Source organism: Equus quagga, chromosome 2 (genome assembly GCF_021613505.1).
Source record: "Equus quagga isolate Etosha38 chromosome 2, UCLA_HA_Equagga_1.0, whole genome shotgun sequence".
Classification (NCBI taxonomy): Eukaryota; Metazoa; Chordata; class Mammalia; order Perissodactyla; family Equidae; genus Equus; species Equus quagga.
The window spans coordinates 94,068,355-94,211,736 of NC_060268.1; the positions used below are offsets into that span (position 1 = coordinate 94,068,355).

At 45.6% G+C, this 143,382-nt stretch overlaps 3 protein-coding genes and 2 long non-coding RNA genes across 7 annotated transcripts in view; 2 read left to right on the forward strand and 3 right to left on the reverse strand.

The window, feature by feature from the left end:
- Positions 1 to 15,968: 15,968 nt before the first annotated feature.
- On the reverse strand, positions 15,969 to 19,930 carry LOC124236333 (uncharacterized). Its single transcript, XR_006887693.1, has 4 exons — positions 19,792 to 19,930; positions 16,863 to 17,037; positions 16,634 to 16,704; positions 15,969 to 16,265 (listed from the first exon to the last, which is right to left on the reverse strand). It is a non-coding gene; the product is annotated as an uncharacterized LOC124236333 (long non-coding RNA).
- Positions 19,931 to 32,128: 12,198 nt separating this feature from the next.
- On the reverse strand, positions 32,129 to 39,874 carry C2H15orf40 (chromosome 2 C15orf40 homolog). The gene is made up of 4 exons (XM_046655265.1): positions 39,739 to 39,874; positions 38,777 to 38,903; positions 36,393 to 36,520; positions 32,129 to 32,659 (listed from the first exon to the last, which is right to left on the reverse strand). Exons 1-4 carry the CDS (start codon positions 39,871 to 39,873, stop codon positions 32,633 to 32,635), a joined length of 417 nt encoding a protein of 138 aa, XP_046511221.1. The 5' UTR covers position 39,874; the 3' UTR covers positions 32,129 to 32,632.
- Positions 39,875 to 40,117: 243 nt separating this feature from the next.
- On the forward strand, positions 40,118 to 48,834 carry LOC124235619 (uncharacterized). Its single transcript, XR_006887530.1, has 3 exons — positions 40,118 to 40,469; positions 42,126 to 42,205; positions 47,510 to 48,834. It is a non-coding gene; the product is annotated as an uncharacterized LOC124235619 (long non-coding RNA).
- On the reverse strand, positions 44,084 to 82,263 carry BTBD1 (BTB domain containing 1). The gene is made up of 8 exons (XM_046653864.1): positions 81,775 to 82,263; positions 71,812 to 71,968; positions 66,437 to 66,542; positions 60,008 to 60,205; positions 56,194 to 56,386; positions 50,395 to 50,482; positions 46,390 to 46,536; positions 44,084 to 45,916 (listed from the first exon to the last, which is right to left on the reverse strand). Exons 1-8 carry the CDS (start codon positions 82,167 to 82,169, stop codon positions 45,758 to 45,760), a joined length of 1,443 nt encoding a protein of 480 aa, XP_046509820.1. The 5' UTR covers positions 82,170 to 82,263; the 3' UTR covers positions 44,084 to 45,757.
- A 33,110-nt stretch (positions 82,264 to 115,373) lies between these two features.
- TM6SF1 (transmembrane 6 superfamily member 1) overlaps positions 115,374 to 143,382 on the forward strand; it is a 29,762-nt gene continuing 1,753 nt past the window's right edge. The window contains exons 1-10 of one of the 3 annotated variants that reach the window (XM_046653326.1): positions 115,377 to 115,643; positions 120,450 to 120,553; positions 125,319 to 125,416; positions 128,884 to 128,987; positions 130,702 to 130,784; positions 131,434 to 131,555; positions 133,601 to 133,705; positions 135,541 to 135,633; positions 136,031 to 136,150; positions 136,280 to 137,912. In XM_046653326.1, coding sequence (XP_046509282.1) covers positions 115,552 to 115,643; positions 120,450 to 120,553; positions 125,319 to 125,416; positions 128,884 to 128,987; positions 130,702 to 130,784; positions 131,434 to 131,555; positions 133,601 to 133,705; positions 135,541 to 135,633; positions 136,031 to 136,150; positions 136,280 to 136,390 — 1,032 coding nt within the window. In that variant the 5' untranslated portion in view covers positions 115,377 to 115,551 and the 3' untranslated portion in view covers positions 136,391 to 137,912. Of the gene's footprint in view, positions 115,644 to 120,449; positions 120,554 to 125,318; positions 125,417 to 128,883; positions 128,988 to 130,701; positions 130,785 to 131,433; positions 131,556 to 133,600; positions 133,706 to 135,540; positions 135,634 to 136,030; positions 136,151 to 136,279; positions 137,913 to 143,382 lie in introns of those variants that run through there. The other 2 variants (XM_046653325.1, XM_046653327.1) reach the window with 2 other exon arrangements.

Below are 143,382 nucleotides of genomic sequence, written 5' to 3' on the forward strand. Positions count from 1 at the left end.
GTGATACCTTTCCTGAAAGCCACCTGTTTCACATCAGCTGCCCCGTGGGTTTTTGGCTCTCTCTGTTCCACAAAGCCCTTGCCTATGCTGGGCTCTCCAGTAAGAGCTGGCTTCTGCTCCAAGGCCCACCTCCAGCTCTTTTCCAGCTCCTGTGCAGGGCAGAGATGCATGATCTGGCAGTCGGCCCAGAAATGAGTACACCTTTTCTGGCTATATCTGGCCATCTCCAATACTTGCCCCTTTCTGTAAGTTCAGAGTCATAATACCAGAATAGTTAGCAGAAAATCCCTTTGAATCAAGATAATACCTCAAAGCAAGAGGCCAGTGGATCCCTCACAGTCACCAACCGCTCACAAGAGACTTCTCCTTTCACCCTTTTCTTTGCCATTCCTCATCCCCTCGTTCCCCCAGCAAACACTTCCCTCACCCAGGTTGGTAGTTGAGGGCTGCGTCTTCAACGGACCCTTCCCTTTAGAAATTTGCTTTTTATTAGACACGATCTATTGTTCTCTTTGCACACACCATCTCTTTTATTTGCATAATTCTCCAATCTACCAATTCTTTACCTCCTTGTAAACCACTACAAAGCTGTCTGAGCGTCTGGTCTGCTTTACTCAACTACCCTTTTAAATTCATGTGCTTTTTTATATTTGCTGGTTTATCACTTTGTAAATGTCTTCCTCAGTTGGTTTTCGGGTACATTGTCTCCCAAACATGTTATTTTTTTCTAATTGTAGTAAAATATACATAACATAAAATTTACCATTTTAATCATTTTTAAGTATATGGTTCAGTGGAATTAAGTGCAGTCATGTGCCACATAAGATTTCGGTCAGCAGCAAACCACATATATGACAGTGGTCCCATAAGATTAGTACCATCTGGCTTAGGTGTATGGAGGGCTGTAGCAACAACATTTGTGTAAGTGCACCTTATGATGTCCGCACAACGAAACTGCCTAACGACACATTTCTCAGAACACATGCCCGTTGTTAGGAAATGCATGACTGGACACTCACATTGTTATGCAACCATCACCACTATCCCTCTCCAGACCTTTTTGTTATCCCTAATCTGGACGAGTTTTTCAATGCCTAGAAAGTATGGACATGTTCAACTTACTTTTTTCCCTAGCTCTGCGCATAGTATGTGCTCCATAAATAATCTTGGCTAATTAGAGCAGAGAAGAGGTTTATTAGAAAAGGCACCAAATGGGCACCCACAGCCCACCAGGCCGCCTCTTCTAAGATTACTTCTCATTAGAACAAGAAGGGGAAGGCTGACCCAAGAAAAGGGAGAAAACAAATATACACGTACTCTAGCTGGGGCCCCACATCAGGCTACGAGCTGGCCTTGACTACAGTCTAGGAGTCTGAGGCCCCTGAAGAAGGCCCCTGTCATTTCTTCTGAGAGGACATGAGACCCTCATGGAGTCCCAAGTCGGGCCAAGAAAAAAACAGACAGGAAACAAAAGGACTTGGAGGAATGGACTGCCCATTGCCACAAAGACACCTTGAACAACCACAGCAGTGTTTCCCAAACTTGCCTCATCGTATTGATCACTCAGGGCGTTTATTAAACAGACCAGTTCAGTACTTCTGGGGTGGAGTACGGGAATCCACATGTTTAATAAGTGCCTGGAGTGATTCTTACGAAAGGCAAATTTGGGAAAGAATAAACTAGCCCGTTCCATCAGCAAGGTGGGGCAAACCTAGCCTCCTGGGGCTGTGCAGACAGAGGCTCCCGGCCAGACTGACTTCATGCTCCCAGTGTTAGCGCCACAAACACACGTTCTTTTACACGCCACACAAGAGAGAGAGACCAAAATAAAAACTGGAACGCCAGGCTTATGACAAGGAATGGGTTTATTGAAAGGCAGCCAGATGAAGAGATGGGGGTTCGTGAGAACTCAGATCCACTTCCCGGAAGGGAAAAAGGCAGGGGTTTTTATTTGAGGTTTTAGGTAGGGAGGGGGAGCCTGTGGCCTTGCTGGTGGCGCTTTCCCACCCGCCTGTGTTTGGGCTTGTGAGGGTGCTTACAGCAGGGGGATGGTGAGATGAGGGAACCTGCAGGTGGGTGTCCTTGGCTGTCAGCCTCCCTGGTGGACGGTGGATTCTGGCACCAGGAAGGCAAGGAGTTGGGACCTGGGAAGCTTCAGCTTCCTGATATTCTCTCCACATCAGTTTCTCAGTGATAAACTGCAAAGGAGCAGTAATTAGCCAACACTTCAGTGTGAGCCCAGCGTGAGGCCACCTGGGCTCTAACGATTTGTAACTTCTATTTGCCCTGTGGAGCTCAGGGATAGGAAGGTTTTAAAACCCAATATTTACATAGGAATCTAACTTGAAGAAGCGGGGAAAAGGGACGGTGCTTTTGGTTTTAGTCCCATATATGCTGGGTTCAATGTTGGGGAACCAATATCAGGGCCAGCGTCACCGGGAGCTAGTCAGACCCTTGGGCTGCTTTCTGGAACCCTCCCAGGCCTAGTGGGCCCCGAGACTCCTGTGGGCCTGCTGCCTCTGCACATTTGGCCCCTCTTCCTTCAACATCCTTCACGCAGGGCCCGTGCACACACAGCCTCTGACTTCTGCCTCTACTGCTGAAGGCCTTGGATGATCCCAAGTCCTGGCAGCCCTGTCCCCTGGCTCGGTCCCCTGGCTGAGGGATGACAGTGAGGTGCAGTCCTAATTTAGAACAAAAGAGCTAGGTATTCGTTGGCCAGGTATTAATTAGGGAATGACTATAGATGGCTGGTGACATCATCTTCTACCTTTAGATCCAGCTGGGTCATTGTATGGAAACAAGTCAGGAAGTTTGTATCTATCGAATCTGAGGACACTGTTTACAGAGGGAGACACTGGATACCAGCTCTGAAATTTCACCTTGGGGCCCTTCTGGCACAAGCCTGCCATGTGGAGCTGGGAGGCTCATTCACATTCAGGTTGCTCCAGGCCTCCCACCGCCCCCCTGCGCCTACAGACAGCGCAACCACCCCAGAGTACAATGGCTCAGGGGGTGATGGCAAGACAGGCTAGACATTCAGCAGTCTTTTAATAAAGCCAGTTAGGCTTTTTAAATTAAAATGCAATTTTTTTAAAAGATTGGCCCTGAGCTAACATCTGTTGCCAATCTTTTTTTTTTTTTCTCCTTCTTCTTCTTCTCCCCAAAGCAGCAGTACATAGTTGTATATTCCAGTTGTAGGTCCTTCTGGTTGTGTTACGTGGGACGCTGCCTCAGCGTGGCCCGATGAGTGGTGCCATGTCCACACTCAGCATCAGAACTGGCAAAACCTGGGCTGCTGAAGTGGCGTGCATGAACTTACCCACTTGGCCTTGGGGCTGGCCCCACTAAAGGCAATTTCTGAAATAGCTCCTTGTTTATCTTTACTCCAGAAAGTTTACATAAAGCAGTGTTTCCATGGAATGTCAACAGGTGTTATATAGCAGGGAAAGTTTCCATACTCCACAGGTTTGGGAAATAGTGGGCTAAACGAAGTGAAATAGGTTTCTTTACTGGTCTGTTTTTTTTTTTAAGAAACTTTAATATGTCCATTAGACTTAAGAAACTTTAAGAAATGAGTACAATGTACTGTATTTTCTAAATTAAAAGAATTTGTTAACAACAAAGCCTTAAGTAGTTTTTCAGAGCACACATTTTGGAAATGCTGAAATAAAGGATACTGTTACCCAGAGCCTGCTCGAACTATAAGAAACAAGCAGTTGCTCTTGTGATTGCTCACAGGGCAATGTCGCCTCCCTCTGAGGTAGGTTCCCTTCGCAGGGTCATGAGGTAGAGCAGAGCGGTTCAGTGAGCGGCTGTCTGGAGTCTCGCCTGGGCTCCCCCACTTGTTAGCCTCGGGCATGTTATCTCACTTCCCTGTGCCTCAGGTTCCCCATCTGTAAAATGGGCAACACTGGTACCGCCTCTCGAAGGCTGTGGTGAGGGTTAGATAAAGCACACATTGAGCTATTATTATTAAGCACCAGAGGCATCTCTGGAAGGAGGGTGGGTCCTCCAGCCCACCTCTGGGCTTGGTTTTCCATTAGACAACCAGCGGTCACTTAGAGGGTGTAGCACACTTGGCACTGGGCGTGGAGCAGAACCGAGGGGCGCATGAAAGGAGTAAGAATAGACTGAAGAGAGCCGTTGTGCCAAAGCTCAGAGCGTCTGGGAGGCAATACGGAGGCACAGGCAGGGCAGTGGGCACAGGATGAAGAGAAGGGGGCATTAAAAGGTGGAGAAAGAGGGAAAGAAAAGAATCAGGTCAACCTTGTAGCAGGTTATAGAGAAATACGTACTTATGTGGGTCAGTAAATGCATTATAAACACAAAAAAGGGAAAACAGGTAGAGGAGGAAGCAAAAAGCGTCAAAACCTCACAATTTCTCTTAAGACAGCATTACCTGTAACCTGTGATGCCCTTGAGAACCCCATCACTGCCTGAATCTCTGTGATATTTGTCTGGACAATATGGAAAAGTGAATTCTACTAAGAAGCCTCCAGAGGGTGAAGGATGTATGAAACAAAGACGCAGAAAAGAGAAGATACTAAAAGCCGAGAGAGTGTGGAGAGGTTCTTGCTGGTGAGTTCCGGGGCTAACCTGGGGCCTCTCAAATTAGGATTGCAATCAACTCACGGGCACTTCATGACTGACATCTACTGCCACACACCAGTGTGGGCCACAGCAGGCAAAGGACTTCCTCAGAGACTCTTCAGGGAACATCTGAGTAGAAATGGAACTTTAATAGTATCTTGTCCAACTTTAGTCATCTTCGGATAAGGAACTTTAACTTCCTTAAGATCTCATTATGTCTACGGATGAACTCAACAGGTCAATTCTGGGAAACGTAGCTTGATCTCTTAAAACCACAAAGCAACAAGTCAACTCTAAGAAGGAGATTCATGAGGCAATCTGGGAAACTGGAAGACTGTTCTTGATGACATTAAGAAACAAGTTTTTTTAGGGATGATAATGTGTTGTAAACAAGTTTTCAAAAAAAAGAGTCCTTAGCTTTTAGAGATGCACAGTGAAATATCCACAGTTTGCTTGAAAATAATGCAGCAGGAGTAGGGGACCCATAGATCAGGGTATCAACAGAGTTAGGCTGGGTGTGAGCTGCTCATTGTTGAAGCCGGCTGGTAGGTAACTGGAGTTCATGATACTGTTCTGTTTGTGTGTAAGTTTGGGATTTTCCATTAAAAACTCCATGAAGCATACACATCTCATTGCACAGACAAGCCATCTAATGTAAATCTCTAAGTATAATAAGCATTTTATTCATTCATTCAAAAAAATACATATATATTAAATTACGGTAAAACTCACATAACATAAAATTTGCTATTTTAACTATTTTAAAGTGTACAATTCATGGGGCTGGCCCCGTGGCCGAGTGGTTAAGTTCGCGTGCTCCACTGCAGGCGGCCCAGTGTTTCGTTGGTTCGAATCCTGGGCGCGGACATGGCACTGCTCATCAGACCATGCTGAGGCGGCGTCCCACATGCCACAACTAGAAGGACCCACAAGGAAGAATATACAACTATGTACCGGGGGGGGGCTTTGGGGAGAAAAAACGAAAAAATAAATAAATAAAAGAAAAATCTTTAAAGTGTACAATTCAGTGACGTTTTGTACATTCACAATAAAAATATTCTGGAATTGGATAGTGGTGATGGTACACATCTGTGGCCAATCTTTGTTTTTTTTTCCTCCCCCAAGCCCCAGCACATAGCTGTATATTCTAGTTGTAAGTCATTCCAGTTCTTCTATGTGGGATGCCGCCACAACATGGCCTGATGAGTAGGGTGTAGGTCCATGCCCAAGATCCAAAACAATGAACCCCGGGCTGCCGAAGCACAGTGCTCGAACTAAACCACTTGGCCATGGGGTCGGCCCCCTAAATTTTATTTATCTTTTTATCACTAAAGTATCCAACAGGGTTTAAAATTCAAAAGGCACAAAAGGGTTTGGAGCGACGTTTCCCTCCCATCTCTCTTCCCCCAGCACACAGGCCTTTCAGAGGCATCTGGTTTCTTACGACATATCCTTCTAGATGGGAAAAATTCCTTTCCTCCTGCTTCACTCCAACAGCAGCGTTCTATACACACTGTTCCGCACTTGGCCTTTCTGCACTTATCTTGGGGTTCCCTCTATAACAGAACAGAAGGAGCTCCCTCCCTCTCTTTACAGCTGCATAGTATTCCATTATTTCAGACTGCCTCCCACACTATGGTAAGTGCTTTGTGGTTACAGAATGAATAAAATATGGTCTTTCTCCCAGGCAGCTCAGCGTCTAAAAAGTACTTTCTTTTGAGAAGGGGAGAAAAAAAGACAAACTAAACGCTTCAGCTTCAAGGTGGATCAGAATCTCAGCTGTCTTCACAGTTGAGCCCTTGGAAGAGAAAAGAGAGATCTCCAACGAAGGTTCTGAGAAATCCTGGGAGACAAGCTGGGCATCACCAGCAAAGGTGACAGCAACTGCTGCGTCTCTTCCACATTCCTCTCTAAGACGGAAATGATCACATCACTTGTTTCCTCTCTTCCTTCTTTTCAGATTAGAAAAGGAATTCTCATTGGGAAATTTAGAAAGTACATGGAGGAGCAGAAATTATCTATTTTACTAGTAGCTGTGTGTAAGAATTTATAATAGCTGCTAAAAACTGCATTGCATTGATACACAATAACTTCCTAAATTACCTGCCCCTTCACTTCTGCATTTTAGAGCTCCAGGAAGCAAAGCCACGACGGATGTTTATTTTAAGGAGACAGAGAGAAATCTAAGTACATACATCAAATGAGACGGGGTAAGACAGTTGGAACCAGATACGTATATTTGAAAATTAGCTCTACAAAACTGAAACTGTACTAATGAATAATGTTAGGGAGGATGCTGGGTGAGAAAGAGAAGAATAGCAGCTGACAGTTAAGACTCAGAGATTCCAACAACTACAGGATAGTAAAAATAAAAATTAAAAACTCTGCAAATTAAAGAGAGGAGGACTCACTTCAGTAGAGTGGAACCTCTGTGCCCTTGGTAACCACAGAAGCTGCCTTCTGTACGGGAGCGTCTGCTGAACTGAGCTGAACGGGCTGTGAGATGAAGAGGGAGCTGGGACCTCTGCCAGGGAGCAGAAGAGGATTCACGTGCAGAATACTGAGGCCTGCACACGGTCAGGGCCGTACACCGTGACTGGGGGCAAAGGATCCAGCGTACAGTTGTAGCTGAAGCCACAGGAATGGATACGGTTCACATGAGGAGCAGGGAGAATGGAGAGAGGTGACAGCTAGAGTCCTGAAGAGCAGTGTCATGGCAGCCAAGAATGCTGAGCAAGACCTCCTCAACCTCAGACCAGAAATTCGTCTTGCCTGAGGCAGGGGGAGGACAGAGCTGTCAGGAGGGTTGGGGATTTTCAGGTGTCTCCAGATCAGCAGAGGACTTGAGAGGGCCCAAGAGAAGGGGAGGCCTGTTTGGGTGCCTGAGAAGAGGTCCCTAGGACCAAGGATCTTATCATCAGGGCTCTGACAAATGGACAGGACTCTTCCTTCCCTAACAATAATAATTTTCTCTGAAAACAGGCCTAATAATGCACCTTCCATTAGCATCAAGGCTAAATTGGACTCCGCTGACTCATAAGTCTTTTTATGCCTTCAGTTCTGATCCTTGCTTCCCTTACAGCTCGGGAAATGACAGCACTATTCTCTCTCCTGAAGAATCTATTTCAGGGATGGGCGGTGGACGGTCCAGAGTTGTGAGTGCTATTATTACCTGTGGCCCGGCAGAATCCTTTAGAGCATTCACTTCAAATGTAAAGGAAAAGAGAAAACCCAAAAGGAAGCAGAGAGAGATCTTCTAGATAAACCCTCTGAGATGAATTTTCTTTATAATCAAGTCGTCTGCATGGAAAAAAAAAAGTCAAACGAATGGCCACTTCATAAATCTTGCCATGTAGTGTTTGCACAGCTCCTTGTGGCTCAGAAACAGAATTGACTAAGCTAATATGTGGGGTAAAATTATCCAATTCCTGTTTGACCAAAAATGGCTAATGATAAACAAGTTTCATCCCTGGCAGAATGCAATTCAGTTCGGCAAATGTTTATTAAGCACGAACTGTGTTCTAGGGAGGCAGAGGTGGAAAGCTGAAGTCCACGGCCCCGGGTGTAACCCCAGAAAAGGGCGCCCTGGATGACCCATGGGCAGGAAACAGTTCGTTCAAGTGGAAGGTGTATTTCTCATTGGAAATTAATAAACTGGCATCTGGTTTACCGAGAGACCAGTATGTGCCCTTGGTTATATAAGCTTGGTTAGCATAAGCCAATCCTTGATAACGACAACTCTGATTTCTGGATGTTTTCAGCTGAAGCCTGGGTGCTGGATCATGCCACAGGTGCAGGTAATTAAAATCATTTTGGGAGCATAGGGGAAGCTCACATGCTCCTTCCTGCTGTCTCAACTTTCCACGGGGCGCTAGGGCATGGCTCCTGTTTCTAACACCGTGACTCCTGTCCTCCTTCTCTGAAAAATTCTGAACCAGGTGAGGGAAGAAGTGGTGGTCAGAGGCAGGAGAAGGCGGGGTGGGGGTGTGGGGAGAAAGAGGCAGAGAGAGAGATAGACACACACACAGAGGGAGATGGACAGAGGCTGCTGGGGATGCAGAACCAGCAAGGGTATCATTTCTTAACTTTGAATGCTTTTCAAATAAATTTCAGTAATTGTGGCACTGAGGGCCCCTAGCCTGGATGGCTAGCCAGCCTTATTCTGACATTTTGCTTTATTATTATTATTATTATTATTATTATTATTTTGCTGAGGAAGATTCACTCCCAGCTAACATTTGTGCCAATCTTCCGCTATTTTGTATGTGGGTCGCCACCACAGCATGGCCGCTGACGAGTGGTGTGGGTCTGTGCCTGGGAACCAAACCTGGGCCACTGAAGGGGAATGTGCTGAACTTAACCACCACGCCATGGGGCTAGCCCAACATTTCTCTTTAGATGAACTCTTACTGTGGACATTTTATTTAAAAATTCAAATAGATTTTAAAGGATTCCTAGAAATAAGATACTATGGCTCTTGCTATCAATCTCTGACTCTGCTAAAGTCAGTCCAGGTCTGGACCAGTGCCTCCAAACCCTCTCTCCACTGTGAGAGATGGGGTGGGACACGGGGTGGGGTGTGGGGGGAAACTAGCTCTTTCTGTCACAGCCATTACTAACATCATGATTGTCATCTTCCCAAGGATATCAGGAGGCCAACTACTCAAAGTTAGATGTTTGGACCCTAAGATTTTAATTACTAAATCCTGCCCTTAACATTCTCTCTGTTCTGTGGCCAGTTATCCTGGGGTTTCACTGAAGTGCCTGCCATATATTCAAGCAGATCCAGAGCTGCTTTTCTTTCTTTCTTTTCTTTTCCTTTTTTCCCTTTTCTACGTGCTTTGGACCGGGTGGCATCTCACTTTGTGTGGGCTCTCAGGAGACATCAGAGTCTGGGGACACCTCCATGTGACACAGAAGAGGCAGACACCAGGGAGCCACCCCCCCAGTGCCCCCTTCAGATCCCTTGCACTGCTTGTCTCCTGCCTCAGGGATAAACCGAACTGAAAGTAACTGTGACCCAAGTCCCAGCTGTCACTGGCACCCCGAGACTCCCAGGTCTGGCTCGAGCAGCATCTAAACGGAAGCAAATGGATCTTGGTTCAATGAATGCCACAGAACACCTGCCTTTGAATCTCCCACGACAGAGGGCTATCTTGACTAGCCTGCCGTACAACTCGTCTCTCTCAAATGACAGCTCAGATATGCTGTTCTTCACGTTCCTTGGTACCCCTTCGATGGGAAGGAGAGAGTTGAGTTCAAATCTCCCTTCCTGCTTGCTTGTGTGACCTTGGGCATGTTACCTATCATCTCTAAGCCTTGTTTGTAAAAGAAGAACATCCACCTAGGTGGGTTATTGTGAGGACAAAATGAGATAATATAGATGTGAGGCTTTGCCCAGTGCCTGGCATGTAGTAAATGCTCAATAAACAGTAGTGGTAGTAGTGTTCACATTCTGACAGCTGTTGTCACAGGACGATTGCAAAACATTTGCATCAGAACCTCTCCCTATTCAAATCAGCCAAGCCAGCGTCCTACTGTAGTCTGGAAAACGGTGAGGAAGGAGAAGGGGGACTAACACTTGTTAATCCTTATCATCTGGTGATAGAAAATAATCATCATTCTAAACTCACTTGAGAAATGAGGAAACTGAGCCTCTAACTTGCCTACAGTCCCTCAGGTTGGTCGGCATCTAAAGCCAACGCCCTTCCCACCTAAAAACGCCCAAGATCTCCGTCAGCAAAAGCCCTCTGCCCACCTGCGGGAGGGGCAGGCTCCCACCCACCACAGGGAAGACAGCCAACTCCGTCTAACTAGAACAGCTGAAATCGAAGAGGGACACGCACCTCCCCAAGTGAGCTGGGATCACAGCTCGTGTTCCAGATACGACAGGGATGACCTTACACAGGGGGTCCCGGAGGGCTCTTGGGAGAGGGGAGCAGCAAACGCCCTGTGAGCTGGCCTGAAGGGAAATGGAGCAGCCTTGGAGGCTCTCTCTAGAGAGTACTCAGCAGAATTACCAGTCTCCGTCCTCCACACCCAAAAATCCAGATTCCTCACACGGTCTTAATTCTGGCAATCCATGCAATTTGTTTCCCCTGGTTGACTGCAGGCTGCTCTGATATTTTCCTCTCTGAAGTCTCTCTATACTTAGGCAGCCAGTTGGAATGACCTTTTCCTGGGCTCCATCAGGTCACCGTGCACTAGTTTATATAATGCATATGCTACATCACAACTCTCTTCCACCTGACTCTTCAAATAGGCCTTAAGACGTGCACTCCGCATTTTCTGAATTCTCTCCACTGCCCCCACAGTAAGCCTAGAAACATACTGGATCTTGATAAATGCTTGTGGAGTGAAAAAATAAGTAAGGTCACAAATCTTAGGAGAGTCTTTAGATAAGGGTTTTGTCTAGAGTTCTATCTACACAGAAACAAAATATTAAATAAACGACAAAATTTTGTGTTTAGTTTACAAAAATGAGCGAATGAAAGTGAAATGCTAAAGGAAAAAAATTAATTTTCACTGCAGAGAGATAATGTGCTTCCAGCTCATTTCCAGCCAGTGGGGGCTGAGTCATGGGGAGGTTGTCAACCACCTTTCTGAGAAGCTCTCGAGGCACATGTGTCATTGGAGGGAACAGATGGGACCTACCATCAGATGAAGGGGGCGCCTGTGACTACTGGCATGCACTGTTTTGCCAATGTTCCCCCTCCTTTTGGAGGATTCACCTTCATTCTCACCCACTTCCTTAAATGTTTACCTTTATATTTGCCAACTGTTTGATTTGGTGTTTCAACTGTTCTGACCATCTGCTGGGAGAAAACTTCTGGATTATGTCACAGTTTTGGGAACAACTCATACAGTTTTGGAGTTGGAGGATAACTTAGAAATCAGCAAGTCTGACTCCTTCGTTCCTCTGTGCACAACGCTTCTTCAAGGCTGTGTGTCAGCCCCAGTGCTAGGTGCTGGGGACGCAGAGACAGCACACATGGTGCCCCGACTCCTGGCACTTCCACCCTAGCAGGGAGGATGGCCATGATAACAGACGGATTCAATAAAGTGATGCGGTGCCACGATGAAGCGGTGTCCAGGGAACGCATGTGCTGTGCACAGGAGGTGGGCTGAGTCTTTATATATGGTTGAGCGTTTACTGAGTCGGGAGGAAGTAAGTGGGCAAAGATTAGTCAAATATAAAACTGGAGGGGCTGGCCCCGTGGCCAAGTGGTTAAGTTCGCGTGCTCCGCTGCAGGTGGCCCAAGGTTTCGTAGGTTCGAATCCTGGGCGCGGACATGGCACTGCTCATCAGGCCACGCTGAGGCAGCGTCCCACATGCCACAACTAGAAGGACCCACAACTAAGAATATACAACTCTGTACCGGGGAGCTTTGGGGAGAAAAAAGGAAAAAAATTTAAAAATCTTAAAAAACAAATAAAAAATAAATAAATAAAACTGGAGAGGAAGGTAGGGGCCAGACCAATAATTTACGGAGCACCAACTATGTGTCAGGTTGCCAGACTCTAGGCTAATTGCTAAAGAGATGAAAGGCACAGCCTTACTCTCAAGAATTTTATAATTTAGGTGGATATAAACAAATCACAGTACATTGTGATAAATATGTTGACTACATAGGTTAAAGATATAAAGGAAGAAATAATCAGTTCTGCTTGGAGATGGGGACAAAGTGGGGTTGTATTACAGAAGGCCACCCAAAGATGACGTAATAGGCTAAGGTTTTCCAGGTGGACCAGAGTGGGGAGGTCACTGCACACAAAAGGAACAGCACCTGTACAGCACGGCATGGAGTCTTCCAGGAACTTGAGACAGTTGGATACGTCTGTGCATTCAGTTCACTTAAAGAGAGGAGATGTAGCTGAACAGATAGCAGAGAACAAAATCTTAACAGGCTGTAATGCCATGCTAAGGAGCTTAGAGTGTATTCCAGAAGCAATTAGGGACCACTGAGAGGTGGATAGATGAAAGGATAGATATAATTAGCTTTGTGCTTCAGAAAGAATCTTCTCTGAGCTGGCTGGTAGATACATAAGGATTGGTTATATTATTATCAATTCTTATCTGTATATTTCATAATAATAAAAGATGAAAACTACTAGCAGGGGAGAGAAGGGTCTGGAGGGGAGCAAAGCTGGACACAGGGACCAGTTAGAGGCTGTCACCATGGTCTGTACGAGAAGGGATGAGAGTCAGAACTCAAAGAGGGGCAGAAGGAAAGACAAGAAGTGGACAAACAGAGAGATGGTCAGGAGCTGAAGTCCACAGGACTCGGGGAGGGACTGGATGTGTGGGATGAGCGAGAGGGAGGAGTCCAGGATGACGGCCAGGTTTCTGGTGTGGGTAACTGGGAGGAAGCTTTCTCTGAAAACGGAGAGAGAGGTAGATGAGCAGGTTCAGGAAGAAAGATGAACTCATATTTAGACATGTGATGGAGACGCCTCTTGGACATCCAGATAGAAACTTCTAGTAGGCAGGAGTATTTATGAGTCTAGAGCTCAGCTATGATGGATGGCTGGAGGTCTCCACTGTTGAGTCATCAGCACAGAGCCAGAAGCTGAAGCCATAAAGGAGACCGAGGCTGCACAGGCAACACAAGGAGAGGACAAACGGGGCCACAGGGACACCAACACTTAGGGACAAGCAGGGGAATGAGTCAGCCAAGGAGAGAGACAGAGAGAAGAAACAGCAACCCAGGGCAGAGGACGATCGTGGGAAACTTGGAAACAAAGTGAGAAGAAGGCTTAAGGGAGGAAGGAGATGAAAGTGTCAGTGTTGCACGGATATTAAAGAAACTGAAGATTTTAGACAGATGTCGTTGAACTTGGCCCTAGGTCAACCCTATCCTAGCGAACCTTGCCAGAGCGATTTCAGGGGCGTGCCTGGGGCAGAAGCCCGACTGCAGTGAGTAGAGACGGGAGAGCAGTGTCCTACTGCGGGTAGGAAAGGACACCGCGATATTCAGAGGAGGACACAGCACTGAGGGCAGGTATCGGCTCTGTTTTGAGACCAGAGAAACTTGAGCAAGTTGACATGGCTTGGGGGGGGAGGGGGCAGAGCTAGTGACAGGGCGAGCGGAAAACGGAGAAGAGAGAAGGAACACCTGCAGGAGCAACGTGCAGAAGGGCATGGGGCGCACTGACCAAAGACACAGCAGGAGCAGGAGACAGAGAGACAAAAGGTGAAAGGGGCAGGAAGAGGTGCAACCATAGGCACGGGATTGGGGAGCCAAGGGCATGCATGCTGGAGCCTCAATTTTACCTGCCACCTAAGAAACAAAGTGAGAAAACTAAGGCCCAGAGAGGTGAAGACTTGCATGACACCCCACAGGGAGTAAGATTTTAACTCAAGTTTCTTGACTCTGTGCCTGGTGCTCTTTCTATTCCCTATGTTACACTCAATTATACTGAAGATACTTGCATTAGTTGAACACATTTTAAAATGGGGCTTCTTGTGCCTTTCTTTTGAAAGATTACAAGGCAAGGCTGGCTTCACACAAGGGCAGAACAGGCCCCCTGTCACCAAGGACAGTAAGCTTGCCAAGGCCGTGGACTGAGACTCAGAAGACGCGCCTTCTTAAAATGGGCAAGACAGCAGAAGCTCACCCTCAGAGAAGGATGCTTACTCACACCACTTGTGAGTGCTTAGAAAATGCTCATAACACTCAAACTGTGATTATCACTTCAATGAAAGAAATTCTGGAAACTACCTGGAGGAGAGAACATGGTAGCAAGGGGCAAGGGGTGGCTGAGAGGGAACTCTGGACAACCCCTTGGTCTCTGTGTACATTTCCAAGGTCTCTTCTAAGTGTAACACACATATCTGATGAAGAGGTAGGTAGGACCAAGATGCTGAAGTAAATGACCAGAGCTAGCCAACGGAGCATCCAGAGACACTGGCCATAGAAAATGAAGGGAGGATACCAAAGGTTAGAGGCATCATTGGCCTTGGATGGGCCCTGTCAAATGGAATAGAAACAGGCAGATATTGTACAACTTCATCCCAAACCACTTCCACTTAAACATAGTCTGTGCCATTATTCACAAAACAAACATTAAGAAAAAGGTGAGAAAACACCTTTGTATCACAGTCACAGATTTTAGAACTGGAAAAGATTTCAGTCCAACCCCTTAAGCCCAATTCACAGCTTTTTCTTCCCCAAGATTGCTCATCTTTCCTTCTTCTGTGATTTCCTCAATGATATTGATCAGCTTCTATGGTAGAGCAGTGAACAAACTTGCAACCAGCACTGGCTTGCTTCCTGAACTCTCCTGAGAAAGGTTCCTACACAAACGGCTCCTTCCGTGGCAGGATGACGCCAAGATGGAGAAGTGGATTGAGGTTTCGTAATATCTCATCAAAACAATTCCATGCAATTAAAGCTACAGGAGTACAGACGTGAATCTAAACCAATGCCTCATATAGCTTGAAATGTCTTCTCAGAGAATAAACACCGAATTAACATATAATAGCTCTAATTATCATTAGCATTTACATAGCGTCTTTCCTCACTTGAGCCTAAAGCACTTTATATGTGTAATAACTAATTCTTGCAACAACCTCACGAAGCAGGGAAGAAGCAAGGACTATTATTCCCATTTTGCAGAAGATAAAATCAGGGCAGGGGAATGTGATGAGAAGTGCCCAGATCAGAAAAAGTGAGTGGAAGGCTGTCATTTTTCAATTCTTGTTTGGGAACTTATTTATTGAGATCCATCCATGTGCTTGGCTCTGTGGAAGATGGTCAGTGTGTTTGTGGATGGGGTGGGGTGTGAGGGTGAGAAAGGGAGGGTGGTTTGAACAACACGATAGGAGGACCGGAACATTTGGGAGTCTGTAATTCCAACTCCAGCCACAGGCACAGAAGTTCAGTTTTGCCACTGGGCACAGTCTAGGAACTACAAACTCAGCGACGCCTGTCTTGTCCCAGATATGACACAGATATTCATCTACTCACTTATGAAGGAAACGGACATTAAAAATAAACCGAGTATTCAATTTATACATTCCTGACAGGAGGAGAAAGGGTGAGGGGCTCTGCCTTATAAGGAAATGAGCTGAGATGAAAACTATACACTCACACATTCCCTGACAATGCTATCCAAAGCAGCAGCCCGTTGCCCTCTGTCCCCTTGACTTAATTCTTTTTTTTTTTTTAACAGATTGGCACCTGAGCTAACAACTGTTGCCAATCTTCTTTTTTTTTCCTGCTTTTTCTCCCCAAATCCCTCCAGTACACAGTTGCGTATTTTAGTTGTGGGTCCTTCTAGTTGTGGCATGTGGGACGCCACCTCAGCATGGCTTGATGAGCGGTGCCATGTCCGCACCCAGGATTCGAACCTGTGAAAACCTGGGCCGCTGAAGCAGAGTGAACAAACTTAACTACTCGGCCCTGGGGCCAGCCCCTAATTATTCTTCATAGCCTTATTTGTATTCAGTGTTTTTATTGTCTATCTCCTCCACTAGAATGTAAGCTCCAGGAGGGCAGGCCTTTTATCCTTACTGATGTTTTCAGGGCCTACAACAGTGCCTGACATCTAATAGGTACGCAAAAAATGTCTGTTAAACCAAAGAAGAACGCCTGAAGGTTATAGTTCCAGTTTTGCCACTGGTCAATTCTGTGACCTTGGAGAAGTCATTTCGTCTCCTGGGGCGTTACCTTTAAAAAAAAAAAAAAAAAAAAAAAAAAGAGCATTCAACCAGAAAATCCTTTTCAATGCTTCCATGTTGTGATTTTATGTATTCGATGAACCATAATACAAGGCAAAACATGGTAAGTGGTACACTAGAGTGTAGTGGGTAACGGTCCCATTTCCTGTCTGCCCAGCATCTTCAGAATACCTTTCTTCTGTTTAGAGAATTTGCTATCTTATGAGTCCTGGCTCTTTAAGGAAGAAACCAGGAGCTCACTCACCCAGCCTTCCTAAATTTTGCTAGGGACCAGCCATAGCACTCGGGTTATGCCCATGACATGCACCTTCAAGAGTTTTTTTTTTTTAAAGGTGAGCAATGTGAGGAAACAGGTACCTTGTGGAGCTCAGTCTTGGGGAGGTTGCAGGGGCAGAGCTCCGCCTTCCAGGGCTCACAGCAACCACGTCCTGGAAGAGACGGGGCAGTGCTGCTGCAGCCGAGCGGTTTAATGTGGCTCGAGATTTGTGGAGCAGGGAATGCAAAGGAGAGAACAGTGTTTCAATGAGGAAAAGCAAGGCTTTTTGACGTATCACAGATTTAATCCAAATCCTGCCCTGCCACTTACCGGCTGCACCCTCGAATAAATTATATAATCTCCTGAGCCTCAGTTTCATCATCTTTAAAATGGTCATCATCCAAAGCCACTCAGGGCCTCTGACAGCAGGGCTCTTTCAATGTCAGGATTCCCCAGGGACTTCCGCTGGTATGTTTTGCCTCCAGATCACCAGGTAAAGGTGAGGCTTAAAATGATGGGTAAAATTAGGTTAATTTACAAAATTGCTAGAAGATAAAACACTGAGATTTAACACTAATAACAGAGCCACTCAAATCAACTAACAAAAGGCAATCTTTTCCATGAATATCAACAGGCCCAAGGACATTATTACATCTAGCAGAATATATTAATTGATGCTATAACAATGACTTTTAGTTGCCAAGCAAAGACTAAATTATGGCTCATATACTCTGGTTATGGCAGAGAAATCAGTACTACATTTTATGCACATTTCCATCAAAGGTGGTTCCAATAAAAACATTTTGGTGCTTAAAGACTAAGTGTCAGTTATCTGGAAAATTCCCTTTCATGGAACAGATTATTTCCTAGTGATGCCAGAAAGTGAGATAAAATAACTGATATCAGAATATGAGAAGACATTATGGGCATAAATAGTTTCACTTGAAAATTGGCTGGAACACTTAGAACTTTTCACAGAAAACTCTCAGAAGCCTAGGAGCTCCTAAGTGTCATTTATTAATTTAAAGAAAAGAAATATACTCTTTTCTGTGTAAGTCCTCCTTGCCTAGAACTAACGCCAAAATAAAATCATAAGGAACAAGCGAGCTGACCTTTAACGACCCTCCTTTTCCCAAATATCCTCCCTGACTCCTGATACCAGGTGAAGAAGCATTTTTCTGAGCTTTTCAAATGTTACATTGTTACCCATGTATTTATTCTAATCTCCTCTTCAAGTTTATATTTCCTGTTCCTGCCTCCTAAATATGGGTATTTCCTGAGGCGTAGGCCTTGGCCTTCTGCTCTTCTCTATAAATACTTTCTCCTTTGGAAAGATCATATACACTGATTATTTCAACGGTTGTTTCTTCATGGATGACTCACATATTTACATATTTAGGCACAGCCTCTCTTTCCTCAGCTTTAGTCCTGTATTCCTAACAACCCCTAAAAATCTTCTTTTGGATAGTTCACTACCATCTCAAATTCTACAAATCTTTTTGAGCTCAGAGCTCATTTTTGCTTTAAAACCAACTCACCCTATGGCTATCCCTTTTCAGTCCCAATTTCCCAGGCTTAAAGAATTGGAGTCTCCTCTGATTCCTCCTAATCCTTTTCTCCCATCATCCACGCAGTTACTAAGGATAGTACTATTCACTTATTGCAACCTTGGTCTTTCCACTCTCATCTTGACTACCCAACATCAAGACTATCCTATATCGCCATCCATACCGTCCTACATACTTTTGCTAGGTTAATGTTTCTAAAACATGGCTTGGGACATTCGTAGTTCCATCATTCATTCCACACTTACTGAGTGCTTACTTTATACAAAGCACACTGTCACCCACTCCAGAATGCAGAAATGAATCAGATAAAGGTCTGTTTGTAGTCTAGTAGGGGGAAGACTTTACATAAATAATTTTAGTTCAAAATTAGAAAGCAGTAATAACTGAATAAATACACGAAGAATGGTTCAGAAAGTATGATGGACATTCAGTAGAAAGAAAAATTATTTCTAGATGGAGACGTCACTTTGTTTGGCTTTAAAGAATGGGAAGAATATAGGGACCGGCCCAGTGGCGCAGCAGTTAAGTGTGCACCTTCCACTTCGGTGGCCGGGGTTCGCCAGTTCGGATCCTGGGTGTGGACATGGCACCGTTTGGAAAGCCACGCTGTGGCAGGCGTCCCACGTACAAAGTAGAGGAAGATGGGCATGGATGTTAGCTCAGGGCCAGTCTGCCTCAGCAAAATGAGGAGGATTGGTGGTGGATGTTAGCTCAGGGCTAATCTTCCTCAAAAAAAAAAAGGGGGGAAGAATTGAAAAGACGAGGAGGGAAGGGTATTCCAAGCAGAAAGAGACAGGAACAATCTTTAGAAAGGTAATGCATAGTTCATGCACAAAGTGCCTCACATGGTCTGGTTTGCCACGGACAAAGGGAGAACAAAAGGGGGATGGCAGAAAACTAAGTCAGAGTTTTGAATACAAGTTAATAAACTTGGCCTTTAATCTACAGACAACAGGAAGCCAGCGAAGATTTTCGATCACAGCTGTGCTTGAAAATGACTAAACCTACAGCACTTCTACGTAAGCTGGGCGAGTGGTGGAGTGATGCTAGAGGAAGGGCATCAAAGAGAAAGGTACTGCATTTCCACTGTTCAGGGAATGATAATGAGAAATTTGATTGGGGGCGGCAAGAGTAAGGAGAGAGGATGGACGCCAAAATGAATGCAGAGGTAATGGGGGCAGAACTTGTCAAGTGACGGGAGCAAGTAAAAGAAATAAATGGCATTAAATACAGACATCGATGTTTCCAGGCTGGAAACTGGTGGTAATATCAACAAAAAGAGGGCAGAGTGTGGAAAGCAATTTGGGAGGGAGGGGGCAGGTGATGTTTGGCATATTCAGCGTTTATACACCTGCAGAACATCCAAGAAGAAACAGCCAAGACTCCTGGAGGTAGCCGGGCCCAACGGCGTAAGCTGGAGCAGACGGCGGGTGTGTTCCGGCACAGACACACACACAGCGCACTACGGCGACCTCACCGCCGAGGTTCGTCCGCGCGGGAGTGCAAGGTGCAGCGCGACGGGTCATCCCTGCGCGGCGGAAGTCATCCACGCGCGCCGGCTCTTGCAGGCCGCGCTCTCCTCGCGCTGCACAGACCTGGGGGCACGCGGCCGGGAGCGGCCTTTCCCTCCCTGCTTTGCCTATTTCCAGAACTTCCGTCCCGACCCGTCCCCGGCTCCCGAAGGGGCTTACTATAGGGCGCCGTCCGTTCCCGCCCAGTCACCAGGCAGGCTGAAAGCGCAGGGAGGGCCTCGTCGCCCGCAGCCCGCCACGTGACCACACCTGGCGAGCTTCGCGCGTCGCACTAGCGGTCGAAGCACTGGGCCAAAACCACAAGGCGAGCCTTAGACCTCGCGAGAGTTGACAGGTCCACCTCCGCCTTTTCCGGCCGGAAGCGGAAGTCAGGTGGTCGTCGGCTTCTGGCGGAAGTGAGTCGGTTACCGGGAGCGCCGGAGCGGAGCGCGGGGTGTAGGGCCGCCTGGTGGGCCGCAGGTGGGTGTGTTTCTTGCCTGTTTGGCCGGCGGAGTCGGGCCCGCGCCGGAGCGACGCAGCCCTTGGCCTGCGAGTCGCCCGCTGTGGGCGGCGCGGAGGAGGGGCCGGGGGGCCGCGCGGCGTGGGGAGGGGCGCTTCCGGTCTGGGCTCCTGGGCGAGCCTGGCGCCGCTACCCCTCGCGGCCTGTCTCTTGCCTGCTGGGGCGGAGGGGCCGGGGACGGGAGTGGAGCTGTCGCCGCCTCTGGGCGGTGTGCGAGGACTGACGTGAACGGCAGGGCCTCCTCTCGGCGGAGCGGCGCCGGCCTAGTCCGCGCGAGAGCGGCTGCTGGGGCCGAGGCCCGGAGGACTGGCCTTGGAGCATCTTCTGGCCCTTCGCTGGCTCCTCGAGCTCGGGCTCCTCTCTGCAGTGGGCGTTGGAAGTCTGCAGGGCACTGTTACTCCAGCCCCTTCGTTGACGGAGGCCCTAATGGCCGCCCCCGAACCCGCACCCCTTTTCAGGGTTTCCTTCGAGGGAGCCAAGTTGTTTTTGTTTTTCTTTTTCCCCTCCCACAGATCGAAACAGCCTGAACGTTAAACGGTGCAGCTGCCTCAAATCCCTGAGGTAAGTAAAGCTTGGGTCCGTTAAAATTCTGTTTAAATTTTCTTCTCCTGAGTGATGATGAAGATGGTCTGGAGGGGGTCGTGGGGGAACGTGAAAATAGGGTGGCGCGTTCGCCTTGCCCTGGGACTTTTACTGCCCGTCTGGTTAGATGTGGGTCATCTTTCTAGTGGTTTCTGTGATTCCTACAGAAATCCAGGCACGAGTTTAATTAGCTGGATTTATTTTGAATCATACCTTGGATTTAAGAATGTGGCGTCAGTTTGCCGATCCCAGACGCGTTGAAAGTCTGGTATTTAGTGAGGCGCGCGCTCTAGAGAGCAGCAGCCTAAAAGGGAAGACGTCTATGTGCTGCTTCTTGCATCCAAACAGTAATCTTGGTTTAATTTTGTTGGGATGAGGGCACTATTATAAATGTTAAAATATTTGTATTTGTTTTGCGGGATTTGGAGAAAAGACAAACTAAGGGAGAAGCTGTCTTCCAACATCACCTCTCTTTGTCAGAAACTTATGACTATAAACTGAAGTAATACAGGAAGAAAAATAATTTCAGGATGTCCGATAAGAGGGAGAGATTTGATTTTAAAGTTTTAGCGCGATATCACATATGCCCCAAACCATAAAACGGCTTTCAGGAGTCTTGGGGCAAAGAGCAGGAAGATGGGGTTTGGGTTAGGAGAGGCAGGGGATGCGAATACTGACCAGAACTTGGTCAAGGAAGACTGGGAAGTGGGGGCTACCCACGGAATACTCCACGGCTGGCTTCTAGGTCTTGGGTGAAGATGAAAAGATGTCAGCTCCCTCCTGGGCGCCGCGGCCCCACTGTGGGTAGCCGTGTTGAGGCTGGTCGCCTGCCACCGGTATTTGCTGTGGTTTCTCAAGGATTAGGCCTTCTGCAGCCTAAGCCAAATCTTTTCCGAGAGGTGGAGGGCTCTGAGAATGTGGGTGAACAAGTACTATTTGAGTGAATCCATAGATGGCCTGGAAAACCCAGCTGATACAGATTTCAGTTTTTAGAGCCATTAGACAATATCTACAGTATTTATTTTTCCTTTGTCACAGTTTCTGGAATAAGAATACGTTGGATACCAGTGTAGTAGTTACCCTAGACTGTTGTAGCTGTGTATTTAAATACCTTTCTAGGGGCTGGCCCCATGGTTAAGTGGTTAAGTTCGCACACTCCTCTGCGGCAGCCCAGGGTTTCGCCAGTTCGGATCCTGGGTGCGGACATGGCACTGCTCATCAGGCCACACTGAGGCGGCGTCCCACATGCCACAACCAGAATGACCCACAACTAAAAATACACAACTATGTACCGGGGGGCTTTGGGGAGAAAAAGGAAAAAATAAAAGAATAAAAATAAAAACTTTTAAATACCTTTCTATTGTCATGTTCCGTATTTTCATTCTTTCTCTTTTTTGTTCGCTCCTTTTTTCTTTTCCTATAAACACCCTTAGGTATTTTCTCCTGGGAAAAATAAGAGATAATCTTCTAGTAACTCCTTAGGTACTGCCCTGTCTTTTTTCTCCTGTTCAGCCATGCTTCTTGAAAACTTAGTTTATAAGCAGTGTAGATTTCTACTTCTTTACTTTCCAGTTGCTTCTCAATTAATTGCTGTCCTGCTTCAAATCCCTGCCACTCTAAAAGAGTCACCTCTTAATGGCTAAATCCAATTAATTTTCTCTTCTTGGTTGTTTCTACCACTGTACCATTCAACACTGACAGCCATTCAGTCTTTATTCTCTTGCCTTCTATGATAATCTCTGCTTCTTATCTATCTGTGTGTTCTCTTCTTATCCCTTCATCTTCAACTTCTTTTTTTGTGTGTGAAGAAGATTCGCCCTGAGCTAACATCCATTGCCAATCCTCCTCTTCTTTTTCCTTAAGGAAGATTAGCCCTGAGCTAACATCTGTGCCAGTGTTCCTCTCTTTTTTGTACATGGGATGCCTCCACATCATGGTTGATGAGCGGAGTAGGACTGCACCCAGGATCCAAACCCGTGAACCCGGGACCCCAAAGTGGAGTGCCGGGAACTTCACAACTCAGCCACGGGGCCGGCCCCTTCAACTTCTTTATATTTTGATATTCTCCAGGATTCTGTTTCTTTTTTTCTGGCGCTTAGGTAACATCTTGCCAAGCTTCCTCTTTTTTTTTTTTTTCACCCTCCCAAAGCCCCAGTACATAGTTGTGTATCCTAGTTGTAGGTCATTCTAGTTCTTCTGTGTGGGACACCACAGCACAGCTTGACGAAAGGTGTGTGGTCTGTGCCCAGGATCCGAACCGGAGAACCCTGGGCTGCCGAAGCAGAGCGTGCAAACTTAACCTCTCGGCCATGGGGCCGGCCCCCCAGATTCTGTTTCTTGCTACTCTTCTTATTGCACAGTCTTTCTGAGGAATCTCATCCATTCTCACGGCATTCACCACCAACAGAATTGCTGCTGTCTCCCATATTCGTCTTCAGCCTAGTTTTCAGTCCCAAACACTAGTTAACTGACTCTCCATGTGAATGTACATACCATAGCTGACTTCAAACTGTGTGTGTGTCCTCGCCCACCCTTCTTCCTGTAGTTCTTATGGCACCATAGCCTGTCCAGTCATGTGGCCAGAAGCCTGGGAGTTTTCCTTTAGCCCCCTGCCCCCAGCGTCTAGTTAGTGGTTAGTTCCTCCTGGAATTCTTTTAAAATTGTTCTCAGAATCACTGCCTCAGATTAAGCCCTCAGCGTGTCACCTACGTTATTGCAGTAATCTGCTTTTAGTCTAATCTCACTTACCTATTTTCTCCTCTGTTGGAAGGTGATCCTTCTAAATAGTAAATTTGCTCTGGAGACCTCCCTGCTTAAACCACCTACGACAACCCATCTCCTACCAGAAAAAGTGCAAAGTTGTTTGCATTGGACACAAAGTTTGTCAGTTTGACCCCTGCCTGCTTTTCCAGCTTCATTTCCTGATGTTCACTGCTCCTCCCTTCGTATTTACGCCGTGCCCGTCTCTCCTGCTAGACTGAGCACTCTGTAGGCGCAGGGTCCATGATGTAGTGTTTATCTTTGTATCCGGCTCCTAGTTAGCACAAAGCCTATATGACAGAAATCAAGGTACTAAATTGAATGTCTAAAATCTGTCTTAAATTTAAAAGTACACACAGACTTTTATGAATGCCCTGCCTGTTCGCTTCTTGGTTTTTCACCGTCTGATAAGATAGTGCTCTTTTTTTAAAAAAAATTCTAATAGATATTAAAAACTGTAAGAATTTCAGAATGACTGACACTTCTGAAGCTGTTCCAAGTTTTGAAGAGATGTTTGCCAGTAGATTCACAGAAGATGACAAAGAGTACCAGGAGTACCTGAAACGCCCTCCTGAGTCCCCTCCAATTGTTGAGGAATGGAACAGCAGAGCTGGTGGGAGCCACAGGAATCGAGGCAACCGGTACGTATCTCTCCAGAGGGAGACATGCAGCTGGCTGGGCTGGGAGAGTGTGGCCCTCGTCACTAGCCCACAGACCGGCGAGGCAGGGCCAGTGCTCTCCTCAGTGGGTGTGCTTGGTGCCTGGAACAGTGCCTGCCGAGTAAGCAGCTCCTGAATATTTGCTTTAATATTTTGTCAGCACCATATATTTTTTCCTTGCTGTTCAGTTGTGTGTTTTAATGTTTTTTAAAAAATATTCTTTCTGTGGACTGTTTCATTTTCTTTGGAAACATACTTTCAAAGCCCAGAGTCTTCTACAAAACTTTGTGTTAAATTCCATAAAGAAGGTATTGTTTCTGGTTTCACTTTAGAAAGAAGTTTATACAATGGAGGTTACTTCTATTTAATAATTCAAAATAGAAAGAATAAATTACTGCTTTTGTACAACTGAACAGATCTCCGTTTGCTTCCAAACTGTCCTGTCGTTTTGGTTTTGGTGTTGCAGTCTGCCTCCTTCTCTGTAAGTGTATCTGGTATCATACTGGGAGAATGACTTAAATACTAGGAAAGTTTTGAATAACTGGTGCTGTAACATTCTGTAGAGAAAAACATTTATTACTCTCTTGTTTACTGAGTATTCAATTGAGAAATAAAATGCACTGAGGTAGATTTGTCATCTGTTTTTTTTTAAAGAGAAATATAAAAATCTTTTTGTTTTGTTGTTGTAGGTTGCAAGATAACAGACAGTTTAGAGGTAGGGATGGCAGACGGGGGTGGCCAAGTGACAATCGATCCAATCAGTGGCATGGACGATCCTGGGGTAACAATTACCCGCAGCACAGACAAGAACCGTATTACCCCCACCAGTATGGACACTGTGGTTATAACCAGCGGCCTCCGTACGGCTACTACTGATAGGAGTGTCAGCAGCTTGCAGTACAGCCACTTACTATGTTAACGTGATGCCGGTGTGCGCGTGTCTTCTGTTGGCCATAGTTTTACAGCTTCATTTCAGAGAGTGGATTATTAATTTTTTGGAACTTGAGACTTTTAAAAAAAAATTAGATCTTACTAGAGAGATGTGATAGTTGCCCAGAATAAATACTCCCCTAAAAAGGTTGTGGCTTATATTGCTTGACCTCTACCTCAGATTATTTGTTTCATGACTTGTTTGACCTCCAGGAGTTCTGTTTTACACAGAAATAAAAACTTTAAAATAGAAAACGCTTGCTTTTACTTTGTAAGATAAGGAAGTATCCATATACTTGAATGTGCTCATTCCTAAAATCTTAGAGAGGTTGGTATGGTCGACTCCTGAATGCACAACTGTGCTTACTTGTAATGTACATGACATCAGCAGGCGGAGGGTGGAACGATTATGGTGTATTTCTTTGGGCTGTTTTGTTATGTGACGCTGGTGCTGTGTACTTACTTACTGTATAGGTCTGAGTCAGCCCCACAATCCTTTGGTCTCTTTTTAGAGGGACATCAAGAGTGAAGCCGTAAAATGAGGAAGGAGTCGCTCTCAGCTTCAGTGTCTTGGTCTAGTGCTGGGTGGGATTAGGGCATGCAGTCATTTTGTACAAACTCTAAGGCTTTTTGCCAACTTAGAAACGTAGCAGGTCAAAATCCATATGTTATACAAAAGTTTAACTGTAATGTTTCCCCTTTCCTTTTCAATCGTGTAAATGATGCTGCATTTTGACTCTGCTTATTTTTATGGTATTTAATGTGGGTTGATTTCACAATGTTCTGTTCACTTCCAAATGTGCACCTTTGCTGCTTCCTATTCTGTAAATACAGTAATGCTGTAACTTCCTTTCAGAGTGATCATTATATTTCAGATCATTTTAATGGCCATTACAGTGGTTTTATTCAAATAAAATACTTGTAAGATTATTCAAATAAAATACTTGTAAGATTAAGCAATTTCTCTGTCAAGTTTTGGCAATTAGCCCATTCATTAATGTGGGGAGATGAGCTTTTTGATTTCTATTACTCTGTCCTTCATATCTGTTGAAAATGGTTCATTTAGTTTAAGAGTAATATTAAGAGTACAAGTTTCATCATAAGGCAAGGGAATTAAAAGGCAGCTTCCTAAATCTGCCTTCTCTCTTAGCATTCCCACCTAGGCCGTTGAGGTTGACTTCTCCATGTTCTGGATCCAGCTCTCCCCTCCACCCCCACTTCCTGAAGAGCCATCCTTTCAGGTAACTATTTTATTGTAAAGGATCTAATTAATAAACTAGGTAGCCACACTGAGAAGTAAATAGAATTTAAACAATAAGATAAGGGTTTTCCCTGTACCCCTCTAATTACGTCAATAGGCAGTAAGCCAGTGCTGTTACATAAAGGTAGGTCTTGATGCTACTAATACTTGGCCTAGAGAACTAAGAATGGCCTGACTGCACCCCAAGATCTTCTCTGAAAGCAGATGGATTATTAAAAATAGCTTTCAATTGATAAAACACAGGCACTGACCAGTTGGGAGTAGCTGACTGGAGCGTTAGAACAGGATCCTGGGGGCCCTCTGCTCTGTCAGCTCTTGGCACTAATTAGGGAGATCTGTGGGTCCACGGAATAGGGTTGGAGTGAAGGGTCCATCTCAGGAACCTCAGAAGAAAGATTATTTTCCCACAGTATTTAACTATTTTAACACTGATACTCAGGCTACATGTACCCTACTGTATCAGCCTTGCTTGAAAATATGGTAAGAGTTCTTTTATCATGACTTATTTCTGCGTTCTGCATGAGTAATCTGTGTAGTGGTGGTTTTTCTTTCCCTTTTTTTTAAACAGCAGTCACCATCAGACTGCCTCTGTATGTGTAAAACCAGGAGGAAGGGGCCGGCCCGGTAACACAGTGGTTAGGTTCGCACGTTCTGCTTCTCGGCGGTCCGGGTTTGCCAGTTCAGATCCCAGGTGTGGACATGGCACTGCTTGGCAAAAGCCATGCTGTGGCAGGCGTCCCACATATAAAGTAGAGGAAGATGGGCATGGATGTTAGCTCAGGGCCAGTCCTCCTCAGCAAAAAGAGGAGGATTGGCAGTAGTTAGGGCTAATCTTCCTCAAAAAAAAAGAAAAAAAAAAACCAGGAGGAAATAAAACACATGGTTTCTGCTTCATGTGGGAGAGACAGAAAGCAACATCAAAAAAACTTAAGGATAATTTAAGAGTGAGAAGAAAGAATTAAAATAGTGTCAAATGGAATTAATCTCAAATAGTCTGTTGTGATACTATATAGCATTAAGCATAAGGAGTCCTGGTGTCCAGTCCTGTCCTTGCAAGGTATGTGACCTTGGAAAATCACTTAGACTCTGAGCTTTTTTGCTCACCTGTAAAAATGGGGATAATACCCACCCTGCTGTTCTTACAGGATTGCCATAAAGATAAATGACCAACTTACCAGAGCTTGAGAGTAGAAACTAGAGCTTGTGACCATTAACCCCTCAGTGGCCCATAAGTGGTGCTGTATAAACATTTTTTGAATCAGTGGGAAGGAGTATTTGGTAAGTTGCAGAACATACTGTTGGTGTAAAGGATGCAGGGTGACTGAGATGAGGTAGGGCAGGAGACTCGGAATTAAAGATTTGTGATTCTTATGTGAATTAGTACATGAATTAGCAAAAGGAGAAATTAAATCCTTCAGAAAATAACAAACACTTCAGATACGGAAGAACGTTTCTGTGAAAGCTGAGCTAAAATAAGTAGCCTTTGCTGTTTGGAAATTGGCACTGCCGTTAAGATGTTGAATGTTGATTATGGAACACATCAGATGAATGTCCTTTTGAGACCAGCTTCCTGGGGACTTGAGATACAGAACTTGCTTTCTTTGTTCCCTGAGTGTGAGGAGGATTTGAGGTTATCCAAAGTGTGATAACCATGGATCACTGGTCTCAGAAGTTTCTGGGTTCTTGAAATCATACGGGAAAAAGACATCCGGTGAGATTTCTAGCAAGGCTTTGGTTTCCAGAGCTGCGTTCCTTATAAGACAGTGCTCAACAGACAGGATGCCATTTTCCCTTTCTACTTTATTTGCCTAAAGGAACATACAGAATTTTATGATAGAATTAAGAGTAATGAAATGTCAGTTTTAAGTGTAGAATACTAAACTGGAAGGAACTGATCTTTTGCCCTGAAGGTGACTGATATTACTCATTTTGAACTCTTTATTAGCACTACTCTTTGTTTCTAAATACAGCTTTTTAACACCTTAAAAATCTTCCTAGACTTTCTATTCCATTTGACTCAGTCCAAACAGGTTTGGCTTTGTGTGGAAATCTATTCCCTGGGCCTTTGACTTCTTTTAATGAGCACTATTGTTTATAGTGAAAGGGAATTCTTTTTCATTAGGAAATGTAAGAAATAAATACTTCCAGCTTGAGGTGGCTCGTAGTACTATTTAATAACATCAGTTAGCTGCAAGTGTTACTTGGGAAAGTGCTTACGTTGGTAACGGTAGACAAACTGAGGTATTATAAACCATTCACTGAAAAGCTTATTTGGGATTTTTCTTTGACTATCTTATATTTTAACCAAAGAAGCATATTTGCTATATATTACATATATATAAATGGGGACTTTGAAATGCTAAATAGACTTTGGTTAATTCTGTGTGAAAAACCTAATTATATAGGTCACTCAGAGAATTTTTCCTTTGTTTCCTTAGAAACGTATACTTTTACAATCCTCTAGTTTTTAATTTAGAAGGGATTAAGACCAACAGGAGTAAATAGGATTTATTGATGTTAGTTTTTAGATTAATACTTCAGGATTCAGATATACTCAGATGTGACATTCTCTAACATCTAAACAAAGATTTCTCCTGTCTCCTGCTGTATTACATTATTATGGAGCCAGATCAACAACTAGATTTAAGTAGGAGGTTATACCGACTCCAGGGTAGCCCTGAGAGCAAATATTTCCTCCTTTCTAGAAGTCTGGTTGACCTCTACTAGGGCCAGCTTTGGGGAAAAGAGGGATGGGAGCAGAGATCTCTTGACGTGTGGATATTCTGGGAGAGAAGGGCCCTGGCGAAGCCGGCGGCCTGGGTCTCAGTCAGTCTGGCTGCGCTGTATCAGGATACGCCAGAGTAGAAGAGGAGCGTCATCTGCTGCCGCACTGCTGAGCCTCTGGGTGTGGAGAAACATTCTCGTCTGAGGAGTGAGCGAGCAGTGCCGTGAGACTTGGAAAGTGGAGAGCGCTGTGGATGATACCCTCAGATTCCGAGATTCTCAGAATGGTATGGGAGGAGCAGGTAATGAAGAGGACGGCTAGTCTGTGACTAGCCTGCCCCCTGGCCGGATTACGTGAAAGCGCTTGCGTCAAGTACTGCACTTGGTGGGCACATGCTAGGTGCCCGGGCAGCGTGAGGCGTGGGCTTCCAGCAGCAGTGTGGGGTAGCGCCGGGCGGAGCTTTGACCAGCATCTCTGGGCTGATGGGCTAATTCAGTTGGTGTTTTCCTTCCTGTCCCTGAGGGGCACAGAGCGCCCATGTATTAATTACCAGTGAGATGTTCTCTGGGTTTCACGTCTTCTCCTGGGACAGCTTCAGGGGACAACGCGAGAATGATCTCATGGTTTTTTCCACTGCCAGTGCCTTTAGCTCCCTAAGGGATCTCCAGCCTCTTTGTCTGAATTAGGTAAATAAAGCTGCTCTAATTGCTAAAGGCCAGAGTTTGTTCATTTTTGTGTGTTTCTCTCATTTTAAAATTGCCTTCATTATATATGTTGTGTGTATACAAAATGATAAATATAAAAAGTCAAACAGTACAAATATGAAGAATCTGCATCCATCCTGTGATTAGGTCTGCTGTGTCTGCTGCTCTCTCACCATGCCCACACACACATAAACTAGATAGACATATATTTTTCCTCTTTTTACTGAAGTCAGGTTATATTATATAGATACACACATGTATATTATCCTTTTTCATGCAACAGAATATAACAGACATCACTCCAAGTCAGCAGCTATAGATTAAAAACTAATGATTTAATTTTCATAACAATATTCTGTAATGTGGATTTGCCATTGATATATGATTATTCTGCTATAGGTAGACAGTTTCTCTTTTTTGCCCTTGCTAACAATACTGCATTGCTTTTGTTCATATATTCTTTGGCGCTTTTATTTTTATGTGTTCTGTGAGGTATTCTCAAAAGTTGGGTTAAAAGACCTGTTTTTTTAATTTTAATAAATGCTGTCACATTTTCTAAAACACTGTAGCAATTCACATTCCCATCAGCAACATGAATGTGTGTATGTGTCTCCCCTCTCCTTCCCTAGGACTTCAACTTTTTTTTCCCCACTGAGGAAGACTGGCCCTGATCTAACATATGTTACTTATTTTCCTCTTTTTGTTTGAGGAAGATTGTCGCTGAGCTAACATCTATTGCAATCCTCTATTTTGTATGTGGGATGCTGCCACAGCATGGCCTGATGAGTGGTGCATAGGTCCACACCTGGGATCCGAACCTGCGAACTCTGGGCTGCCGAAGTGGAGTGTGTGAATTTAACCACTATGCCACGGGGCCAGCCCCTTCTACTTTTTGTCTAGATGGCCACAGGCTTTATTTTTGAAATGAGAGAACTTTCCTAGGTTGTGTCTCGTTGATCATTCTTTGCCAGTGTTTCATCTGGGACACTGCACTTTTTATTCCTTATATTCATCTTTTATTTCTTCAGTATTTTTTTGATTATATCTTTAAATCTTTGTTCCATTTTTTTTGTTCTCTTCCTCAGGATGCCAATTATATATGTGTTGATTTTGCTTTGTTTGACTTCTGTCATTTTCCTTTCTTTGCTCACCTTTCTCTGTCCTGCCATCTAAATTCCATGCCATGTGTTCAGCCTCTTCTCTGTTGCGTTGTTTCTAACATGGCCTTTATTTCTATGATGCTTTTATTTTTAAACTTGATCAGCCACATTTCAAGTGCTCAGTAGCCACCTGTGTTGGCAGCACAGTTCTAGAAGAGGACTAAAGGCTTGGAAGCAGTTCGGTTGTCTTGACTCACTCCCTCATTCTCCGACCCCCCGAGGTACCTCTGGGGAAACTAAGGCTGTGAAACAATGGAAGCCACTGCAATGGTAAAACCACATCCTGCATGAGATGAGTTTCATGTAGGAATGACCGTGGGCTCTGTAAGCTGTGCTGCAAGTTTGGGGATTCCCCCTGCCTAAACTCTAGGATCAAGGGGCCTGCATGGAGCCTGTGGCAGGCAGCTCGAGTAGCATGATGAAATGCTGATAACCTTCTCAATTGAATCATAAGGCTTGGCTGAAGGAGGCCTGTGTGGGCAGAAGTAGGTGGTCTTCCTGGAGCCTGGGAAAAGGGAGCTGCTGTGCTCTGAAGCATCAGTGTCGTGTTGTCCCAGGTGAGGGACTGATACAGCGGGCCCATCCCTGCAGCAGAAGTGGGAACTCCAGATGGGCAGAGCACCCTGGCCCTGACCCCTAGTGTCCCTGGCTCTGATCCCGAGCTCTCTAAGCGGCCTTCAGATGATGACTGGCTTCTTGGAGAGATTTCCCAAAGGGACAGAACATACTCCCTAGAGGATCCCACCACAGTCTGTTTGGCAGATGTGTTCTTCACTGTGGATAAAGTGGCATCTTGTTTAGAAATTAGTTCCTTGCCAACTGCCCAGCCTAATTCCGTTTCAAAAACACTGCCTGAGTGGGATTCCCGAAAGCTGCAGGACGAGGAGAGGCACTCAGGACGGCGTGGGCGGCAGTGAAGCACTGCCCTGCACTCCTGGGCCCCGGTGAGTGCTGGGCCATTAACCCCACCCCTGAGGGGAGAGGCCTGAGGAAGGCTCCAAGAAGACCTAACAAGAAGGATCAGAGTGCATGACGCTGGGAGTCTGGCGCTCCAGAAGGGATTGCCTGAGCACAGCCTACTTCAAAGGAAGGAAGAGTCAGTTCCTTCAAATTCTGTGACTTTCTGCTGTGGCATTGTGGTGCCACCTCTTGGATATAAATTGAAGTCTAGCTGCTTAAATTTTAGCCTCTAGTCGCGTGCACTAAGAAAACCTGAAGTGGGAGCCATCGTGGGTTCGAAACTTTATATTCTAAATGACCATCGAGGAACCACATGACCACATCCTGAACTCTGCTAAGAGCCAAAGTGCTGGTCGCCCAGTCCAGAAAGGACCTGCCTCCTGAAGGTGCTGAGTTTTTAGCTGTTTGGAACTTGAAACACTGCAAAGGTGCCAGCCTCATCCTCGGGTCCTCTCGCCCTCCCCCAGCTGGCAAAGGAGTGGGGAATGGCCCCAGGAGGCAGGAGTCCTAGTTCTCTGTCCCGGCCTCTGTGCAAGGGTGAGCAGGTTTTTGCTTCTCAGTTCTGTCAGTGTGTAGTGTAGGCAAAGCACCTAGCAGCGCCTGGCAATAGTAGGCACCCAAGTTATTAATAAATTACTCATAAATCATTTTTGCAGGAGTAATTTCTCATTTATTCAGGTGGGGGTGACAGACGGCAGATGCAGTGCTAGAGTATCACCATGACACCAGTCACCAGAGCTGGATGAGTATCCTTCAGACCTCATTCATGGGCTGCCTGAGGCTGGGCCTGCGGCACAGGACAAGAAAAGCGGTGTAATCAAGTCACTTTATAGACTGTCGAGCGGGTAGTCACCTAAAATTAACAGGGGTGGGCAGGCTAGAATCATGTTAGACAAATGCTATCGGGGTTGGCGATTCTGAGTCCTTGGTCCTAGGTCACTGGCCCTGCCTGAGTATTCCTGGGAGACAAAGGCCGGCTGAACAAGGCCGCATTAACTAAACTTCCGCAGCAGATGGAGGTGCCCAGGCCTTAGCGGTGGTGCTCACTAGTGGGGAAGGGCCCTGTGTGGGACGAGAAGGCATTAGACTGCTGAAGGCTTCCTCGTTTGCTGAGGAGGAATGGGAAATCCTGTCCTCGCACACAGCTCCTGAGCTAGTTCCTACCTCCAGCAAGTTTCTGATGACAGTGTCATGAGATGTATCTTTATTAAGAGATAAGTCTGTTTCTTGAAAAAAAAAAAATCAGGCAATAAAGTTCCTATGTTAAAATATGGCCATTTAAAGTGAAGTAAGTGGATTACTGTGATGGATATTTGTTGATTCCTATCCAGCATCTAGTCCTTTCTCCATAACTTTTCTCAATTTTTGTTCAGAGATCTACTTCTCTACCCACTCCTTTGCTTTCTGAGTAGGCTGGCCCCATCTCCAGCTCGAGGATGGGCCTTGATTAGTCTAGAACAGTTAGGGTAATCCTCCTCCAGTCGCTGGTGTAGGTAACTGGTGTCACAGCATGGCACCCCGACAATTGGGGTGGTTTGGAAACTTCGTGTGACCTCACTTGGTCTGAGATAAAGCCAATGAGAGCTTTTGGAAAAGAAACACCACAGCTCTTGAGGAGCCGTTTTCCCTCCTGGAGGGGGTGACCTGTGGACATGGAGCCTGGAACTGCTGCCTTAAATTTTACTTCCATAAAGGAAGCGGACCTGAGGAGGAAGCTGGCACTGCTAACGTGAGTCGGGTCCTTTCTGACATCCCTGGGCTGCTGAATCAAACCCGTCCTGAGTGAGCCCTGCTCCTGCGCTTGCCGGGCATATGAGCTCATAGCCCTTTACTTTTCAAGCTGGCTCGAGTTGGGTTTCCCTTCCTTGTCCAGAAAAGCATCCTGACCAACAGCGATCCCTGGGAAAACCACAAGTCAAACGCCTTGAGAGCACATCCTGGGACAGAGACGAAAGAGCAGGGAAAGTTCTTATCCATGACTGTGTCACACAAGCACAGCTCGAGGTGGTGTGGCCAGTGGCTCTGAAGAGAAGGCAGCTGAGCGTCACCGCGCTCTGCCGTCCAGTGTACAGTGACCTAACTTTTCCTGTCCTTGGTTCCTATGAACAGAGTAAGAGCTGAATGGATGAGTGTCCCCAGCTCTTTCACCATCAGGAATTGTCACTGTGGGTCCTTCTGGTGGATTTTGTACTTTTAAACATTTTGTCTATCAATACGTTTTCTTATATACTTAGACAAAGCACACAACTGCACATTAGCTCTTCTGACAACCAAGGCAACCAAGTTATTATTCACCTTACCAAATCACTATAATTTGCACTGAACATTTAAAACAAGATATTTATTAGCTTTTGAAGCTTAGATATGATTTCTGATAGGCTTTTACAAATACTGAAAATAGCTTCCAGGTCCTCTTTCTTCTAAGGATCTTTGGAGATGCATAAGAACTACTAGATTTGATGATTGCAATTACCATCCAAGGAGGAAGAACATTCGGTGACTTCTCAAAAACGGTAATTAACATTAAATTACAAGTCTTGATTATTATTTACTTTTTCACAAAATGCTCAATAGAGCTTTAAAATGACGCAGAAAAAATTTTTGCATTTAGGTAAGCATTTTAAAATATAAAGAATACAAAGCAGTGTGACTTGTCACTTATAAACTGGATTAGAAGGCAGTCCACAATCAGGATAAACTGCACTCAACTAGGAGTCGAGAGATCTGGGTTCTAGTTGCCATCTTGCACAGTGTGATCCTGAACGAGTCTCTCCACTTCTGGACGTCAGAAGCCCCATCAGGAAACGAACGGGGCTGAAAGAGGGCATCTTGGACATCCCTTCCGCTCTGTCATTCTGTGACGCGATGAAGTCTGAGTAACGCGTTCCAGGCTGTTCGGGGTCAGGGGTTTTAGGAGCTATAGTCAATGTTCAGTACTTTCAAAAATTCCTACTTTTTTGAGTCCTGTTCTTATTTCTCCATGTTCTGTGCATTTAAAGGTATTTTCCTATTTAACAGCTTTTTCATCAGCAGCAATTAAAAAGTTCCTCAGGGATGCACTTATCATTTCTTGCTTTTATTTTTTTTCGACTTCCTTTTTTAATTTTTCCAAGATCTCATTTGGAGTTGTGGAGGCCAAAAGCTTCACCACTTTTTCACGAGATTTACCACCCTGGACCAAAAGGAACAGACAGTGTCAGGACAACACACTAAACTTTCTCCCGCTGCTAGAGACAGCAGCCCTCGCCGGGAGGGTGAGGGGACCGGAGCTGTCCTGACAGCTTCTCTGCCACTTTCTCCTCGTCATCTGGTCTAGCCAAAGACTCTCTCTTAGATTCCACCTTACTACAAACTTTTACAACTCTCCAGGGTTTTTTCCTTCATACATCAATTTCTGTAATAATAAAAGCTGGGTATTAAAATGTCAAAATGACTAGGGAGTCCAGATATATAATATTCTGGTTTCAAGTAATTCTTTTGTTTAAATTAAAAGTGGAAGTTTTTTAAACTACCAAAACAAATATTGCAGTTTTATATAAGCTTTAAATAAAAATAGTTCCAAATATAGAAAAAATTGCTATTCTCTATACTGTTACACATTTCTGAAAACTCCAAACAAAAAGCAACTACAAATCCAAGTGCTGTAGTTCCACAACCACTTACGACAAGTTTAAAAAGGATCTGTTTGGAAACACATCCTTTAAGAAGGTACAATCTGAGCCGGGATTTATCTAGCTGGGGAGCAGCTGCACAGGCAGCGGAGTGGGAAGTGCATCCAGGCAAATGCCAAGCATGTGCGCTGGCAGAAAATTAGAAGTGACCTGCCCCAGGCGGGGTGCTGAGGGGAGGCCCCGATCGGATGGATGTTTAGGTGCAGCCCATAATCAATGACTGAGTGCCCGCTGGCCCCTGGAGGGCGCTGTACAGTGCAGCGCCAGAAAACGAGTAGAGCTTTAAGAACCATGCACGCGGCTGCATCTCACGCCTGCAGACTCGCTTCCATCAAGTCGAGGGCAATGCCCAGGGGCCTGTGTTTTAGAAACCATTCCCCAGTGACTCAGACCCGCCCCACTGCAGGCCTGTGGTATTAATGACTTCATGTGAGCTTTCTCTCTCCTACTGAGCTGCTCCTGGTGAGGACGGATAATGTGGGACCAGAGATAGTTGATGGACTTACTAATGGGCATGACAATCAACAGGAACCAGTTTAGATTTTTTAGTATGGTGAGGACTTGAAGGAAGAGATGAGCAAGATTAATCTGACAGAGCAGGTACAGGAATGAATTGAGAAGGGAGAAAATGCTGGAAATGGTGGCAACTAAGGAATATGAGAGTATGGACAGTCTGAATAAGGATTGAGACAGTATGAATGAAGGAGACTAGGAAGAATTCACAGATTTTAGTGATTAAATGAATCTGAGTTAAAAACAACTGGCTTTTCAATTATTTGGAAAAGAAAAAAATCAGTCTTTTAAAAATAATGACTGATGTGTAATAACCAAAGACGTAGAGAGTCCCACCTTATCCAAAACCACATCACTCTTCCTGAGGTCCAGGACCTTGGAGAGGTAGCGACAGAGCTCCGCGTTCGCCTCTCCTTCCGACGGAGGCGCAGCAATGGCCACACTCACAGCCTCAGCCGTCACATCTGCAAGGAAAACAGTGCGGACTTGATCCCTGCGTTCTTCAGGAAGTGAGGCTGTTCTGTACAAGCGTTTGCCTTTGCCTGGCACACAGTTTTCAGTTAATAACGCTGAATGAAGAAATGATTAAACTGATCACACTTAAGGGAACGTAAACATGATAACTGTGCCTCCACCATCACGGAAAAGAAATCCGAAGAAAAGTGCTATTTACCCACCCTGCTGACCAGGATGGGCCTACAGTGCTGGGCAGCGTCCTGGATTCAGGCAGCTGGCAGCCAAGGAGAGTGGAACAGGCAGAGCCCAGGAGGGGGTCAGGAGCTGGGCTTGATCCCGCAGTGGCCCCGAGGCAGCTCACGGGGTTCTCGGGGTCGTCCAGGTGTCCTCATCAGGAGAACGAGGACACTGGGCTAGACTCCTCGCTTACGTGAAATGCCTCTTTAATGTTTTTCAAGTGTAATATTTACTTAAACATTTACACAGCACTTACATACCCCAAGGGCACACAGACATGTTTTTAGTGCTCTACAAACATTAACTGGTTTAACCCTCATAACAACTTTAGGAAGAAACTACTAATACCATTATCATCTCCATTTTACGACGAGGACACTGGAATTGAGAAGTAATGTGCCCAAGGTTACATGGCTAGAAAGTGATGATGGGATTCAAAAATAAAGTTGCAACACTCTGAAATCCCGGGACAAGGAGTCGCTTTTGAAGAGTGGTGCGGGCCCCTCATCCGTGCAGCCTTTATGAAAAGCCGCCGCCTGCAGTCCGCACTGCACTCGTGGGAGAGCATTTACTCAGGGCAGTGTGCGAGTGAGCTTGCGCGGGCCACAGCTGCGGCTGCTCGGGCTCCCACACTTGGGCCTCACCCGAGGAAACGACGTGGCCGCAGGAGCCACGGGAATGAGGGGGGAAAGCAAATCTCCTATCCTGTCACTGATTCTAAAATACAGTTTTTCACATTCTATCATCTGTGAAATCCAGATGTGTCCTACAATAGATGGAAAAGTGTTTAGTTCATATGGGTTTTGTCCTACTTACTGGTACATAACATAGCCGTGTACCTTCTGGTTGATGGCATCTTAGATTTGATGAAACTTGGTGTTCAACAGTAGACAGTGCCCACAGGGACCACTTAGAAAATGCTGACCAAGGAGGGCAGAGCTGTGGCCAGCTAATATGGCCATTAGCACACACCAGGCCCAGCGCCCCAATTCTGAGGTCTTGTTTTCAAAATATTTTTTTTTAATTGGAATACAGAGCTTTAGAGGTGAAAAAGACCTTCAAGATAATTCAGATCAATGTTTTTCAAACTTTCTCCCCACCCAGAATCCCCCCCACCCTAATTTCCCCGGGAATCCCAGCACTTAGATGTGAACACAGCCACTTGGGAGCCCTGTCTGCGGCCTCCCTCGCCCCCTCAGAGATTCCGGAGGCTCCTGGGCTCCAGGGAATAGCCTGAAAGCCTAATGACTTAACCCAGTGATCTCATCTGACAGGTGAAGGGACTGGGCCCAGAAATGTTTCTGCTGTGATTTAAAACACGTGCATACAGGTTGCTGGTCGGGGCTCTCAGAGCTAAGGTGTTCTCTCCCTCCTCAGACTACCGGTCATTACACTCGACCGAGATGTCTCTGCTTTCTTTCTCTGGCCAATGTCTCCAGTTTGTAATAGGACAAACTAAAAATAATCTAGGCTACACATTTTCTCTATGTGTCATTTCTAAAATACCCTTTTTTTTTTGAGGAAGATTAGCCCTGAGCTAACATCTGCTGCCAATCTTCCTCCTTTTTTTTTTTTCTTTCGTTTTGCTGAGGAAGACTGGCCCTAAGCTAACATCTGTGCCCATCTTCCTCCACTTTATACGTGGGACGCCTACCACAGCATGGCTTGATGAGTGGTGCCATGTCCGCACCTGGGATCTGAACTGGTGAACCCCAGGCCACCAAAGCAGAACGTGCAAATTTAACCGCTGTGCCACTGGGCCAGCCCCAAAATACCATATTTTTTAAAAAGGAAAAGATTCAATAGTTTTTAGTCTAGCTTGGTATGCTTTAAATATTACAAATTCACTCTTCAACACTGGCTTTACACCTTTACACTAGAATCTAGAGTCCGACAGTGGAGAAGCCTCTAACTGCAGGTGTGAAAATGCCCTCGACCACACAGGGTAAACTTCCAGCGAACCAGGCAGAGGCGGGGTGGAGGGACACTGATTGATACGTGACTCCCACCTCAGTGTCCAGACATACCTGTTACAGCGTTTTGTCTGGAACCAGGCTTGGCATGGATGGCTATGGTGACACAACCTTTAGGATCAGCTGCCACAGGACCTAAGGGAGGAAGTGATGTCTCTGGTTTCTTGCTCTCGCTTTTACCCTAAAACGACAACGACCACCACGCTACAACTTCACAGGTTACAAAATATTTCCCCACACATTTGACCCTTCCACTACCGCCCTTTCACCCTTAACCAAGAGAAACGATGCTCATCAGTCGTGTCCAGGAATTTCTGACCACCTAGAATGATTTCTCAACACCTTTCATGGCTCAAATCAATTCTTCCATGAAGCCTTCCCATGGACCCCACAAAGCGTTCTTTCCTGCCTTGGAAGACCCGACTCTGGCTTCCGCACCTCGTGCTGGCTCCCACCGTGTGCTCTGCATTTCCCGTTCCTCGGGGCAGAGACCATTTGTTATTCATCTTTGTAGCTCATGCGGCACGAACTAATAAAGGTTTGTGAACACCTGTGGCTGGAAGTGTCTGCGCGTGCATCTGCGGGGAGGGCGGAGAGGAAGGGGGGACGGTGATGCTGAACGCCCTACTATGCGACAGAAGCTGTGCTAGGCACTTTTCATTCCACAGACAGGATCTAAGGCCTGGGGCGGGATGCAGGCAAAGGGAACGTAAAGATGAGTAGGGACGCACGTTCCTGCCCTCGAGGAGCGCGGGCTGCGGAGACAGGAGGGGACACACATCCCTGACACACTAAGGGCCTCCAGCGCAGAGCGGGGCAGGCAGCCCAGCGCCGGGACGCGGACCGAGCGCAGGAGCGGGGGGCGGTGCGCCCTCGGCGGGTCGCGAGGCGGAGAGGAGCCTCAGGAAGCTCGGCCGGGCGGCGCTGCACGAGCACGAGGCGCGGGCGGACCGTCGGGGGCGGCGGCAGCAGGAGCCCGGGACCCAGGGAGCACCCTGTGCCGCCCGCGGTCTCACCGCCACGGCACTGCCACTGGCCTTATTGGTCGCACCAGCTTTCTTCGGCATCTCGGCGCCCCGAGCGAGCCGGACGGAGGGGCCAGCACCAGGTCCGGCGGGTAGCCGCCCCAGCCCGCAGAGCGGCCGCAGCATCCCCGCCTCCCGGAAGAGCCCTCTGCGCCTGCGCACCGCGAGCGGGAACCGGCCCCGCCGGAAGAGTCCTCTGCGCCTGCGCACATCGAGCGGGAGCGGCCCTGCGGGTCGGCGGACGTGTCTGCTGCGGTCGGAGCGCGCCCCCTGCCGGCTGGCGGGGCAGGCCTCCGCGTTCCTTCAGGACCTGCGCGGGCCCCTCCCTCCTGGAAATTGGCCCCGGAGGCGGAAAGTGGCTCTGGTCGTGTCCTGACCCCTCCCCGCCAGCGGCGGGAGGGCCGTGTGCCTCCGGGCTCCTGTACCGTCCTGGGAAGACGGACTGGAGCGAGCGGCAGAGAGCGCGCAGGGCCAGGCATCTTCCGGCCCCTGCGGCCGCCGGGGGCGCGTACAGCCCCGCGGGTGGAAGGAGGGCACCCGCCGCCGGAGCCTGCGGGCGCATCCCGCGCGTTCACGGGGCACCCAGCGCGAGCTGGGCGCGGGGATCCCACGTGTGAAAAAGGAGGAAATACATTCAGACGTGCGATGTGGCCGGAGATGAGACTGGAGACGTCAGCAGAGGCTAATCGCCGAGTCCTTGAAGGGTCTGAGGCCAAAGATGGGTACAGTCCAGTTGGTTGTTTTAGAAAGATCACTGCCCGCAGAGTGGCCCATGGAAGAATAGAGGTCGGGAGATCTGCCACAGAAGTGGAAGACGGTGGCCTGGGCCAGAGCAGTGGCAGTGGAGATAGAGAACTGGGAGCTGATCATTTCAAGGATGTTCGGGAACTGGGGTGATCAGAGCTGGGGGAAGGACTGGATGTGGGGATGAGTAAAGTGTCAAGGAAGATACCCAGGTTTGGGAGTCTGAGATGAGTTGTTCTGTTTGGGACATAATGAGTTTGAGATGCCTGTGGGACGTCTAAGTAGAAATATTAAGGGCAACTGAAGCTTGAGAGATCTGGGCCAGTGATAGATTCTGGAGCCCTCTGAAAATAGATGCTAATTGAGGCCATGGAAGCTGATGAGAGAAAGGCTGAGAGAGAAAGAGCGCAGGGCACGGGGGCGCTCAGGACAGAACCCGAAGGGAAGGAAGAGAAGCCCCCGAAGGACACTGGCCAGATGTAGGCGTACACGCAGCCAAGAAAGGGTACTTCAAGAGGGGTTGGCCAACAGTGACAAATGCAAGAGGACAGGTCAAATAGCAATGAGTGGTGTTGGTGACCCAGCCAGGAGCAGTTTCAGTGGAGAGGAGGAACGGAGGGGACAGAGTAATGCAGCTTCACTGTGAAGGGGTAACCCGTATCTGGAGGGGCACGTGGCGTTAAGCCCCATTTTTCATCTTTAAACTGGATGAGAGTTAACCATATTTGAGTGCTGACAGGAAGAAGCCGGGAGAGGAAAGGTTAGAACCGAGGAAGGCGGTAGGGTTCTGGGCGCAGCTGGAGAGACTGACGTGTCAACAGGAATTCTGACGCCCCTCTTTCACAGAGAAGGGAAGCTCAGGTGCACATGTTGGTGTGTTTATAGGTTGGTGGGAGCGGGGTTTTCTTTCATTAGCTGAAGGAGAGGGGGTTGAAGATGCGAGGAGAGTGGAACAGATTTAAGTAGTCTGGAGAATGGCAAAAAGCTGATTAGTGAAACCCTCAGCTGGCAGCACAGATGGTCTAGTTGAACCTGGAGACTGTGAAATCATCATGGTCCAATCTGTACAGTTAGATCATTTTGGTTTTATTATTTTAATTTTTTTTTTTTGAGGAAGGTTAGCTCTGAGCTAACATCTGCTGCCAGTCCTCCTCTTTTTGCTGAGGAAGACTGGCCCTGAGCTAACATCTGTGACCATCTTCCTCTGCTGTATATGTGGGACACCTGCCACAGCATGGCTTGATGAGCAGTGTGTAGGTCTGCACCCGGGATCCGAATGGGCAAACCCTGGGCCGCCGAAGCGGAAGGTGTGAACTTAACCACTGTGCCACCGGGCCAGCCGCTGGTTAGATAATTTTAAATGCCTGGACTGAGTAGCCAGGAAGTTGAAGACAAGGCACATAACTGGATTCATCCAGGTGTGTTTGAGGGTTATTGAAGTGGTTAAAGTGATCAAGGATCAAAAGTGGAGAAGGAAAAAAAAAAAGATCAAAGGTGGACTCTAATTGGGTAGGGAAGGAAGAGGGCTCACAGCACAGTCAAGGGAATGGCAGTCTGGAGGTCCAAGAACAGATGTAACTGGAGTGCAGCTGAGAGCTGTGGGCAGAGCGGGATGTCTGAATCTGCTTCTTCAGGGGCAGGGCAGGTCCACGTGACAAGGTGCACGGCGTGGTCATGAGGAGCGGCTGACGTGAAATGGGGAAGGTGACTGGAGGTAAGGAGGGAAGGGAAAGCTGTTTGGAGGGGCTGTCCACCCCACAGGGACTCTGAGGCCACTCAGCTTTGGTAGAAGAAAGTGAACGGGGTGTTAAACCAAAGCCCTACTTTCCTTGTTTGAAATCACTTGAGAATTGAGGCACAAAAGCTGAATCAGCATCATATAGAATTGGGGTTAAGTCATGACAGCCTCAATTACAGCTCTGACAGTTACAAGGGAAATAAAGGGCGCACTTGCGATGGTGAGTTATTCATGGTATCTGGCAGTTGACTAGATGGGTGAAGGCAGGGAAGCGGTGCCAAGAACCGTGCCGCCTCTCCCACAGGGGACTCGGGAGTGGGGAGCAGGGAGGGAGGAGCCATCAGCCCCATTTGCCACCAGAAACCATGCACCTGACCCACATCTGTCCCAAATCTCTGCCTTTGGAGGGGAAAGAGACAGGGTGGGAAGATATGTTGCCCAATGGTGTGGGGAAGAACAGGGGCTATGATCCAGATGGCTGAAAACCCATTCTAAATATGTTTATACTGGTTCCCACTTACTTTTTTTGGGTGAGGGAGATTGGCCCTGAGCCAACATCTGTGGCTAATCCTCCTCTTTTTGCTTGAGGAAGATTGTAGCTGAGCTAACATCCGTGCCCATCTTCCTCTGTTTTCTATGTGGGACGCCACCACAGCATGGCTTGATGAGTGGGTGTGTAGGTCCATGCCCAGATATGAACCCTGGGCCACGGAGTGGAGCACGTGAACTTCACCACTATGCCACCGGGCTGGCCTCTGCTTTCTTTCTATCTTCTTTCAGTTTTTAGCAGAGTTCCATTTAAAAACTCCATCTTGTCTTAGCTTTGCCAATGGAGAAAATGGAAAATGGATTTCAAAGTGTACACGCTAGACAAGAGAGTAAATGAGCCGAGTAGCTCTGGGGCTGGGATCACCGTGGCGCATCCCCTCTGATGAAGGGTGCAGTTTGTCTAATGCAAGGAACGATTCCTAGGTTCTGAACCTGGGTGACGAGAACAGAGAGAAGAAAGTGGTTTAAAAGAGAGCCACTAGAAAGGGAAGTGGAACAGAAAGTTTCAGACACGTTGCATTTAACACAGTGAGTTCGGAGACCTGGCTCTCTAATGTCCTGCAAGCTTGTCTGTTCTCAGGTGAATTTTTTTTTTTGAACAGTACAGCCACTACTTATGTGGACCTACAAGAAAGAACACTTTGATAATGCAAACAATCTCAATTTGCTGAGGAGATACTAGAATAATCACACTTTTAAAAAACAGAAAATACTCTACTCTAGTGAATACAGATGAGCCAAGTATCTTTTTGGGTCGTATTGTGAAGTGTGAGAATGATGACATAAATGTTATTTTGAGAGCCGACAAAATAGTATTTTCCCAGCTCAGCTGGGGAGGCAGACCTGGGTTTAAATTCTGCCCCCACCACTTACTGACCTTTCTACACGGGAATTTCTTGGCCTGTGAAATGGGTTTTCCGACAGTACGGCCCTCATGCTGTTGTGAGACACAACTGAGGGCATGTGCACAGTACTCAGGGCAGACCCTGCCACACAGCTGTCACTCAGCAGCTACTGTCAACACGCAACAGCGGCGAGACAGTCGTCACGCTGGAACAGAGCAAGAGCAAGAGCAGTCTGCTTGCCCGCCCTCCTGGGACCAGGACGAGGGAAGCCTGAGCACGAGACCGAGAGCAGCAGAGCGGCATTGGGCGGAGCCGCCTCCAGGCAGCCGCAGCATTCTTACCTGTGTTGCGTTACTTCCGTAAATTAAAAATAAGGTTAAACCTCAATTAACTAGAATCCTCATTCCAAAATGCTGTCTTACCCTCAATTTTTAGAAGAAAAAGACAAGTGACAAAAAAATAAAAGGATAATAGACATTTATTTTTTAAAAATTCCAGGGGATGTCCCGTATCAGTGAACAGTCCTGTTGCGCCTGCTATGGCTGCCTTCAATTACAATCGTTCAGTGCAACGCACTCGAAGCCTCTGAAACGCCTCAAACATCGAAAGACCAACTTGTCTCTGGCATACCATACTGTTTAAGGCAGAAGTATTTTCTACCCCATAATGGTTACTACAGAATATCTGCTGGTTAATCTTTAGTTAACCAGAACCACACATTCCATAGATATTCCAGTTAACTGAGATTTATACGCCCAAGGTCATGTTACCAGAAATAGGAAAATTTCCCTTTTCTTCAGCAATATGAAGAGACCTCTGCCACCAACACACGTCGCTACCTTCTTGAAAATATAAAATGAAATACTACTTTAGATGAAGAATTTTTATATCCTAAATAGCATTATTTAGAAAAGAATCTTGACACTTCAAAGAATTGTGATTTTTAACCATCTTCCACAACTATTTGATATACCTTAAACTTAATTACATCTAAGTTTTTTATAAGATAATCACTTTCAAGGGAAAAAAAGAATGTTATTTATATAAAAATTTTGCTTTACAAAAAAGTGTATAAATGTCATTCTGCCAGATGCCCTTCCTACCCCCTCCTAATACAGCTGTAGCTGCGGACGACAGTGAGGTCATGAACATTACACAGACTTTACTTCTTGGATAGAACTGTGTAGGTGACAGAATGTATACTTTTCAGCACGAGTGATTTTGTTGGCTATCTTTAAAATTTCAAAGTAGTTGTTAGAAATGTTAATATTTCATTTCATTTTCTGCTGTGTGAGATTATCACCACCATGAACTGATGTCTGCCAGTCACCATCATCGTCACCATCCTCATCTCAGTCTCGGGAGTTCTCGGCAGCATCCCCCATGCGGACAGCCAGGGACAGTGGTGCAGTGGGATGAGAAGGATGCAGTCTGAGACCATACCTTTAGATTGGTTTATATCCCATTATTGTGAATTTGTACAAACGCCGTTTATAGTTTAAAACTGTACTATGTAACAGAGGACTATACTATTACAAAATAGCCTTTTCTGTAAATGCACTGAAAAGCTTCTTGGGCATTGATTAGGCCTATTTCTAGCAATATTCCAACAGATATTTCAAAACTCCAAATATAAAGTCAGTTTTCTTAATTTTCTGAAATGAGTTAATTCTGTAGGAAAACTGACGCATCTGGTATCTCAAGTAACCTTCAAAATAGCTAAGCCTATATACCCATCTCATCTAACCTTCAAAATAGTTAAAACAAAAACAAAAACTACTACTAACAACTACTTTATATATAACAAGAATCTTTCAATTATAAAACTGTTGAAAGACCATGAGTCAGCTGATCTATGAAATTATACAAGATAAAGCTGAAATAGCTGCAGGTTTTTTTAATAATTAAACCCAGTTCTCTTTTTCCCTAAGGTTATAAGAAAACGGAAATCTGCCTTTAAATCATGCAGAGATTTAAATCAATGTTTTTCTATCTCCTCTAAGAAACTAAAATGTTTCTTATCTTACAATTATAAATATTCATAACACTCAGACTCCTTTTTGTGGCCAGTTTTTTATGCCTTTGAGACTAGACTGTATGGTTCTATTTAGGCAAGATGTGTGATAATGCTACATTATGTATAAAATATTATTTCTGGTATTTGTCCATCTTCTATTGAAGTGCCATTATTATTGCCAGGGGAACTGAAAAAGAAAAAGACAGTCTTGCTAGCAGTGGGTGTTTCATGAACTACTTTCTTCAGTCCTTTTGTGCCGTAGTGGGAATCTGGACCCTAAACGAGAACAAAAGCTTCATTAGTAATTTTCATTTAATAAGCACTCAACTTGATGTGGTGTTTTAATTAGATTAACGATCTACTATATTTCCTTACAGCTCTTGTATAAAATTTTATGCCAAGTCATTTAATGAAAAATGAAGTTTTTGAATCAAAGCTAATTAATGATTAAAAATACTGAATGTAGAACTCAGCTATTAGGGAAGAGTGAAATGGTTTTAAGAAAATAATTATTTTCTCTTCCGTCAACCATTCAGTCTCCTACTCAAACAAAGGGCTGCTGAGGAGGAACCCTTTCTCCCGGAGCAGAGCTGTGCCGAGGCGCCTCTTTTCTCAAAGCACCGGGGCTCTGGCGCCCAGCTCCCCTCCTCCCCGTCTTCCTAAAAGGCTCTGTCAGCAACTCCCCATGACAGCCCCGAGGAACGCTGGGCCCCATGGGCTCCCCGCGTGGCGCCCCAGACGACTCTTACCTTGAGTGTCGCACACGCGGTGTAGCACACGCTGGGCAGGACCTCTATGGGCTCCTTGAACATGACCCTGAAGGTGTTAGCAGTCCCGTCACAGCTAAATCCAGTGTCATTCTGTCCCAGGGTTTGTTTTTTCTCATATTCAATGATCTGTAATTTTTAAAAGAGACATTACATTTAAGTTAAACCAACAGACACAAAATTTCATAGAAAAGAATATAAAGCCTTTAGGAATAGCAGAGTAGACGACTACATCTCTGTGTTGTAACTTTTTCTACTTCTCTCTAATCACCAAAGATGGCTTTCAACATGCTGTCAGAAAATGGATATTTGTCACTCATCGCAGAGAAGCTGGGGAGAATGTCAGGGGGCTGGGGCTGGGCTGCAGGAGAGAGGAGCTTCCAGGCTTTGGAACTGGTTTTTTTTTTTAAGGAAGATTAGCCCTGAGCTAACGTCTGCTGTCAATTTTTTTGATCCACTGTGTTTTTTGCTGAGGAAGACTGGCCCTGAGCTAACATCTGCATCCATCCTCCTCTACTTTATATGTGGGATGCCTACCACAGCACGGCTTGCCAAGCGGTGCCATGTCCACACCTGGGATCTGAACTGGCAAACCCTGGGCCGCTGAAGTGGAACATGCGAAGTTAACTGAGGTGCCACCGTGGTGGCCCTCACAACTGTTTTTTGAGAATGTCTGCATTTTATTTTATTTTTTTTTTAAGATTTTATTTCTTTCCTTTTTCTCCCCCAAAGCCCCCCAGTACATAGTTGTATATTCTTCGTTGTGGGTCCTTCTAGTTGTGGCATGTGGGACGCTGCCTCAGCGTGCTTTGATGAGCAGTGCCATGTCCGCGCCCAGGATTCGAACCAACGAAACACTGGGCCACCTGCAGCGGAGCGCGTGAACTTAACCACTCGGCCACGGGGCCAGCCCCGAGAATGTCTGCATTTTAGATACCTGAGGGAAATGAGCCTTTGCTCCTTGCTACCCCATGTCTTGTTGCTAGGAAATTCCTGTAGCATTTCCTATGTCTAAATGTTATTTACTGAAATTAAAATAACCTTAAATGCAATATTCACGTATGTGGATGTTGAAAATGTGAAAATTCTGTCTTCACTCTAGTCCCATAATCTGCGCCAGGCACGGCGGGACACCCTCAAGCAGCTTCCAGCCACGAGAGCAGACGTGCAGGCGGCTTGGCCCGGTGCCACAGCCGGAGCCGTGAGAAGACGGTGCGGGCAGGGGAAACTCGCTGCCAGGAGCGCGGCTGCACAGAGGAGAGCGGTGCAGGCTCCCGGGCACAGAGCAACCCACGCAGAGGCTGTGGCTCACAGCCTGCCTTTGTGCACAGAGTAGACAAAACAGTAGTCGTAAGACAGGCCAAACCAACGTCTGCAGCCACGGCTCAGGACTGCAGGCCTGCCTCTGCAGGGACAGCGAGCAGAGAAGACCATGAGGGGCCTCGGGTGCTGTGATGTCCTGTTCCTTGATCTGGCTGCTGGTTAGACAAGTGTGTTGTTTGCGAAAAGGAAGCCGTATGTACCACTTACAAACGTGCACTTTTCTCTATGTTTATCACAGTTCAATAAAAAATTTTAAAGACGACACAACAGTGCCCTGAAAGCAGCAGTGCGACACCAGGTGGCTGTAGCAGTGTGATCTAGAGCAATGCACTTCCCTGCTCTGAGCCTCAGGTGGTCTTTTAATTTGGGGCGACCTTGCTTTGCTTTCTTCCTAAGCTGTTATGAAAGTCAAATTATGAGACCAAGCAACAACGACAGCAACAGACTACGTTCCAAACCCGTTGCATCTCACTGTCCCCACAAAACCACAAGGCAGGCACCACCACTGTCACAGCAGACAAGGAAACTGAGGCTGAGAGAGGGGCATAATTTGCCCACAGTCATATCCTGGAGGTGGTGCAGCTGAGACTCAAACCCAGGCCATCTATCTGGTGGTGTAGCTGGAGGGTGCATGACACCAGCCACTGGGGCAAGAAAATAAAGAGAAGTCCTATTTCTGTTCAGTTTACTCTGAGTATTCACGTTTTACCACTTAGTACACCTGTGACCCTGATGATGCCCTCCCTCAGTCTGCGCTGAGCCTGGTGTCTGAGCTAAGGGATGAGGTGCAGTGGGGGGAGAGCAGGCTTCCACACCAGCCAAGGCTGACAGCGGCCTCGCTCCCTCTCAGGCCTGCAGGCTAGACAGCCTGCTTAAGTGGGTTTCTGGATCCCTTTGGATAGGATCTTGACAACACTTTTATAAAGTATATAAAGTGAAATGGGGAGTGATCATGAAAATCTTTTACACCCTTCAGAGGTTTATTGTGGTTTTTCTGCACTTAAAAAGATGGAAACAGAATTTCCTAACCTGCTTTACAATCTGTCAAATAAACAATTTCAGTGGGTTTTGAACCTATTTGTTAAAAATATTAAAAACGGGGGCCAGAGGGCCGGCCTGGTGGCAAAGTGTTAAGTGTGCACGTTCCACTTCGGCAGCCCGGGGTTCGCCGGTTTGGATCCTGGGTGTGGACACGGCACTGCTTGGAAAGCCATGCTGTGGTAGGCATCCCACATATAAAGTAGAGGAAGATGGGCACGGATGTTAGCTCAGGGCCAGTCTTCCTCAGCAAAAAGAGGATTGGCAGCAGATGTTAGCTCAGCACTAATCTTCCTAAAAAAACAAAAAGGGGGCCAGCCGCATGGCCAAGTGGTTAAGTCCGCGTGCTCTGCTTTGGCAGCCCAGGGTTTCTCCAGTTCGAATCCTGGGCGCAGACATGGCACTGCTCATCAAGCTATGCTGAGGCAGCATCCCACATACCACAACCAGAAGGACCCACAACTAAAAATACACAACTATGTACCGGGGGGCTTTGGGAGAAAAAGGAAAAATAATATCTTTAAAAAAAAATTAAAAATGTAATTTTCAGGGCTGGCCCCATGGCTGCGTGGTTAAAGTTCTGCGTGCTTTGCTTTGGCAGTCCAGGTTGGCAGGTGTGGATCCCGGGCATGGACCTATTCCATCGTCAGCCTTGCTGTGGAGGTATCCCACACACAAAAAATGGAGGAAGACTTGCACAGATATTAGCTCAGGGCGAATCCTTCTCACCAAAAAAAAAAAAAAAAAAAAAAAAAAAAAGGGTAATTTTCTAACTGTGTTGTAAGAATGACAAATTGACATGAGTGATGTAAATTTATCAGCTGAATTTCACTATAATCCTTAGTGCACAGCATTAGAAAATGAACATGACTTCATCTAGGAGATTCTTTCATTTGGAACAAGGTATCTTTGAGGTAGTGACATATCTTTCAGCAAATCAGAGCTTTGAACTGCTGTGCATTTCAAAAACTAATGATGCATTTTGATCACAGGGCTCACCTAGGTTTTTACTTTTAAAAATAATATATAAATAACATTTTACAAAGGGCAGTTCTTTCTGCTGATAAAAGTTTGAAAGATTGCTTTCTTTTCTCATTTCTATCTTTTGTGTTTTAATTTATGTGTAAGGACAGTATGGTATATGTATAGTTTGTAAATAAAAGTACAATGAAGATGTGTTTCAAAAATAATTTTCCTAACTGGGGTGTACCCTCAAAAGGGTGCAGAACACTGGTTTACTGGAAGGGAAAGAGGTGGTATTTAACCTTCTTCCAGATTAAGAAATGAGGCAGAGCCCATCTCGAGATGAGGCAGGGAGCATAGACAATCAGAAACCAGAGGGTGTTCACAGGAGTTAGAAGAAACAGACAGTTTCAAGCCCTAGAGTTCAAGTGCCATGAAAAGGCAGGGGCGTCTTAAGCCAGCCAAGGCACAAGCAGGAAGGACCAAGAGAGGGGTTCCTGGACCAATTCCCTGAAACTACATTTTTTTGATCACTTGTAAAACAGAACTCTCTAGGCTTAAAATGCTACTAAATTACAACATCTTTGTCAAGTTACAATATCTTATTGTAAAATTACATGTTTGTTATATTTCAAGATGATATATAGTGGGGAAAACGTGTACCTGTATATTCACTTGATAATCCGTGGGACCGTGAATAGATCCATATAAACCAAATCCAACTATAGAGATTCTTCGATTAACTGTGAACCTGAGAGAATGAAGCCAAATATAAAATAACATACATAATTCAGTAAGTTCATATTCTCAAGGCTTATCAATTTTTTTAAGTACTACCTGGAATATCTAATTTTACTAATAAAAACTATCACAAATCAGATATCCTTGGAAATGTCATCTGCTTGCAAAAAAAACCTTTCCAGAGTAAATTTTAACTTAAAGGGAACTTAAGTAGAATTTATTTTCTATACTGTACATTTTTGAGAGTCAAAGGAATTTATTTAACCTAAATACCCACTTTTCTTGTAATAATAATTTTAGTCCAAATATGTTTGCACATCTCCTTCATGAACACAGCGGTGGCACCCATTGGCCTGAAGCCCAGCATCCCAAAGTGTGACCTTTCCTCAGCACGGTGAACGCTTACTGAGGCCACCCGTGCGTTGGTGCTGGGGAAATAACGGTCAACTGGGCAGTCTCCACCCCATGGCACTTACAGCCTAACAGAGGACATTGACGATAAACAAGTAAAGAAAGGAATAAATCAATAATTACAAACTGTGCTAAGAGCTGTGAAGGAAGCAGGCTGCTGTAACAGCACTGGTGGTGGAGGCCTGGGGACAGGACCCCAGGGAGATCAGAATGGGATTTCACAGTGGAGCAACTGGCAAGTCCAGTTTGGTCATAATAGTTAAGAACTACACCCACCCTACTCCCTTTTATAAATGTATAAAAACTGACATCAAGTACAAATGGCACTGAAAGACTGTATAATCAGAGATAATTTGTAATATAAATTACTGATCCTCAACATTTTCGATAACAATTTCAATATTATTGTGATGATTATCATCACCACACCCCACCACTTTATGGGCACTTCCTGTGCTGGGCACTGAGCTTCAGTTCTTTACATGAATTATTTCCTTTAATCACCATAGCAGCTCTATAAACTAAGTAATACAGTATTATTTTTATTACCGTCAGTTTTTATAGTTGAGGAAACTGAGGTTGAGAGAAATTAACTTGCCTACATCAAAAAGTGTGGCGGAGCTGGGACGTGATTCCAGGTCTGCCGGGATCAAAAGCCCACGCTCTTGGCCACTATGTTAAACTCCCAGGGCAGGATGAAGACCTCCTCAAAATTTTTAAAATGCACTTTTTATAATGTAGTTTTTTCTTATTATAAAAAAGCAACATATTCTCTGGAAAAAAAACTTAGAAAATGTAGTTAAAACCATCAAGGGGGAAAATGTAAAGCATCTCTAAACCCATCATCCAGAGCTGGGCTGCTTCCCCTCGGCACACATCCCTCCAGTCTTCTGGTTCTCTTTTTTAACAATGGGAAAATAGACTGTTTTCTATGAATGTGTATTATTTAAAAGTCATCAGAATATATATATTTTTATACCTTTATTTCATGTAAAAAGGCAAAAGATTATCAGTGATTCACCAAATATAGCTAATCCCTAGCTGTTGGACAATCTAGGTTACCTGCAGTTCTTGTTACAGAACAATGCCCTGATGACCGATCCCATACTAAATCAGCTTGCAGAGCCTAATTATTTCCTGAGAATAAATGCCGAGAAGTAGAACTGCTGGTGGGAGTGAAAGGCACATTCTTGAGGCTTCACACAAACACTATTGGTTGCGTTCTGGGGAGACCACTACATTTTACACCTATGAGAAACAATGATCGTTTCTATCTCGCTCTCAACAACCACGAGGATTTTAATTTCTTTTTGCCGTTGAGAAACTGACAAATTCTATTTATATTTCTTTGATTATTAATGAGTTAAAACATTTGCTAATATGCATACTATTTTCTCTTTAATGAAATATTCAAGTTCTTTCCCCATTTCTCTCTGCTGCTGAGTGTCTTTTTCATGTGAATTTGAAAAACCATGTTATACAGTTATGCTTTGTCAGTAACGTCCATTACAAAAAGTTTCCTGTCATTTATCTCTTGTAGGGGCTTTGGACATAAAAATTTTGGATTATCTGTAGTCAAATTATGATCTATGCCGAGTTTAGACAGGCCTATCTCATCCTCATAATAAACAAACATGCACCCGTTCCAGCACTTTCATTGTTGTAATGTTAAAAATACAAATATTGGTAGATGGCTCTAACCATGTTTTCCCAGTGGTTAACCCCTACTAAGACTCTCTCACTTATGTCAGGTGGGTTTCTGACCTCTGTGCTATATTCCATACGACACTAACTTACTGTAGCTTTACAATACTTTCCATGTTTGATTCCTACTGTTCTTTGTAAAAAAGAAACATTTAATCTTCCAGATTAACTTTAGAATAATTTTGCCAAGCCACTCCTCCTTGCCAAAAATATTTGACTTCTGAAAGGAACTGCATAACATGCATAGGTTAATTTGGAGGGACACTGTCTGACTCTAGTTGAAGTTCTCCAGTTCTTCATAAAGGTACCATACTGTACATTTCTTACAGGATTCAATCCTGCTACTTTATGTTATTTTTTACTCTTGTAAGTGGGATCTGTTTTTACTCAATATTATAACTGAAAATGTAAACACAAATTTTTTTTTTTGGCAAAATAATATAACAAAATGTGCCATCTTAACCATTCTTAAGTGTATAATGCAGTGGCATTAGTACATTCCCATTACTGTGAACTAGCAGCAGCAGCCCCATCTGTAACTGAGCTCTGACGACCTGTGTGAACGTCACTGGCTTCTACATCTACATTTTAAAGAGGCCACTATTCTCTTCTCTTGGTGCTAATAGATTTTTAGCAGATCCTGAGGTTATTTAGGTGGATCCGTTGTTCTCAAACGAAGCTCCATCCCCAAGGAGGCTCGCTCTGTCCCATGAAGGTTTAGGGGCAGAGAGCCAGGGACACCAGATCTCCTGCAATGCTTAGAAAGTCTCCTAACACAAGGATCCCAGCCAACTTTCACGTGTCCTGTCAGAATTCACGTAGGTGAAAACCTTGTTTATGAGACTTGACCCTAATTCCATTTTATTTATAAACCAAAGTTTTTTTGGCAATTTTAATATTTGCTGACTTTTACAAGAGGCACCTACCACAGAGGAAAATCATGCAGTCAGTTCTTGCTGTTTGTGGTAGTTACATTCTATAAAGTTGCTGCAAACACAGAATTAGCAAACACTAAACCACTGCTCCTGGGGAATACGTACACGCCGTCCCTCACACAGATTACAGTCTTCAGTCCTAAAAACAATTTGGCCTAGTAGATTCCATTTCATTTTACAAAAGAGAAAACAGAGTTCAGAGTGACTTGCCTGAGGCCACCCCACTAAAAGGTGCCCGCACTGGGATTCAGACTGTCTAAGGGCCCAGAGCGGGATGTCCTCCACTGCCCCACCGCCTCCACCTCCATCCCCATCCCCGTGTGAGAGGAAACAAGGAGGTGGGGCATCCCCTCAACAGACCCCAGCTGGGAACACGCTACACCCCACCCCCACCCCCCCGCCCCGGGAACTAGAATCTTCTCCTGCCAATGACTAAGAAAGTGCTCCAAGTATTGATCTGGGGCTTATAAATAAATTTTGGTGAGTAGGCGAGTTCGCAAATGCAGAAACTGAATAAATAGCACTGACCGGACTTTATCGGGAAGCTTTAAAGAGAATGATAGAATTGGCAGCAGTGCTGTTCGTGTAACGTCATGAGACATTAATATGATACGCCTGTCCCCTGCGATGGTAGCTGGTTAGCACGCCGACACAAACCCGTACTGCAACCGACTGCTTCGTTTGCTCTCTATGTGGTCTCGTCCAATGTCTACATATTCAAGTACGCATTTTATTCTATCCGTTACATTTATAGGCCATTATATCGATTCAAAGAAAAAAAACATGTGAAGCATATTATCCATGAATTCCATTTCAGGTCAGTAAAGGGGGAATACAAAATATTTATTATAAAAAAGGAGAACTGGGTTTTATGCAGTTCAGAACTACTGATGTATATTTTATCTGCAAATAATGAAAAAGATCTCTTCCTTTCCAACATTCCAGGCTCTAATTTCTTTACCCTAATACGACCTCAATCGGAAGGATAAGAACGCTGCTGAGGAACAGCAAGGTGAGCAGGCACTGCTGAGCTAGGGGTCAACAGTCGCCGTGTTGAAGACGTATTCTTCTAGACCTGGTCTATTAGTAGGTACATCTGGAACGAAGGTGAAATCATACCGAAAGTCTTTTTGAATCTACTGAAATAATCGAATTGTTTTTCTTTGACCTGCTACTGTGGCGAATTACGTTAATAAATTTCCTAATATTGAGCTATTCTTTCAATCTCCAAATAAGCTCTATTTGCTCAGACAGTATTACTCTTCTAAGGTGCTGCTAGATTCGATATGCTGATATTTTACATAGAATTTCTTCTTCTACGTGGAGTAAGCGAGACTGATCTAGAAAATGGTCTCGTCAGATTCCTGTATAAGGTTCTGCTTCCTTCCGTAACTAACCGAGAAGTATTCCCTCCTTTTAAGGCTCAAGGAAACGACCTGTTCCTTGATGGTTTGATACAACTCACCTGTAAAAACCACCTTGTGAAGGGACAGTTCTTTGATAACTTTTAATTCCTTCCATGGTAACTGGTCTATTCACGCTTTCTTCTTCAGTCAATTTTGATAATTTATATTTGCCTATAAAATGATCCATTCCATTAAGATGTTCAATTTATTAGCATAGGGTAAATCCAGAATTAAAATAAAAATTTCCTCAGTATATGATTATATTCCCACTATTATTTCTAAATATGAGTATGTTTTATTACCTTTGCTTATTTATTTTATTGATCTTTTTAAGGAACCAGCTTATGGATTTATCGATTCTACTGTTTTTAATTAATTAATTTCTACATTTATCTATTTCCTTCTTTGTTCTTATGGTTGTTTTGCTTTTCATTTTCTAGCTTCTTGGGTTGAATGCTTAAGCCATTTATTTCTACTCTAATTTATTTAGTAAAAGCAGTTAATTATTACTGTTTCTTTGTGTGATGCTTTGGCCTCATCCCTAAGTTTTCATATACAATGTTCTCATTGAGAAGGATTACTAAAGTCCACAAATACAGTTTTATTTCCATTTTAACCCAGTATTTATGAGTCCTCTCCCCCTCGGAGTTCTATTTTTTAACAAACTTGTTATTAGTTTCTAGTTTTATTCCAAAGTGCTACAAGTGGAAAATCCAAGAGGCATGTTTATGAAGACTGGTACTTATTCTCTTTTGACATTTAACCTAAGGAAACACAGTGAAGCACACATAAATTCCTCAACAGGATTATATGCATATATCTTTCAAGATTCTTGATTTTTTTTTCCCATTCAAGCTTTTCTAAACAGATACTGAGATATTTTCCATGCAATGTCTATAGAAAGGAAAAACTCACACCAAACATAGTAAGACTGAATGTATTAAATTGTAGCCCTAAGACTGTAAAAACAGCGTTTGATCAAGTAAGGTCTAGGCCTCGGCTCACCAGCAGTGGCAATCCAAACAGAATTCATGTACAGAAAGCCCAACCCAATCCTTTCTCAATTTACTTGGTTCCTAAGATGTCCTCTCACTCATGATTCAGTGAGGAGACTGGTATATCTCACAGACTTCTTGACTCTTGTACTAACTTAGAAGTTATTAAACAAAGAATAAAATAAAATGTTGGTTAATTAGCTCCTAAAACATGAGGATAAAAGCCACATGCTGGCCGCCCACATCCCCACGCCCGCCATCTGCGGGTACCTGATGCGGTCGCTGGTGCCACTGTAGCCCCAGCGGCTCTCCACCTGCTGGAACCTGTTGATGCAGCACTCCTTCCCTCTGAGGCAGCACCTCGGCCGATCGATATATTCAACTCGGGGTTTAGGATTGACAGTAAAATGAAGAAAGAGATTTACCACTTCACGGTCGGACAGAATTCCAGACTGAGCAGGACCTATAGAAATAAAAATATAAATCTCAATAAAAGCGACTTGATTTCAATCCCTAACTTTGTAATAATCCACACAATAAAGTGAATTCAAATCTGGAAGATGTAAAGTAACAAGGTAGAAAAATCTTAGCATATATAATTTTAGCATATATTTAATTTTAAAGTTTTTCTAAATTCATGTAAGGTTAAGCTAACAGAACGTAAGTACTAAAATCATTAATAAATCAAAGCTTAGATGAAACCCAGAGGAGCACAGAGAGACCTCTGGATTTTTCAATCCATACACCCGCTCTTAGTACCACAGATTTTCCTTCACCAGAAAGAGAGTCATTCCCTGTGGTGGGGAAACGCTTACAATGGCAGCCAGAGCTATTGTTCCTTCTCTGTTCCCCAGCTAAGACCTGTCTGAGGTTGTAATCCAAACAAGGGAATATATTTAGAGGTGGAACTAGACGGGCTAGTGCTTTCATTCTGGGGTTCAGAAATCAGCGGGGGCAGGAGCTAAGCCTGGAAGAGCTGTGGAAGCAGCGTATAGTGTGTTACAGTTTCCCCATTGCACTGCTTCTGAGAAAATTTCCAAATAGCTTAAACTTATCTAGGAATAAATGCTGTTCCTCATAAAAGATGCCAAGAGATCCCTTCCAAGGCTGGTAAAAACAATCTAAATAAGAGATTGCAAAACACTAGATTTCTAGAAATCTGGTTTAGGAAGCCATAAATTCAGATTTTAACGTAAAACCTCCATTTTTAAACATTAGATTAAGATTTTTAAAATACTGCACACAAAATATAAAAAGCCCATGAGACCGGGCCCAAGGTTCATATGCAGTCTCTGGATAAGGAAAGGTTGTAAAGAAGGAAAAATACAATTACAAACTTAAAATCTGCATTTTAGCAAAAAAGAACAGAACTGGAACTGCATAAGATCGAAAAAGAGATGGGGATGAAAACTCATGTAACTTTCTCAGAACGACAAGGAATAAGACAAAAGAATTAAAATGTAGGATTAAAAAGCAGAGACCAACACACAGGTAACCAGTGTTCCTGAAGAACTGACAAGAAATAGGTGACGCAATAATTCAAAACTATAATAAAATTTTCTTAGTCAAAAAAAAAGTCTTCAGATCATGAAAAGCACTCTCAGATATGTACCATACACTTACCTAAAGAAAGTAATCAAAGATACACTCCACCTAGCAGCAGGGTGAATCAAAATAAAGAATTCAGGAAGGCGTGTCATAAAAGAACTGGGGATGAACACTGAGACCAATACACCCTAGAATTAACTCTCATATAGTTGTATTATTGTAATGTGGTGCCTGCACGTGTATGTGTGTGTAAAATCAGCTACAATGAATCAGTCTGGAAAGGTTTCAGCTGTCTTACAATGCTGAGAAAAATCCCCAACTATTTGACAATTAAGCTATATACTCTAGCCCGCGGACCAAGAGGAAAAACTGGAAGACTCAATACTATGAAAATGTCAGTGATCTCCACAGCAGTCTGTGGGTTCAACGCAATTCCAATCAAAATCCTGCATGAGTTTTTTTGGTGAAAACTGACACGCTGATTAAAAAATTTATTTATATGAAAATGCAAAAGAAGAGCCAAGATAATACTGAAGAACAAAAATGGAGGACTTTCACTACCAGATTTCAAGATTTAGTATAAAACTACAGAAATTAAAATTATGCAGCATCAGTGCAAGAATAAACAAATATAACAGTGGGACAGTATAGACATTCCAGAACTAGATTCATTCATATAGTCATTTGATTTACAACAAAGTTGGCAGTGCAATGTGTTGGGGCGAGGATAGTTTTTAAATAGCTAGCTATATGGGAAAAAAACGAACCTTGACCTTTACACCTTAGCCATACACACGTGCGAAAAAACAACACAAAAACCAAAAATTCAATTGTATTATAGACCTAAATGTTAAATGTAAAACAATAAAGCTCCTAGAAGAAAACCTGAGACTATCTTCATGACTTTGAGGCAGGCAAAATTTCTTAAAGAGGACACAAAAAGCCTTCATCTTGAAGGAAAAAGATTGAAACGTTAACGTCATTAAAATTAAGATCTTCTATTTATCAACAGACAGCATTAAGATAATAAAAAGGCAACCCAGAGACTGGGATATTAGTAACATCTGACCTGTATCCAGAATATATAAAAACTCGTACAAATCAACAGAGAAGCAACAAAAGCCCTAAGAAACATCTCATGAATGAGGATACCCAATTACTGGTAGGTTCAACACCACTAATCATCAGAGACACGAAATTAAAACCACAAAGAAAGAGGTCCCCACTCTTCCAAGTGACTCAAGCTACAAAAACTCATCATACTGTTTTGAAGAGGACGTGGGGCAACTAGAACAAGCTCTTCACTCTCAACTCGGCAGCTGAGCGTGAACTGTCCCGACCACTGAGGGCAGCTGTTGGGCAGGACCTGCCGCTGCTGCGCATCCACCCACTCTCTGACTTAGCAACTCCACCCTACATCTCACAGCAATGTTTACATGTGCACATGTACACCACGGGACACACACAAGACTGTTCGGACCAGCCCTCAAACGGAAACAACCCAAACGTCCAACACTAAGATGGATAAATAAATCAACACACATCATACAATAGATTATGCAGCAATGAAAAGAATGCGCTACTGCCACACAAACCCATGGTTGAATCTAACAGATAGAATGTTAAGAGAAAGAAGCCACACCCGAAAGAACACATACTGTATGTATGATTTCCTTTATATTAAGTCCAAAAACGGACAGAACTAATTTACAGAGGCCAGAAAGGAGCCACCCTTGGGAGGGAGATTAAGGCCTTGGAGGAGCACGACGGAGGCCTCTGGGGTGCTGGTAACGCACTACAGTTGTACAAGTGTGGTTAAATAGGTGCGTTTTTACTATATGGATATTTCAATAAAACAAGTTTACAAAAAGAAAAAACAAACATTGATTCTGACCAGCAAAAACAAAAACTTCGGAGCAAATTGAAACATATATGATAAATCAGTAAAAAAAAATTGAAAACCCCAAGAGAATAAGTCATGAATGTTACAAAAAAAATACAAATGGCCAATAAACATAAAGAAATATAACTTTAAACAAGCATGAGATATTTTTTCTTTTAAATCAACCTGGCCATGACTTAAAAGTAGATAATACTCAATGTTGATATGGTAATGAGAACTGGTCATAGAACTAAGATTCAAAACCAGGTCTGTCTGATTTTAAATCAGAAGCACCAACTCTGAGAACCAGAAACATCTGTCATTACAACCTTAGGCAAGGCACTTAACCTCTCTCGGGTTCAGTCCTCTAACCTACAAAATACATAACTTTTATGTATTTATAATATATGACATTTCAAAAATATAAAATATATATATTTTTTAAATGTATAACACATATAACCTATAATATTATCTTGAGGGGCTATTTGGAGAATTAAACCAAATTACACACACAAACACCCTTCATGTATCACGGGATTAGAAGAACGACTAGTACTCAACAAACAGCTTCTTTCCTTCTCTCGCAGGGGAGACTGACCGCCTGCCCATTAAAACAGTTCCACATGCATTCTGGTCAAGTCACAGCCATACCTGCTGCAAACTCCTCTATGGTCATCAGTGGGAACCGGATCAAGGACAGTGCTTTTCCTAGAACTTTCTGTTTGTTTCCAAAAGTCACCGGCAATTGTTGTCTTTGACATTCCGCTTCTGCCCATCGTACCACAGCTCCAAAAAGTCGACTTTCTCTAATACTAAGTGTGTCTCTTTCTAGAACTGCACAGAGTGTGTCTATAGGTAAAACGCAAAAATAAATCAAATTAGGAATATTTTGCTCTTTAACAAAACAATACTGAAAAACATGCTTACATATATTAAGTTTTTAAATCTCAATAAAAGGTTCAATACTTAAAACTATAGACTATAATTAAAAATATCAAAGAATTAATATTTTTCTTTATTGCAAAATTTTTTTTGCAAAAATACTGCGAAGTTTTCTTTAAAAAATTACTATGAGGTTAACGTTCAACCTATTACTTACCATACATGGAAGCTTAGATATATTTTATATATTCATGCAATTTATCAAGCAAACTCAAATATCCAGAACAAGATTAATAATAAGTCAAAGAAAAAGCCTCCAATTAGTAACATACATAAATTCATAAAGTCTACAGAATACAACTCATTCACTCATTCAGCAAATATTTCTCACGAAGCACTCACTATGTGCCAGGCACTGTTGCAAACACTGAGGATCGATCATGGAACAGAAAGTAAAAAATCCCTTGCCTTCAGGGAGCTTACATTCTAATGGGGGGGGGGGGAACAGATTAAATAAACTTAAGTAAACTGTAGTATGTTAGGTGATAAATCTAGGAAAAAATAGCAGGCTAGGGGGATCAGAAGTGCAGTTTAAAACAGGATGGTTTGGGGGCCAGACCAGTGGCATAGTGGTTAAGTTTGCTCACTCTGCTTTGGCAGCTTGTGTTCACAGGTTCGGATCCCGGGCATGGACCTAGTGCCTCTTGTGGGCAGCCAGGCTGTGGCAGCATCCCACATAAAATAGAGGACGACTGACACAGATGTTAGCTCAGGGCCAATCTTCCTCACAAAAAAAATAATAATAATAAAATAGGATAGTTTGGGTAGGCCTCAGGCGAGCTAAGACTTGAAGGAGGTGAGGGGGAATAAGACAAACAGACACCTAAAGAGAAGGAGCATTCCAGGACTGCCAGTGTGGAGGCGCTCACGTGAAAGTGTGCCTGGCCTATCTGAGCAGCAGCCAGGAGGCCAGTGGGAATAGAGCGGAGGGGCAAGAGGGAAAAGTAGGAGGCAATGGGGCCCGAAACATGGGGGAAATGGGGTACAGTGCTGAAGCACCCTGTAGATGGTTCTGCTTTTACTGAGTGAAAGGGGAAGCCCTGGAAGGCTGTGAGCTGGGACACTTTATGTTCTACAAGGATCACCCTGGCAGCTGTGTTGAGACGAAATGAGTGGAGACAAGAGTGGGAGCAAGATCAGTTAGGAGTTCTTGCACTGAGCCAGCTCAGAGGTGACAGTGGCCCGGACCAGGAGCCGGTGGTAGAAAATGAGCAGATTTAGGATGTATTCTGAAGAAGACTCAATGAGATTTCCTAACAGACTGGACACAGGTGGCAACAGTGGGAGTCAAGGATTATTCCAAAGTTGATAGTCTAAGCAATGGGGGGATGCGGTGGCATCATCAACCGAGATGAGGAGGAACAGGTTCGGGGAGGGGGCGGTTAGGGGAGATCTCAAGCCTAATTTTGGACATAAGAAGTTTGAAATACCCATCTGACACCCAAGTATAAGTGTCATGCCTGCACCTCAGGCCCTCACTCAGAAACCTTTCCCTCTTATCACAGGCAAAATTAAAATAAGCCAGTTATTTTTAAGCTACAGGAGATCAGAAGCAGTAAGCTCAGAGAAAGAGGCTTTTTTAGAGGCCAACATACTAAAATGAAATAATAGGCTGAAATCTAACAGGGACAGAGAAGAGAGGAAATTTGTGAAAAGGAGACATAAGAACTTGAAAAGCACCACAGTCAAGAGTCTTTTATGCAAAGAGAAAGATATTAAAAACAACAAGAAGAAACAACACTAGAGAGGCCTGCGGCTTCACTGTGCAATAACTGATACTCATGGTAACGGGCACCAATAATCACAAGCAGCCTCAACTATAGCCGATACACATCGCTTAACAAAGGCAGGTGAAGTAAAATATGTTTTAGATCTCTTTCTCAAACGGCTAAAATAAATACCTTGGTTCTAAAAAAAGATGGTTCTAGAGGTACAGGAAAATTACACACATGAACCGGCCCTGTGGCTGAGTGGTTAAGTGCACATATTCCGCTTTGGCGGCCTAGGGTTTCACTGGTTTGAATCCTGGGTGCAGACATGGCACCGCTCGTCAGGCCATGTTGAGGCAGCATCCCACATGCCACAGCTAGAAGGACCCACAACTAAAATATATACAACTAGGTACTGGGGGGATTTGGGGAGAAAAAAAAACTTCAAAAATAAAAAGAAAATTACACACATGAAATCTTCCTTTCTAAAAAAAACCTTGATAAAATAGGCAAATAGGCAGTATCATAAAATACCTAACAGTTATACTTCAAATTTAATTTAATTTAAATAAAAAGGAGGATGGCATACTTATATATAGCAGCAATCAATGAAAACATTAAATATGATTAAATTACCCAGAAATACACATCTAAGAAAAATTTATTTTAAAAACATTCTACTCTGCAATGGCCCACACATTCATACTAGAAGCAAATATTGGTCAATATCAAACATAGCTATGAGTCCAGCAAAGATAGCACGGTCCCCAGAACACAGCAGGGGGTCAACAATACGTTAAAAATGAACAGGTTAAACATAATTGAAAAAGAAAATCAGCTTTTTTTCCTTCTCTTGTAGCTGAAGAGACAAGTATAAACTAAGGCTCCACGAAGCCTCTTCCCAAGTTAATGAACGTGAACCACGATCCCTCAGTACCTGGAGGATTAGGACTACAAAATGACCACAACGTGTACTCACTCAAGGGAAAACAGACGACTTTGGACCTACACGTCTCTACCATGTATGCTAATAACTTCAGGAAACGTCAACACAGAATCTTAAAATAGGACCAAAAAAGGGGCACATCACACTGCCCTTGGCATAATGTGAATTCATTTTGGTCTATCAGTGTGACGTATTATCTTCTTCTTTAGCAAAAAGCTATGAGAGAGTGTTTAAACAGTGTCTCCCTACTTGCAAACTGGTAAGCACATCCCTCCAGAACACACGTTCCAATCCCAGAGCAGAAAAAGCACCCCCAGAATCTAGGACAGCTGTAAAAAAGCTCCTGAAGCCAGGCCCTTCTTTCTCTCAGCTCCTAGACTTCTCTCTCATTCCCAATTTTTAATAAGTACATTTGAGGCAAACAACTATGGGGTGGAAACAGAGGTCTTCTATTGGCAGATATGTTATGATAAGAAATTATAGCTGAGAGCCTAATAAAGATCATAAAAACAAAAGATTATGTTTTATAAAGATCATACTGGATTCTAATATAAAGAACTGTGAGTCAAATCAAATACACAAACATTTATAGGGTATTCCCAGGTTCCCTTGGCCTGCTTAACACTGGAGCTATTTACAAAACAACCCCCAGGAGTAAGTCACCCAGATGAAGGTGGTATTATTTCAACTGAGAGTAGACTGAAGTACAAATGTGGCACTTGAGAACTCCTCAAGGAGAAAGAAATTAAGACTAAACAATGCTTCAAACACCCAGTAACTTAGACATTCAACGGCACATGCTGTCTACTGGGGAAGAACCCAAGCCAGTGCCTGCTTTTCAGGATAACGCAAGATGAGCATGAATCCTGCCTAAGGTACCATGCAACAGACAGGCAAACTAGCAATGGGATGTTATCATGACAGAGGAATATACCAAGTGTCATGGAAGAGGGTGGGGTGTCAGTTCTTAAGAAACCAGTCAATGCAGAAGTATAAGTGGAGCCAAGACATTAAGACTGAGTGAAGGTGCTGGCCTGGTGGTGTAGTGGTTAAGTTTCCATGCTCTGCGGCCCGGGGTTTGCCAGTTCGGATCCCAGGCACAGACCTATGCACAGCTTATCAAGCCCTGCTGTGGCAGGCGTCCCACATATAAAGTAGAGGAAGATGTGCACAGATGTTAGCTCAGGGCCACTCTTCCTCAGCAAAAAGAGAAGGATTGGCAGCAGATGTTAGCTCATGGCCAATCTTTCTCAAAAAAAAAAAAGAAAAGAAAGACTGAGTGAGAATGAGCCAAGGTGGGAAGGAAAGGCAACATTCTAGACACAGTCAGCCAGTCCAGTTGGTCAACAAATATTAACTGAACACATACTATGTTCTACTCTCTTCGGTGCTAGAGATACAGTGAGAAACTAGACAAAGTCCCTGCCTTTAAAGAGCGACAATCAACATAAACACACAGAGACAAAGAAGAATTTCAGACAGTGACATGCATTATGAGGAGAATAAACCAGAGTAACAAACAGGGACTGTTTAGGAGAACGTGGTGCCTCCTTTAACTAAGTAGGTCTGAGATGTCTCTCTCAGGTCTCATCCAGCCTGAGATCTGAATGATTAAAGGAAGAAGCCACACAGGGATTCCGAGAGGAAAGGTGCAATGAGGAGGAACAGTAAATACAAAGGCTGAAAACAGAAATAACCCTGGCCAGTGCATACCCAACAGTGGATGAGGGGGAGAATGGCAGGAGATAGGGTCAGATGCAGACAGGTTGGTGGCGACTGCCAGCTGTTTACAAAAAACCTGTTCTCTCTTCTTCTTGAGATGTGACTAGTCCACATCTCCTAGCCTCCTCCAAAGTTTGGTGGGATCACGTGACTGAATTCTGGACAATGAAATAAGAGCCAAAATGAGGGTGCCATTTCAAGGTCAAAGCTTTTAACATGTGGGTGTTTTTCCTGCAAATGTTTTCTCCCGTCTACCACCGAGACACAGATAGTAACTAGGCCCTAGTGAATGGCAGAACCACAAGATGGAAGACAGCTCCTTGCTGGCCAGTAACAGTCTTGGGACTGTTACATGAGTGTGAAACAAACTTCTATTGTGCCTGAGCCAGTAGCATTTTTGGGTTTATTCATGCAAACGTGTTGAGCGTGCATTTTTGGGGTCTATTTGTTATCACAGCCAAGCCTGGCCTACCCTCACTAATACAAGGCCTGGTCATGTAGGGTCTTTTAAGCTTTGTAAGGAATTTGAATTTTATTCCAACTGCAGTGGGAACACACTGGAATTAAGGAGGTGATACCATATGATTTAGGATGTAAATCTGCTGCTGTGTAGAGAATGGACTGTATGGATGGAAACAAGGAGACAACAGGGCACCACAGAGGTTATCCAGGTGAAAGAGAAGAGTGGCTTAGACTAGCTGGCAGTAGTGGACATGGTAAGAAACGGTCAGATTCAGAATGCGTTTTGAAAGTACAGCCGGGAGCACTTGCTGATAAACTGCATATGGGGTATGAAAGAATGAAAATAATTACGAATAACTTCTAGGTTTTTGGCTTGAGAAATCAGATGCATGCTGGTGTCATTGAGAGTGAAAAAAATTGGAAAGAAACAGAAAAAACTTGACAGGGAGTGGGGGAATCAACGGCTCCCTGTTAGCTGTGTTGTCTGAAATGCCTAAAAAATCTCCCAATGAAGATGTTAAGTAAATGGCTGGGGATCTAAGTTTGGAGCCCAGAAGAGGACAGGGTTGAGGATCTACATTTTGGCTTCCTCACGATGAAGATAATATTTAAAGCCATAGGCCTGGATCAGCTTGCTCTACTCTCCTACAGGACAAAATTCAAACGCCTTCCCGTCATTAGACGGTCCTTCACAGCCTGGCTCTGACCTGCCTCACAGCTCCCTTCCTCCACATACCCTCTTCATGCAGTTCCACTTCCCTCTTCGTTATTCAAATACTATCCCTTCTTTGAGCCCATGTCAGCACCTCTTCTGTCAAGATTTTCCTGACACTACTCCCATTTGAGGGAATCTCTCCATGCTACGGATTTCCAAGGTAATTATCTTCTATGCATCTAGTTCAGAAAAGGCAAAAATCACATTTGCCCTATGCCGTGTCTTCCATTAGGTCTTAAATCTTAACTTTTACATACTTGCTCCTTGATTTTCCAATTAGATGATAGTTTCCTTAAGAAAAATCACATTTTACTCTTTGTATTTCTAGACGGACCCTAGTGTAAAGTCATGCATATGGCGAGCATTCAAAGAATATTTATTTGATTTAATATCTTTTAAAAGGCAATGATGTAGTTAAGACTTTCAGGAATATTTCACCAAAACAAAGAAAGCAAAACTCTTAAAGAAGCAGACTTAAAACATTTCGAAAAAACACTAATTTAAAAAGTTTGTCCACCAAGAAGGCTGACTAGTAAGGCATTACTGTACTTAAAGGGCAAAATTTCAATTCATAGTGAACTTACCTATATCAATGTCAGTAAACCCTTCTGCACTTATTGCATCCATCGTGCTTTTGTCTATTGTGTCTAGACAAAGGCTGGCAAGCTGAGGTTCATCAAATAATCGAGCCTAAACATAAAAAGATAGTTATTCTATTTTCATAGTTATTTTACCTTCAGGCTGTACATATTCAAAGTCAATACTGTAAAGAGTTATAATTACAAATTACATAAAAACACTTACTTAAAATACAACTATAATGTCTATATATTCTTAAAAATTTTCATTCCACAATCAGAAACGAAAAGCCAAAAAAGCACAAATGCTCTGCTGAGATAACAACAAATTCGCAGCACCACTAACAACCCTGTTATTTCTATTTTCATATGCTTATATACACAGTCATGCACTGTATACTGACGTTTCGGTCAATGACGGACCGCATATATGACGGTGGACCCACAAGATCAGTAGCATATAGCAGACTACACCATCTAGGTTTTTTTTTTTTTTAAGATTTTATTTTTTTTCCTTTTTCTCCCCAAAGCCCCCCAGTACATAGTTGTATATTCTTCGTTGTGGGTCCTTTTAGTTGTGGCATGTGGGAGGCTGCCTCAGCGTGGTTTGATGAGCAGTGCCATGTCCACACCCAGGATTCGAACCAACGAAACACTGGGCTGCCTGCAGCGGAGCGCGCGAACTTAACCACTTGGCCACAGGGCCAGCCCCTACACCATCTAGGTTTGTGTAAGTGCACTCTATGATGTTCACATAATGACGCAATCGCCTAACGATGCATTTCTCAGAACATATCCCCATCATTAAGCGACACGTCACTGTACATTGTCTAGTTTCTTACACATTACTTATTTTGATCCTAAGGAACACTCTAGGTTAGATAAGGCAGACATTATCATCCCATTTTCCACATGAAGAAACAGAGGCTCAGAGAGGGGTACTGATTTACCTAATATCATCTAGCTAGTTATGCTGCAAAGCCAGTACTTAAAGTCAAGTCTTATGATCTTTTCACTAAACGATAATATCAGTTGTCAAGCATACCAGGACAAACAGATCAGGGTTTTTTTTCCATTTCCTGTTTTGATTGGGGGAGAGAATGAAGCAAAAGAATTTTAGAGCATGAAAGCTCTGGGAACCTAAGCAAAAACTAGGTCTAACAACAGAAGAGCAAATAAATTCACACAATGGAATATTACACAACAATGAGAATGAACGACCTACAACTACACACAACGATATGGATGAATCCCACAATGACAAGCAAAAGCAGCCACAGGAGGTATCGAGCAAGAGAGTATATACTGCACGATTTTAGCAAAGCTTATGTAGGTCTTCAGAAGTCAGAAGTTGAAGTTGAGCTTATAATATGTGCTTTATCAGGCTGCATATTATAATTCAAAAAAAACAAGTTTAAAAGCCAAGGGGTCGGGGGAGGAAGAGACTGGAATCCAAACTCAAATGAGATTTTAGAAAACCATCTCCACTGAAAAAGGAGACATGATGACAGGTCTGCCAATGACCAGTCTTTCATTCTGGCCCAGGGTCAGCTCTGTTTACATTTAACAGCAGGGACAAACACGAAATGCACAGAGGTACTCATGCTGGGTCATGCAGAAACCTGCTGAGAATATCGCCAATTAGCCATACCATAAACGACACCATTAATTTGGCATGGCTGATGACTCTTCATTTAATCTTAGAGTAAAATTCACTTTCAAAGGATTTAGTAACTCAGATGCTACTGAACAAACGATAAACATCCCTAACCTAAACAGTTACCATGTATTTTATGGGGGAGAGAGGACAGCATTAAACACACTGGCTTAAATTTAAAACATATATATATTATATATGATATATAATTATATTTACTGTATAAAAGTATATATTTTTAAATTAGTAGAACGTTTCTTAAAATTATAGAATAAATACATTTGAAATGCTCTTCTTCGATTATATACTGAGCTTGTTTATATTAATTTGCTTAGTCAAATTTTTAGTAAACTTTAGCTCTAAATAATATAAAATCTGTATTAATATTAACTCATGCAATTCTCCCTTATAAACTTTTTTATTTAGAAATAATTTCAAATTTACAGAAAAGTTGGAAGTAAAAAGAATACCCATATACCCTTTAGCCATATTTACCCATCTAAATGTTATCTAACATTTTGCCTGATTTGTCTTATCATTTGCTCTCTGTGTGTGCGTGTATACACATCTAATGTATACATGCATATATAAATAGGATAATAACGTCTGCCTTATTTAACCTAGAGGTTTTATTAAGGATCAAGATAAGCAGCGTATAAGAAAACAGGCAAGAATATGTGTGTGTGTGGCACGTGCACACGCACTCATATATTGAGGAGCGCCCTGAGCCATGGAGAACAAAGTACAGGTGTCGGAGCCCCTGCCCTTAAACACTTCTTTGTCTATCTCCTAAGAATAAGGACGTTCTCTTATATAACCACAGTGATTAACTTTGGTGAAGAACGCCACAATACTTTTATCTAATCTGTCTGTATTTCAGTTTTCTCAGTTGACCCAATAATGTTTTTTGTAACACTTTTTCTTCTAGCATGGGATCTAGTCTAGGATCATAGTTAACGTACTTTTAAAATATGAAAAATAGTACATTTTTAACAAGTGAAATTCTAGTATCAACAGATATTTTAATGGCCAACTATATTTTTAGTGTTCATACAAAAATTGATCTTTCACTCTAGGAAAAACAATTTTTTGTAAAAATTATTCTATTCAGAGTAGCAATGTTTCAGTCACTCAGATTACACAGGCAATATCAAGTTTCCTATGGAATCTATTGTTGCTACTTAAAGTAAAATAGATTTTCTCCAAATTTAGTTTGAGTCTAGCATTATCTCTGATAAAATATCACTATGATTGTATCACTTCATAAAAAATGTCTTTCAGGGCCAGCCCTGTGGCATAGTGGTTAAGTTTGGCATGCTCCGCATCAGTGGCCCAGGTTTGCAGGTTTGGATCCTGGCACAGACCTACATCACTTGTCAGTCATGCTGTGGCGGTGACCCACATCTAAAGTGGAGGAAGACTGGCACAGATGTTAGCTCAGGGCTAATGTTCCTCAAGCAAAAAAAAGAGGAAGATTGGCACAGGTGTTAGCTCAGGGGTAATCTTCCTCAGCAAAAAAAAAAAAAAAGAGAGAAAAGAAAAAAAGAGTTTCCCCCCTATAAATCATTCTGGTACAAGATACTGACTCTGTTTTACAGTGAAGCCGGCATAGGTCCTTTCAAGTAAATAACTGGCTCAGTTCAAATGAGCTACTTGACAGGAACAAGAAGCTCACAAGACAATTTGTGGGCTAATTCACCTGATCCTATCAACGAAAAATGTGGAATAAAATTGGGTTCTCAGACACACAAGGCCCTGAAAAGTTCCTTTTCCCTCACAGTGACATCTGCTAACCCTTGCTATTCAAAGTGTGGTCCAGAAGCACCAGCATCATCTGAGAGCCTGTGAGAGACGCAGACTCTCAGATCCTCCTTGGACCTACTCAACTAGAAAGTGTATTTTAATTGTCGAAGTTTAATTTATTGGTTTCTGAATTTTATGACTGAACTTTTTCTATAAAAGTAGTTAAGTGATCCTCTCTACACACAATAAAACCCCTTGGACAGTAAGGAATCTTAATAATATCAACTTCTTTATTAGGTTTTCATCACAAATTCAAAAGAGGAAAAAAAAGCAGGGAGCTATCGCATATTACTGATATGACCCTGGTCAGGTTATTTCACCTCTCTGTGCCTCAATTTCCTTATCTATAAAATGGGGATAATGAGAAAACCTTTACCACAACACCTACACCTCCTAAAGTTATTGTGGTGATTAAAGGAATTAATGCATACAAAACACTGAGAAGGCGCCTGGCACACAGTAATCACTCAATACATTTTGCTATTATCATCATCAATATCATCACACCTTAAGAACTCTTGGTTTAAAGTTGAGACCTTAGTTTTACCACTTGCTGTCTAATGTTATATATTTACCTCTCTAAGCTTCCATTTCTTCACCTGTAAAATGGGGATAAGAGTAAACAATACCTCAGAGCTGTAGTGAGGAGAAAATGTGATAACACGTAAAAAGACCAGCTCAGTGTCTGGCATCCCACATATACAGACACGGAGTTCTGTGATTATGTCCAAGAAAAGGTGACACCAGCATGTTCCTTCTTCTGTAACTACAAATACTTGATGACAGAAGACTTAAAAAAAACCCAAATGGTGCCATCAGACATTTTCTATGACAGAATGAATGCAGAACTGGGAAACACAGCCCTGGGCTCTGGCCCCACCTAGCCTGTTAATGAGATTTTGGGCAGGTGGCTAATTAGCCCAGGTTTTAGTTTTTCTATCTGGAAGACGAGAGGGTTGAGCTAGGGAACACCCATGATTATTTCTAGTACTAATATTTAACAGGATTACTTATTATCAGCTTAGAATTTTTCCCCCTCATTTGAACTTGCTTACCTCTATAAAAACCCTATCTCCAAATAAGGTCACATCCTGAGGTACCGGGGACTAGGATTTCAACACATGGACTCTGGGGAACACAATTCAATCCATAACATGTGGCTAGAGGCTAGCTTGGAAATTTTTAAACAACTTGTACAAGGGTATTATAACATCGTCTAAAAAGAAAAACAGCAATATACTTGAATCTAAAGTGTAAAGCTCAGATTAAAGGCCTTTAACAAATGCTAAATAGTGTACGTTAAGGGCTGGTTACTGGTTGCATAGGTGTGTTCAGTTGGTGAAAATTCATCAGACTGTACACTTAGGATACGTGCACTTTTCTGTATGCACACTGCACTCAGTGAAAACTGTGAATGTCAGAGACAGAATACTTCCCATAACCCTAAATTCTCAATCCTCCAGGAGCAGGTGAGCAAGCTCACAAACACAAGTCCAAAGGTAAATCTTAGAACCTTTCTGGACTCGAAATACTCAACCTTGACTTCAGATCCAACACCAAAAACTGACAACACAGATGTCCAGAAAACCTCCTGCTTTCGCACCTCAGTCACGAGGTAATGACACGAGATCCTAATGCCATCTCCAATCCTAAATAGCTACAGAACTGTGAGTCCTAACACCCCACTCACATAAGGATTTGGTCTCTCTACCTGGATGATACTGTATTAACTCTAACCTGCTTTTCTATTCCAAAATCACATGAACTGTATATGGTCCCCTGAATGGTATTATAAGAATAATTACATATACTTTAAAATAATGATCTAGAACTAATTCTCCAGGAAACACTAAACATTCATATATAGTTAAACTCAATTCTTAAAGCTACAGTGATATATACCTTAGCTACATTTACTTACCTGAGTGAGTAACATAAAGGCATTATCTGCCCTAAGATGTTTCGTGAGAAATTCCACACAATGTGCTTCCAAGGCTGGGACTGCATACTTCTTAGCAGTATAAAGAGTGGTCATCACTGTTTCTGGGCCGATCTGAACTTCATCTGAATATAGAAATCTGGAAAGCAATTAGAAATTGCAAAGGTGGTCAGTAATTTTTTTTTTTTAAGATTGGCACCTGAGCCAACATCTGTTGCCAATCTTTTTTTTCTTCTTCTTCTCCCCAAAGCCCCCGAGTACACAGCTGTAGTACAGGTGTAGGTCTTTCTGGTTGTGCTAATGTGGGATGCCGCCCCAGCATGGCCTGATGAGCGGTGTCATGTCTGAGCCCGGGATCTGAACCAGGGAAACCCTGGGCTGCAGAAGCAGAGTGTGCGAACCCAATCACTCAGCCATGGGGCTGGCCCGGTCAGTAAGGTTTTTGATAGGCAAGTCATCAGAGTTAAACCTCTGAGGAATATTTTAAAAGATAACGAGCAAACTGAAAAATAACCTGAAACGCACATCAGACTTGCAGGGTATTTACACACACGTCACCTCATCCTATCTTTGCTCAGTCCCGAGAGGCAGGTGGTCTCCATTTTACAGACAAAACTGAAGATCATGAGACAGACTCGTGTCTCTGAGGCAAATATGCAGAGGTCTTTTAGCCCCCTGCGCAGCTCAGGACGCAGTGGTTCCCTTCTCTCTCCCTCATCAAAGGAGGTTTACTTAAGCAAACCTACAGACGGCTGAAGTTCACATATTTAAATGTCAAAACATTCATTTATTTTCTGATAATGGTGTCTTCTTATTCTGAGAATCTTTTAACCTTTCATTGTTATCCCAGAATTAGCATTATGAGAAAGACTAGAGTACTGGGGCTTTGGAGAATAAACAATTTAACAGTATCTTAAACGACCACGTGTTGCTATGTGCTTTGGGGTATTTAGGTCCAATCTTCTCCCAAAATACTACCAGCCCAATACTGCCTTCCCCCAGTTCGCTGCTTCTAACTGCCAGGTCACTAAGATAATTCAGCTTCACAGAACTACAGATAAAGCAGAGAGTCTCAAGGAGGCCCGGGCAGTTCTTGCTAAACCATCCCAGGGCTTTTACACGCAACTCAGGCCCCCTCTGTGGCTCCTCAGAGACCCTGAAGAGGCCCAAGGGCCTGCTCCTCAGTGGCCCAGTTCTCAACTATACTCAGGACAGCCAAGGGGGCTGGAGAAGTATGTCATTAAGAACGACTATTTCATTTTAGCGATGCCAAAGATATTAGAACATTTATTACACTTACATTTCCAGGGCCCAAGTGGTAAAAGAAGTGTTTAAGAAAATTCATTACCTTCTTTCAGAACATGCCGTTACAGGCAAGTGCGCAAGGAAAGTCAGTTCTACTCCGTGTTCTGACCATCCACCTTTCCATTTCCTCCTTTTTTATTCTTGTGGCCTCATCACCACCCAAGATGAAGCCTGAGCCCGTTTCCCGCCCTGACCAAATGCTGGCACTCTCTAAGAAGTATCGCTGTCCTGACAAGGGCCTCAAGTGGAGGCTGCTCATTCTCATCCTCCTCCACATCTCAGGTCCAAATGAAGGCTTGCTGTTTTCCAAGATTACATTGTTTCAAAATACTGTTTCCAAAACCTTTTAGAGATTCCACTCGTGGTCTGCATCACCCTCATAACACTGGCTTAACCTTACATGCCACACTCTGTGAGGGGCCCACGGAATTAAAAATCAAGTAACCCACAGGCCCTTGGTGTCACGGCAAGTGGGACAAATAAAAAGAAAAGAGAGAAAATCAGCATTTGTTGAGTGTCTACCATGTGAGAGATGCCAATTCATTTAACCCTCCCACAAGGAAGGTAGGTGCTGTTATCTGCATTTTCAGATGGGGAAACAGGCTGGGGCAACACAGGAGCCGTCTACCACAACACACCCCTGCCGGGTCTGACCGCATCCAGGGCCACAGTGCCACCAGGCCCACCAGGCTCGGCGGAGCTAATGTGTGTGGACTCAAGAGGACAAGGCTTGGGTTTGAGCTGTTCCACCACTTGGCAGCTATGCGACTTTAAACAAGCTATCACCATCCTGTTCCTCTCTGAAAAGTGTTAACAGTATCCACCTCACAATGCTCTGGTTAGGATTAATATAAATTAAAATTCATAAAGTGTTCTGAACAGTGCCTGACAAATAGCCTCAATGTTAGCTATTTATTTTTATATTGCTCCTTTTTTCTATTTTCCTCTGCGTTTTACATTTCCTTGCCATCATCTTCTAGCCCTTTCCTTTTTCTCCTCAGCAAATCATGTTTAAATTTCTAAGAATTCCTGCTTCTTTCTTGATTGATCCCTTTTTTCCTCCACAGCAATGTCTCAGTTTTATGGATGCAAAAATGTTCTCAAGTCTCCAAGATGATATTAACCAGTTTTAAAAGTTTCCTCTGTTCCCTGAATTACCTATTTCCTTGAGGATCGGCTGTTCTTGGTCTTCGTCATTCATGTTCTGATGTTCCTTGCAACAATGAGTAATGATCGTCTCCAGTTCAGTCTCCTGGTAGCTGGTATGTTTTCTTTGCTGTTGTGTATGTAGGTCTGTTTTCCTAAACCATCTCCAAAATGGAACGGGTGGCTGGGAGCTCTGTGTATGTGGGAGGCTTGCTACCTGGCACTTTGCATTAGACTGGAAATTCAGCCTTTGGGTCAGGGACCCCCCTCAACGCCATTACCCTGAGTCTGTAAGCCATCCCAGCAGCCTCGGTCTCCCCAGGCAGCCTTTCGGTTTCTTTAAAGAGGAGCCTGTCCGTTGTCAGCGGGAGTTAGTCTGCAAGAGCTGGCTAAGGGATGTTCTATAAGCAGGCTTTAAACCAATTCCCATGGTTTTAGCCCTACCTTCTCATCTTCACCCTCCTCACTACCAACTCCCAGCCTAGATCCTTGACGGAATCGGGTCCTGCCAGCAAAGGCAGCCCCAGCTCCACTGCCGTTCCTCATGCTCCGGATTCTGGGCTCCAGATTCATCCACTCCATTTCATCAACATGCTTCCAACCGCTTTGTCCCTTTTCTATGTTGTTGGCTTCCAACCCCTCTCCCTTTCTTCTCTTCTCTGTAATGCAATTATCGTCTTTTGTATTTCTTTATTATCACTTTGAATGGGAGAGAGAGAAAGCTAACATCATGCTCAGTTCCCTTCTTGAACTAGTAATCTATGAAGTTTTTCTTTTAAGGGCAAGGTAGGAAGAGGTCTTTACATCTGCCCTAATTTTTTTTAAAGAAAAAATTACTAGAGTTACAAAATATAGAGCAGAAGTGTGGGGCCTTTATTACCATTTGCCTTTGTATTTGAGGAGATTCAAACTTAAGGAAACAAGTCCCATAAAGCTGAAGTACATGGTTCTCGAAAGCCTATAACTGGGGGCTCCGACAGGGAGATCTGGAAAAGCTTCCTAGACGAATTTCTACCTGAGCTCTAGAAGAGGAAAAGAGGTTGGGAAGAACCACCCAGGAATAGAAAGAACTGTGTTTTTAGACTATCCTATGAGATACCCGGCCCCATTCAAATTGCTTTTACTAAATTACACTTTGGTAATATACCTTTGGCTTATATCAAGGAATATTTTTAAGAAACATCTAATATCTATATCTAAAGACATAGATTGAGGACATTGTTCATTTCAAGAATGCCGTCTTTACGAGCGGACCTCATCAGGAATCTTTTTTCACTGGTCTTGTTATCAGATAGAGTTGTACCTCTCCGAAGAAGCTGGTTTGCTTTCAATCTGATGAACACTATGAACTATAACTGACTCTCCAGGCTTCTCTGTTTGCATTAGCTGCTGAAAAGATTAAAGCGAAATCTGTGGCTTACCTACAGCACGCATTCCTGTACTAGCTTCACCTTGCCTCTGTTTTATTTCTCACCCTTGGGTTTCTTTAAGACATTTTACATTCTTTTTGGAGCAATGCAAGTTAGAGATAAATACTGTACTATAAACAACAAGAAAAGGAACTCTGTGCTTCTCATATATTTTTTTCCCTACATCTTTCCTACAGCACTAGGCACAGTGTGGGCACATGGCTAAAACTTAATAAATACATGTTAACTGACTAGACAACTTAGCAGACATTTCTATGCAAGATTGAGAGGGAAACCATTTTCATTTCTAAGAAGAAAAAAAGCTACTAAAAAAATCCAAGAGTCATCTTGGTTCATATTTTACTTACATGTTTTCTCTACATTCTATTTAATTATTAAAATTGTTATAATAAAAAATTTAAGCCAAGGTTTAAAAAATATAATTAAAAATGACACTACCACAATTCTTTGTAATCTAAAGCAAACATTTCAGTTCTGATACGCTACCTCTAAGGACAAGAGCACAGAGAAATGATTAGTGTCAAACTATTCCTGTTTTCTCCCCAAAGATTAATGGTTTTCCAAAAAGACAAAACTTAGGTTACATTTAATCTAATTTAAAAGACTCAAGTGAAAACTGGATTGTAAACTATAAAAATCACAAGATCACGTATTAGAAACTTTGTATCACTTCTGATTCATTCATTTTACTCAAAAACATTTAAGGGACTGTACTTCAGGGACTGTGAAAGGTCCCAGAAATACTAATATGGGAAAGACAGTTCTGCCCGTAAAAAGCTTATGGTTTGGCAATGAAATGATTAAAAAGTAATGCCATAATTATAACAGAATGCTACATCAGGCACAGGGTGATAACGAATCTCTAAAATGGCCCGAAAAATCACACCTCCGATTATCCAAGGCCTTACGTAGATTTGTCCCATAATGAATTCGGGCTAGTCCTGTGTGACTCCCTTTAACCAAGAGAACGTGGCAGAAGTGACATTATGCCAGTCTGGGGCCTAAGCTTTGAGGATGCCTGGCAGCTCCTGCTTTTGCGCTCTCAGCAGCCATAAGCTGTTCAAGTCAAGCCACCCTACTGGAAAGATCTGCTGGAGAAGCTACACAGGGAGGGGAAAAGGCTGGGCCACCCCAGAATCTGAGTCTAAGCTCCAGATGACTGCAGCCCCGAGCACGCTCAGACTACGAGTGCACGGGAGACCCGAAGGAGAGGCCCCGGGACACAGCCAGCTGCCCTTAGCCAACCGTGGAAGGTGACAAAACTGCGTGTAAGCTGCTGCGTGTTGGAGTGCTTTGTTCTCCAGCAACAGATACAAAACTTGCCACGAGAGACCAGGTGAGGCAGTGCACACATCTGCCTGGGGGTGGAATTCAGTGATGATCTACAGAAGAGGGAGAGGCTGGGGTCTGTCTGAAGTATAGGCATTAAGTGTGCAGCTCTTCAAGGCAGAAAGGCTGAGACATACAAAGGCAAGGAGCCTTAGCAGGCAGGTGTGGAAATATGAAAAAGGCCATCAGCAGTGAGGGTTGGGGCACTGAGTAGATGGGGAGGAAGGGGAAGAAATTGAGATCAAATCATAGAGGTCTCGTGTATCTGCTAAGTGTTTAAACCGCACCCTAGAGGCAAAAAGAAGTCACTAAAAGATTCAGGGGAACCATGTGAGAATATCTGGATATTAGAGAGAGTGCTTTGCTAACAGTGTGAAAAATGGACAGAGTTAAGTCTAAAGACAGTGATCTGGTTGAAGAAATGCCAAAAAAAAAACTAAGAGAAGGTGGTAGAATCTTCATGATTAGTCCAAAAAGGATGAGAAACAGGTGGAACAGACTGGAATCAAACTACGGCTTGGAGCCATGGCCATCCAAGTGTATCCCCAAATGACCCACAGAGCAAGAACATTCATGAGCAAGAATATTCATGAGCAAGAATAAACGACTGGGCTTTTTTTTAAGCCTCTCAGTTTTGAGGTGCTTTACAGCATTATTGTGGCAAAAGCTGACTAATACAGCGCATAATAATGAGTGTGCCTGCCTCAAAGACTGTTCTGAAATTTAAGTGAGGTCACGTAGGTGCTGAGGAACAGTAAGAGGCACACAGTAAACATTCCTTAAAAGTTAGATATTTATTTTTGTTTTTTAAAGATTGGTACCTGAGCTAACATCTGTTGCCAACCTTCTTTTTTTTTTAGTTCTTCTTCTACCCAAAGCCCCCCAGCACACAGCTGTATATTCCAGTTTTAGGTCAAACGTTAGATATTCTTATCATTGACACGTTCATCTGCATGGGTACTAGACACTCACTTGTGAACGTCCAGCTGCAAACTGGGTTCTGGAGCGGAGCACAAGTCTGGCAGTAAGGCTGAGGGAGTACGGAACGGGTGGGTTAATGGGAGACAGGAAGAAGATGGCTCAAGACAGAAGCCTGGAACAGTTACCCAACGTTTCCCACCAGCCACCACTCCACTTCTCTGTTCCTCTTTGCAACACAACTCCTTGAGCGGATTATTTATACTAGCTGTCTCCAGTTCCTCACCTCCCATTTCCTCCCCAATCTGCTCTAATCCATTTGCTGAAATCACTCTTTCCAGGGTTTTCAATAGTTTTCCATTTTGTCAAACCAACAATCAATTCACAGCGCTCATTTTACCCAACTCTCAGCAGCATTTAACCTAGTTGACAACTCCCTCTTTATCGGGACGCTGTCTTCAACTTGCCTTTCAGGACACCACGCTCCTTGCTTTCCCTCCAATTCCACTGACCGCTGTCTCCCAGTCTCATTCTATGCTCCTCCTCCTCGGCAACATCTCTACATGGTGGAGGACCCGAGGGGGCATTCGTGTACCTCCTTTCTCTCCACAATCTACATTCCCTCCCTAGGTAAGCTCATTTGGTCTCATGGTTTAAATACCACTCACTCTTAACTTTCAAATTCATGTTCAGCAAGAGACTTTTCCCTAAGCTCCAGGTTCATATTTCTTTTGTTTTTTAAAGATTTAATTTTTTTCCTTTTTCTCCCCAAAGCCCCCCGGTACATAGTTGTATATTCTTCGTTGTGGGTCCTTCTAGTTGTGGCATGTGGGACGCTGCCTCAGCGTGCTTTGATGAGCAGTGCCATGTCCGCGCCCAGGATTCGAACCAACGAAACACTGGGCCGCCTGCAGCGGAGCGCACGAACTTAACCACTCGGCCATGGGGCCAGCCCCCAGGTTCATATTTCTAACTGTCTACTCATATCCTTCCTTGGATGTCTTGGAAATCTTCTTGGTTCTACCTTTAAACTATATCCAGGATTGGACCACGTCTCGTCAAGTCCATCCCTACAACCCTGGTGTAACCCACCACCATCTCTTGCCCGACTACTGCCAAAGCCTCTTAATTCAACTGCCTGCTGCCCATTTTACTCCATCCTCGGCCTCATCTCCAAACAGCTGCCGGAATGAGTTTTCAAAATGTAAATCAGGTCATCTCTCTCCCCTGTGCAGAGCCCTCCACAGGCTTCCCGGCACACACCGGACGACACTCACGGGCCTTCCACAGGCTCGGCAGCCTGCAGGAGCCCAGTCAGCCTACCTTTCTGACCTCATCTTCTCCTTCCGTTCCCCCATCCACTCTGCTCAATACACTGATTTACTCTTGCAGTTCCTCCAAGAGGAGATAGGGCCTTAAACATGCTTCTCCTTGCTTAGAATGCTCCTTCTCTCATGACTTGACCATTTTTCTTCAAAACACTTATCAGTACTTGACATGATATTCTACCTTTGTTTCTCCTCCCTGGACTATAAGCTCCATGAAGGCAGGGACTTTCTCTTGTTCACTGCTGTATCCAACATCTAAAACAGTGACTGGCACAAGGGAGGCACACAGTGTTTCTCAAATGAACAACTGACGAACATCACTGAAAGGTCAGGCAGATAAAAATGGGTAGTTTCTCAAAGTGCTTCAAACTCAAGTTCAAAAGCCTTTGAGTAATGTTAACTAATTCAAGTTGCAGACATAATAAAAGTACCACCAAGCCAATCTGCTTTTTCAACTCAGCAAATATTAACTATGAGACATCTTTTTGTTACACAATAATAGGTAGGCACAGCATCTGTGTTTCACAGCCAGCCAATTCCCAAGCTAAAAATCAGTCCAGACATCACTTTCAGAATAGAACAACGACTGGAACCTGAAGGACAAAGGAAATTTCAGGAACTCTAAAATTAATTCACTTATTTTCTATTGACAGGAAAAACTGACTAACAGCTTTGGTGAAAATATGAAATAATCATTTTTCCCTCTACATTCTTATCCTAGCAACCTCAATATTTTTAAAGCAAAAAGCTACCCAACAATATTTTTTATCAGCGGCTCTCAAATTTAGCCGGTTGTCACTATTTAGGGACAGTATTAAAAATGCTCTCAAGGTCGCACCTCCAAACATTACAATATTGAAGGAGGGAGAAAGGGATCAACAAATTCAACAAGCACTCTGGGAAGATTACAATGCAAATAGACCAACAGATCATTTTAAAATACTTCTAGTCTAGAAAATCTAAACAAGCTATAACCAATCCTCCTGGTCAACTTCAAACCAAAAACCAAAATGACCTAGAAACTAGCTTTTGAGTTGTTCCCCCACCCCCCTTTTATAAATGTAATTGAACTAAATTACAGACAATAAGGGCATCAAAGAGAAAAGAAGAAAGAAAAAGGCAGCACCATCTTAACACTCCAGCACAACTTCGGTTCACATTTTGGTACATTTCCACTCTTATCTCTAGGTACATGTTTGTTCCGTTTCTTTAATCATGGTGCCCACAGCCTCAAATGCTATTTATTACACACATTTTCCATGTGAATATTATCACCTCGTCATACTTAGTAGCTGCATGACATTCCATCAAACGCCCTAGCATTGTTTACCTAACCATTCCCTCCAGTTGACTACTGTGTCACTACTATAAATAATCCTGCTGTACATATTTTTGTACAGAACATCTTTTCAGTACTTGAATACTTCCTACCTGTGGGAATAAAAAAACCTACGGTGCCAAACTGTTTTACCCCCACCTTTGTCACAGAGGGCTCATCTGATGTCATCCTCCCAAAACTGGAGGGGAGGGGAGTGTTAATAGAAAAGTATTTCGCTTTTAATTTGCACTTCTTTAATTACTAGAGATTAAACATTCTCTGTTAATTAGCTGCATTCTCTCCTTTCCCTAAGCTAAGCTATCTATCCTGTCCTTTATCCATCTGTGAACGGGATCCCAGCATTTCTTTTCTACTTGTGTTAACTTTGTATCCAATTTCCTAATGATCTTCCTGATGGAGCCTCTGCAGACTGCCGTCTGTTCCACAGACCCACCTGTTCTGGCCTCAGCACCACCCAAGGCTCGGCCACTAACAACACGTTCTACTCCGGCAGCTAAGGCCATTTGGGGCCAATGACACACAGAGTCCTCGGTGTGAGCGGGCTCCATCACCTCGGGCAAGTCACTTGACTTTTCTGGGCCTCAGTCCCATTTGTAAAATCGTGGAAAACAATGCCTATCCTTCCCCAATCGGACTTTCGCGACGAAAAGCTAACAATGCCAAACTACCAGCTCCCTTCCATTAAATGAAACCAATCAGGAGTCACTCCACTCCCCTCCAACAGTCAAAAAGCAAACCCCACCACCGACGGCGGCACTCGTTTCCAAGCGAATGTGACCTTGCTGCGGAAGCGCGGGGCAGGGCAGCCGCACTCGCTGCTCTGGCATTCCCTTTCCCGGGCCTGACAACTAACACGCCAACGAAAAAGGAACCAGATTATTTATTTGCTTAAAAAAAAAGCCCTCGGTGCTACAAGACTTTTCAACGATCCTCCTCCCCCAACAAAAACCCAGGCAACGGGGCCATCAGGACCACGCGACCCGCACTCCGTCCCTCCCGCCTCTCCGTCCCCGAGGCCCGGGGACAAGCCCCCGCTGGACCGCGCCGAGCGCACGCCGACGGGGCCGCCGCCTCCTCCCGCGGCATCCCCGTCGCAGCCGCCTCCTCCCGCAGCATCCCCGGCGGCGGCGCGGGCCCGGCGCGCGCTCACCTCAGCAGCGCCAGGAAGGCGGCGGGCTCCACGTCGGGCAGCTCGATCTCGGCCGACGTGGTGGCCATGCCGCCGTTGAACATGGCGTCGAAAACAGCGCTGCCGGCCGCCAGCACGAAGCGGTGCGCGGGGATGCGCTGCGGGCCCCCGGCGGCGGCGGCGGCGCCGCGGCCCTTGCCCAGCACGAAGCGCACATCGCTCAGCAGCTCCGAGTTGAAGAGGAAGGCGAAGCGCTCCTTCAGCGACGCCTTGGTGGCCTGCCAGTTGTAGAGCGGCTCGCGCGGCAGCGGCAGCAGGGGCCCCAGGGAGGACGGCGACGGCGGCCCCGCGGCGCCCGCCTCCGCCTCCGCGCCCGCGCCCTGCTCGCCCGCAGCGGTCGGCCCGAGCGACGCCATCCTGCGGCGGCAAGGCGGCTGCCTAAGGAGAGAGCGCCCGCCGCCCGGCCGCCATCGCCGAGGCCGCCCCGAGCCTGGCACCGCCCCCCTGCCTTCCGGGAAAGGCGCTTCCGGGGCCGCGCGCGGCCGCCGGCACCGCCCCACCGAGGCCACGCCCACGCCCCACCAGAGGCCACGCCCCCGATGCTCGAGTGCGCGCCCCCGCCGGGCCGGGAGGCGGAGGCGCGCGCGGCTGCGCGAGCAGGCGTTAGGGGGCCTGCCCGCCGCGTCCTGGGCGCGCGGAGCGCGGCGGAGCCCGAGCTCCAGGAGGAGGAGCTGCTGCGGCCGCGCGCGGCCACTCCCGAGCCCGAGGCGCCTCTGCAGATCTGCGGGCGCCCGAAGCTCCTGCCCTTCCTTCCCTCCCCTCTCTGCCAGCTGCAGCGGCCCCCTCGTGTCCTAAGACTGGTCCCCAGGCCATCCCGCAAGGGGTTTCTCGCCTGGCAGTGGAGAGGGCTGGAGGGCACGATTCCTCACAGCCGACGACCCCAGTGATGTCCAAGTCACCACTGCAGAGGACACTGCTCTGGTGTAGTTTCCGAGGCTGAGCCTGGAACCCCCTGCATCTAACAGCTGACCTTCTGCAAAGAAGAGCCTTCCCTTTGCTTTCCTCCTTCTTCCTCTATTCTGTCTCTGTTTTTGAATGTCAGTGTGGACTCATGGATTCTCTTTTTTTAAATGTTACCCCAAATTGACAATATTTTAAATCTCACAAAACCCTCAAATGTACCAAAGCAAAAATAGCGCAGGTATTATCTGGTACAAAACAATAAAGTCATAATTTAATAGCAGAAAATATGAGGACGCTGCATATCAAAACTTATGGAATGCAGTCAAAGCTGAGCTCCAGGCTAAAGAATAGCCAAAACCACTTTCTTTACTAAACTGGAAATAATAAAAATAAGTGAAGTGGAGGAATCTGGGCAGATGCAGAGTAAGAAGCACTGGGAATCTGTCTTCCCACTTAGACAACAATTGCACTGGCAGAATCTGTCTGATTCTAACTATTTTGGAACTCTGGGGTATGTCGAAGGCTTGTGACTTCTAGAGGAAGACTTGGACAGTAAATGGCTGTGATTTCTAGCTCTTTGCACAGTAGCAGTTACCCACCGCTCACCCCCAGCTGCATGGCAGGCAGCTGTACACATGTTCCTGGAGCAGCTTGCACACAGCTTGTGGGAGCCAGGGGGTGCAAAAAGGATCCTGTCCTCCAAATATCAGGGATCTGTGCTCTGATTTCTGCTTCTGAACACAGAGGTGTAGACAAAGAGGCTGGTAGCAATTGTTGTTACACCCCCCCCCCCCCCCAGCCCCCGTTGTTGCAAGCCTCTGCCCCTCTGGCTGAAGTGACTTCCAGGGGATTTAAAGAACCAGCATCCTTTTTTACCCCCTCCTTCATTTTTCACTTTTTCCTCTTTGGGGAGACATTAAAAATTAGTACATTAAAAACAACTGCATATATGGGGAAAATTAGAACGTGACCGTCCAAACCCAGGGAAAGACTGAGAGAAGACCTTAAGTTTACACTTCAGGCTTATCCTTTGCAGAGATAGCTTACAACAATCAAAAATACAAAAACAGACGCCAGACCAGTGACATAGTGGTTAAGTTTGCACGCTCCACTTTGGTGGCCCAGGGTTCTTGGATTCGAATCCCGGGTGCAGACCTACACACCACTCATCGAGCCATGCTGTGGCAGTGTCCCACATACAAAAAGATAGAGGAAGATTGGCACAGATGTGAGCTCAGTGGGAATCCTCCTCAAGCAAAAAGAGGAAGATTGGCAACAGATGTTAGCTCAGGGCCAATCTGCCTCACCACACCCCCCCTCCCGGAAAAAAATATAGAAAGAGTAACAAAATTCAGCAAACCATAGGGAAGAGGGAGAACCTGATTTCCAGAGTTACCACATTACTAGATTCAAATGTCCAGTGTTCAACAAAAAAATCACAAGGCATACAAAGAAATAGGAAAGTATAGCTCATTCAAGGAAAAAAAATAAATCAACAGAAACTGTCCCTGAAAAAGAGCTAATGGCAGATCTACTAGACAGACTTTAAAACAACTGTCTTAAAGATGCTCAAAGAACTTAAGGAAGATGTGGAGAAAGTCAAGAAAACGATGTGTGAGCAAAATGGAAATATTAATAAAGAGAGAGAAAACCTAAAAAGAAACCAGAAAGAAATTTTGGAGCTGAAAAGTACAATAATTGAAATGAAAAATTCACTAGAGGAATTCAAAGGCAGATTTGAGCAGGGAGAAGAAACAATCCGCAAACTTGAAGACAAGACAATAGAAATTGTTGAGGCAGAGAAGAGAAAGAAAAAAAGACTGAAGAAAAGCAAAGAGAGCCTGAGGGACATCATAAAACGAATCAACATATACATGTGGGAATCCTAGAAGAAGAGAGGAAGAAGTGGGCAGAGAGAATATCTGAAGAAATAATGGCTGGAAACTTATGAAGCAGAAACGGACAGACTTGAAGGGAGAAATAATAATACAATAATGGTTGGAGACATCAATATCCCACTCGCAATAATGGATAGAACAACTCAACAGGAGATAAGTAAGGAAATAGAGGACTTGAACAACACAATAAACCAACTAGATCTAAGAGATACACAGCACAATCCACCCAACAACGACAGTGTACACATTCTTCTCAAGTGCACGTGGGACATTTTCCAGGATAGATCGTATGTTAGGACACAAATTAAGTCTCAATAGATTTGAAAAGACAGATATTATTATGCTAAGTATCTTCTCTGACCACAACAGGATGAAGTTAGAAATCAATAACAAAATGAAAACTGGGAAATTCACAAAATGGTAGCAATTAAAGAGCTCATGTTTAAACAACCAATGGATCAAAGAAGAAATCACAAGGGAAATTAGAAAATACTTAGAGACGAATGAAAATGAAAACACAATATGCCAAAACTTATGGGATACAATGAAAACAGTGTTAAGGGGGAAATTTATAGCTACAAATGCTTACGTTAAAAAACACGAGGGGGGCTGGCCCCGTGGCCGAGTGGTTAAGTTCGCGCGCTCCGCTGCAGGCGGCCCAGTGTTTCGTTGGTTCGGGTCCTGGGCGCGGACATGGCACTGCTCATCGGACCACGCTGAGGCGGCGTCCCACATGCCACAACTAGAAGAACCCACAACAAAGAATATACAACTATGTACTGGGGGGCTTTGGGGAGAAAAAGGAAAAAAAATAAAATCTTTAAAAAAATAAATAAATAAATAAATAAAAAACACGAGGGGCCAGCCCCGTGGCATAGTGTTTAAGTTTGTGCGCTCCACTTCAGTGGCCTAAGGTTCACCAGTTTGTATCCTGGGCACAGACCTACGCACTGCTTGTCAACCCGTGCTGTGGCAGGCGTCCCACATATAAAGTAGAGGCAGATGGGCACAGATATTAGAGCAGGGCCAATCTTCCTCAGCAAAAAAGAGGAGGATGGGCAGTGGATGTTAGCTCAAGGCTAGTCTTCCTCAACCAAAAAAATAAATAAATAAAAATTTAAAAAACATGGAAGATCTCAAATCAACAAGCTAACGTTACCACTTGAGGAACTAGAAAAAGAAGAACAAACTAAACCCAAAGCCAGCAGAAGGAAGGAAATAATAAAGATTAGAGCAGTGATAAACAAAATAGAGAACAGAAAAATAGAACAGAAAGTCAATGAAACTAAAAGTTGGGTCTTTGAAAAGATCAACAAATCTGATAAACCTTTAGCTAGATGGACTAAGAAAAAAAGACAGAAGACTCAAATTACTAAAATCAGGAATGACAGCTGGGATTTATAGCCAACAAGCAAAGTGAAGGGGTCAGTAGAAGGAAAATTACTAAGAGGAGATGTCAAGGGTAGCGGGGTTCTTGCTAAACTAACTTCAAATTCTTGCTGAAGGCAAGCCAGGGTGATCAGTTATCAATGGTGGGGAATAGCAAACTTGATAGGATTTCAGGGGTAATCAGCTAAATGGCAAGGGCATTCTCACTAAACAAACTTAGTAGGATTCTTGCAAAGATTCAAAGATGGGGATATAGATCCCACCTCTTGATGGAGCAGTATCAAAGAATTTATGGACATATTTTAAAACCACACCACTACTAAAGCTAAGCGTACCTGTATCCTATGACCCAGCCATTCCACTCCTGGGTATTTGTCCAACAGAAGCAAGTACTTATCCCCCTACCAAAAGAAAACACACGAATGTGCACAGCAGCTTTATTCATAATAAGTGACTAAATGATTATCAAGAGTAGAATGGATAAACAGTGGTATGTTCATACAACAGATGAAAAACCCTCATACTGCAACAGTGTGAATTAATTTCATAACCACGTTCAGCAAAAGAAGCCAGACACAAAAAATGCATCGTGATTCCATTTACGTGAAACATCACAATAGGCAAAACTAATGTGCAGTGCTAGAGGTCAAAACAGCAGTCACCTTTCGGGGGGCTGTTGACTGGGAGGGTGTATGAGGGAACCTTCTGGATAACAGAAATGTTCTGTAACTAGAACTGGTGGCAGTTACATGGGTGTTGTTCTGGTTTTCCATTACTGTGTAACAAAGCAGCCCCAAACTTAGCAGCTTAAAACAATTATTTGTTTTTCTCATGAATCTGCAATGTGGTTAGGGCTTAATGGGGAAGGCTCATGTCTGCTCCACCCAGAGTCATCTGGGGCGGCTTGACTGAGGGCTACAGGCCCCGCTTCCAAGAAGGCTTACTTACGTGGCTGGCAAATTGGTTCTGGCTGTTGGCTGGGAGGTCAGTCGGAGTTGAGGGCCCAGGACCTTGGTTTCTCTCCACATGAGCCTCTCCATGAGACTGGGCTTCCTCACAACATGGTGGCTCCAAGGGCAAGTAGCCCGCGAGTGAGAGAGCCAGGAGACAGGCTCCATGTCCTTTTATGACCTAGCCTTGACAGTCACACAGCATATCACCTCCACACTGCATTTGTTGAGGTGGTCACAAAGGCCTGCCTGGGTTCAAAAGGAGAGGACCATCTTCTCTTGATGGCAGAGCAGCAAGGCTCATGGTGAGGATGCCACATGGGATTGGAGACATTGTTAAGTCATCTTTACAAATACAATCAGCTACAGGTATTTACATATGTAAAAACTTTTTAGCTTTATACTTGAGATTTGTGTCCTTTACTATATGTAAGTTATACCTCAATAGAAAAGTAAATAAAATGTGAAAAACTTGTGGAAGAATATCTAGAGATTAATGTATAAAGATCGACAGTTCTTGCCCTTTTTCCTGTACAACCACCCTACAGGGATCACCACCCTTGTCTATCTGATATATATACTCTTTAACTTTTTCCTGTATACTTAAGAACATTATCTATCTATCTATCTATCTATCTATCTATCTATATCTATCTATATCTATATCTATCTTATTTATATCTATATCTATCTATCCATATTAACACATACACCCCTAAGTACAATTTTTAAAAAATAAAATGGTATCGTACTACGCACATTGTTCTGAAACTTGCTTTTTTTCACTTACTACATTGTGGAAATCCTCCCATGCCAGGCAGTTTGGGAGTGGAATGCCTTCAAATGTCAAAGGCTAGATGCTAAGTAAACTAGTGAGAGCTTAGATGATGAATTTCCAAATTCACTTCATAAAGTTAGCTTAACGCTGATACCAAAACCTAACCAAGAGAGCTCGCAGAAGGGAAACTGTCAGCCAATCTTATATACGAACATAATGTGAAAATCTCAAATAAAGTAACAGCAAATCAGTTTGGCACTAATTAAAAGCATAAGTAACCACAACTAAGTAAAACTTATTCAAGTAATTCAAAGGGAGTTCAACGTAATGAAATGGCACTGGCAATTACCGCTCAAATATGGACGTCTTGACCCAAGTGTCAAAAAGACATCCCCACATATCCTTTGACACAATAGTTTCCCCCCTGGATATTTATCTGATTCCAATACATTCATATATTTGTGAAATGACACAAGCACATGGATATCATGACAGCTTTATTTGTAAAAATAAAAGATTAGTATTTCCACCAAGAAAGAACCAGTTGAACTATTGTATATTCATGTTAATGGAACACTGCACAGCCATTAGAAAGAATGAGGTAGTGTTATGTCTACTGATGTGGAAGCACTTCAAGTTGTATTGTCCAGTGAAGAAGGAAGATTAAAAAGATAAGTTAAAATGAGTTATACAGCTGAAATAACACAAAATTTAACAGGGCATTATAGTGTACCGCAATACTCCTATGTGACAACGTATTATCCAGCTGTTGGTCTTGACTTCTCTCTACCTTAGTTTCCTCACCCCTCAATTTATTATTAGATCATAATAAAAGCTGTATCATAGAGTCAGGAGTGGATCCAAGTTTTATGGGTCTGAAGCTTATCCAATTGTGTGTGAGGGGGTGCTTTTCAAGAAAAAAAAATTTCAAAACTAGACAGAAAATTGGGCTATATGGGTCTTCATTCTACAAGTCTTTCAAACTTTTCTATATGTTTGAAATTATTAGAAAAATTAGTTAGAAGAGTATTTATTTATAATGAGAAAAAAATCATAACAAATCATGCATTTTAAAAAAGCTGATAAATATCACAAACAGCAAAAATGCGGCAAATAACACAATCTTTAGAAAAATATTTTTTTTCTTGAAAAGCACCCCCTCACACACAATTGGATAAGCTTCAGACCCATAAAACTTGGATCCACTCCTGACTCTATGATACAGCTTTTATTATGATCTAATAATAAATTGAGGGGTGAGGAAACTAAGGTAGAGAGAAGTCAAGACCAACAGCCGGATAAGTAACTGCCTGAAACATTTCTAGAATCCTTTTCCCCTGCAGTTTTGGCTTCATAGTCTTTGATTGTCTCTTTACATGAAAATGATTTTGGAATATCATTTTCTAGAGAGAGAACCGAAAAATGACTTGTTTTTCCTCTAGTGGGATCAAAAAATCTATTATTGGCTGTTTAGAGAAGTTTCTTCAGTTTCAGAACTTCTTACTGATAACATGCACATTTTTTTAGGTTACTGCGAAATCTGGGAAACCCTCTTTGACATTTCTTTTCTGAACAAGCTGTGACAGACATTTACAGTACTGCTACAAATTTGTCCCCTACAAACAGGAATTCCAATAAATCCTACTTTGTGTGATGCCTGTCACAAAAGAGTATGATTATCTATAATTGTAATCAAGGAATTATCAAGAATATCCCTGACAAGAGAGGACTTCTGTTTTGACCAAGTGTTAATAAGAACCAAATCCTTCATCTTTTGATGGATTGGAAAATTTTTTTCACAGACTAGCTTCTGTTGCGATTTATTTTTAACCTTGTTTTTCTCCACTACCCACATACTTCTGGGGCTGGGTCCCAGAGGAGCCATTTATATTATAACGAAGGTTCTGGCCCTGCACCTTTGTGTCACGATTCTGAGCAAGCTGGCACAATTGGCAGCAGGAGCATTCCTGGAACCTGTTCCTGTCACGGACACCTAGCAAAAGTGACTGATAACCACGTAAGGATATGCTACATGAAATGGATCCCTGACTCGGCTTCTCCTTAATGCCAGAGCCTCCTTCAATGCCCCCATTGACACAGGGGAATCGTGATGGAAGAGTTGTCAGAAACAGCAGTCTTAACCCACTGTCGTTAAGATACCTTATTTTGAAAATTTTACAAAAATATAACGTTGTGTGAATATATTGCTAGGGCCCCTCCTGGGGTCTGGGGGGAGGTTTGTGCAAGTGAAGAGCCCTGAAGCTTAAGCTTCATCAGTTTCATGATGAATCTCCCTCTGCCTAGAGCTGATGTGAGAATTAACTGAATTAACATGTGGAAAGCATTTATTAATTAATCTATTTATTTGTGGTGAGCAAGACCGGCCCTGAGCTAACATCTGTGCCAATCTTCCTCTATTTTATGTGGGATGCCATCACAGCATGGCGTGATGAGTAGTGCTAGGTCAGTGCCCAGGATCCAAACCTGCAAACCCTGGTCTGCCAAAGCAGAGTGTGTGAACTTAACCACCGTGCCACTGGCCAGCCTCTGGAAAGCACTTAGAACAGCCTGGCAACAGAGTAAGTGCTCAATAAACATTATCTATTATACATTACTGATATAGAAACAATAGAAGGATAAGTACAGAGACTACGAAGTCCAGAAACAGACTCAATTATATATATTATTTATTGGAGTTAGATTATATTTCACTCTCTACTACAAAATATATACCTGAAAGAATAAATCTGTATATTAAAGAAGACAACAATAACAAAGAAAAAGAAGGAGAACAATGAGAAGCCAAAAAAGAACCAAAATAAAGTGCAAGTGAAATGATCTGGTTTTGAGGTGAAGAATGCCTTTCTAAACATAACACCAAAGACTAAATCCACAAAATAAAAATACTAGAAGATTTGACTACCTAAAAATGTTAAACTTCTGTCCAGCTACAAATAAAACATGATAATATTAAAAGTAAAAAGACAAACTAGGAAAATGTTTGTATGACTTATGACAAAAGGATAGCATCCTTAATATATAAAGAGCCCTTACAAATCAATGACAAATACCCAGCCATTTCCTTTTTTTAATAGACAAAGGACATGAACAGGGAATGCACAGAAGCATAACCCTCATGAAGAGCAATTCAGAAATGTGTGTCTGCAGTTTAAAATCTATGTATCTCTTTTTTTGACTGAGGGAGATTATCCCTGAGCTAACATATGCTACCAATCTTCCTCTTTTTGTGCTTCAGGAAGATTAGCCTTGAGCTAATGTCTATGCCAATCTTCCCCTATTGTTTTTTGTTTTTGTTTTTGTTTTGCTGAGGAAGATAAGCCCTGAGCTGACATCTGTTGCCAATCTTCCTTTTTTTTTCCGCTTGAGCAAGATTGGCCTTGAGCTAACATCTGTGCCAATCTTCCTCCAATTTTCATGTGAGTCACCACCACAGTTTGGAATCCAAACCTGTGAACCCAGGTCAAAAGTGGAGTGCACCAAACTTAACCTGTAGGCCATGGGGCCATGGGGCCAGCTGCCAAAAATCTATGTATCTTTCATCCCAGCAATTCTGCCTGTGGCAATTTATCCTGAGGAAATAAGAGCTAGGTGTAGAATTAAAAAACAACAAGGATGTCAAAGCATTATAATAATTTTTACAAATGAAAACAACTGGGCTGGCCTGGGGGCACAGTAGTTAAGTGCGCACATTCCGCTTCTCTGCAGCCTGGTGTTCGCTGGTTCAGATCCCAGGTGTGGACATGGCACTGCTTGGCAAGCCATGCTGTGGTAGGCGTCCCACGTATAAAGTAGAGGAAGATGGGCACAGATGTTAGCTCAGGGCCAGTCTTCCTCAGCAAAAACAGGAGGACTGGCAGTAGTTAGCTCAGGGCTAATCTTCCTCAAAAAAAAAAAAAAGGAAACAAGCTAGACAGATAGTAGTTGATTAGGTAAATCATGTTATAGTCGATCATATGATGGAGCAGTAAATATCTGTGGAAGAACATTACTGACATGAGAAAGTGTTTTCAACCCATAATGCCGAGTGAAAGAGCAGGCTACAGAACAAGACGCATACCATTTTGTCTTATGGGCTCGGAGTACATTATTTTGTTTTAAATGTCTGTATTATATGTATAAAAAAGAGTCATTAAATTGATGGTTTGCAGGGTGATGGGATTGTGAGCAATTCCTCCCACTTTATATTAATTTTCTTATTTGAGGATAAGAAAGAGGTTTTTTTTTGGCGAGATTTGACTACATACAATTTTTGAATTAGCTAACTGGTAGACGGTAGCAAGGACACTAGCATGTCTATGTCATAAGATGCAAGTTATTTCTCTGACTTCCTCTGAAATGCTGTCAGGTGTCACCTTGCACTTGACTAAAGGCAATCTAATTCAGTGCAACGCTCATATTCCCATGTGCAAGGCTCTGGAGGTGAGACTGCAAGGCTGACTAGAACACATTACTTGCCCCAAAGAAGCTAATAATTTAGTAGGAGAGGGAAACCCATTGAGACCTGCTCCGCTAGAAATAAAACTTTTTAGATTTTTTTTAAAAAATGCAGCCGCAAAGGCAATTTGCCATACCCTAGACTAAATTCAGCTTACTTATGGAGCTCTTCTTTCTTTGCTTGTCATCGCTTTCTGGAATTCAGCCTAGGAAAGTAATATATGTCACCATGTGTGCTGATTTATAATTAGAACAAATGTGAGGACTTAGAAGAAAAGGACCTACTGGCAAAAACCATTTAGTAAAACTCTCGAAAAGGCAGTCAGGAGAAAGAAGCAGGAAGAGATCTATTTTGGAAATTAATTTAATGCTAAAGAAAGAGAAGACATTTGAAAAATACATAAAGGCAATTCTGTCCTTAGGATTTTTATATTTCAGGAGTGCATGAAAATGTAGCTGCTATTGGCTTACGCCCCATTTGAAAGGATGAGCATTGTAGCTGTAAATAGAAGCTAAGGTCAAGAAGCTAAAGGCAGAGAGAGACTCACGTGTCCAGCAGAGACTGATAAGCATGCGAAATAACACCCTCTGCTCCTAAGGCTGCAATTATGCCCGTGATCTGAGTTTGAGCTCCAGGGAACAAGGGAGGGGAAAAGTCAGAAGGGCCCAAGATTGCGCTTCTCATAAATCTTAAAGCAGCCCCAGCCTCCACCAACCTTCACTATGAGGACACTAACACACAGCTGAGTCTTATTCGAAGATCTCCGAGCCCTTAGGGTAATCTTCTCTCCACACTTCACCTTTTCCAACTAAGCAGTGACACTTTTCAGAAAGATGTGGTTGACCTAAAATGCAACCTCCCCTCCGTTTTCAGGGTCAAGAGTTTCTGAGACGCCTTTCCCAGAGGCATGGCCCCCGGAAGTAAAAACCAACGGACAGGTGGAGGCTCACCCCTCGTTTAAATCAGCTTGATTTTTCCGCCGTCTTTCCTTCCCTTTACCCGACCCCACATTGACCTCTTCCATCCAGGATTTCCCACGTTCTGCTTTCCGGGCTCAGACAGAACAGAGCCGTTCAGCTTTCGTCCTTCTCCACTGTCCTGTCAGCTGTCCCGCCCCCTCAGGCTCTAACAGGGCATGTTTCCCTGAGCACCTCCCCACTTCCTCCTGCCTTGACTGTCCCCTTCTGCTCCAGCTGCCCGAGCCCAGCTCATTCACTACCTGCACCATCACCACTCCCCACTGTGCATGGTTGCCAGGGTCTCCACTGGGTGGTGGTGGGCCACCTGGACGCTCAGTGGATCTGCTGCTTCTTCTTTGTCCTTCTCTGAGAGGTCTCTTGGCTACACTTGACTCCCATCGTCACCTGGTCAGACTTTTCTTCAAGAAGAGGGGAAAGCATGGCCTTTCAGTTCACAGAGTCAACTCAAGTTCTCTAAGTCCACAGCTCTTTCTCAGACGTGCCTCGTCTCCATGAAGAATGTCTCTCTCTGCCTTCACCCAGGAGCCACTCTCTTCTGGACTTGAAGAAGAATGTAATGGCGGAGACACAGATGAGTCTGCGACCTGTCTGAGGAATAGGGGGCATGTCTACCCATCCCAAACAGATTCTCTGCACCTTCTCGCTAATTTGACTAGCGGGGGGGAACAGCAGGTACTGTCCATGCCCTTTATTTTTTTGGATCCAGGAGGGAGAAAAGTCCTATCTTGTAGGTTCCCTCAGGCGGTAATACTTCTCATCCAGCTTTCTGCGACAGGAACTTGGAGAAGCTGAGGTTTATAACTTGCAAATCCTCCTGGTTTCTTAACCCAAACATCTGTTGAGTTGGCTGGCACCAGAGCCCCAGGCATGGTTTGTCTTTATTGCCTTCTCATTATTTTTTCATAGAAACCCCAGATGCTACAAAATTGTCATGGACTTCTCAAATCTGTTGTCTTATGTCAAAATTTCTCCTCTTTCCTCGGACTCTGTAAGAACATGAATTATTTTGGGCCAGTAGAACCAAACTGAATGTTAGATTTTTTTTTTTTTCTTTTGAGGAAGATTAGCCCTGAGCTAACATCTGCTGCCAATCCTCCTCTTTTTGCTGAGGAAGACTGGCCCTGAGCTAACATCCATGCCCATCCTCCTCTACTTTATATGTGGGACGCCTACCTCAGCATGGCCTGCCACGTGGTGCCATATCCACACATGGGATCCGAACAGGTGAACCCCGGGCCTCTGAGAAGCAGAACGTGCGCACTTAACCGCTGCACCACTGGGCCGGCCCCTAAATGTTAGATTTTTAACTAAAGTATGTACAGCAGCTTGTTAAATAAAGAGGAGTGTGCAGGGAAGATAGGTTTCTTAATTAGGTAGAAATAGAAGTCAGGGCCATCTGAGGACAGTATGTGCAGAGGCCACAATAATACCAATAAGCATACGTACGTAAGCACTGGGGTTATTATTTTTGGTCATCACTTTCCTCCTCCTCCTCCTTCTTCTGACATTACCTCATCACTTATTTTTAACAACTTTCTCATTCAAAAATTCCATTTTTAATTCACTCTGATTTTATCCAACAATTTGGAGAGTCAGGCTAGCCCAACGGGTGGACCACACACTCTGGAGTCACATCGCCCAACTTCAAATTCTAACTCTGCCTCTCGTTGGTGTGTGACCTCGGGTAAGTTGCTTAACCTTTCTACCCCTCAGTTTTCTTATCTGTGAAATAGGGATTATGACATCTACTTTACAGAGTTGCTATGAAGATTAAATAAGATAATATCATAAAGCACTTGGAATATTGCCTGACACATGGTAAGAGCTGTATTTAAATGTTTTAAAGTAAGTAATATATGCCTTTGAACAAGTTAGGGAGTGTAGGCATTTGATTAGTAAGTTTTCCAAGACTTTGCAGACCTGAGAATGTCTTGGTGTCACCTTGTTCTGTGGATGACAGCTTTTCTGAGAAGACAGCCCTTTGCAATAACCCCCACCCTCATCCCCTCCCCTCCCACGCCCTGCAGATGTGGTCCCATTGTGTCTGGTCTTGATGGGGCCCTCAGAAGGAGCAAAGGCATTTCTGACTTGGATTTTTAAAAGTAATCTCTCTTCTGAGAAACTTTGCTAAGTGCAATTTGATAACACCATGGTCTCTAGGCCAGCCTGATTGTGTAGTGGTTAAGTTCCGTGCTCTGCTTTGGCAGCCTGGGGTTCCTCGGTTCGGATCTGGGACACACACCTAGCACCGCTTGTCAGGCCATGCTGTGGCGGCGTCCCACTGAAATAAAAGAAGATTGGCACAGATGTTAGCTCAGCGACAGTCTTCCTCAAGGAAAAAAGGGAGGATTGGCAACAGATGTTAGCTCAGGGCTAATCTTCCTCACAAAAAAAAAAAAAAAAAGAAAAGAAAACAGCATGGTGTCAGCTTCTGACTTAATTTTTTGTTTTTACTTTTTTTTGTGGAAGATTTCAAATCTAAATAAACATGAGAGGATTCCCTGACTTAATTTTAATAAGGACTCTATTTATAGGCTCATTTTCCCCCTCAAATTCTATTGCACTTTTAGTTATTGACTGTGGAGGTTTGGGCTATCTTCTTTGAGTTCCTGAGGTCCAGAGTCCAGACGCTGCCTTCTGTTGTCTCTGAGTTCTGCCTTTTTCCCCCAGTGCAATAAACACCGGGTCTGAATTCTGGCTTGATCGTTTACTGATTATGACTTTATTAATTTTCTCTAAACTTATTTCTTCTTTTTTCTTTTCTTTTTTTTAAAGATTGGCCCTGAGCTAACATCTGTTGCCAATCTTCGTTTTTTTCCTTTTTCTTCTCCTCAAAACCCACCGGTACCTAGTTGTATATTCTAGTTGTAGGTCCTTCTGTTTCTGCTATGTGGGATGCTGCCTCAGCATGGCCTGATGAACGGTGCTAGGTCCGCACCCAGGATTCGAACAGGCGAAACCCTGGGCCACTGAAGCGGGGCCTGCGAACTTAACCACTCAGCCATGGGGCCGGCCCCTCATTTTTCAAACATAGACAGTAATGCCTACTTCTTCAGATCATTGTTTAGGATAAATTAGTTAATCCTGTATCTCCTTGAATCTGGGACACCAATGATTACAAGACATACCACATTTTACATATCAGTAAGAAACAAAAATGGGAACCAGGTCTGATGGCCTAGTGGTTAAAGTTTGGCACAGTCTTCTTCAGTGGCCTGAGCCGGGTTCCTGGGTGCAGAACCACACCACTCGTCTGTCAGGAGCCATGCTTTGGTGGCGGCTCACACAGAAGAACTAGAAGGACTTACAACTGTAATATACGACTATGTACTGGGGCATTAGAGAGGGGGGGAAAAGAAACTCCTAAAAAAAAGAGAAAGAAACAAAAATGGCTGCCAATTAAACTAATACACAGTGGTGTTTTTTTTTTTTAAAAGATTGGCACCTGAGCTAACAACTGTTGCCAATCTTCTTTTTTTTCCCCCTGCATTTTCTCCCCCAGTCTCCCAATACATAGTTGTGTATTTTCAGTTGTGGGTCCTTCTAGTTGTGGCGTGTGGGATGCCACCTCAACATGACCTAACGAGCGGTGCCGTGTCTGTGCCCAGGATCTGAACTGGTGAAACCCTGGGCTGCCGAAGGCAGAGTGCACGAACTTAACCACTCAGCCACGGGGCTGGCCCCACAATGGGTTTTTTTGTCACTTAATATTTTTATTTTATACTTATTGAAAAGATTCTTTCAGATTTATTTAGAAATATATTTTTATCATCTATCACTTTTGCAGAATTTCATTACTATTTTCTATTTGACTAAATCTATAGTCCCCCCGCCCCAATTGGATCACAGATACCAATTATAGGATGCATTCTGATTTCAGAGATGTTAAAATGGGAAGAAAGATACATTTAGAATTGATGAAATACACTTTATGTAAACCATTCTGCTTACAATAGGAGTTCAGTGATTTTCTTCTTTTTTTTTTTTTTCTATATAGGGTTCTCTCATGTTCTGAATGTTTCTTGAGTTAAATCTGTTGTGTTCATTGATTTTCTACATCAATTTTGATTTCCAATGCTTCTAATGATGACTTTAAGTAGCCTATTATGAATTTCTTATACTAATTTTAAAAAAACTTAGCCTGTTGTTCTTTTCCTCTACTATCTCTTTTACAAATGATGAACCTCACATGGTACAAAAATTCCATTCCAGACCTAAATGCAAAAGGCCAAAAAAATCTTATGGCAGAAAACATGGGACAACATACTGGAGTTGGCAAAAGTTTCCTAAAAAGGAAATCAAAAGTACTTTACTTATCAAAGAAAAATTAATAAATTGGACTATATTAAGATTAAGAACCTCTGTTTATCAAAAGACACCAATTACAAGAATGAGAAGGAAGCTATAGATTGGGAAGAGATATTGGCAACACACATATCTGACAAAGGACTGTCATCCAAAATGTGTAAACTGATGAGAGAAAGGAAGCCAACTGGATAGAAAATGGGCAAGAAACTTGAACAGGCCCTTCATTAATGAGGTCATGCAAATGGCCGATAAGCACACGAAAAGGTGTTCAACATCATCATCATCAGGGTAATGCAAACTAAGACCACAACGAGATACCACTATACCAAAACCAGAACACAAAAGTTAAGTGGCGACAGTAACAAGTGTTGGCAAGGATATAGAACAATCAAAATGCTCATATTCTCCTGATGGGAGCGTAAATTCATACAACCATTCGAAAGCTTACTTGGCATTATCTCCTAAAGGTGAATATACACTTAATCTTTGACCTAGAGATTCCACTCCTGGGGCTGTTCCCAATAGAAATATGTGCATATGTTCACCAAAAACACACCCAAGAACCTTCACAGGAGTACAATTTGTAATAAACAAAAGCTAGAGTGCATCGAAGTGTCTGTCTTCAGTAGAACAGAACATAAATTGAGGCAGATTATCACAATGGAAATCTATACAGAATGAACTGATACATGCAATGATGAATTCCACAAACGTAATATTGAACAAAAGGAGCCAGACCCTAAAGAGAATGTACAGTGTAATTCCATGTACGTAAAGTTCAAAAACAAGAAACTAATCTTTGGGGTTAGATGTCAAGATATGGACATGACGTGAGCCGAGGTTCAGGGTGTTGTTAACGTTCTCTTTCAGGATCTGGGTAACTTAGGGATGTGGACCTGCTTTTGAAGATTCACTGAACTATACACTTAGGATTCGTGCATATTTTGGTGTGTATGTTAGACTTCATTAGAGTTTCCAAAAAGATATTGATTTTTTCTCCAAATTCTTGCATTTCTTCTGGATGATTTAGTCAAGAAGTTTTTCTTAGGTGCTTACTGTTTTTTGCTGTCGTTGTCCTTAGATTACTTTTTGCTTGCTTGACTACTGGTGACAATATTTTTGCACACAATAAACAGGTGTATTTTATTTCCCTCTTAAATAATCTTCCTTACAGCCTCCCCTTTCTGAGACAGGAGGCTTATCTTCCCAGCTCAGGAAAGAGTGAATATTTGGCCTCCTTATCAAGGTGACTGGTTTAAAATTAGGGTGGCCTGGAAGAAGATCTGGTGTTCACTTCTGACCCTCTTTTAGCCCCCGGGAATGTAGAATTGAGAGCCAGCAGCCCAGCCATGGACCTGCTGGGTGGGAGTGAGGTGACTGCTTCCTGGACCTCCTGGTCAGGGGCTGGATGGACCACGTGGCAGCAATTCAGTGGAGCCCACAGGTCAGTGAAAACTGAGTCAGCCTCAGGTGAGGCCGAGTCAGCTGGAGAGCAGCCCTTAGGCTCTGATCGAGAGAAACAAAACTGGGCTGCAGGTTAGCGCAACTGCAGAGGTCAGCTGTGGTCACCAGAAGCCAGGGCCAGGGTTCCACCTCAGTGGTCACCAGCCTGCACATACCGAACGGCCAGCTTGAGACCATAATATCTTGAGGTCACATCAGCCTCTTCCCTGTACCCAAATGCTACCTTAGGGATAAGCTGGAGGAGGAGCGTAGCACCTGACAGCCTGAGTCCTTCTGCCTCCGAGGCAGCCTGACTTAAAGAGACTGCCCACATTCCTGCCTTGGACTAATTGTACTGCGGTGGACTGAAATACGTTTGTTTCCATGACACCTGAGTAGTGGGACCTGGTAAGACGAGATTGCTTAAAGATCAATAAAGGAGCCACATTCCCTCAGCACTTCTGAGTACAGTGTGGCTACATCTGTAGCCCTCTTTCTCTCTTCTGTTTATTTTTCCTTGATTTTACCAACTTAAACTGTTGTTGCTGCTGAAAATAGTTCATTTTAGGGATTTTCCTGGTAATTTGAATAGAATTAGAAAAGAAAGCTCCTGGCATTGCAACTCTGCACAATCATTCCTTTATTTATTAGCAAGAGAATTTTATAATCTCTCTTACTCTTTTATTCTATTCATCATCCAGCATCTATCTAACCACCCAAACAATAACCGGTTTTTGGAGCCATGGGACCGGTACTGAGCTAGAAGATGGATGACCATCCTTGCCGCCAAGTTTCCAATACAGAGGGTGAGCAGATAACAACCCTGTCCGCGTCCACACCTCCGCGTGTCCAGTGGGCTTGCTTTCTCTTTCGGTGTTCAGGCGCATGAACTGCCAGGCCCTGCTCAAAGCAGTGGGTTTCTGAGTCTTATAACACAATGACAGCAGTCTTGGAGAGCTTCCTTGCTTTGTGGAATGTCAGGATGTACTCTCCTGCCCCAGACCTGGAATCAGCCATTTCTCCACAGAACCTCGGTTCCCTTTAGTGGGAAATATATTTAGAAACCAGAATCTGGCCTCTAAGGACGCTCGTTGCTTCTAGGTTGGCTATTATTTCCAGGTCTTTTCAGTGGACAGAGAGGAGATGAAGAATATTAGGGGAGGAGTAGATTTTGGAGGGTAAAGGAAAGACTAACTTTTGTCAATCATTTGTCTATTATCCATCATTTAGATTGTATTTTTTATAATAATAATAATAAATAATCTGTTAAAATACTTTTAATTACAGTTTTTTCCCCTTCGAATTCATTTGCTTAGAACAATTTACTTTTGTAGGTTTATTAGGACAGAGGACAGGAGCACCCTGCTGTCTTGCCTAATTATTTCCCCAGAGGATATGTATACAGGATCAGCTACGGAATTTGCAGGGCCCAGCGTAAAGTGAAAATGCAGGGCCCTCGTCCCCAAAGCAGTCAATAAGTTCCACTAAGGTACTAAAACATAAAGTTTTTTTCTTTCTTCCGCTGTCCTTCCTTTCTCTCTCCCTCTCTTCTCAGCCTTCTTCCTGTCCTGGTCGTTTTTTTTGTTTGTTTTCTGTTTTTTTGAAGATTGGCACCTGAGCTAATATCTGTTGCCAATCTTCTTTTTTTTCTTTTCCCCAAAGCCCCCCAGTACCTAGTTGTATATTCTAGTTGTAGGTCCTTGCAGCTCTGCTATGTGGGACCCCGCCTCAGCATGGCCTGATGAGAGATGCTAGGTCTGCACTGTGGATCCGAACCGGCTAAAGCCTGGGCCACCAAATGTGAGCAGGCGAACTTAACCACTCAGCCACAGGCTGGGTCCCTTAACTGCTGCACCACCGGGCCAGCCCCAGTAGTGTCTTTTGATGAACAAAAGTTTCTAATTTTTGATTAAGTCAATTTGTCTAGGTTTTCTTTTGTTGCTGGTGTTTTGGGTGTCATTTCTTAGAATCTTTTATCAAATCCAAAATCATGAAGATATATCCCTATGTTTTCTTCTAAGAGTTTTATAGTTTTAGCTCTTACATTTAGATCTATGATCCATTTTGAGTGAACTTTTATATACAGTATGAAGCAGAGATCTAACTTCATTCTTTTGCATGTGGATAGCCAGTTGTCCCAGCAGCATTTGTTGAAGTCACTATTCTTTTCTTCATTGAATGGTCTTGGCACTTCTGTTGAAAATCAATTGACCATGGATTTTTTGGACTTATTTCTGTATCTCAATTCTATTCCAATAATCTATCTATCTGTTCTTATGTCAGTACCACACTGTCTTGATTCCTGTAGTTTTGTAGTAAGTTTTGAAATTGGGAAATGTGAGTCCTCCTTTTTTTTACTTTCCAAGATTGTTTTGACTATTCAGGGCCCCCTTGCAATTGCTTACGAGTTTTACAATCAGCTTGTCAATTTCTGCAAAAAAGTTCATTGGAATTTTCACAGGGATTGCCCTGGGTCTGTAGATCGCAGTGGATAGTATTGCCACCTTAACAATATTAAGTCTTCTAACTTATGAACTCAGAATGTCTTTCCATTTTTTTAGATCTTTGATTTCTTTCAGCAATGTTTTGTAGTTTTCAGTGTACAAGTCTTGCACCAACTTGGCTAAGTTTATTATAAGTATTTTGTACTTTCTGATGCTATTATAAATGGAATTGGTTTTTTTAAAATTATTTTCAGATTGTTCATTGCTAGTATATAGAAATACAACTGGTTTCTGTGCATTGATCCTGTATGCTCCACCTTTGCTGAATTCGTTAATTAGCTCTAACAGTTTTTTTGTGTATTCTTTGGAATATTCTATATATAGGATCATGTTATCTGTTAATAAAGATAATTTATTTCCTCCTTCCCAATTTGGATGCCCTTGTTTCTTTTTCTTGCCTAATTACTCTGGCCAGGACTTCCTGTAATGTATTGTTGATGAGCAGTGGTGAAAGCAGGCAACTTTATCTTGTTCCTGATCTTGGGGGAAAAGTTTTTAGTCTTTTATTATTGAGTATGTCAGCTCCGGGTTTTTCATAAATGCCTTGTATCATGTTGAGGAAGTTTCCTTCTATTCCCAGTTTGTTGAGTGTTTTTATCATGAAAGCCTCAATAATTTTTAAGAATGTAAGGAGGTCCTGCTGGCGTAGAGTATTAGTTAAGAGTGAGGGCTTCGAAATCAGTCCACCTGGTTTGAATCACAGCTTGGCCACTTACTCAGTCCACGACCTTGGACAACTTCCTTAACCATTCTGTGCCCCAGTTTCCTTATTTGGAAAATGGGGATGATAATAGTGACTCGATCTACCTCAAAGAGTTAAGTGAAGATTAGATAATACACATTAGAATAGTGGCTGACGTAGAGTAAATGCTCCATAAATGTTAGCAGTTAGTCAAAGAACTGAACGAACTTCAATATTCGCTGGCAATTTCAGTATTACTCTTTTCCCAATGTCTACCCCACATTGATTTAATAATTTGGCTTTGCTTTTGATTATTTACATTTATGTGATTACTGTGGAGCCTAAAGGGTTTTCAAATTTTTGTCACAGTTGTGGTTTTTCCATTTTTAATCTATTTCAACTGTCCAGTTGTACTTTCATTCTTAGCTGTCTCACACACTATTTTGATGCAATCAAGTATAAGGTAAATAACTAAACTTAGTCCAGTTTACACCACATTATCAAGGCTGTTGTCATGTTCATAAAAATAATATTAGGGCTCCAAGGACACTGAAGTGCTGGAATTATCTGTCCCACATGTCCTGAGTCTTTGAAATAAGCCATGGTGACGGGGCACAGTTGCCGTGATTCTGCTGCAGTGATGTGAATATGACCTTCCACGAAAAAGCATGTCATGGCCAGAAGTGAAATTCAAAGCAGCAGCTTGGGTTTCAGAGTCCCCATCACTGGAATATGCTGCCTCTCTGGTTACAGGGAAGTAAATATAGACCGGGCTGATTATGTGAACACATTTCATTTAACTTTGCCCATCTCGACTCATTTCCCAGCAACAGAAACTAGATCAACCCAGTTATAAGTAGGTCTGCTTATTCTTTCCCAGCCACCTCAGAAATTTCCCTTCTTTTCAAGGCTAATTTTTCTACCTTTGCTCTTGAGTTCATTCCCTTACTATCTTGCTGTACTCTCTCTCTCTCTTTTTTTGCTGAACCTTGACTTCAATCTTTTCATTTCTACTGGCAGCTTTTCCTGGTACCCACAAATATATAAATATTTCTCTTAACAGAAAAAATGTCCTCAACTCTGTGTCAGCCTCAGTGTGCCCCTTTCTTCTTCCTTCCTGTCAGGGTATTTTCACTCCACTTCCTTATCTCCTGCCACTCCTCAAGCAATGATAGTCAAGCTTTGGCCACCACTCACCCGAGCACTCGAAGGCCACTGGCTGGGGATCTCTTTCCTGCCAGATCTAACAAGCCTCTTTCTGTTGTTTTATTTAACCTCACTGAGTGTGATGGTTGACCACTCACTTTTTGATACTCCCTTTGCCTGGGTTTTGTGATACAGTTTTGTAATTTTTCACACCTCTCTAACCTCTCTTATTCAGTTTCCTACATGATGAGCTCCTCGTTTGTCCTCACCCTTTAGCATTGGTATTGATACTGGTGCCACACAGGCTGACATAAGGGAAGCCATATTGAAGAAAAGAAACCATATTGTAACTTTGATTGACCAACCCAGCTGGATATGAACCCTCCAGGAGATGTACATGCTCTGTAGATTTTATGGCCCCTCCCAGCTGTAATAAGTTGGTACATTTGTTCTTTTGAGTTCCTTAGGAATGTGGTGACTCCCGAGCAGAGTCTATGCTGATAGGCATCATCACTGACAACTGAAAGCTCTGGATATAGGGTATTGCTCCAGTCTCAGATGCACATCCAGCAAAACAAAAGATTATCAGGAACTAAGACCAGACGTCTGCCCACCTGGCGACCAGCCCCCTATATAACTGGCCTGTAGTCTTTGTTCTGTAAGATGGTTCTTTCGGACACTAGTTGGCCATCTTCTCCCTTGCTAGCAAGCTGTAATAAAGTCCTTTCTCTCCTACCACCTTGCCTCTTGACCATTGGCAGGTCTTGCAGTGGGCAGTCGACCCCCCTTGGGTGGTAACAGTATTACTCATGGTTCCTTCCTTGGCTCCCTTCTTTTTTCCCCTCCAAACACACTTTCCGCACCATCTCATCTATTCCCATAATTTCGGCTAATGCTGGTGATCCCAAATCTACAACTCCAGACCTGATAATTTTTCTTAGCATAATACTTGTTTTGGATATCCAAATGTCTACCGGAAATCTCCTGCTGGAGTCCCACAAACACATTAAACTGAGCTGACCACATCTCCTTCCCTGGAACCTCCTTCATCTCCCTATAAAGCAAATTGCTGCTACCTTAAAAAAGACCCAGCTGAAATCCTGGCAGTGAGGTGGAAAGAATGTCTGGCTGTCTGACGCTAGCCTTTGGCCTCAGCAGATCAGTTATATCAGAATGCAACAGAATTGTGTTCTGTATGTCATAAAATTGTATTCAGAGATGAGGGCAGCCATGTGATTACATTCCTATCTCAGGGAATGGTTCCACCAACCAGTCAGCCACACGCTCTGGTGGAAAGTCACTGAGCACTGGTTCCTGTCCTGGTCCGCTCAGTACTAATGAGGTGAGCATGGGTGAGGTTTTAACCTTGCTAAGCTGCCATTTCTTCATCTGTCAAATGAGGATAATTTTGTTGTTTATCTACCTGAGATAAAACAGATGGTCAGATTGTTCAATCAGACTCACAAGAACCAGAGATCTTACCCAGTATTGGCCTTTACTAGTAATTCAAAAGATACACATGGTGTTGAGGCTTGGGCAAAGCATGAAGAAGTCGGGATGACCGATGCAGCTCCAGGTCCTTCCTTAACACCCAAGGATGCACCCTGGCTCAGAATGAACATATGGGGTCTTTATGTGCTGCATGTGGGGCATTGCTTACACAAAGGGTCAGGAAACATCTTTGTTTTATACTCTGGAAGTTACATAGCTGATGCTAATGTTTTTCAGCAGGTTAGGCCCCATAAATTCATACATTCCAGGCATGTTTTCCATGAGGAATAAAGAGACCGATTATATCCTGCTAAATACATTGCATAGATAAGGTCTTCTGTTATCTTTCTGACTGTAAATATCATCAAGAGGTATTTAGAAAGAAGTTGACGTGGATCATTTCTGTCTTTTTTGTCCCCTCTGCCCCAGGCTTCTGAGGGTAGGAAACATGACTTATAATCACTACCTAACAGTTATTTCTCTTTCTTTCCTGGTTTGAAAGACCTGATTTTATTTGGGTAGCAATACCCACAAGAAAGGAGGAGCTATCCCCAGGCCATCATTGGTCAACGTTCAGCTATTCCCCTGAACTGAGCACATATCCAGTCTTGGCCAGTGAGAAGGAAGAAGTCTGGGAGCAAGCTTTTGAGAAAGATGTTGTAGTCCAGTTAAGAATAAAAGCCAAGGGGCCGGCCCCATGGCCCAGTGGTTAAAGTCCTGTCTGCTCCACTTTGGTGACCCACATTCGTGGGTTCAGATCCCAGGTCAGACCCACATGCAGCTCATCAAACCATGCTGTGGCGGCATCCCACATACAAAGTGGAGGAAGATTGGCAGCAGATGTTAGCTCAGTGACAATTTTCCTCAGCAAAGTAAATAAATAAAACCAAGAGAGGGAAAAGCTGTGTGCTGACAAGCTTAAGGGTGAAAAGCCCATGTGCTGAGGATGTGGATTAGGAACTCATAAAGAAACTGGGTCCTTAATGGCATCTTTGAGCCACTGCAGCTAAAGGGGAACCTTCTTTCTCCAGAATTCTTATGTTGAATTTCCAAACGTCTTCATTACTGAAGCCTAGTTTGAGTTACGCATTCTGTTCATTGCGACTCTGAGTTCCTCATTGAAATGCTACCCTGTAGGGTTGTTTGAGAATCAAGAGAGACCCTGAATGTCACGGGCCAAGCATATAATGGATTTCAATATTCCTTACATCTACTACCCAACAGTTTTTTCTTCTCTCTTTCCTAGTTTAGAATACTTGAGTTTATTTGGGCAGCAACGAGAGCAAGTAAGGCAGACCCTGTCTCCAGGCCTCAGAGAAAAACCACAATAGGTTTCAATATGGTATCTCAATGTATCTTAGTCTCCTTAGTTTCCTGTCCCCTTCCTTCTCCCCAGCCAGCTGCCTTTCCGAAAGTCTTCTCTGGTCCACGCTCTCACATCCAGTTAATGGCTGAGCTCTGTAGCTTTTATTCCCCATTAGCTTCTCCTCTCTCCTCTCACTGTAGCTGCCTGGTTCCAGACTCCTTTATTTCGCTTCGATCCCTGGCTCCTCTCTTCCCTTTGCCCACTGTGTCATTCCCCCTCACCTCAACCTCTGCACACTGACCGCAACAAGCTTCTAAAGGGACCAAGCTGACCACGTCCCTCTCCAGCTTACAATTTTCCCCAGCTCCTCTACCCCGTGGGGGTGGCTGGCAGTCCTAGATTGTGTTATGGTGTTTTAGCCTCTGTTCCATTCCACAGGTTCTGGGTAACGTCTTTCTGAAACGCCTTCTCTGCCCTGGTCCTTCAGGGGTCACTTTCTCTGAGAAGACTCCTTGTCTTGTTTGCTTCCCTGGCTGAATTAATCACTCCCTTCCCTGTGCACCTTTGAACTGTTGACTTAAAAAGCCCCAAAACGAGTTTACTCAGGAATAGCCAAAACAATTGCACTTTGGGATGTGCGTGCTATGGCAAAGCACAGGCAGATCCAGCAAATAAAGAAGGCGAGCTGCTTTTATAGAGAAAAAGGGGGAGTAGGGAGGGGCTAAGTGAAAGTCCACTGGGAGGGGCCAGCCTGTGGTGAGTGGTTAAGTTCACCCACCCTGCTTTGCGGGTTTGGATCCTGGCGCAGACACAGCACCGCTCACCAGGCCATGCTGAGGTGGTGTCCCACATAGCACAACCAGAAGGACCCACAACCAGAATGTACAACTATGTACTGGGGGCGTTGGGGAGAAGAAGGAAAAAAAAGATATGCAACAGATTAGCTCAGGGCCCATCTTTAAAAAAAAAGAAAGAAAGAAAGTCCACTGGGAGAAAGTAACAGTTACAGTGGCAGCAGCTTCTGATTGGCTAAGCCATGGCATTTCTGATTGGCTGGGCTGTTGCCCAATGGGGAGAGAAATCTTCCTTGAGTAGTAAGGTAGTTTTACTTCCTGACCAAGAAGCAAGCATCCGTTTCTTCCAGTTTGGTGTAATTGAAGATGTGCAACAGGACATGAGAGCTCCCTGTACAGGCCTTCCTAATTCTGATTTAGGTAAGGTTTCTTTTATTAATTTCTACAGAATCTTATTATTATTGTGATTCTCAAGCACAACTGTGATTGTGATAACTTGTTTACATGTCTGAGTCCCTTGAAGATTGTGAATGGGTTGGGAACTTAGTCACCCTTCCCTTTTTTATAACCACGGTACCTAGTACAGTATGTGGCACATTGTGTTCATTCAATAAGTATGGACATGTGTTGCTTGTTGACTGGGATACATTCTGAGAAAGGCATTGCAAGGCGATTACATCATTGGATAAAGATCACTGAGGGCACTTACACAAATCCAGATGATATAGCCCACTACACACCTGGGCTCTATGGTACTAATCTTTTTTGAGGAAGATTAGCCCTGAGCTAATATCTGCTGCCAATCCTCCTCTTTTTGCTGAGGAGGACTGGCCCTGAGCTAACATCTGAGCCCATCTTCCTCTACTTTATGTGTGGGACGCCTGCCACAGCATGGCTTGCCAAGTGGTGCCATGTCCACATCCAGGATCCAAACCAGCGAACCCTGGGCCACTGAAGCAGAATGTGCGCACTTAACCACTGTGCCACCGGGCCGGCCCCCCTATGGTACTAATCTTATGGGATCACTGTTGTATATACAGTCTGTTGTTGATTGAAACGTTGTTGTGTGGTGCATGACTATAAGTGTGTATTGAATGCATGAGTCTTAAGTTTGATTGTTTGGATAGAAATTCAGTTGGCTCTCTAGGACCTAGAGGCTGGTTATAAAATGTACAGCTTATTTCATCCTCATCCTGTTTCTCCTTCCCACTTCTCTCTGCTTCCTGCCTTTATGCCATTTTCTTCCACACTGGACAGCAAGCAGGTGATAAACCAATGAGTGAGGAGAAAATGTGACCGTTGGGACAGTCAACTTACTATAAACAGAATTCTTACTGTCTGAGTATTTGTTACTCAAGATTCCACACTTTGAGTTTATGTAAAGTAGCAAAAGTCATCAACCACCCAACATATTCACTAACAACCGGTCAATTATGAAATTAGTCCCCACTGGACTAGCCCCAAAGTCTTTCCCTGCTCATTGGGTCAACGGCTTTTTTCTAGTAGTGGTCAGCTTCTCCTGAATTGTTGGACAGCAGAGTTTCATGAAGTTGACTAAAGTGATGCTGGAGAATGGCTTATCCACACATGAGAATTTTATTATAAAACTAATTAACAAATGAAGAGCAAAGTGACGAGGATGAACAGTCGACAAGTGCTTCAAAGACAGTAATTTGAGTATCTTGGGATTGAGAGCTGCCTTTGGAAAACTGACTCATCATTTCTTGAATACTTGTGCAGAGACACCTGCCTTGAATCTTGCTGCAAACCTCAAAAGTGAAATGAGTGTTGCTGTATTATGCATGCTCATTTTATTCACTTATTTATTTTTACCAAAGTTATACATGTATTTAATGAAAATGACAAACGCAGATTTCCAAGGCTAGCAGTAAAAACAGGAGTCCCTTGCCCTATTTTTCCTGATTTCTGGCCCCAAAAGCAACACTTTCCAATGCCTGCTGTTGCCCCCATATTTCTAAATAACATGTTTACACTGATATTTCTTGATTTTTTTGGTTTAGATGTTATCTACTGAGTTCCTACTATGGGAGATGAGGCTGTTTCCTTCGTTTTCTATTTCCTCTCCCTACTTTAGTCCCGAACTCTCTGGTGAAAAAGTTTTTCATCTCTTAATACCTTCAAACACACTGGATAACCTAACACGTTCATCTTTCCTAGGGACAATTCTCCTGGAGTAGCTTCCTCCTGCCCTAAGCTGGACTGCCTGTTGTCCAGGCCTGCGGCTGCACAGCCATCACCCCATCATCCCAGGGGATCCCTCAGCTCCATTCCTGGAAACAGGTTCCTGTTTCCTGCATCCCATGTCTTCCTCTGCCTTGTGCACTCCCTTGTTTTGGTGGAACACATTCTCCAGTAGTTTTCTGAGAGAAGGCCCAAGGGAGGTAGATTTTTTTGAGACCTTGCATTTCTGAAAATGCCTCCCCCCCACAACTTGATAGTTTAATTTTTTCAAGTTAAATCCTAAGCTTCTGGGACTAGCTAATCTGAAAACTCTTCCACTAAAAAACACCTAAAAATGCTGGATAAAATACGACAGAATCACTTGAGCCCTCAGCCAAGCCTGCAAGAAGGGGAGTGAAATCCCAGGGGCTAAGAAAACTGCACTCTGGGGCCTGGAGTCCATGAGCGATGCGGTGCCACTCCAGGAAGGCTGTCATTTCAATAACCCGGAAACTTGTTTTTTATGTCTACACCGGGTAGGAGACCGGCTTTGAGTTCACTGGATGCAAAACATTGAAACCAACATCCCTGCAGAGACCCAGGTCCTTTAAGGGTGACATTCACTTTTGGTGAAAGGGTGAACTAGCAAAAAATCAGTTCTGTCTAACTCAAATCCTAACACGCGGGGTCTTTTTGTTATAGCTCAGGAGCCGTTTGAAATGCAACAACTTTGAGTCTGGATCTACTCCTTGTCCTAGTGCTCAGCCTGTACATCCAGAGTGTCAAACTACCCTCCATTTGTTTTCCTGTTATGCTATAGTGTCTGTCCCTACTTATCAACAGAGAATATTTCTTCTCTTGCCAGTCACTATGATCTCAAACTCCCTATTGCCTCGTTTGTGTAACGCTGTTATTATATGAAATAACATTCACTGGGCGTTGCCCAAAGGATATTCACAAAAACCCTTTGATGGGAGCTGGCGGATGGGTCCAAGTTGGCAGGCAAGGACAATCCTATCGGTGTGCCCCTTGGGAAGGCCTTTGGGGTGATGTCTAATCTCCGTGGGAGGGAGTTCAGTAGTCACTGGTGATGTCCGCCCCGGGCTTGGACTGGAAGTGAGGTGCTTGCTAGGAAGGTATTTTCCACCCCTGCTCCCAGATATTGTAAAATGTATCACTGAACTAAGCCAAACTTTCAAGAGTTGCTGATCTGTGTGAAATTCTCTTGGCTCCTTGAGGGGACTGAGTGGCTCTTGGCAATACGCCAACCACCTGCACTGAGAATGTCCTGAGAGACAACTGTTCAGAATCAGATGCTATATTTACTGCAGGAAAGTTGCTGAGGTCACACTATACGAGACAGCGTTCCCTTTAAGAGGAGCCAAGTGAGAGTTCTGAGCAAGGGATCCGTTTTTATCTTATGGACACCGTGCATGTTCTAACAGTATGTTTCCCTCCTTGCTTCGGTTGCTAGGAAACCCAGGGCCATGGTGCAGACCTCATCTAGCGGCTGCACAAGACCTTTTGACAAACTTGTTAACAGATTAATTTTACCTCTTCCTTCATTTTATTTTCTTGTCAATTTCCTGCAGATTTCCTTCCTTCCCTCTTCCTCTTTCTCTTTCCTTCCTTTTTTTTTCCCCCAAACCCACCTTCCTTTCTTCCTCTCTCCTTTTTTCTCCTCGGTGTACATTTATTGAGCATCTGCTCTAAGCTTGGTCCCATGCTAGGTGTTGGACAAACAGCCATCATCACTCCAAAATACCCGTGTTAATATCACAGCCCTTATCAGGGCATTCATGGTGACTGAAGAAAAATCTAGTATTTCATGTCACTCCGTGTTTAGAGTAGCTTAGTGTTTCTCTGGGTGGACTGGTCACTCTCTGGCCCCTTTTCCAGAAAGGATCTTAGTGGTCTCCCCACTCAGGCCCACCACCCTTGCCCTGCTCACTCTCAGGCCATCGTTCTGTCCCTGTACACCCCAAGGATCCATCTGTTTGTCTGCCCCTCGCACTTCCACCTAGAGTGAGCAGCCCTTCCTGAGAACACGAACACCACTTTTATCAGAAGGATAAAAACGTGGGACACTGATGCACATGAAGAGAGTGGAGCACTGGGCTGGGGGCTTGAGAGGGAACTGCAGGCTGACTTCTACTTTCCTCTCCTGGAAAAGCAGGACTGTGCCACCCTCAGGCCCTGCCCAGTGACATTCTCTCTCAGTTCCTACTTCCCGCGTGACCAGGTTCCCTGCGGGTCTGCTTTCACTTCTCCTTCGTGGCAGAAACAGGCCTGGGGAGGGCCCTTCGATTTGGTTCCTGATTAGTCAGTTATTTTGAATCCACACGACAAAAAGTCTGTATCTTTCTTATCAGGGGCAGGGCAGTGTGCAGACTTCCATGTGTCTATTTTCGCTTCTAGGAACCTTGGAGTCAAATGTCACAGCTACTATAGTAGCCTTCACAGCTTGCAAGATTGAGGCTCCTGAAAAAAATAAAAAACCAAATGGCCACAACTTTATTGTTTGAATGCTTTTTGTTTGAAGTCCTATCTAACTCTTTTTCAAGAGAATGGGAACCTAATAGTTACTGATCTGCATGGAGCAGAACTCCAGACCTCAGCCTCCTGAGCAATGAGTCAACTGGCCAAATCCACCCACCATTTCTAAGGTGCCCAACACGGGGCTTTGCCGATGGTCGGCTACGGTGTCATGGCTATCGTGACAAAGTTGGAAAACCTGACCTTGAGTTCACCTTCTCTCTTAGCCCTTGAACTTGGGCAAGTCGTCTCCTCTCTTTGAGCCCATTTCTTCATCCATAGATGGCTCTGTATTCTTCAGAGAGCTGTTGTGAAGACTACAGCAGACAGTGTCCATGGACTTACTTTATAATCTACAGAGGACCGCAGTGTTGCAGAACGAGATTAGATCCACCGGTTTGTGCCCTCCTCGGAAACCTGGGGAGGGTTCCTGTCAAACATCTTCTCGACTACAAGCATTCTGACCGCTTATATTTTCAGCGTTGAAATTGTTGTCAACAAAATCATATAATCTCCAATATATGTCACAGCACCCCAAAGCTTTGCCATGACCCTTGGGTCCCTTGCAGACTCGGAGGGAGTAGCTCTCAGGGCTAGGATGTTGGATGCTTCTGCCATTGAGTTCAGATGCCCTTGGGCTGCTCGTCAACCCCTCAGGTGGCCACCGTTATCATTCTCTTCGACTCCGCCCTCTTCCTGGGACATTGAATTAATTTCCTTGATTTTAAGCCACATCTCTAGGCTGATGACCCCAAAGTCTGTATCTGCAGCCTGTGCCTCTCTTGGTGCCACAGACTAGTTTCCCCAATTGCCTATGGGACAGCTCCTCCCGGGAGCCCCATGGGTACTGGAAACTCATCACGTCCAAAACCAAACTCATCTTGTCCTTCTCCCTGCTTTCTCCTCTCACAATTTTTATCCAGATCTTCCACATTTGCCCCCTCTTTGTCCCTCTCATTGCCACGGCTTGGGTTCAGGGCCTCATCGTCTCTCACTGGGACAAGTGTTGTGGCCTCCTGATTGCTCTTCCTGCCTGCTACCTCTCCTCTTTCTAAACCGTGGTCCGCACCAGCTACCAGGCAGAGCTTTAAAGATGCTGCTCTGGCCGAGTCAGCTCAGAAACCTTAAAGGTGCTTTGTGCTTGAGGTTCTCTGAGACTGAGCCCTTGATCACCTCTCCATCTTCATGTCCTCCCACCCCTCCTCTTGCACAATGCCCCAGTATTTTCAACCAGAGCAAATGACTTGAAGTTCATCAAGTGACATGCTCTCTCACACATTTCTGCCTTTAACATGTGCTGTCTCTGTGGCCTGGAAAGCCCCACCTATTCCTTGCCTGCTCGGCCAGCTTCTACTGGTTCTTCAAGGCTGGTCTAAGCCTCACCTCCTCTCTGAAGCTTTTCTTGACTCCTCCGAACCGAACTGGTGGTTCCTATAGCAATTTGTACATACATCTTTTATCAGCTTGTATGGGACTTGTTTACATGTCTTTTTCTTACACCAAACTGTGATCATCTTGGGCAAAATGTGTTTGTAATTCATCTTTGGGTGCCCATCTCCTAGAACAATGCTGGAAACATGGTGGAGTCTCTGAAGATGTCTGAATAAGTTTATTAGTGATTTAACTACCACACCTATTCTGACAGGAGCAGAGAGCACATCTGAAGCCAGGTCAATATGATAGGAGGAGTAAGTCCAGAGCTGTGAGATCTAGTCCAGATGCCACGGGCCACATGTGGCCATTGAGCACCTGAAATGTGATTAGTCTGAAATGAGATATACTGCAAGTATAAAATACACACAAAATTTCAAAGGCTAAAGATGAAAAAAAAAGAACGTAAAGTATCTCATTAATATCTTTGACAGTGATGACTTGAAACAACAATCTTTTGGACATATTGGGTTAAATAAAATATATTATTAAAATTAATTTCACCTGTGTCTTTTTACTTTTCTTTTTTCTTTTAAAGATTTTATTTTTCCTTTTTCTCCCCAAAGCCCCCCGGTACATAGTTGTGTATTTTTAGTTGTGGGTCCTTCTACTTGTGACATGTGGTATACCGCCCCAGCATGGCCTACGCGTGGTGCCATGTCCGTGCCCAGGATTAGAACTGGTGAAACCCTGGGCTGCCGAAGTGGAGCGCGCAAACTTAACCACTCGCCCACGGGGCCGGCCCCCCAAGGAGCACATTTCTCAACTGGAACATGCACGAGCACGTATCTAGAGGGGTTCATGGTACAGAGAGAAGGCAGACTGACTCAGTAAGGTCTGGGTGGTGGTGGAGCGGTTGGGCTGGCCCGGAAGACTGGTGGAGATTGGTTGGGAGGAGAGAAGGGTCTCAGGGGAGGCATTTGTTGTTGGGAGGAAGAAGGAGTTTAAGGAGAGTGGTAAAGGTTAGTAGATGTGGAAGAGGGTGACGTCCCGGTCACAGCTGAGGACATCTCTTGGGGAAACTTTGGATATGTCACAGTTTGGGCCAAGGCTTTATCACTATGTTCTGAGTTGGAGAAGTCTCCAAGAAGCACCAGATAGGGGATCAGAAGAGCCAGCTTGGGAGCAGCTGGGTGGCCCTGCAGCGGCTCAGAGCCTTCTGCGACTCATTTTCCTCATGTCTAGAACCAGCCGCACCACCTGTTCAGCTCACTGGCTGTTGTAAGGACCCTAGTCCTGTGCGACCTCCCCTGGTTGCCTGAGCTGTTCTCTGACTGAAACTCCCATCCCTTCCCTTTCCCTGGCAGGAGACTGATCCTGGCTCAGTACCAGGGGGCTTTCTGAGGCCACTCCCCCCCAACACACAGTCAAGCAGGCAGGACAATACTTGGCACGCATTATTCCTATATTCTGTAATCATATCCTATTACTCGGTGACCAGAGGGCACGTGTCTGACGTGATTCTGAGGGCAGGGATCTTGTCTTCCAGTCTGTGCACCCTGCAGGGTATTGTGGAGGCTACTGGTGGTAACCTGGCCTCCAGGAACCCTACCGGGTATAGAAACAGATGGCTCTGGAGTCTCCTAAGTCATGGCATTTCTCCGGGTCAGTTGCAAAAGGGAATTGCAGGCGACAGCAGCGTACTGAGCAGTGCAGGGAGAGCACCTCACGGTGATCACAGTGATGCGGTTTATCCGCATACGATAGAGAAGGGAAGAGACACAGAGTTTAAGTAAATCGACCAAGGTCAACAGCTGGTGAGCGCGCAGCCAGGGTTGAAAACCGGGATTCAGACTCGGTGTGCTTGCTGCCCGCTGGAGGGGTGCCAAGGTTTCGGGATCATCTGTCCCTTTGCGTCCCTGGGCCGAGGGTTCCCCACGTGGATGATCCCGCGGGCCCTTCCCGCTCTGACACCTGGGTCTGGCTCCACCCTCCGCCGGCCTGCAGCTCAGCCCAGGGCCTCTCCAGGTCGTCGATGGCAGGCTCCCCGCTGTGTCCCCGCGCCCGCCTCCCCGGCCGCAGCCTTCCCGCAGAGCGCGCGCCGCGGGGCACCTGTCCCGGCCGCCCCTCAGCGCCGCCCCGCGCTCGCGGCAGAGCCCTGGCGCCCTGGGCGGGACGGCGGCACGGGCGCCTCCGGGACTGCGCCCCCGGGCGGCTGCGGGCCGGCGGCTGGGGGGCGCTGCAAAGGGCGGTGGGGCACCTGCAGGGTGGGCGGTCGGGGGGCGCTGCAGAGGGCGGCGGGGCGCCTGCAAGGCCGGCGGCCGGGGGGCGCTGCAGAGGGCGGCGCTGTGGGAGCGCCTCCAGGGCCGGCAGGCGGGGGGCGCTGCAGAGGGAAGCGGGGCGCGGCAGGGGCGCCTCCAGGGCGGGCAGCCGGGGGGCGCTGCACAGGGAAGCGGGGCACGGCAGGGGCGCCTCCAGGGCGGGCGGCCGGGGGGCGCTGCACAGGGAAGCGGGGCGCGGCGGGGGCGCCTCCAGGGCCGGCGGCAAGGGGCGCGGGCGCTGCCGGAAGCTGGGCGGGGCGCCCGCCGGGATGCGGTGAAGGGCAGGCGGCGCGGCGGCGGCGATGAGTGCCTCTGCGGCCACCGGGGTGTTCGTGCTGTCCCTCTCGGCCATCCCGGTCACCTACGTCTTCGACCACCTGGCGGCCCAGCACGAGTGAGTGGGCGCGCGGCGGGGGCGGCGGCTCGGGGCGGCGGCGGCGGTGGGAGGGGCGGCGGGAGCCCCACAACTTTTCCGATGGGGCTCGAGCAGCGGCTGCGGGGCAGCGGTTCGCCGGCTCCGGGGGCGCCCCGGGCCCGGCCAGCGCGGGAGGCGCCCGGAGGTCGCAGGGGCCAGAGGCCTCGCTCAGGCTGGCATCCTTGACATGCGGAGCAATTCCGGGGCCAAGTGCCGGGCGCCCGCACCGTGCCAGCGCCGTGCCAGGTGTCCCGGGTTACAGAGGTCAATAAGGCGATGCCCCTGCCCTTGAGGAGTGCAGGGGCAGGGGCGGGGGCGGTACAGACACCCACAGCCAAGAGTGTGGCCATGTTATCTCGGGTCGTGCCTTGTTCGTTTCGCATTTCGCAGGAACGTTTCCATGTATGGACACTCACACGCTTATCGTTTCTTATTAATTTTAGAAACTGTTGTGAATGACTAGCAGAAATAGCGCTGAGCCAACAGGCAAAGACCTGGGTTGTAGGCCCGGCTTTGGTACTAACGGTGTGGCCTGGCCTCAGTTTTCTGGTCTGTCTAATGGCCTCTATTTGCATCCTATTGCCAGGATCCAAAGACACTCCGGAGGGGCTCAGTATGGGATGGGGAACCGGAGGCGAGGCAGCGCAGTTCAGCGCTAAGGAAATGGGTGGGGCTGATGGAGGCCCATATGGGTTTGGTTGGAAGACCTGCCTGTCCTCAGTGAGGGATCCCTGGCTAGACAGCCCCGCACCGGGCCGCGGCCGCCGCCCCGGCAGTGGAGAGGTGCCAGGCTCAGTGCCTGCGGGTGTTCCTTGCCGCCTGCGGGGGCAGGAAGTAACCTCTTACGTTTCCCACAGCAGTTGGTACTAAGGAAGTTGCATCAGTGTGTACGCTGCAAACCCCCCAGACCTCGGGCTGCGGGGAAACGTCTGCCTGCAGGGCGGGGGCTTCCTCCTCTCCGCTGCCCTGGGGCCACCACTTGCTGCATGCCTCGTCCAGACGCCCCCCTCCATACTGAGCGCTCCCTGGGCATAGGCAGGGTCTGCCCTCGGTCTGACCCAGTCTTGGGGCACAACTACCAGAAGCAGCAGCTCTGGGCAATGAATGTGACAGGTCTGTGGATATAGTGCCTGGGGGACCCACACTCCTAAAATGGCACTAGGGACAGCTCAGCAAGTATTATGGAGTCCCTACTGTGTGCTTGGCACTGCTCCAAGTGCCGCAGCCGTAGCCATGAACAAGACAGAAAGGGCCGGAGAGTCGACATGAGAGAGTGACTGGGAAGGGGACTGGTGGTCAGGGAAGGCTTCTTGGAGGAGGTGACACTTGAGCTGCAGGAGGTGACCACAGGAAGATCTGGGGACAGAGCTTTCCAGGTAGCAGTGGGACAGGGAGTACTGGCGGGAGAGGGATGTGGCTGGGCGGGGGTGGGGAGATTCTGGAGAGGGAGCAGTGCGGCTGGTAGAGGGATTGCATGGCAGGGTGAGGATTCGAGGGTGACTCTGAGGTTTTGGCCTCAGCCACCCATATAATGGTGATGGCACTTACGGAGGACACGCTGGATTATGTCTGGCCATGCATATTGAGCATATTGCTAAGCCCTATAGAGTTTGAATAATTGGTTCCAACCCTTCCTCCCATCCTCCTGCACATAAAATCCCAGGGGCCTCTGACTCCTCGCTCTTCTTTCTCTGCTCCCCCTGCCACTGTCCTGTTCCCCATAAGTCCCCTGGCTAGGCTAGCATCACTTCCCTCCTCCTGGTTTCCCCTGGCCAGGCCCTCTCTGGCCAGCACCATGACAAAGCCTCCCCTGGGGTTCCCCTGCCCCAGCGCCCCGCGTCCACCGTACTAGTGCTGCAGCCCACGGGAGTGTCCTGTGCCCCTCGCTCACTGAGTAACTTTCCCGCCTCCTTGCTGTTGCTCCCGCTGTCCCCTCTGGCTGGATGCCTTCCTCCCTGTAGCTGACTGTTGCAGCCACACCTGGACGTTATGGCCCCGGAGTAAAATGCCGCGTCTTCCCTTTCCAACCCTCCCAACCCTGGGAGTGTGGTCGCTCCCTCCTCTCAGCCCCCTTGGCTCGTGGCTTTCCCGTGAGCGTTGCTGTCCTGTGGTCAGAACTTGCCTCCCAGGCCACAGCTCACCTCGGTACCGTCCTGCCCAGCACGGGGCCTGGTGCGTGGCAGGCCTTCTGTTAGGTTTGAAGCTGCTGGAATTAGTTGAATTAGTAGAGGCTTCCTTCCTACTAGACCTTGTATGAAAACCTGAAAAACAGAAAAAGCCAGTGAGGTTGAGGCGTCAGGAAAGGGTTGGAATCTCCCTCTCTCTCTCTCTCCTTCTCTCTCTCTCTCTCTCTCTCACACACACACACACACACACACACACACACACACACACACACACGTCCCCTCTCAGCAGGTGTCTGTTCATGGAAGGGCATCAGGAACAACACCCACGCCCCCAGCCCAAGACTAGCAGCACTTACCCATCGCCCCCCACCTAGAAGTCCCTGCCGCATCCCTTTCTCCCTGTTCTGAGCAGGTCCTACATCTGGCTGTCGCCAGGAGACAGAGATGATCTGCTGCCCCAGTTTCTCTTCATTCTTTGCTCCCCCACTAGACGTGGAGAGCGTGAGAGGACGCTGTGAACCAGTTTGCGCTGCTCTCTCCTGCTCCAGAAGATCACCATCTGTGTGATCCTGCTGGCTGTGAGCCCCAGGCCTTGGTAGGAGCAGGGATGGGGGTGTCTCCTGGCCACCACCTACCACAGGCTGTTTGTGACTAAAATGCCTGTCAGCTTAGCCAGCACACCTAATCTCTTCCCTCTTCACCGTCATCATCCTGGAGGATGCTCCAGCCCAGCATCCTGTCCCTGATGCACGTCAGCTTTCTCTACTATCCTTTCCTCCTTTGGCTCCTCTCTACAGGAGGAGCCTGGAGCATCCATTGATGTGTACCACTAGAAACCTCCTATTTCAGTTGTTACCTGGACACTGACACTGTCATCCTCATTCTTATCATAGAACTGTGTCTTCCATCCATCCATCCAGCCAGCCAGTATCCACCCATTCTTTCACCATCTACCGTCCATCATCCATCTATCCAGCTATCCATCCATCCATCCATCCATCCATCCATCCATGCATCCATGCATCATCCATCCATTCATTCACCATCCATCATCCATCTACCATCCATCCTCATTTTTTTCTCCTTGCTTCCTCTCTCCCTCCCTCCCTCCTTCCCCCATGTATCAATTCTTATACACCTTAGCAGAGGTCCTCAGGCAGACTTTCTGCATCATACTTATCCAGCTATCTTGAAAGGAGTTGCATATTTCCATGCCCCGTCCTTGAAGTATTCTCATTCCGTAGGTCTAGGGTGGCATTTGGAAATCTGGGTGCTGCTGATGCCCAGAACCCACTTCGTGACTCTCTGCGGGGCCTGGGGCCAGCTGCTGGGCATACTGCTTTCCTGCACCTGTGGCCAGTTTCCTTGGGGCCTGTCTGCATGCAGGTTGGATGGATCACTTCCTGACTGACCCCTCTGACACTGGGGGGAGATTTCTGACTGTGCCTGGCACCCACTGCAGCTGCAGGTGTGTGGCCAGCCTGGGTTTGTCCCTCAGCTATTGGTAGGTGTTGGTGGGCCGTGGAACCTGTGACTGAGGAGGGTGTTTCCAGAAGTCCCAGGGGCATATGGCGAAGGTTATGGGAGAGTCCTCGTGTCAGCTGTGGTTGCGAGCAGGGTCCTGGTGAGGAGAGGTGCTGGCAGCCGCTCTCAAGGGCTGCTGAGGACTCTGGTGTGGTCCCTTGGAGAGCGCCAGGCACTGCTTTGTCGAGCGCTGGAAGCCCCATTGGTGCTGGAAGTGTGAGCGGGAGAGTGTCTCTGTAGGACTTGAGGGGACCCGCTGGGTGAAAGAGCTCAGAACTCCCTGAGATAGGTCCCCCATGAGCACAGGTACCTCTCTTGTTCATCCATGGTGCCGGGCACATAGGGGTGTGTAATCTATTTTTTCTTTGATGTGCTTTTTACTTAATAAACAGGAGACTAAAATGACATGACTTTCCTAGGGCTCACAGGTGGGCAGTGGCAGAGTAGAATCTGAATGCCAGAATCCGGGTCTCTTGACTCCTAACTCCTCCAGGCTTCAGGCCCTGGTGCTACCCCCCTGGGGAGGGGCCTTGGCCCCTGGTCTCCTTGGTGCCACGCCCTCTCCCAGGAGAAGATTTGGGCTGTGCCCCATGGAGCCAGGCCTCGGTTTCCCGGGTTTGGGATTGGATGCTGTGGTGAGGGGCTGGCTTCATGCTGGCCTCAGGTCTGCACCACACTCTTCCCCTCCTTGGACAGCCTCACCCTCTGGCCCCTTTGATTATACACGTGACCCTTCTTCCTTGTCCCCATGGAAGTTGTGTGTACTTGTTCCCTGGGGATCAGCCTGTGGGTTTCCAGCTGGCCCTGAGAGAGGTCGCAGATCAGTGGTTAGGCCTGTCAGCCAGCAGGGACCAGGGGCCGGAGGACCACAGGCAGCGGCCATGTTAGGGGCAAGCTAGGGTTGGGCAGAGGGCGCTCGGACACACCGTCTGTGCACAGTCACAACAGTGAGGCCCTGGTGACCTGGTCCCTGAAATTCCCAGGAGTGGCCCGCAGTGCTGCAGGTCAACGTCATGAACTCCGCGGGCTGGAGCCGCGGGCAGAGGCGGGCGGGTGAATGCCGGCAACAGCCAGGAAACTGGCACCGAGGCGTTTATTTGGATAAGTGACTGCCTCCCTGTTCTGGTCGTTGCAGTTCCTGGACGATGGTGGGGGTTGCTGCCCTCATCCTGCTCCTGGTAGCCCTGCTGGCTCGTGTCCTCGTCAAGAGAAAACCTCCCCGGGACCCGCTGTTCTATGGTATGTCTGCACGGCAGGGGGCCCGCTCGTGTCCGCTTCCCGGCACAGCACGTGGCCACCCCGCTGCCTTCCGCCAGCTGTGGGTGCTCGAGCCCACAGGGAGAGTGGCTGGAGTATTCCAGGACGGCGTGGCCCTGCCTCCAGGCCAACACCTCCCCCGGCTGTGGCTCCACTCTCTCCCAGCTGGCATCTTGGCGGAAAGTCACAGGCAGGCCCAGGCAGGACACCCCTCCGTCCCCTGTGCCACGCATGCTCTGACCTGTGACCTCAACTCTCGTCCCACCTCCTTCCTGGGCTTCCTGCCTGCAGCCCGCTGCGCGCGGCCCCCTCCACCTGGCGTGGAACTTAGCCGTACGGTGCCTCAGTCTGCGCATTTGTGTAACGCAGAAAATAGTAATACTTACCACGGAGGGTTGGTGCCGGCATTAAATAAGATCCTATTTGTAAAGGGCTTAGAACAGGGCCTGGCAAATACACACGTACTTTAAAGGAAGGAAAGCACCACTGATGGAGCACATGCTGTGTACCCCGTACGGCCCTGAGCATTATTTCATTTAATTCTTACAACAAATTACAGATGAAGACGCTGGCTCAGAGATGCTAAGAAACACAGTCAGGGTGACGTGGTTAGAGAGAGGCTGTGCCCGAGGCCTGGGCGCTCTGTGCTGGGCCTCCTCAGGCAGAGCTGCCTCCGAGCGGGGACTCTGGGCCTCTGATTCCTTTAGCCCCTGCTCAGTCGTGGGACACATCACAGCCCCTCGTCCCAGTGTCCTAGGCAACCAATGTTTCTTTTCTGTTCTTTTTCTGGCTTTATTGAGATATAATTGACATACCCATCGTGTGAATTTAAAGTGTACACTGTGATGGTTTGATACACGTCTACGTTGTGAAGCGATTACCGCAGTGCCGTTATTCACTTAAGGCCCTTCGCCTCACATAATTACCATTTTTTTTTGTGCGTGTGCTGAGAACATTTAAGATTTGCCCTCTTAGCAACTTTGAAGTGTGCAGTTGTTTGTCACCTGCGGTCAAGTCAGCTCCGACTCCTGGCGACCCCGTGGATGAGCGATGACCACAGGGTCCCGTCCTCAGCAGCCCTGCTCACCTCTGCAGACTCGTGCCTGGGGCCTCCTTTTGGGGTCAATCCATCTCAAATTTGGTCTTCCTCTCTTCCTGCTGCCTCTGCTTTTCCCACCATTATTGTCTTTTCCGAGGAATCCTGCCTTCTCGTGATGCGCACGCAGTAGGACAGCCTCGGTTTTATCCTCTTTGCCTCCTTCGATAGTTTGGGCTTAAATTTCTCTTCATTTGCCCACTTGTTCGTATCCAGAGAGCGCTCTCCCAACGCCGTATTTCAGACGAGTCCATTTTTTCCCATCAGCCTCTTCACTGTCCAGCTTTCGGACCTGTGCCTAGTCACCGGGAACACGAGGCTGTGGGTCATCTTGGCCTTAGTCTCTAATGACCCTTCCTTACACCTGATCGTCTTTCCTAATTCTTTCATTGCTGCCCCTCCGAGTCTCAGTCCTTTCTCGACTTCTTGGCTGCGGTCTCCATTTGAACTGGCGACTGAACCAAGGCAAGCAAAATCTCTAACAATTTCCGTGTCTTCACTGTCCATGTGAAAGTTGTGTAGTTCTGCTGTGGTCACGATTTTATCTTCTCGATGCTCAAATGCAGTCTGGCTTTGCCACTTCCTTCTGTCACTTTCCTAGAAAGTCGTTTCAAGTCATTGCCGCTTTCTGCTGGTAACACGGTGGCCTCTGCCTATCTTAGATTGTTGATATTTCTTCCACCACTTTCAGTGCTTCCTCTGAGTCTCGGCTAGTCTTTCGTGGGAGATGTTCTGGATACAGATTAGACAGAGAGGGAGATAGAACGTCCCCATGTCTCACACCTTGTGTGCTCCTCACATTCCATGTTCCAATTGTGTGTGTGTGGTACAGCATTGGCACACGCACTTTCCTTTCACTTTTGTGCACTTCAGCCACTGGACGTCCCTCCGGCTTTAGCTGTGTCATTGGCCGCAGTGCTATTTGTATGGGTTCTCTGCTCCTCCCCCATAACTGAGTGCCTTCTGACCTGGGGGAGGGTCTCATCTTCCAGCACTGTCTCATGTTTCATTTTGCACTGTCTCATCATAGGGTTTTCAAAGTAAAAAAAGTTTAAAAGAAAGAGAAAAAGGAAAATGCAGCGGTGGCTAACATTGCCTTCTGCTGCACGGTGTGTGGGTCCAAACCACATGTGCTCAGGTCCGGGGTGTCACAATCACCAAAGACGTCCGAGTGTAGATGCCCCTGTGGGTGAGTATACGACACAGTATTGTTCCTGGAGTCGCCATGCTGTGTGTTAGATCCCAGAACTTATTCATCTTATAACTGGAGGTTTCTACCCTTTGACCAACATCTCCCCATTTCCCCCACCCCCCAGGCCCTGGCAACCACCCATCTACTGTTACAATGAGTTCAGCTCTTCTAGCTTCCATATAAACGAGATCATATGGTATTCGTCTTTCTTTGTCTGAATGATTTCCCTTAGCATACTGACCTTGAGGTCCATCCATGTTGTCACAAATGGCAGGATTTCCTTCTTCTTCTTTTTTTGAGGCAGATTAGCCCTGAGCTAACATCTGCTGCCAATACTCCTCTTTTTGCTGAGGAAGACTGGCCCTGAGCTAACATCCATGCCCATCCTCTTCTATTTTATGTGGGAGCCTGCCACAGCAGGGCCTGACAAGCGGTGCGTAGGTCTGCATCTGGGATCTGAACTGGCAAACCCCAGGCCACTGAAGCGGAATGTGGGAACTTAACCGCTGAGCCTCCAGCCAGCCCCCAATTTCCTTCTTTTTTAATGGCTGAATATATATACCACAACCTCTTTATCCATTCATCTGGTGATGGACACTTAGGTTGTTCCCACATCTTGGCTATAAACATTTCTTTTCTTGCTCACAGTCTGCAGGTGCCTGGGCCGCTCTGCTTCAGGCTGTGGGTTGGATTCACTGCTCTCCCATGTGTCTCTTTGTTCTGGGACCAGCAGCTCCCTGGGCGTGCCCTTCTGGTGGCAGATACAGAGCACAGGAAGGGGGAGCGGAAAAAGAGCGAGGCCACTTAAGGCCTTGACTTGGAGCTGGCCACTGTCACTTCCACCCACATTCCACTGGCCACAGGGAGTCATGTGGCTGAGCCTATTGTCAATGGTGTGGGGACTATTCTCTATTTGTGGATTTGGCAAAGGCAGGGAGGGAAAGAAGAATTGTAACTGATTTCTCTCAATTTGCATATAAAACACTCTGAAGCTTAGTGAGATGATGTAACTTGCCTCAGGCTTCACAGCCAGTCAGTGTTCAAGGCCCGTGTCCTTTTCCCCCCACTCCTCTGCCTTTGATCCGGCCCGCCCTTCTCTCCAGACTGGTCTCCCGCTGCTCACTTCCTCCCCGCTCCATGGAGCCCACGCTTAGCTTAGCGGCACTCCCAGCTCCTCAGCGTTGGGCTCCGACACCCACAGCCCTCTGTCCTCATCTCTGTCCCGGCCTTCAGCAGCCTGCAGTCTCAAGGTCAGACCCTAGGCCGGACTCCGGCCCATGGGAAGGCAGAGACTGTCTTTGTTGTCTCTGACCCAGCATCTGACACTCCTGTTGGTGTCAGCCACTGTTGGTAGGGTGATCATGCTGAATGATCGTGTGCTGAACGCTCCCTTTCCTGGGAGACGTGATGGCTGATCTCCTGATGGCTGGTGGCTATCAGATCTGGGCCAAGGTGTGCGTGGGGGCATGGGGAGACGGTCCGAGGGAACAGGCGTCTGGACCTTCTACTGTTTTGGGGAAAATGTAAACACTGGAGTCCTGGCTGCAGGCTCTGGGCGAGGCCAGCTTCCCTTCTCGGTGAATTCACCTTCCCCACTCTCCTCTCATTTCTCTTGTTCACAGCTTTTCTTATATTTAGCATCAGATTTGTCTACTGTCCAAGACCATCACATAATTTAGTACACTGATTTGTTACAACTTGAAAATGCAGCTTTATTGATAAACTAACATGCACTAAATTTGACCACTCACTGTTTAAAAGATATTATTCCTTAGCTATTTTTTGCCGGTGGTTTTAAGCCCATTTAAGAGGTCCTCACATCCTCAGTAAGATTCTCTGAGATGCTATGGCTTTCCTTCTTTAATATCCAGTTGTACCATCTCCTGTCCTCTTTTTAAAACCACTGGCCTTTCTTCTTAAAGCCGTTGTCGCTTGCCCGTCAGCCACCGTCTGTCTTTAGGATCCCCAGCATTTCTCCAAACACGTTGGAGACACTGTGAGTCGGCCTGCGTGGTAATGGCTGAGATGCATTCTCTTTTCTGAGTCCTTATTCTAAACCTGGGGTCACCTCTGTGCTCCCTTGGCCACTGGTTCCTGGTTTTGTTCCCACCATCCAGGTGGCATGCGGGTGTGGCCCTGGGCAGCCACTTGGAGGGGAGTGGAGGATGGGATGGGGCGGCCTGCCAGAATCCTCTGGGACAGAGTTAGCGGGTGAGTTTTGCATTCTGTGCCCCCCGGCAGGTGTCCCCTCGGTGAGACCCCTGAGGCAGCGACGGGGCGATGTGTGACACAGGCAGAGGTCCCGCTGTGTGTGCAGGACGTGCATTCTGTGGGTCCCTGTTGACTGTCCACGGCATCTTCTGGGAACTGTTAAAAGCAATGAATTATTGTTGCGATGCTGAGCTCTTCGTCCTCGTCCCCGAGCTGCGGTGTTTCAACTGCTGTTTTCTTTGCTCCAGTGTATGCGGTGTTTGGATTTACCAGCGTGGTGAACCTCATCATAGGACTGGAGCAGGACGGCATCATCGACGGGTTTGTGACACACTACCTGAGAGAGGTACGGGGCGCTTAGCCATGGGGAGCCTCACGCAGAGGGCCAGCCACCCCGGCCGCGTGGCTCAGATGAAATCCTTTCCCGTAGGGTGAGCAGGTGCCATACTTGGTGTTCCCTCCCCTGCCCGAGACACAGGCCGTCTCTTCATGTGCAAAGTGAAGTGGGAGGTTAGGGATAGATGGCAGGAGGCGATTCTCAAAGTTCAGTCTTACAACTCCTCCCTCACCCCTGACCCCCTTCCTTTCTCCTTTACTTGTGTTTAATATAAATGAGGTACTTTAAAAGAATTTTGTATCTGTTATTATTAAACATCACTGTATCTGAAGCTCAAGTCAGTCTTACATGTGTAAAGTACCAAACGCTGAGGCAGTTAATGAAGCCATTTGATTGTGATGACCGCACCCCCATCTCAGCATGACAGAGCTACCCGGTGCCCTGGAAAGTTCGTCCGATTTTCTTATTTTATGGTGTGATGAATCCAGCCCCAGAGAGGTTAAGTAACTTACTAAAGGTCACAGAGGAAATAAGGAGCAGAGCTGAAAGTGTAGTCTTCGTCTGTGTTTCAAATCATGGGGAGCTTCGTGTGCAAGCTAAGGGAGTTTGGGTTTTATCCCCTATGTGAGGAGATTTTGAGTCAGGGAACAATGCAGGCAGCCCCGGGAAGGATGGCCTTGAAGGGAAGGTCAAGGCCATGAACTGGGACACCAGGGGGTCAGAGGCTTTTGCAGGGCCAGCCAGGGCAGGACGATGGCCCAGATGGAGGCCGGGCACGGGCAGGAGAGAGGAGGGACGCACTTCAGAGAATTTGAGCCGCTGGAAGGAGCTGGACTCCGGGTGAGGCGGGGGTGACGGGAAGAGGAAGGTCCAGGTGACGTCGTGCGTCCTGCTTTTGGAGGAATGCTGGGGCTATGACATCAGAAAGGGACGAGGGGGGACGTCAGTGCCCCGGGCATTTGTCAAAGAAGACTCGGGGGACCTAAGGCCTGCTTCCTCCCTCCGGGAGCGGTCTAAGGTGGCAGGGGGATGGCAGTGTCCCAGGCGTGGTGACGGAGACTCCCGAGGCGTGGAGTGCACAGAGGAAGGACAGACCGGGAGCGGTCAGGGGAGGCCCCACCGAGCGGGTGCCACTGCTGTGGCATTTTTTTAGAATGGCAATGGCAGGGATGATAAATGTCTTCCAGATAGACTGGGGAGGGGAGGGCATCCCAAGGAGAGGGCACAGCTTGGGCAAAGGACTGGAGATGAGAAATAGCGTGTATCTCCCCACTGCCAACTGGGGTGCAGGTTTGCAAGGATGCTGCTGTGTTCATTGAGGGGCATGTGGGGTTTCGGGCGGTTGGGGACATCCTGGCAGATGTCCCAGCAGGCAGAGCTTGGCAGGCCTCGAGCTCTGAGGAGGGTTCCTGGCGGAGAGATTTGGGGCCGCCTGAGTAAAGTTGGTACCTGCAGGTCTGAGAGGAGAGGAGCTTGCCCAGGAGAAGGGGGAGAGGGGAGAGGGCCGAGGGGAGAACTTCGGAGACCGCGGCAGAAGAAGAGGAGCCTCTGAAGTGACTGTGGGGGCAGCCAAGAGGCGGAGGGGACCCAGAGAGCAGGGGCTACCGCGTGCAGAGGGGCGGGCTTCTGGGACGCCGAGCTGGGGAGAGTGACGAGCCGGGAGGCAGACAGGATGGGAGAAGGGGCCTGGGGGGTGACCGTGGGGAGGTCTGCAGGGCCAGGCGCTGGGGACCGGCTGCCAGATGGAGGCGGTGGGGCCTGGTCCTGCAGGCGGCAAGAAGCTGTGGGCGCTTTCTGAGCAGAAGAGCGACATGTTAAGAGCAGGGCCTGCTGAGTCTGCACGGGGCAGCTGGAGAGTGGGGCGTGGAAGGAGAGGGGAGACGGAGGGAGACTGGGGATGGTCCAGGGGGCACTGAGGGCCTGGACTAGGCCGTGATGCAGAGGGAGGATTGCTGGGGTGATGTGATGGGGATAAAATTGACAGGAGTTGCCAACAGACTGCTTAGAAGAATGAGGAATAAAAAAGACCCCATAGTCTTTGGCCCGGGTCAGCTGAGCGGTGTGGCCGTTAATTTTGAGAGGCCTGATGGGCTCGGCTGGGGGGAGAAGCTGAGGAGTAAAGGAGTGCTGGGGAGTGTGCAGGACCCACGCACGGGCCACCTGGTTAAAGATGCCACTAAGCCACCAGGAGAGGCCAGTACAGGCTCCAAGAGCCAGTGTGTAGTGTGAATGACTAACCCCGTGGTGTGATCCAGTCACAGCCAGAGAGAAGTGTCAGAGGAAAGACGTGGGCCAGGCACGGGCGGACGCACGCCTTTTGTGTCGCTTCTTCCTCTTCTGTGATTTCATTGATCTGATTTGTGGGGAGAGACGTCGGAGCAGGGGAGCACGGAGCTTCAGAGAGCCCCTCTGGGCTGGTCGATTGATGGGCTGGTCGATTTCCCTGATGTGGAAAGGGCTTCAGGCATCTTAGAAGACTTGTGACGCGAGGCAGGAGAGCACGAAGTGGGAGAAAGAAGAAAGGGAAACGAGGCGGAGCCAGAGTGACACTAAAAACCCAAGCAGAGGAAGATTCGCTCTGATCTAACATCTGTGCCAATCTTCCTCTATTTTGTATACGGGACGCCGCCCCAGGGTGGCTGATGAGCAGTCTGTAGGTCTGCGCCCAGGATCCGAACCCTGGGCCACTGAAGTGGAGCATGCCGGACTTGACCACTACGCCACCAGGCCGGCCCCTGGACAGTAATTTCTAGCAGCCACCTGGACAAGGGAAATGTAGTTCATCAGATAGTCTCATGTTCATAAAATTAAAGATTTCTCAGGACAAGTCTGGCTGTTCTTGAGAAGCAGCAGAGCTGTGTAATAGCTGTGTGACCTTAGGAAAGTCTCCTAGCCTCTCGGAGCCTCGATTTCCTCATCTGTAAGATAGAGTCACTCGCGTCTGTGCCATAGGTTGTGAAGGAGGGGTGGGGTGTGAGGCTCCGAGTGCAGTGCCCGCCCGCCCCTGTGCCGTGGGGGATGGACTGCTTTCCTCCCACTCGGCCCAGAGACCCTCGGCGTCAGCGTGAATTAGGAGGGCCGGCCGGGGGCTCTGGGGAGCTGGGTCTTCTCTGGCCAAAGCCACCACCTTTAGTAGCAGACTGACTCGGCCTCAGTGGGTCTGCCGTGCAGCCGGCGGGCCCAGGACGCCGCCCGCTTTGCACCCCTGTACACACTGTGTAGACCCAGCGCATTAGCGAGCGGCCAGGCGTCCTCTAACTCCTTCCCGCGGGGCGGACTCTGGTTTTGGGAGCTCCAGGGTAGTTATATTTTCACGTTCCTACCAGTTGTTTAATTTTAGAGCGTTCAGACTCGTTTCCTTTTAGCAGTCTACACAGGTTATTTCCGCTGTTTTATTTTACTTGCACCGTCTGGTGTCCTGCGTCGGAGCGTCCGAGTCGTCTGTCAAGCGGTCTTCTTTTTCACGTTCTCCTCAGGGTGAACCGTATCTGAACACCGCGTATGGGCACATGATCTGCTACTGGGACGGCTCTGCGCACTATCTGATGTACCTGGTGATGGTGGCGGCCATCGCGTGGGAGTAAGTCAGCTTGCCCCGTGTTTGTGTGTGTGTGTGTGTGTGTGCGCGTGTGTGCGCTTCTGCCGCCTCAGCAGCCCATCAGCGGGTGTGTAAGGCGAACGCGGGTAGAGGCAAATACACCGACAGGTGCACCCGGACAGGAATACGTGCTCGATGGAGACAGGTCAGATGGCTTTATTGTCCTTGCACCACGGCCTTTTGCACACATCCCATTGTGGCTTATCCCCTGCCACAGTGACAGCATGTGCGGACCCCTTAACTTGCTGATTATGTTCAGCACGTCCTGATTCAGAACTTCCATCTCATTTCAGTTCCAAGCTCTCTTTTTCCCCAGCTCACGCGTAGCCCTGAGGCCTGGGGGCCTGCAGTGTGGCTGGGGGATCCGGTCTATTCTTTTGTTCCTCCTCAGCTCACTCTGTAGCGGGCTGCCCTGGGAACATGTGTGTACATACCTGGAGTTGAAGGAAGAGGGGCAGAGTCTTACCTGACAGTTGCTGTTTCCTGGGGATCAGTTCCCTCTAGTATGATATGCTAGGTCTGTCTTGCAGGGCACATGTGTGGGATCAGAGGCTCTCCCATAGGAACCTTTGCATTGTCCCGACCCCTGAAGGCAGCAGTGCTCTCTCTGGCTGCATTTGTGTGACTTCCCTGCCCTGGGGGTCCACCCACAGCTTCTTTCTGCCGGGATCCCTGGGACCCAGGAGGCAGCATCCTTTCAGGACGGCTCAAGCCCAGCTGCCTTCTAGGCCTCCCCTTGGCTCCACGTTAGAGAAAGTCATGCATTCTTGCCCCATACGAGGTTGAACTTCAGCTGGACCAACTGCCTGCCCTCTGACCCCCGACCCCCACCCCCCATCACGAACTCAAGGACAGCTCCGGCTACATTTTGGACTTTTCTAGGCACCAGCCTACCTCTTCACGCATGTTCCCAAGGTCATTTTTGGGAATGTGTGGGCCTGCTTGGAGGCTGCCCAGGGGGCTAGAGTTTCTGTGGCTCTGTTAGCATCCAGCTGAGGAAGACGCCTCTTGTCTGTCCTCCGGTCCACCATCCCGGCCATTGTGAAGGGGCCTCCTGGGAGCTGCTGCACTGGGGCTGGGCAGGAAGCACACAGTATTCTCCACTGGTTTCCCTTCAGAGAGTCTCCTTTTGAATTTCCCATAGCCCCCTGTAGTGGTGGGTTCTCGGGGTCATCAGTGGAAAGAACTTTTTGTCAACATTGCCTCTTTAGAAGATGAGGGGTCCATGTCCAGCAGCTCCTGCAGAACATGAGGAATGTGTCACTTACTATCCTCATCTTTGGAGCTTTGGCCAAAGTTCTGTGACGCCAGGGAAAGTCCATTTAACATCCTGTTGCTCATACTTAGAATGATTTAAAATATGGGTCCGATTTCTTTTCTTCTTTGAACCTTCTTTTTCCTTTCACGTCCTGAGTTTCGTACACAACAGTGAAATGTGGGACTCCTGACAGCGACAAGCACGTTGTAGTTTAAAGATCAGTGTAGCAGGCATAATCCTATTCAAGAGGACACGCAGAGGGTCTGGTGTGTCACATATGGAAATGAAGTCTGGTCAGCAGTGTTTGATTTCTTATTCTCGATTCAGTAAGTTTCAATTTATGTGCTTTACTAGTTAGAGTAAAGATAATGTTGTGCACCATCTTTTGCTAACGGTGTTCGAAGACAAGTGCGCTGAGCCGAGATTTTCTCCTTACAGGGAAAGTTACAGAACCATTGGCCTGTATTGGGTCGGGTCTATCATCATGAGCATTGTTGTTTTTGTGCCTGGAAACATTGTAGGTAAGAAACTTCATCTTAAAATGGACTTTCCTTTTCTGAAACGATGGGGATTGTTTTTAAATAGAGCAGCTATTTTGGTTGTGATAGAACCGAGAAATTCCAAGCTTACCCAAAAGCTGTTTTGCAGAATTATTCCTTTTCGCCTCCTTAAGCTCACCTTTTAATAAATGCTTTCGAGCAGTTTTCAGACATGTACTTTGAACAATTAGACAGCCTAATATCAGTGATTCCTGACTTTTAGAAGGATCTAGAGGGGGGTTAAGTATTGTGTTTGTGGCTACATTCCATGTGCAAATATTTCTTACAACTCTTTGTATTATGTTTAACTCTTGACACACTATGGGAACTTGATAAATGCACTTGAAAATTAAGACTCTTAAAAGCTAATGTGAAAAGAGGTTATTTATGCATGTAAGAAGTCAGGATATTATATTAAATACACTTTTAAAATGCTGTAGATAGGACATGCCTGTTAATAAACATGTAATAGTTTTAAATTGACCTTTTTTTCGGTCTCATTAAAAGTATTGTCTGGTTCATAGCAAAATTTTAGATGACTTGAGATGGGGAGGTATCCGAAATGTTACTTGTGCTTTGATTTACTTTTGGCAAACTTTTGACTTTCTCTTTCTCTCTCTCTTTTAAATAGGGAAGTACGGAACACGCATTTGCCCTGCTTTTTTCTTAAGCATACCATATACTTGTCTTCCCATCTGGGCTGGTTTCAGAATCTATAATCAGCCATCAGAAAATTATAATTATCCCTCCAAGGTGATTTTATTAAGTTAAATGTAACCTGTTCTCAAGCTCCCAGGGCTCGCTCACACCCACTGGCTGCTGGACTGAACCGCGCCTTCGTGGACTGGAGCATCTCGGGCGTTAACCAGTGTCCCTGTGTTGATTCTGCAGCCCTGGTTCACACCGTAGTTACCGGGGCTGAGATGGGGTGGTACAGACGGATGATCTGTCTGAATACATCTGCTGTGGTTGGCCAGGCCGTCCTTTCTGGAACTTCCCCTGTGCTAGTGGTCCTATTGGCTCTGTCTGTCACACTCTGCGTTATTGTGCTGGTGTGTGGTTTGTCCAGGGCTCTTAATGGCCTGGAGTTTGAGCACTGGGCACCTCTTTCAGAGATGCTTGTGCATTTGCTGCCCCAAGGGGAGGCTGGAGAGATGCTGCTGTTCAAAGCAGCACACAGAGCCTTAGGGTCTGGTTACCAGGAGTCCAGGCACATGGAGACTGGCTACAGGACGTCATCTGGGACATCTCCCTTCCATTCACAGCCAGGGGGGTCAAGGTGAAACGACACCGGCTGGGCAGGTACTCAGTTAAGGCCTTGGTTTCCAAGCTGGTGACATCTGAGTTTCTCCTCCTTTTATAGGTATTAGATCCTTAAGCAAGATCCTTTAAGCAAAACTGCTATGTGAAAATATGAATTACTAGAGATAATCGGAAGATGATTATTCATTTTACAAAGAGATTTACAATAGAATCCATTAAAAGACATTTTAATTTACAAACACTTCATTTGTGAACAGAGACACCTGCTATGTAAATTCAGGTTGGCACAAGGACAACTGGTACTGCCTCACATCCTTCTGAGGAATGAGGTGGTCATTAAAAAAAAGCGAACAGTCACCATAGCCTTGGTCCTCACTGCACTGCTTCTGAAGGGTCCACAACAGTGTATCAGCAGAGTGTCCATGTCATGAGTCACACACAACACAACTGTTTATTATTATTATTATTATTTTGAGGAAGATTAGCCCTGAGCTAACATCTACCGCCAATCCTCCTCTTTTTGCTGAGGAAGACTGGCCCTGAGCTAACATCCGTGCCCATCTTCCTCTACTTTATCTGTGGGAGGCCTGCCACAGCAGGGCTTGATAAGTGGTGCGTAGGTCCGCACCCGGGATCTGAACCGGCGGACCCTGGGCCGCCAAAGTGGAGTGCATGAACTTAGCTGCTGTGCCACCGGGCTGGCCCCTATTATTATTTTTTTTAAATGTTAAAACACAGTGAGGGCCAAGGAGAAATGGACATTATCATAGAGTGCTGATAGGAACATAAATTCAGAACCGCTTTGCAGACAGCGCAATCTGGCAGTGATAGCAACCTCGACAAGTTTAACCCTTTAACCTAGAAATCCCACTTCTAGGGCCTTATCCTAAGAAAGCCATCAGAGAGATGCTGTCAAAGATTTATGTACAAAGTTGCTCATCATCATATTAAATGTATCACTGAAAATTCCTAAATGTCCAACAATGGGAGAATAGCTAAAATATGGTGCTTCCATAGGATATTGTTTTAGAAGAATTTTTAATAATGTGGGACACTGCTTATAATATAGGTAGATGTTGAGTGTCAAAAGAACAAATACAGAATCGTTTATACATTAAGTCCTAACTTTGTGAAAAATAAATGTAGATTATATATATATATATATATATATATAGTTATATATATCCAGGAAAATATAGCAACGATTAATAGTAGTGTGATGGGTGTATGGTTTATTTTTAAAATGAGTGTATCTTACATTTATAATCACAAAGATTTTGCTATTTCAAAAAAAAACATGGACTCATAGAGCTAGGAGGGCCCTTCCAGATCACCTGGCCCGGTGCCCTCCTTCCCCGGGTAAGGAAGCTGAGGCTTGAGGGGAAAACGGTTTTGCTAAGGTTACGTGGTGGTGACGGGACGCCTGTGACTGCAGAGTTCTCTCGTCGCCCGTCATCACGGCGTTTAGTTTCGGTAGATCTCAGGTTCTTCTTCGGCACCCCGGGCCTGCTCATGGGTTCCAAACTCTGTTCTAGGTCGTGCAAGAAGTCCAAGCGAAGGACCTGCTGAGAAGACCGTTTGATTTAATGTTGGTCCTGGGTCTTCTCCTGGCCACTGGCTTTTGCCTGTTTAGAGGCTTGGTAAGCATAACAGATCAAAATAACAAAATAATACATCTCTCTCTCTCTCTCTCAATCAGACTTCTTAGCACACTAACAAAGTACCCCTGCTGTGAGAGCCTGGAGGCCTCGACCTGCTTCCTGCCTCACTCCTACCCCGTGCCCCTCCTAAAGGGGCGGTCCAGTCTGGGCCGTTCATACCACCGCCTGCAGGGGCTTAGGTCAAGCTGTGCCCAGAAGTGTCTTCCTTCCCGTTTCAGGGCAGCTGAAAAATTAGCCATTAGAGTCTCATTCTTTGGGTTCCTTTGATGTTTCTGATTTAAATTTAAATATCTTTGGTAAAGGTGATAACTTGAGTCCAGTGAAACTGTGGCTCAGGGCATCCTTGTGCTCTCAGGAGTAGGGGAACGGGACTGAGGAAGGGGTATCAGAGTATGGAGTTAGCATCCTGGCCATTTACTAGCTGCAGGGCCTTGGAAAAATTGCTTCACCTCTTTGACCCTCAGTTTCTTCCTCTGTAGAATAGTGGTACTTACCTAATAGTATTGTTTTGAAGATTACATAAGATGAACATTAAACACTTGTACAGCTCCTTATACATAGTAAGTGCTCAATAAATGACTGATGTGACTATTTTTATCGATCAATGATGCTTCACAGTGCCCCAGTTTCGTGATTTATTCTTAGTAGAAATAAATTTGAGCAGCCAAAATTATATGGTGGCTTACCTTCAGCTTCAGTGTCAGTTACTAACTGTTCTGAGCCTGCTGGGCAGCAGAGTGTAAGCTGATGGAGCTGACCCCTTAACTGTAAGAGGCCTGCGCGGCGGGCTGGGTTGGCGGTAAAAAGCTGTGGCAAGAGTTGTCTCTGTCTGTAGATCGTCAGAAACTTCTGGAGGAGGGTCGGCTAGTAGGCTGAGTGGCACAGGGAAGGGAAGTAAAGGAGGAAGTGGGGCCGCAGGCTCTGCTCAGACCACAGAGCGGGGAAACTGTTCTGTGGTTAGTTTACTCTAATTCCCAAAGTTGAAAGAACAACAGTGAGCCCCAGCTGTGCTCTTGCATTATCGCCATGGCCACTCCCCCATGCACACGAGGGAAATGTGGGGTGTGCACACCTGGTGGGTGGGGCTTTTAGCTTCGGGCCCATTTTTACCAACTCTGCCACTGGTCTGTGTCCGCCTACGTTATCTGGATGGGGCGACATTTATGGCCAAGGACAGGAGGAGTGATGCCTGAGGGAGGTGACTCAGAGGGGACCCAGTGATGGGCCAAAGACGCACTTTGTCTCTCTGTGGCCTGGAGTCTAGTCTGCCGTGACTCAGTCTGCTCTGCTCTCTTTCAAAGTGACATGGGAGGTGGCTTCAAGAAAGAGGACTCTGCTTTCACATCCTCCTCCTCCACGACCCTCACAGGCTGTATTCTCTGTGAGGCCCTGGAGAGAGGAGGATGCTATTTTTGAATCTTGCGAGGCATACTGAGATGAATTTGGTACAGAAATGTGCTTTTCCTCCTGCAGGGGATAGTTGGCTAGTTACTCCCAGGGAAAGTGAGACTGGTCGTCTAAAGCCGGCTGCGCGTGGGCTAGCGGAACCCAGAGACAAACTGGGTCCTTGAAAGGTTCCCAAGGATAGAGCATTTGTCTCCGTTTCCGGCTCCACGATTAATCTCTGCTTCATCTCCTTTGAGTAAACCTGCAGAATCTTTCTTCCTCCCCTTTTACTGATGAGCCTCTCCAGTACAGAGTTTTGGTTAAACAGCAGAGCAGCTTGTGACTGAACCTGGCACTTTTAGCCTTATCAGCAAACCTAAGAACTAGATGTGACTGTACCTTTATAATGAATTCGTTTTTGTTCTCAGATTGCTTTGGATTGTCCAGCTGAGCTCTGCCGACTTTATACACAGTTTCAGGAGCCCTACCTGAAGGATCCTGCGGCTTATCCTAAAATCCAGGTCAAGTAGTTATGAAGCCTAAGATTTTTCTAAAATTAATTTTCTCTCTTTAAGAATGTGAAAATGTGAGGGGCCGGCCCCATGGCCTAGTGGTTAAGTTTGGCATGCTCTGCTTTGGTGGCCCGGGTTGGGTTCCTAGGCGTGGACCTACTCTACTCATCAGGGGCCACGATGTGGTGGCCACCCCCACACACAAAATAGAGGAAGATTGGCATGGATGTTAGCTCAAGGCGAATCTTCCTCAGAAAAAAAAAAAAAAAAGAAAGAGAAAATGTGTTCCTATGTAGGAAATAGGAATTAACATTTTTAAAGATGAAAATGTAAAATTTCCTGTGCTTTTTGTCAGGCCAGGTTAACTGTTAATTTGCTGACGATGTCATTTCTCTGTTCATCACAGATGCTGGCGTATCTGTTCTATTCTGTCCCTTACTTTGTGATTGCACTTTATGGCTTAGTGGTCCCCGGCTGCTCCTGGATGCCCGACATAACACTGATTCACGCTGGAGGCCTAGCTCAGGTACTAAGCACGTGCTCCGTGGAGAAAGGTTTCGGGTAGGGGGGTGGTTTGGCTGTCATTGCTGAGTTTCTGAAAAACATCTCTGCATCGTGTGTTAGGGCAGGCGTGTTGTCTCCTTTTGTTTTACAGTTCTTTAGAAGACACTTCTGCGTAGACATTTTATTTAAATCTCACAGTAGCTGTCTGGTAGGTGTGCCGTCCACTTACAGAGATGAGGGAACTGAGGCCCAGGGAGGCTAAAGGATTTGTCCAAGGTCACATGCCCGGCAGACCAAGTGGCATGGCTGTTTTACAGTACTATTTCCCAGTCTCTGATCACTATGGCTTATACTAAAACAGAATTGAGGGCTGTTGTCTTGAAGATTTCAGAATTCCACTATACTGTGCCATACAGAACCAGAGAGACTGGTTTTGGCACAGGTCTCCTGGGAAGCAGGGCTTGCATCCCACCCCCGCCCTGCTGCTGGGTGGACGCTTCCTCCCGAGCTGGAGGTGGTGTCACCTGTGGAACCGTATTATCGTGCAAAGTCCATTTTTTACAAGATAACATCTTGCAAAACAAATCAATCTTATGAACAAGGAAGAAAATTATTAAGTAATTTTATGGGTTTTTCTTCTTACTGTAAATAAAACAAATGAACTGATCTTTAAAATCATTATCTTCATCTTGCTCTTTTCAAGCAGGCGTAATGTGAGGTTCGCCCAGAAGCTCTAGGCATATGCGGTTGATTGTACTCATGCTATAGTGACTGTGACGGGAAAAGACACTGGAATTTACAGGGTTGAAAAACAGTGACAGCATTTCGGGTTAATACATTGGGCTAATCCTTCCAGTGTGAGGTACTTCGTTAATTAGAGATTTAGAATATTACTATCAAAACAGTTGATGCAGCGTCCCGGAAGTAATGGCTCCTGTCCTTTCCTTGAAGGGCTTAAGAGGGAATAGAACTAACACTTACCTTCTTTGCAGACCTCTGAATACTGATTCCTAAGGCCCTGGTTTTGGGTCCTTATTTCCATGACTTTCAATATCAGCTATAAGCTGATGACTTCCAGTTTTCTATCTTTAGCCCGAACTGTTCCGACTCCTAAATTTAATTCTAAACGCAGTCTTTCCACTTGGATGTCTCACTAGCATCTCAGATTTAATATCTAAAATAGGACTCTGGTCCTCCCCACTTCTCTTCCATTTTCCCTCATCTCTGTAAATAGCCCTTCTTGCACCCAGCAGCTCAAGTCAAAAACTTGGAGTAATTCTTTCCACTTCTCATTCCCTCGCCCTCCGCACCTGGCCCATTACTATGTCCAGTTAGTTCTGTCTCCAGAGTAATTCTCAAATCTGCCCATTTCTTTCGAGCTTGACTGCCACTACGCTAGTCTGAGCTCCCATTCCCTTGCTACATGGGAGGCAAGCCCTGCTGTGTTTTACTCACCTATCTGTGAAGGACAGGCTCTGTGCTCTGCTGGAGTAGCAAATACTCAGTGGCTTCATGCAATGAAGTTTCATTTCTTGCTTGTGCAAAGATCATGTGGGATATTCTCAAGAGCCAGGCCTGGAACCAGCCCGGCTGCAAGGGAGGCTGATGAACATGGTCTTCCCAGGTGCCACAGGAGAAACAGCGGATGAACACATAGCATTGTCTCTGCGAGTTTTTTAAAAGCCCTACTTAAGAAAGCTGAGGTGGGGGGCTGGCCCAGTGGTGCAGCAGTTAAGAGTGCACGTTCTGCTTTGGCGGCCCGGGATTTGCCAGTTTGGATCCCGGGTGCAGACATGGCACTGCTTGACAAGCCATGCTGTGGTAGGCGTCCCACATATAAAGTAGAGGAAGATGGGCATGGATGTTAGCTCAGGGCCAGTCTTCCTCAGCAAAAAGAGGAGGATTGACAGCAGATGTTAGCTCAGGGCTAATCTTCATCAAGGGAAAAAAAAAAAGCTGAGGCTCAGAGCAGCTTGTTAATTGCCTAAGGTCACAAAGCTAAAAGACAGAACAGGGATATGCAATGCTGTCTGACCCCAAAGCCCATATTCCCGTCCACTGTTAGCCCTCTCCCACCCAAACCATCAGCTATAGTGGAGAGGCCCTTGGCACAAAGAAAGGCTTTGTACGCGGCACGGGGAGCTGGAGAACCCTGAGGGTGGGGGAGGCAGTGACGCTGAGGGGGGTCTGTGGGCTGAGGGGGCTTATCAGATGGAGGAAGCGTTTCAGTGTTGGGGCGAGCAGCGGGTCAGAGGGTATGCAGCGAGCCTCGGCTTGTGTTTTCTTTGCCTGGTTCCCCTGCCGTATTCTCCTGTCTCCCAGGAGAGGGTTTCCCACTCACCCCACTCTTCCCGGTCCCTCTTGAGTGGGTTCGACTGCTCAGAGTTCGACAGCTGCTCGTTAGCTGTGTGCTGTGCCTGCAGTCCGCCCTCCTCTGCATGCCGCGTGCCTTGGTCTGCCCTGCTTCCGGGCCCGAAGCAGGGACACTGAGTGTCATCAGCTAGGAGGCTGGCAAGAGTGAGGCCAGGTGCTGGGCCCGGCTGAGTCTCAGGAGACAACTGGAGAACTAGACAGGGAAACTGAGGCAAAGGCCTGGTCGTGCGGACAGGGTCAGAGTCAGGAGGCTTGGGAAGGTCGTGGCTGGAGGGTAAACAGGCGCTTGAAACGGTAGCAGGAAGACTAACCCCAGACTGTACCTGCTGGTGGGGCTAAGCTTGTGGACGGCACTGTGACTCCGGCCAGGCGGTTCTGGGAGGGCAGTGTGGACAGTGGAGCATCGCAGCAGCCGTGGCAGCTCCAGCCAGACCCCAGGCCTTGCAGGAATCCTTGCGCTCACCCATCGCTGCCCAATTTGACAAGGAAGCCTGAGCCTAAGGACTAGGTCCTGTAAATGTCAGAAGGATGTTTCTCCCAACCCAGCAGAAGAATGGTACAATCCGAGTGTTATGGGACTGGCATTCCCACAGTTCTTGGCTGGGCCTGAGGACCTACCTATCAGAGCGTTTAGACTGAGGAGGTTACAAGTCACACGGCAGCAAACCGCACATGAGGAGGATGCCGAGTTCGAGTGATGTGATGTTTCCTCCTTGGCGAGGGCTTGCTCATGAGAGGGATTCTCATCTTGGAGGGTATCTGACCCACCACCACAGAATCCATAGCCTTGCCAGCACCCTCGCTTGTCAAAACTGCCAGTCCTAATCTAGGAGCTTTAGGCATTCATGATCCCACTAACGTTATCAAACTTGTGTTTATTGAAAGACCTAGGGAACCCCCAAGAGTCGATGTGATTTAATAGCAAAAAAAAATATTTAAGAAAGTCCTAGATCAGTACCGTCAATGGAAAACATGTTAAATGGTTATTAGGTCTTGATTTCAGACCATGTAGGAGTCTGCCAAATCTGCTGCCTTCAGAAATCAAAGATCAATCAGAAAGTAAAATAAAATAAAACCAGGACCCATTTTACACCAGAGTTCCATCGGGGACTTAACTCATCACCCAGTGTCTTTTCATATAGAATCCTCATCACAGGATTAAAGTTGGGAGTCCAGGCTGAAAAGTATTACAGGCTGCCGAGGTCCACTTACTGGCATTTCCTATCAATTGAAGAATTTTTCTCTGCTAACATATCATTGAAAATTGAAAGAACACAAGCAGAGCCAGTACAGTCAATAGTGGGTGTAGAGCGTGGGCTCTGGAGGCAGCCTGGCTCACATGTCAGCTGTCAGTGCGCAGCTCAGGGACCCTGTCACTCCCTCTCTGCCCCTCAGTTTCCTCTTCTGCACAGAAAGGATGATCACAGTACGTTTCTCACAGAGCTGCTGTGAGGCTTAAATGAGGCAATGTATGCAAAGGGCTTCGGCCAGTGCCTGGCAGGTAATAAGCTGTGGACCTCTTTCTTGCTGTTATTGTTGTTGTTGTTGTTGTTGGCAGAAGATTCTCAATAAGAGCCTGGAGAAATGCCTTCTGTTGCTCAGAAGATTCATTAATTAATCTGTAGCTACGTGTATTGTACATAATTACCTAAAAATCAGGGAACCGGGGAGAAAGCTCTGGGACAGATGCAGTGGGTTTGGCGCGGAGCAGCTCCACTTCGGTCCAGCCAGGCCCCGTCCCGTCCACTGGCCATGAGGTGCACGTACTTCCTCACAAAGGGCCTGGAGGGGGATCTGTGGACAATCTGGTTGTGAAGAGTTGACTCTACCGGAGGCGAATTTAGTACATTTTTCCCCTTATCGAAAACTTTAAAGAATATTTGAAGGTCGAGGTTTAGGAAGAACGCGGATAATTGGGATACTAACGCAAATCTCAGTTTAATTATTCGTTTCTGGTGTGCCTCACCACTGACCACCTTTATTTAATGTGGAAACTGAACTTTGGGGCTAATGTCTTCACATGCTTAGCATCCTCTGCTGGAGACAGACAGTCTTGAAATTGTCAAAAGGTCGGCAAGAGGATATAGGACAAAGAGCCCGGTTTTCAGGAGAGTCGAGTGCCAGAGCGGGAACAGGCACACAGCTGGGTTTTGTGTCTGTCTGTGGAAGAGCCCCAGCTGCTTGGCTCTGTGTGAAGCGCTTCACACAGATCAACCCGCTGCGCCCGCGTGACAACCCTGTGAGGCAGGCTCCGTTACTAGCAGGCTTTCACAAGGAGGGAGCCAGAGGGCACACGCTTAATGCACGGTTGCACTGCTGGTTTGTGGTGGAGCTGGGATGGGAAGCTGTCTGTGTGGTGCCAGATTCAGTGTTCTTAACCTCAGGAGACCCTAAGAAATGATAACACGGCTCTGGATTAGCTACTCACACTATGGGCCAAACAGCCTGGCCACTGCCCACAATGTCATTAGTTTCTGCCTAAAGTATTTACGTGGACACATAACACTCTCTCAGTTCTCCTTTCTGGGGCCAGGACTGATTTTCAGTCATCCTTTCCAGGTTGTCTGTCTAAATATAAGAAAACAGAGCTATTACAGTTTAACCTTTCTTTGTCTTTATTGCCTCATTTTCCATCCCAATCATCCATTCGGGAAAAAAAGAATCTCTCTTAATTAAATTTCTTTAAGGTGAAAAAGATTTAGAGTGAAGTAGAGGAAAAATTATTAGGGGTTCAATGTCACGTCACTGAACTTTGGAGAAATTTCTGGGATCCATAACTTGTAGCTATAATCCTGGGCCACACGTCCGTCAGCAGCCGCCCGAGCCGGCACCGTGCTCAGGCTGAGCTCTCTGGGTCTGACCGGGACCCGTGTGCCGGTGGGACAGTGCCCAGCAGACGGTGCGGCCCTCAGCTCTGTGCTTGGGAAGTAGACCTCCGCAGGCGGCACTGGGGTTTTTCTGAAACTTCAGACCCCTGGAAAGTGGACAGCATGTGCGCTGCAAGCTGTGGCTGGGTGCTCACAGCTGGAGGGGTGGCCAATGTGAATACACCCATCAGAACTGCAAGCAGGATCGAAACCACAAAAGATGGCTCAGGCTTCTTCTCTTACGTAGGCCTCCTTCGATTAGAAATATAAATCTTTGCCCCTTGTCAAGTAATTCTGAAGAAAAAGTCCTACTAAAATAGGTATATAAGTAGAGAAATGCTTTGTAGAACCATTTCGTATTTTGACAGTCACAAGCCCATTCTTGTCGGACATTTATTGAGCTCTAACAATGTGATACGTGCCACACAAAACATCAGACGCGGCACCTGCCCGGGGGGCTCACAATCTAATCTAAGGACGTGACGGCTTTGTCATGCTGCCATGAGTTTGCTGTTTTGAAAGTGAGGTATTAACTGCGCTGGCTGGCGCAGGAAAGCCCACGGAATCACGGACTTTTGATGCAGGTTTCCCTGGGTAAGCAGGCAGGATCGCTCATATTACTTATTCTCTCAAAGTACGGGTGGCATTTCCCTAAATTTGGTGATTTTTGTGATGTGTACAAGTGTCCATAAAGATAGAGACACCAAACTTACATTTCTGAAAACCAGGGTTCAAATCTGGCCTCTAGTCCGGAAGAAAAAGAATGGTTATATTGTTCAGAAAAACACCGTTATTCAAAACAGGCCCTGGGGAAACAGTGATGGGGCTCCCGTTCCTGTTCCTAGACTGCCCCAGGAGCAGCCCCTCAGGGCAGCCTCTCAAACGCCCTTTCCTCTCAGGGCCTTTAGTCTTCACAGCCCAGAGAGGACAAGCTTAGAGTGGGCTGCCTGCGTCCAGGCGTCCGCGGGGGAGGTGTGTCTGAGGGCAGAGCGCTCACAGGGCCTGAGGATCACAGTGCAGAGGCAGCCGGACGGTCACCTGCTGCTCCTGGCGACACGCCCCAGTGTTTAATGTCTGTCTCCAGAGAGCAGCACCGCTGTACTGGAGGCACCCAGAGTGGATCAGTAATTTCTCCAAACGTGGCACACGCAGGCACACGCTGCTCAGAAAGGCGCCCTTCTCCCGTCAGGTGAAGTCTAGTGCTGAGAACACTTTTACCCGTTAGCCCCTTAGCAGAATAAACTGATTTCATGTGGATGAAATCTAACTCGTATGTATTGAAAGCAAATTATTTACAGTTTCTCATTCTTGTTCCTTCTGCGCCTTCTTTAGACTGTACTCTCTTTGTCTCTTCACTTTGATCCTGATGAACTAATAATTCACCACTTCCACCTTTAGACTCCCAGTCCTTCATTCGTGTATATCTTGAGCTTCTGTAAGATATGAAAATGCAGACTCCAGGGTTGCATTTTGTAATGACAGAAGGATCCCAAGGAAATCTCACTGAAGCCTTTTCCAATAGTTTTCCCCTGTGTTTATGAGAAGCATCAAAAGAGACCAACTGGCACATTCTAAATGCATGTTCTGAACAAGGACACGTTTATAAGTATAAATGGGAAGCGCCTGCTTTTCCGTTTTGTAAACTCAGATTATGCTGACAAGCTGTACTCTAAATAAATTATAATTTTACTTGAAAAGGTTGCCCGCATGTACATTTGACATTTTAGAAAGAGCAACCACCCCCACCCAAGTTGGTAACAACCTTATCTTACAAAACAACCCTTAGTATTTTTTAAGTTGCATAAAAAAAATACATGAATAAATAAACAAAAAGTACGTAATGAAGGGGTTCAAGCTCCAGCTCCAAGGAGTTTTAAGCGAAAGACCGATAAATGAAGTTGAGGTCCTCAGCGCTTTTCTTTAAATAGTATGCTAAAAATACTTTAGCTTTCTAAATTCTGTACTTTCTTCACTTTTACTGGAACACATTTTGGGAGCTCCAACTGAGTCCCTA

Bases quoted from the DNA above. Each gene is read 5' to 3' on its own strand.
- C2H15orf40 (XM_046655265.1), bottom strand. From the start codon at position 39,873: ATGCTGCGGCCGCTCTGCGGGCTGGGGCGGCTACCCGCCGGACCTGGT. The intron at 38,904-39,738 runs GTGAGACCGCGG...TTGTCGTTTTAG, and splicing joins CCAGTGGCAGTGCCGTGGCG to GGTAAAAGCGAGAGCAAGAA. The intron at 32,660-36,392 runs GTGGGACTCTCT...CCTGTGCCGCAG, and splicing joins GTGATGTGGTTTTGGATAAG to GCCCAGCCTCAGGCAGCCCA.
- BTBD1 (XM_046653864.1), bottom strand. From the start codon at position 82,169: ATGGCGTCGCTCGGGCCGACCGCTGCGGGCGAGCAGGGCGCGGGCGCG. The intron at 71,969-81,774 runs GTGAGCGCGCGC...ATTGCTTTCCAG, and splicing joins GCCTTCCTGGCGCTGCTGAG to ATTTCTATATTCAGATGAAG. The intron at 46,537-50,394 runs GTACACGTTTTC...TAAAAATTACAG, and splicing joins ATTATCAAGTGAATATACAG to ATCATTGAATATGAGAAAAA.